At 43.2% G+C, this 144,179-nt stretch overlaps 3 protein-coding genes and 2 long non-coding RNA genes across 7 annotated transcripts in view; 3 read left to right on the top strand and 2 right to left on the bottom strand.

Annotated features, from left to right (window-relative positions):
- Window positions 1-12,228, bottom strand: part of LOC140068988 (uncharacterized) — a 16,000-nt gene extending 3,772 nt beyond the window's left edge. Inside the window, exons 1-2 of one of the 2 annotated variants that reach the window (XR_011848670.1) lie at window positions 12,066-12,228; window positions 4,898-4,990 (exon numbers count right to left, since the gene is read on the bottom strand). This is a non-coding gene — a long non-coding RNA (uncharacterized lncRNA). Of the gene's footprint in view, window positions 1-4,469; window positions 4,991-12,065 lie in introns of those variants that run through there. The other variant, XR_011848669.1, reaches the window with a different exon arrangement.
- An 11,189-nt stretch (window positions 12,229-23,417) lies between these two features.
- On the top strand, window positions 23,418-49,497 carry PHRF1 (PHD and ring finger domains 1). Of its 2 annotated transcripts, XM_072118202.1 has the most exons (20): window positions 23,418-23,572; window positions 29,905-30,022; window positions 32,135-32,218; window positions 32,464-32,675; window positions 36,990-37,073; window positions 37,201-37,322; window positions 37,668-37,762; window positions 38,206-38,372; window positions 38,625-38,760; window positions 39,702-39,799; window positions 40,073-40,260; window positions 40,551-40,670; window positions 40,814-40,962; window positions 41,780-44,517; window positions 44,815-45,076; window positions 45,364-45,704; window positions 46,864-47,041; window positions 47,384-47,439; window positions 47,994-48,122; window positions 48,838-49,497. In XM_072118202.1, the coding sequence occupies exons 2-20, from the start codon at window positions 29,929-29,931 to the stop codon at window positions 48,985-48,987; spliced, it is 5,403 nt and encodes a 1,800-aa protein (XP_071974303.1). In that variant the 5' UTR covers window positions 23,418-23,572; window positions 29,905-29,928; the 3' UTR covers window positions 48,988-49,497. The 2 variants fall into 2 exon arrangements, with proteins under 2 accessions (XP_071974303.1, XP_071974304.1); XM_072118203.1 differs by lacking the exon at window positions 23,418-23,572 and having other exon boundaries at window positions 29,921-30,060.
- A 5,457-nt stretch (window positions 49,498-54,954) lies between these two features.
- LOC140071009 (malignant fibrous histiocytoma-amplified sequence 1 homolog) lies at window positions 54,955-70,691 on the top strand. Its single transcript, XM_072118201.1, has 10 exons — window positions 54,955-55,072; window positions 56,383-57,256; window positions 59,314-59,608; window positions 60,149-60,335; window positions 61,438-61,625; window positions 61,716-62,206; window positions 63,769-63,926; window positions 65,519-65,687; window positions 66,782-66,852; window positions 68,181-70,691. Exons 1-10 carry the CDS (start codon window positions 55,033-55,035, stop codon window positions 68,264-68,266), a joined length of 2,559 nt encoding a protein of 852 aa, XP_071974302.1. The 5' UTR covers window positions 54,955-55,032; the 3' UTR covers window positions 68,267-70,691.
- Window positions 70,692-71,686: 995 nt separating this feature from the next.
- Window positions 71,687-99,830, bottom strand: IRF7 (interferon regulatory factor 7). The gene is made up of 12 exons (XM_072118200.1): window positions 99,753-99,830; window positions 92,138-92,196; window positions 90,646-90,793; window positions 89,180-89,423; window positions 87,380-87,480; window positions 87,089-87,140; window positions 85,722-85,913; window positions 85,271-85,441; window positions 83,702-83,899; window positions 81,746-82,141; window positions 80,007-80,116; window positions 71,687-75,262 (listed from the first exon to the last, which is right to left on the bottom strand). The coding sequence occupies exons 2-12, from the start codon at window positions 92,146-92,148 to the stop codon at window positions 75,065-75,067; spliced, it is 1,821 nt and encodes a 606-aa protein (XP_071974301.1). The 5' UTR covers window positions 92,149-92,196; window positions 99,753-99,830; the 3' UTR covers window positions 71,687-75,064.
- On the top strand, window positions 78,356-129,261 carry LOC140071008 (uncharacterized). Its single transcript, XR_011849028.1, has 7 exons — window positions 78,356-78,468; window positions 88,934-89,100; window positions 93,238-93,282; window positions 96,704-96,773; window positions 99,377-99,502; window positions 113,619-113,852; window positions 128,536-129,261. It is a non-coding gene; the product is annotated as an uncharacterized lncRNA (long non-coding RNA).
- Window positions 129,262-144,179: the final 14,918 nt, after the last annotated feature.

The raw sequence follows: 144,179 nt of genomic DNA, 5'->3' as shown, positions 1-144,179 counted from the left end.
GCCAAAAATTATGATTTTTACCTATTATATCCCACTAAAAATGCAATAAAAAGTGATCAACAAAACATATGTACTCCAGAATGATATTGTTGCAAAGAACAACATGTCCCGCAAAAAACAAGCCATCAACCAGCTCTGTAGCCAAAAACGTAACAATGTTATGCCACTTGGAAGACAGCGATGCAAAAATGATAGATTTTTCCCCACATTAGGGTTTTATTTGGCAAATTTAGTAAAACATAAGAAAAAATATTCATGTCTGGTATCCCCGTAATCATATCGACCCATAGAATAATGATAACAGGGTTATTAGGATATACAGTGAACACGAAAAAAAAAAAAAAGTAAAAAAATCCAGTACAGAATTGATGCTTTTCTACTCATGACCTCAAAAAAAGTTCCAAAATTTTCAACAATAGGTGATACCAACCCCAAAATGGTAACACTGGAAAAAGCATCTCGTCCCGCAAAAAAAATGCCGTCACATGGCCCAAATAACGGAAAAGCGAAAATTTTATAGCCTTCAAAAGGGGGCAACCAGAAAACTAAAATCCTGGCAGCTGCAGGGTACTCCTTCCCTTCTGCGCCTCGCTGTGCCCCCATAACACAAGTAACGGCCACGTGTGGGGGGTCGCTGCACTCAGGAGAAATTGTAGAACAAATTTTATGGTGAGTTTTCTCTTTTTATCTTTTGGAAATGTGTACATTTTAGGGCTAAATGAACGTATAACCGACAAAATTTGACCATTCTAAATTTCACCGCCATTTTGATTCAATTACTATGAAGATCTCAAGGGGTTAACAATCTTTGTAAATGCTGTTTCTGATAGTTTGAGGGGTGCAGATTTGAAAATGGGTTGGTTATATAGGGGGTTTTGTTGCTAAATATGTAAAATTTGATTTCAAACAGTATTTATCCCCAAAATAGTCAATTCCGAAAATACGGAAAATCGCTATTCGATTTGTAGGCCGCATGACGTCAAAATAAATTATCCAAACATTTCAAAAATTATGAAAATGTAAAGTAGACAAATGGGAAATGTTATTCTGCAAGTTATTTAGGTGGTAAATCGATCTGCCTGAAAACGCGGTGATTTAGAATTTCGAAAATGGCAAATTTTTCTAAAAATTCATCATTTTTTTTCTTTTTTTTTGTAAATAAACGCAAAACTTATCAGCCAAAATTTACCACTAAAATGAAGTACAACATGTGGGGAAAAAACAATCTCAGAATCGCTTTGATAAGTAACAGTGTTTAAAAGTTATTACCACAGGAAGAGACACTGGTCAAATTTCAAAAAAAAGTTGCGAGCCTTAACCTGCAAACAGGCTGCGTCCTTAAGGGGTTAAGCTGTTGCAACGCAGTTTTAAACACATGCGTTAAATGCGACGTGTGACTGCACCCTAAGGAGCGGCCGCAGCCTTGATCCAGTGCTCAGAAGGCTGTAATACAAGCCAGGTTGGCTCTGCTGCCTGGACAGCAAGTGGAGCTCACAAGACAGAAGCAAAAAGACCCAGCAATCCAATCGGAAAAAGAATTTATAGACTCTCTGTTCTCAGGATTTTCAGGACACCAACCAATCATGGGCTGGGATTCTAAAGGAAAGTTATGTTTGAAAGATAAACTTTTAGGTAACTCCTCAGATGTAAACACTTCTTTTGGGCATTAATGGCAGCAAAGGATCATCATTGGATAGCTACAGTATAAATTAGACCTTGGGGAAAATCACAGCATTGAAGGTGATGTTGGCTTAAAAATGTTGAATTGAGTGATGACCCGTCTTGCAGGACATTACAAAAACAAGTTATCACGTTTTTACCTATACAGAGTATACATGGTAATATTCTCATTGATGGGACCACCAATCTTTCACCCTCTTCTCTACTAATGAAGTATAAGGTCATGCTGGTACAATGCCAATCCATTCGCTTCTAAAGCACCATCGGCAATTGCAGAGTACAGTTTTTGACTGTTGTCCAAAAAAAAACTGTATGGAGTGTAACCTGTTGCTGTACTCATATGCAAAAATAGGAATCTATTTTCAGAACAAGTGGAAGACCCAGTGGTCAGACCACCATCAATTAGAAAGTTATCACTTTTCATCAATCAGGCATAGCAACAAACTTATGCTCAGCAATTATCTTTGCAGTACCAAAACACGGAGACGGCTGGATTTTGGAGACTGACCACCGTGCAGAGGACAGGAATACGCATGTGATGCAAAGAGTCCACCATCCGTTTTTCATTGTTCCTCATAAACTAAAGTCTGAGTGATCCATGAAAAACGGTTCTGACGGGTTGCATGGCCCTAAGCATTGATTGATTAAAAGGTATTACATTGAGTGCAATCCTGAGTCTATTAACCCCTTAACGACCAGGCCCTTTTTCGTTTTTGCGTTTTCATTTTTCACTCCCCACCTTCAGAAATCTATAACTTTTTTATTTTTCCATGTAAAGAGCTCTGTATGGGCTTGTTTTCTGTGTAACAAATTGCACTTCATAGTGACAGTATTTATTATTCCATGCCATGTACTGGGAAAAAAAAATTCTGAATGCAGTGAAAATGAAAAAACGCATTTGCGCCGTATTCTTTCACCGAGCACCCCAAATGCCATGTCTACTTTATTCTTTGGGTCAGTACAATCACGGAGATACAATATTTGTATAGGTTTTATAATGTTTTCATACATTTACAAAGATTAAAACGCTAATAATGGCGCTAATAACTTTTTCATACTTTGGTGTATGGAGCTGTGGGAGGTGTCATTTACTGCGACTTTTGATGTCGTTTTCAATGCTACAATTTTGAGGACTGTACGGTCTTTTGATCACTTTTTATTGAATTTCTTGTATTTTGCAAAATGGCAAAAATGTGGCATTTTCGAATTTGAGCGCTATTTTCCATTACAGGGTTAAACGCTGGGAAAAAAAACGTTAATTATTTTTTTCATAGATCGGGCATTTTGGGACACGGCCATACATAACAGGTTTATGATTTTCACTGTTTATTTATATCAGTTCTAGGGAAAGGGGGGCAGTATATGGGAATTTGCACATCATCTACAGTGTGCAAATCTCACATTGTAATAGATAGCATAAAACTTCACAGCTTCTGGTCTTTGTGTGACACGAGGCTGTCATGGCAACGGATTGATGCCCCCCGATGATGTCACGGGGATCGATGATCCGAGCCAAGATGGCGGAGCCATCACGCCTCTGCTACTGGACGTACAGGAATGCCAAAATGCGGTAAGGGGTTGAAAGAAAAAAACAAAACTATAAGGCCGTTTGTAAATGCCTAACCATATGGTGTCAGTATGATTGCAGAGGTTTTTTTTTGCACGTTGTGCGGCCAGATCAGGAGCCCCCATATGGCTGTGTGAATGGGGCCTAAGGCCGCATTCACACGGCCGTATGGGTGACGTATGTGCAGCCGCAAGCTTGCGTTCCTATTAGACGGTAATGGCTGCAGCAACGATACGCTACCACAAACGTGCGGCACCGTACACAGGAAAAGATAGGACATGTCCCATCTTTCCCTGTGTTATGGCCGTACCTAATGCATTGCAATGGAGAAGGGAGGGGTCGTCGTCGGAGACGTATGCCCGCCCCGGCCGTCGCCATGCTGGCATATGTCAGTGTTAATGAAGCCTAACTCAGACTGTACAGGGGTAATGCTCACCCAGAATGGTGACATATGCAGGGACCCATTTAAAGAAGACTACCGTATTTTTCGGACTATAAGGCGCACCATCAATAAATGCCTGCTAAAATGTCTAGGTTCATATATAAGGCGCAACAGAGTATAAGGCGCACCTGATTATAAGGATGAATGACCAGCAGGTGGCAGACCTGTGCACAGTTCAAGGCAGCTGTTGTGTGTAAGTACGGTTCATATATAAGGTGCACTGGATTATAAGGCGCACCTTTGATTTCTGAGAAAATAAAAGGATTTTTTGTGCGCCTTAGTCGGAAAAATATGGTAATATCATAATGCATCAGGTATCCACAGGTTGGATTAAAATGGAATGAATGTGGCCATATGCTACCCATTTGGAAACGGTATGGGTAGAATATGCTTGTTTTCATACATTCATGTAAAAAAGGTCTTTGTATAGTGGTGTGCCAAATAGATCCTTAGTATAGGTCATTAGTAGTACAAGTGCCCCATAAAAACCCTTTATTGTTTATGAACAGGGTAAAATCTGTTCACATTGTCCCTATAAATTACCATTTCTCTGCATTATTCTACAACATCCATAGAGTTTCTGTAAGAACAGCGCCATCTGCTGGTTAAATAACTAAAATCATGACCAGATAAAAAATACTTGTACATAAAAGTTACATTTGCGGATACTGAACAATCATAAAATTATTTTCTCTGTCTACTGACCGCATCAAACGTTGTCCTCTTATGCACCCAACTTATGGATTCAATCATAACGTTAAAAAGACACCACGACAAATATTCCACAATTAGGTTTATTAGATAAAGATCACAAGATACAAACTATAGACACGTTTAGTATAGGACCCGCACAATACATATATTATCATTCACGATCAACACAATACAGACGCAATTGCGTATCTACATTACACCTGCATCCTCAGCCGCCCACATAAGACACACAGCCGGGACCTGTGGCCACAAATCCTTCTGCGTATATCTTGGATGTGGCAGATGAAAGATGTTCAGTTCATTATAGATTTCTTTGATTTGTCCATTGTGGGGGTCACTGAGGAGATCTGACTGTAATATAATATATAGCATGCAGCGTGCACCATGATGCAGTATTGACCAGTGTCGGGGTGATTCCAAGAGGCTGGTTAGCCGCTGTCACACGCACAGTGGCATTTATGTAGGAGCGCAATGTGCGTTAGTCAGTGGCTCACCTGCATCTGGAGACGTGGTTCGGCTGATGCATTCCCGTGTCAAGGAGGACTTGAGGTTTGGAACTGCTCACTACCATTGTCACACCAAGATACCTGTGTAAACAGAGAACATATGTTAGAATATGCTAATATGCTAATAAAAACTATACAGGCAGTCCCCTACTTAAGGACACCCGACTTACAGACAACCAATATTTACAGACAGACCCCTCTGACCTCTGGTGAAGACCCATGATGAAACCACAGTGTGCCAGGCACAGTGAGAGGTAGGTATCAGTTTGGTCTTATTATGCAAAGTGACGGCTAAATATTCTCAAGTTACCAGCCCGAAACTACAACCACAGAACTAAACTCTTATTTTAAGTCCAGTGCAGTAAATCCCATACAGCACACGGTGCGATTTTGTCTATCCAAATATGCTTACGGGCAATGGGTTTAGAGGTCAAGTTGCGGAGGAGTCTTACGCCATGTGATGTGCAAATGTTCATAAGTTTACACAAATTGCTTTTTATTGAGCAATGCAAAGGAAATCTGTCCATTTGGTGTACTTCTTCTCTCCCGCGGATTATCCACCAGAGTTGGGACACACGTGAGGCAGACTTGCAGTGTGTAATCCAACGCTAAAGTTCCACTGCCCAATCCTAATCTCCTACAGAAGTAGGATTGAGAGTAGCCAATGCAATTTAAGCCCATTGCCTGCAAGAGAGTTTGCTCCGTCAAACTCGCTATGTGCACACATTAGATTTACTGGACCGAACCTATAATTACTCAACATATTAGTTCACGTCAGTGATCATGGGTTCGGTCCAGTAAATCCTGCAAGTGCACAGAGCATGGTTGTCAGGACAATCTTGCTCTTGGGCAATAGGTTTTAGACTGCTGGTCCTAGTTTATGAATCCAGAAGATTATATCATGGGATAGGGGACAGAAAACTGGTGTAGATGCCCTGAAACAATTGCGATTACTTGCGAAACACCAGTAATTGCATGTGGGCATGGAGGGGGCGGCCAGCAGCAGATTGGGTCACCATGTGGCAGTAACTGTGTACCATCTACTATGGCAGTGATGGCAAACCTTTTAGGGGCTGAGTGCCCAAAAATCAACCCAAAACCCCCCTTATTTATCACGAGGTGCCAACCAAAAATGAAAGCAGTAACTTATTGCTCCAAGTTCTTCAACAACTTTCAATCAGATTGGCCTCCTGAGGACAAAAACACAGTAGAAAGATGTAAAATTTGCATCATTTTAGCTTCTTTCCAGGGTCCCTCTGTACACAGAGCATCGTGGGGCTAGCAGGAGGTCCTCCAAAGATAATTCGGTTTCGGTCTACTCATTCTCCCTCTTCCTACAGTCCCAAGTAGCGAAGTAAGTCAAAATATGACTGAAATCTGCATATTTTAAGTTGCTTGGAACTGCAGAAAGATTCTTTGAGTCCTGTCTGGTGTGCTGGGGCGATGGCCTGGGTGCCCACAGAAAGGGCTCCAAGTGCTGCCTCTGGCACTCGTGCCATAGGTTCGCCACCACTGTACTATGGTTTTAGCACAATACTACGCCAACTGGCAGCTTGGCGCAGTTTTGGCCACCGACAGAAAACCTCAGGTATTTGGCCTCCCGCCGGATACCTCAGGAGACCTAAGATTCTTGATGTATCTGGTGGTGCCACATGGGCGGATGTTCTATCATCAATCTAATAAATATGATAAATTTCCCCCCTTTGGCCTCATGCACACAAACATATGGGGGCCTGTGAGGTCTACAGCACCCAGTCATGGTGTGGTCAGCTCACATGTCTCACCACACCGGACTGGCGCTCGGCTTTCTATGGACAGGAGAGGGGTAAGGAGCGCTCCCCTCTCCTCTACCCAGCTGTATGCTCGCCCGGGCTATGGCCCAGGATAGCCTATGTTACCTTTGACAATTTCCACTGAATTTCCCTTACCTTAGGCTAGCTGCACAAGCAGCAGGGCAGGATCTCAATCTCAAGCTTTGCATTGTAGAAATGCCATCTACTACACTAGTAATGTATAAGATTACCTGCACACCAATGGAAGCGCATGTCATAGGCGTGTGAGGTCCACTCAAGCTCCAATGTCAATAGATAAGGATTTTTCAAGCCACAAACAAGGGCAGGAATAGGACCTGCTCCATAATTTGAAGCTCAGGAAGACACCTCATACACGGCCTTGTGCGGGAGATCACCGAAATACATGAGGCGTCGGGCTAGCTGTGAAAACCATGGCTAGCACATTGGCTCTAAACAACGTTAGCGGCCACGCGCTACAATTTTCCTGACAGAAAATCTAAGTGCAGGTGGGTTTAGGTTGTTTCTCCCTGGTGTAAATACAGGATATGGTTATACATAGAGAAGTACAGATATTCTTGGTCTATTACATGGCTGCATCACTATTCACAGGAGAAAATACTATCGGCAACTCTCCAGTCTGCCAAAAAAGTACAGTGAAGGGTCACTACATAAACATACGGGCAGCAGATTAACGAGTAAATGTCCAGAGAATGTAGTCACAAGGTGAAAGTTTACCATGTGACCTTAAGTGAGCAGGATTCCAGGATGGGAGCGAGTATCCACTGCACTGCAGCAGTACTCAGGAATAAGTGTCCTATGGCTATGCCCGGGAGACAATCCTTCCAGGACTATCACATCTATAATAATATGTGCACAGAGGAACATTGGGGTATGAAAGGTGCAGATTTCCATTGAGAAATCTGTGGCATTTATAAAGGTTGTACAGACACCAGAACAATTCCTAAAGAGGCCATCAGATATAGGGCAGGTTCAAATAGAATTACAGATTTTGAGGCAAATTGGTTGTGGAGAATAAAATGCAACACTGTATTTTGCACCAATAAGGTGGGTGGCCGCATGTGGGAAAGCCCCCAATGTATGAAGCTAATGATTTGTCACACCACTCTTGTACGTAGTATGACGCCATAAAGAGATGTCCTTAATAGGGATTTTCGGGATTAAAATATTTATCAATTCAGGATAGGTCATTCTAGATTGGTGGTGTTCCAACACTCAGCACTCCCATCAGCTATTTTAAGCACCAAATCCGCTTCTCACGTCTATGACGTCACATCCACCGGTCATATGGCCTTGTTGCGGATCATTCACAATTACGTGAATGGGACCCAACTGTTACATAACATATGGCGCTGTCCTCAGTGGCCATGATGTGGCATTGCTCATCTAAATGTTGTTGTCTCTTTGAACAGCTGATCAGTGGAGTGTTATCTGGGTATACAAACTAACTGAGAGCCGGGCTACTTAACTCCTCCGGCGCTGCTGATGTCCCGCGCCGCGGTCCATCTGATCCGTGCCCGTTTGGTTACAGGGGCACAGAAGCCGCGCACAGGGAACTTCCGGTCCGGTATGTGGCCGGCTCCTCCCATCCGTCCCCATCTCCCAGCCCGGCCCAAGTGAATTTTTATACCCAGATAACCCCTTTAAACCTCACCTATCAGATACTGATGACCTACCCTAAAGTTGTGTTTACGAAATTGCATTTAGAAACACAATTCCACATCAGTGTGGATCTAATTTTTAACTCTAAATTGATCTGAGACCCTGGAGAAACTCCGCCCCAAAGCGCTTGAATTCCATTTCTAAGTGCAAATCAAATGCAGCATCAAAACCTAGCCATCAGATGTCTAAGTACTGGAAAATCCCTTTCAGTGTGTTATCTAAACATAAAATAAAGTCCCCCTAAACATAACAGAAAAGTTGGCCAAACCTGCCCGTTTTTGGCGGGATCGACAACTGTCTATTATGTATGGAGACCTCCGCCATCCGGTTGTTCAGAGAAGGAAGTCATGAACATGTCAAATATCCATCACTATTCCCAATTCAAGAACAACAGGGAGGAGCAACTCCTGAACGCATTTAGACCTAAATGCATTCAGAAATAAGAAACAAGCCCCCGATTTGTGCCGCATGCAAGCCGGCGCCGATGCGACACAAACCAATCGTGAGCGCCAAAAACCCTGGGCAATTCAGGGCAAAATGGAAAAAAAATTGAGAAACCCCACGAAAATGCTGCGTTCGGACCCTTAGTATAAGTGCCCCAACGTGTATGGTCACCCAAGTGAAACATGTTATATAATCCTCATCTTGCATGTCAGAACTGTAGGAGGACCCTTACATATCTTCTATATTTAGTCACACCCGCCCGCACCCATGGCAAACAATACATTTTATTGGTTGTGACACATTATTTGCTGTGAATAGCCGACTCTATGGCTCGCCCGCTGGGAAATGGATAGAAATGAGGCAATTTTATGGCACATGCAGTAAAGTAAATTTTTCTCAATTTACCCAGAGACTTCTAACCAATCAGACTGGTTTGACAGATGATCTAGGCCTGGGATGGCAAGATATTTAAACCAATTATCTTCTGCTACCATCACAATAATCATAAAGTAAAACGTAGGCAGTATCACGAGTCTTTCAGTTGCCGTTTCTATCCCACAGTCCTGGCTAACAAATCACTCACATCTCATCAATTTTCTGGAGACAGATTTCAAACATTAGTGCAAAATCTGTCGAGCACCATGTCCACCCATACCAGCGGGATTTTGAGCTAAATCTGAGGCGTTACCTCAATAAATGTGCCATCGTTGGCCATGGAAGAGGGGGATGGATTAAAGGTGTTTGCAGCAGTTGTAAAGTGAGGAAACACCTTTGGATTGTATAGTCACACAGGAGTTTTTGTGCCTTAACTGCAAAATGAACAAGTCTTGTTTGAATCCCAGGATACGTCCACACGTTCAGTTCTTCAGATGCAGTTTTCGATGTCCAAACCAGGAGGAGAAGCAGCACTTCTTAATGACTCACACCTGATTTTGGCTTCAAAAACTGCATCCGAAAAACTAAACGCGTTGCTGCACCCTGTGGGCACTTTCACACGATGCGTCGCATTTTGAGGCGTTTTTGACGCATTCCAAAGGCTTCAGCCTTGATGCAGTAGAAAAGCAATGTAACCTCAGCATGTGATCAAGGCTGAAGCCTTTGTAATACGTAAAAAAAAAAAACACATCAAAAAACGTGAATGAGCCCTCGCTGTAACGTGTCAAGAAAACGTGACGGGAAAGCACAATTTTAAATGTTATTCTGTTTCAGAAGAAAGTGGTCAAATCTTTCTAATTACAAACCAGAGAATTTTGAAAGTTATGTCGCCCACATCTCATCGCTATTGAGCAGTGCGATAAGTACTGCGTTTGTAGTGACACTGGCAGCTCTATGGAAAATATATGGATTTTTCCACGCTAGGTTTCTTCTTTTGTAATTAAAGCCTGTAATCAGGAACGGGCATGTTTTGCACAAGAGTTTGGGTCAAAACGTTTTTTTGACTGGAAGAGTGTGAAAATCCTTAAAACTCCATGGAATTGACGGAGATTGGCGAGTGCCATGCTCGGCAATCTCCATCAGCTCCATAGAGATTAATGGAGTAGAACGGTCATGCGCAGCCGTCTGCTCCATTCGGGTGGTGGCACACGTGTAGTTTTGTCTGTGTTTGGCCCGGGGCCCGATCGCATCAGCGTTTCTATGGGAACGCCTGCAATAGGGAACGAGCCGCCGGTGTTTTGCATTAACTTAACGCAAAACACCGGCGACTCGTTCCCGACCGCAGGCGTTACCATAGAAACGCAGATGCGATCGGGCCGCGGCCCACCCCGGTGGGTGCCCCTTTGTCTACGTTTGCGTTTTCAAACGCAGACAAAGCGGTGTGTGTGGCACCAGCCTTAGTTTTCTGTCAGATTTTCGGTCAGTGTGTCAGTTTACTGATAAAAGTGGTCTATGTTTTCCAACGCTTGCGCTCGTATTATGTCAACTGCGTTTACAATGCGTCCAAAAAGTAGAGAATGCTGCATGTTTTACATGCATTAAAAAAATTACAAGTCTGAAAAAGGTCATTTTATGTAATGGCCCAGTCTTAAATGCAGAACACGCATGTAAAAAAAAAACACTAATATGAAAGGGCCCTAAGTGGTCTAGTCAGACAGAAACCATCCCTTCTATGGACAGCTATAGGGATAAGTGTTACATAAGCGTCAGTATGAAGCGTAACATTACCCTGTACATTAACGACATTTATCAGGTCTGGACTCCTCAAATAGTCAGTGACATGGAGCAGGGCTGTATGTGTGTATATATAGCTATCCCACGTACTGACATCTGCAGACGCTTTCATTCTACAGATTGGGAAACGCCTACATTCCTGTGCAGGGGGCTTGACACATCCGCCAGACAAGCTATACATACATTATGGACGTCATAGGACTCTTCTCCAACCTATATACATAATATGGAAGCAACAATCAGAAACACCATTGTCATTTAATCATGTATGATTATACCTCTATGCCAAAAATTGTATTTAATAGTGGTCTGGTGTCAGTATATTAAATATCTGGGGGGGGGGGGGGGGAAGTCTTTTGGATTTGTTTGTGCTGTGTATTTGTACTTTAGTCACTTTACATTACTGTGACTATTGCCCATTTGATGTTCTTTGGTTCCGGGTTTCTATTAAGACGGTGAACTGTATTGTCTTTTTAACCCTTTGCACTTGACACAAAGCAATTCACTGTAAAGCTATGAGATTAGGGGAAAAAAATCCAGAGCTGCAAAAGTGGGAAATTCATAGCAATCTTTCCATAGCAGATTTTACCCATCGCATTGCAATGGATGACATCCCACAGCACAAATCACTGCAGCGCGGATTTTAAAATCCATACCTATGTGAAACGTGTGGATAGTTTTTATTTCTCTCGCCCACTTTGCTGCAGCTTTTTTTTTTTTTTTTTTTTATCTAGGAAAAATCTGCAGAACAAATGACCTGTGTGTATGTATTCTTGGAAAGCAAATACATATATATAGTATTTTATGATCGTCATGGCATCTATAAATCAGATTTGCACACCCATATACACACACACATTAAACATAACCATTGATATATTTAAAATACATCACATATAGCATACAGGTGACATGAACACACAACACTTAACCTACTGACACAAATGCTAGAATTCTATTCCTGATGACAATTTTGTAGACCCTCACCAGTAAAGGGATAATGCAGAGAGTTCAGATACAGACATAGAGATATGGAGGCAAGCTATGAATTACACATCAGCCCTACTCACCAGAGTCCACCTGTATTCTCCAGCACTGCATGCATTTCCATCAGCTCACAGGTCCATTCACACTATAACATTAGAATTAAAGCTAAAACTTTCCTAGCCCGGGATGCATCAAACAGACTGTAAGTTACAGCTGGACCAGCCCTGCCCACACCACCTGCCACCCGCAACAGCTTCATCCGCCCTTCTCATCCATCCAATCACATTTTAGCTTTGGACTAATTCCCCCCGCCCACCACTAAAGATAAACCAATGAGAATGGAAATGGGCGTGGCACATTGCCTCGCTCTCCTCCCTGCTTGCTAGATGGGGTGCGGTGCGTTCGATTCTGCACGTCTTACATTAAGGACTGTACCACTTGACACCCCACCCAGGGGTGGAACCTGATTACTCTCGATATACCTTGATGTAAGAATACTTCACATAGGAAGGTCAATGCATAGCTGCGAGTTCGTTATATAGAACTAACGCCTTGTGATGCATCAGTGATGCGCTGCACGCTATACTTATGTGTCATATAATGAACCCTTGTAAAAGGACCCACCATATATGAGGTGGGAGGCTCCAAACCAGAGGTTAGGAATGTTTTGCCATGAGGACTGTGTCAATGTGCACGTACCCCAGTAGCTGCCTGACGTTGGTGGGCGTGGTTTTAGATGGATGGGTGTGTCTAAAGAACGCGGGAAACTAGAAAGTAGAGAAATGTGTCCGCAGTGATTGAAGATGGAGCAGGAACCTGAGGAAGTAGCCGCTCATAGTGTCTGAGCCGCAGAATTCCAGCTGTCTAAGGAGAGGCTTCTCCTAGCTCCTTTTTCCCTAGAAAACATTTTTAGTAGGTTGTGTAGTGTGTAGTGTAGGACAACTCTGTGTTTGGCTGCTTTGAACCTATTTATCTTGACCCCTTAACGACTTGGCCCTTTTTAGTTTTTTTCACTCCCCACCTTCAAAAATCTATAACTTTTTTATTTTTCCTTGCACAGAGCTGTGTGACGGCTTATTTTTTGCGTAACAAATTGCACTTCAAAGTGATGGTATTTAATATTCCATGCCGTGTACTGGGAAGCAGGAAAAAATTCCTAATGCAGCGAAAATGGTGAAAAAAGGCATTTGCAACGTTTTCTTGTGGGCTTGGATTTTACAGCTTTCACTATGCGCCCCAAATGATGTCTACTTTATTCTTTGGCTTGTGATTACGGGGATACCAAATTTGTATAGGTTTTAGGCTGCATTCACACACATGTATGTGGAACGTATATATGGCCAATATACGCCCCCCCATACACTTCTATGGGCTCATGGCCCTGTACGGGAGCGGTACGGTGCAGCACACATGCGGCACTGTACCGCTCCGTAGCCCGGGGAAAGATAGGACATGTCCTCTCTTTTCCTGTGATACAGCGACGTGTGCTGTATCTTCCTATGGAGAGGGGCGGGGGTGGGCAGCGCTCATCCCCTTGCTCCTCTCCGTAGCGCCTATGTATGTACTAAAGTACGGCGGGCATACATCGTGTGAATGTAGCCTTATGTTTTCATACATTTACAAAAATTAAAACCTCCTGTATAAATTTTTTTTTTTAATTTTGCCATCTTCTGGCGCCAATAACTTTTTCATACTTTGGTGTACGTAGCTGTGGGTGGTGTAATTTTTTGCGACTTTTGATGGTGTTTTCATTGCTATCATTTTAAGAACTGTGCAATCTTTTGATCACTTTTTATTGGGTTTTTTTATATTTATCAAAATGGCAAAAAAGTGCCATTTTCGACTTTGGGCGCTATTTTCCGCTACGGGGTAAAACACAGTGAAAAACCGTTATTATATTTTGATCGGGCATTTTCAGACGCGTCGATACATAATGTGTTTATGATTTTTACTGTTTATCTATATTTATATCAGTCCTAGGGGGGTGATTTGAATTTTTAGTTTTTATTTTTTCTTATTATTTTTACTTTTACTAATCTTCAGACTCCCTAGGGTACATTAATCCTATCCTATGATCCTATCATATACTGCCATACTACAGTAAAGCAGTATATGTGGATTTTACTCCTCATTCATTACAATCGCGGGTGACACTTCCATGGCGACGCATCACCGCTCCCCGATGAGGTCATAGGGAGCGACGATCCGCGAGAAGCGTGGGTGCCGCCATCTTTTTGAAGCCTCCGTCACCTTTGCCGACGGCAATCGTCGGGAAAACACCCGCGATCGGTGCTAGCACTCACCGGCTATGGAGAGGGCTCGGCCCAGCGCAGTACTCGTACAGCTCAAGTTGGGAAGGGGTTAATAAACAGGTTCAAAGCAGCCAAACGCATGGTAAACGGTAATAAAACAAATAAGTTTTAAAAACGGACTGAAAACGCACGCTTAAAAATGGGACGTGTGGCATCACCTGACAGGTCCTGTATAAGATGTGGTGGCAGGTTCTCCATAAGGGGCTGTTATAAGGCCACATTCACTCAATGGGGGAGATTTATCAGGTGTCTGAGGTAAAGTTGCTCTAGTTGCCCATTGAAACCAATCGCAGCTCTGCTTTAATTTTTTTAACAGCTGTGGGAAAATGGAATCTGAGCCCTGGTTGGTTCTGCTCTCAGACACTTCTGATAAATCTCCTCCAATGTGTTGTTTATGTGCATTCATTGTGCTTAGGCCTCATTCACACTGCTGCATGGGGGACGTATATACGGCCAATATGCGTCCCCCACATGTGCGGCACCGTACCACTCCGGACACTGTGAAAAAATAGGACATGTCCTATCTTTTCACGGCATACGGCGCCGTGCACCATACATCCCTATGGAGAGGGGCGGGGGTGAGCAGCGCTCACCTCCTCCTCTCCCCGCGCGCTGCCGTGTGCCCATCGTGCTACGGTACTGCGGGCAACGGCAGTGTGAATCCAGCCTTATGTTGCTTTTTCATAGTTGTTTTGAAACGCATCCCAAAACGTGTTTTTGATAAAAATGCTTTTTGCATTTGTGTGAACACGAACTAAGGGAAGGTGATAGATCCATGGCAGGCGGCTGCCCTATAGACGTGTGTGGGTATATAATAGGACATACACATGATTTGGCTGTGTGGGGCGTTCAGGAAGTGGGTCCTCCTGGGGTGTGAGTGGCGGCAGTGACTAGCAGCACGTACAAGGTTTGTGTGGTGATATTTTACAGCATTCCAGTGTACAATTATATGGCTATAAACCTCCAGTGCCACCTATAAAAGACAACCTATAAAAGGATCTGACTGGAGACGCTTCTGTATGTATAAAACAAATGTGTGATGTAGACGGCGGCTATAAACTAACCAAAGGGACGTCTCTGGATCCTATAGTCATGATATTGTGAGCCACACAGAGGTTTAGCAAGAATGCCAGCAATAAGACGTGGGACATCTGCTTTCTGAACCTCAGCAGACAATAAGCAGCCTCAGGGGTGTAGTGGTTACAGGTCCTATAGGGGTCTCTTTACACATTGATTTATCATTTGACAAGTTTCTTATCTGTCAGATTTATAGTGGCTTAGCTTTATGCTAGCACACGGCCCCATAGCTTTCTATGTGCTCAAAGCCCCGTGTATGAGCCAACTGCCCCGGCTGTAAATTATAAGGCCTGTCCGGCAGGGGCAGATTAAGACTGCCATGGGTCCTGGGCTGAATGCTATGAATATTATGGCCCCTACAAGTCTGGAATTCACCTTCTACATTTGGTACTAGAATCAGCTTCTTGGGGAATGGAGGATACGTCCATTTCACCTACTTTCTATCTGCGGTTTCAGATTCTATGGAGGACCTTCAGAGGTCCTGAGATGGCTCTATTGTACATGTGTAACAAGAGCAGAAGCAGATGTTTTAGAATTTCATGGGTTAAGTTCAAAAAATTAGTAGGTGGTCTAAGCCACCTAGAAAGCTTAGGCCCCTGGCTACTGCCCAAACCACCTAAATCACAATCCACTACTGAGGTCCGGTTCCTGCCCATGTTTGAGGCCGAGGAGCAGTGTTTTATTATTGTCATTGCCAGGTGTGTGGTGTACACCAGCTGACGACACACGGACCAAAAACTGCATTTGTGGCATCACCCTGAGGCCAGCGGCACACGTGGCGTTTTGAACCCGTTTTTGGGCCATTTTAAGCAGTCCATTAAAAAATGCATGTGTTTTTGACCCGTTTTAATTAAGATAATTGGTAAAACCGGTCAAAAACTGATGGGCCCGCGAGCCCTCTCCATGCACCGGTTAAAGAAAGTCTACCATCAAACCCAATAAACTTACACTTACTCATAGATCTAGGCACTATGGCTGTGATAATCATCTTATATTTGTTATCCGTAGCCTCATTCCTTCTAATATCAACTTTTTAAATTATTCTAATGAGCCTGAGAGGCTACCATAACCCCTCTGTGATCTGGCTTTACAGGCTGTTACACTGTCTCACTCTCCTCCCTGCTTCCTCAGCAATTCTTGCATCCTGCTCACTTAAAGGAAACCTACCACTTAGAATGGCAGGGGTAAACTGTAAGTACCGAGCACCAGCTCATGGTGAGCTGGTGCCGGTACTTACTTTCGTTAGTGTTATAAACCGCGGTATCGCGGTTTTAACACTTTTTAAACTTTAGAGCAGAAGGGGCTTCGGCGCTGCGCGCAAACGTGCGCGCGCAATGTCTCCGCTATTTCCTATGTAGGTGCGTGCAAGATCGTGCTCACGCAGCGCCGAAGCCTCTTCTGCTCTAAAGTTTAAAAAGTGTTAAAACCGCGATACCGTGGTTTATAACACTAACAAAAGTAAGTACCGGCACCGCTCACCCTGAGCTGGTGCTCGGTACTTACAGCTTACCCCGGCCATTCTAAATGGTAGGTTTCCTTTAAGCACTTAAGTGCTGATAGAGAAGGAGAGGGTGGGACAGCGTAACAAGTTGTAAAGGCAGATCACAGAAGGGCTAGGGTAGCCCCTCAGACTTATTAGCATAATTCCACATTCTGGTAAAGTTATGGCTTTTACTGTGCAGCCCGAATGACACTTTTATGAGGCTTGTAATCATGAAGATACCACGTTCATATAGGTTTTGTAATGTTTTAACCCCTTAACCCTTTCAGGACCTTGCCCTTTTTTGTTTTTTCATTTTCATTTTTTACTCCCCATGATCAAAAATCCATAACTTTTTTATTTTTCCATGTACAGAGCTGTGTGATGGCTTATTTTCTGCGTAACAAATTGCACTTCATAGAGATGGTATTGAATATTCCATGCCGTGTACTAGGAAGCGGAAAAAAAATTCCAAATGCAGTGAAATTGGTAAAAAAAACGCATTTGTGCCGTCTTCTTGTGGGCTTGGATCTTACGGATTTCACTGTGCGCCCCAAATGACATGTCTACTTTATTCTTTGGGTCTGTGCGATTACGGGGATACCAAATTTATATAGGTTTTATAATGTTTTCATACATTTAAAAAAATTAAAACCTCCTGTACAAAAATTTTTTGGGGGATTTTGCCATCTTCTGCGCTAATAACTTTTTTATACTTTGGTGTACAGAGCTGTGGGTGGTGTCGTTTTTGCGGATTTTGATGACGTTTACAATGTTATCAATTTTAGGACTGTTCGACCTTGTGATCACTTTTTATAGAATTTTTTAAATGACAAAAAAAGTGCCATTTTCGACTTTGGGCGCGATTTTCCGTTACAGGATTAAACGCAGTGAAAAAACGTTATCATATTTTGATAGATCGGGCATTTTCGGACGCGGCGATACCTAATGTGTTTATGATTTTTACTGTTTAATTATATTTATATCAGTTCTAGGGAAAGGGGGGTGATTTGAGTTTTTAGGGGTTTTTATTATAATTTTTTTTTTTTTAACTTTTTTTTATTTTTATTTTTAGTACTTTTCAGACTCCCTAGGGTACTTTAACCCTAGGGTGTCTGCACGATCCTATCATATACTGCCATACTACAGTATGGCAGTATATGGGGATTTTACTACTCATACATTACAATGTGCTGATAGCACATTGTAATGCATGGGTTAACCCGAAGTAGCCTCGGGTCTTCGTGAGACCCGAGGTTACCATGGCGACGGATCGCCGCTCCCCGATGACGTCACGGGGAGCGGCGATCCTCGAAAAGATGGCGGCGCCCACGCGCCGCCATCCTTTTGAAGCCGCCAGCAGCATTGCCGGCGGCGATCGAGGTGAAAACACCCGCGATCGGTGCTAGCACCGATCGCGGGTGTTACCGGTAAGCCTTTGCTGCAATATGCAGCAAAGACTTACCGGCTATGGAGAGGGCTCAGCGCGTGAGCCCTCTCCATGCACCCGCGGCGACCCGTGACGTGCTATTACGTCACGGGTCGTGAAAGGGTTAAGGACACAGCTCATTTTCACCTTTAGGACATTTTTTCAAATCTGCCTTTGCACGATATGTAGTTATAACAGCTGGAGGCAGCCGGTGACATCACATGGCACATCTTCTAATCTTGCGCATATGTGGGAACTACCTTCCTTGTGCACCCGGCAGGTGAGAAGTGTGGCTGCGCAAGTAAGGTAATTACCATGCATGCGCAAGATAAGAAGATGTGCCATGTGACGTCACTGGTTGCCTGCAGCGCTTTCCGCTGCTGGGACCAACCCAGCAGGCAGCCCTGGCCCTGATCCTTCATTGGCACCCCCATACTTGGTGGGGGGAAGGCGATCGTCTGGTGGGTGACCCTTTTAGGTTCTGCAGTCATGTGTCACTGCCGCGCCTAAAGGGTCAAACAGCCAGGATCTCGACTATCACGATCCTGGCTGTAAGTGCAGAGGCGTGGCTGTCACATATAGACGATCTCCACAACGACTAGGAACGTCATGGTGGGCGAAAGACAAGCTCACCATGTTCCCCAGCGTTATGTTGGCTTAGGGGGGTCAATACTTTTAAAAAATAAAAATCTTTTGAAGAAATATTTTTCTTTGTATCCCGATATTCTGAAACCATTAACATTTTTTTATTTCAACATTTAGAGCTGTTTATGGTGTATTCTTATGCAGGACTGATATTTTTATATAGATATCATTTTGGGAAGTGTATGATCTTTTGATCACTTCTTATCACTTTTTGATCATTTGTTTCCAACTATGTTGGTCACAATATGGGACAATAACATACATATATTTTTTTTAAATATCCGGCAGTTATGGGAGTGAAAATCCCAAACATTTGTATCATTTAATTTGTTTATCTTGGCTGTCAAACCTTAGAGAAAAAAAATTTCTGTATATACTTGAGTATGAGCCGAGTTTTTCAGCATAAAAAATGAAAAACCTCACCTCGGCTTATACATGAGTCAATAAAAAAAATAAACCTACATACGCCTGGTGCCCCCGATGCTTGCCGCGGCTCCACTGCTGTCGTCTCCTAGATGCTCTGGTCCCCGTGTCCCCTCTTCTGACTGCTGTAACAGGAGGCAGAGCCGCAGCAGGCAAATAGTATGACGTCATCAGCGGCCACATCATAGTACGCGCCGGCCAGTAGAGCGAGTGGACGCATCTCTGCCGGCTGTTACAGCAGACAGAAGAGGAGCCGCGTGGCCGGAGCATCACAGAGGAGACAGAAGAGGAACCACGCCGAACATCGGGACCACCCAAAGGTGAGTATGTAAGGTTATTTTTTTTAAGTGCTGGGCTGGCTGTATACTACAAGGGGGTGGCTGTACTAAAGTGGGCTGGCTGTACTAAAGTGGGCTGGCTGTACTAAAGTGGGCTGGCTGTACTAAAGTGGGCTGGCTGTACTAAAGTGGGCTGGCTGTATACTACTGGGGACTGGCGGGCTCTATACTACAGGTGGGTTGCTCTATACTACAGGTGGGTTGCTCTATACTACAGGTGGGTTGCTCTATACTACAGGTGGGTTGCTCTATACTACAGGTGGGTTGCTCTATACTACAGGTGGGTTGCTCTATACTACAGGGGGGCTGGCTGTATACTACAGGGGGGCTGGCAGGCTATATTCTACAGGGGGCTGGCAGGCTCTATGCTGGGAGGATGTGACCAATGCATTTCCCAACCTCGGCTTATACTCAAGTCAATAGGTTTTCCCAGTTTTTGGTGGTAAAATTAGGAGCCTCGTCTTATACTATAGTCGGCTTATACTCGAGTATATACAGTAATGAAAGTGTTCAAAATTTGTGAGTCATGGACGTACCACAGTCATGTGTCTCTGGCCATTACATATATATTAGGTAGTGCAATAGGGAACTATCATTTTTCTTAAAAAAAACCTGAGTCCTGAATGAAAATTGCAGCAGTAAGATGGGCTTATGTATGTGCATGTGGCTTTACTTCTTGTGGGACATTTTCTCACTGAAAACCTCATAAATCTGCCGCCCATTCAATGAACATCTTAAAGGAAATCTACTATAAAAATCAAGTATGATAAACCAGGCGCTGTGACTGTGACAATGTTCTTTTATTAGGTTCCATGGCCTCCTTCCTTCTAATAGCAACTTTTAAAATTATGCTAATGACTCATAAGGGTTCTGGGGGTGTTACCAGAGCCCCTCCATGCTGTAGCTTGACACGCTGTTACATTATCTCAACCTCCCCCTGCAGTCCGCCCCTTCCCTCTGCCTGATGTAATCTCACTGCAGCAGAGGAAGTTTCAGCAAACAGTGGAAGGGGGAAATGCACAGTGTAACAGCCTGTGACGCTGCAGCCCGGAAGGGCTCTGGTAACACCCTCAGGTGCCCTTCAAACTGATTCACTGTGACAGTGAGAATGCTCTGAATTAGAACCTAGTTGCAATATATCCATAGAATACAGCAAAATAGTAGTATTTCAGCATATGGTATAATCAGACCCCCTAGGTATCAAGTACTTCAAAACAAATAAAAAAAAAAAAAATTATATATATATATATATATATATATATTAATACAAAAAGTTCAAATTGAACCTTTTCCCTAGAATCGAAAATAACATGGTTTCTAAAGATCCATTACAACGAGCCAGTGGGTTCATTGCAATGAATCTTAAGCAAAAACGCCATATACGGCAATACAGTAGTATTGGAGTATATAGTAGGAACGATCAGACCGTTTAGGGTTAAAGTACCCTAGAGGGTCTAAAGAATAGTGAAAAAAAAGTAAAAAAATGTAAAAATTCAAATCACCCCCCTTTCCCTATAACTGATATAAAACAAAATAAACAATAAAAATCCCAAACATGTTAAAGGGAACCCGTCATGCAAAATAACCCCCTAAACTAAATATATTGTCATAAACTGCCATTAGAGAGCATTGCCTCTATCCCTTCATTGTCCCTCTACATGCCTGTAAACCTAAGCAATGAGGTCCTAAAGCTGTATGCAAATGACCTGTGAAATGTCCAATGAAGCATTAGCATATTCAAGCTGTCCACTCTATTCATGAGTGGGAGGCACAGCCACACCCCCAGTGCTTGACTGACAGCCTGTATAATGATGTGAGGCTGTATAATGATGTGCTTCCTGGTGCTGGTGGCCACGCCCCCTGCAGCCTGTGTGTGCATGTGTGTGTGTATAGGAGAGATACAGCTGCTCCAGGCAGCCATATTACAGCAGAACATGTCAGATTCATGTGTATCTGATGTCTGTGTCTCTCACCTGTATATTAGGAGGATGCAGCATGTCAGCAGATGCAGCACAGACACTAGCAATGCTTTACTATACATTACACACAGACATGAGCAGGGGGAGGAGAGGGGAGGGGGAACAGGGGTGACATCACTGCCTCTGACCATGTGACCAGCCTCATTTACATGATAAAAAATAGATGATTTTACAATGAATAATGTATGAAATAACTAGATAAAGGCTGGGATGGGATCCTTGTGAGCTGCTCCAACAGGTAGAGGTGACAAGACTAGTGACAGAGACCTTTAAGTCCTTTAAGTATCACCGCGTCCCAAAATGCCTGATCTATGAAAATATCAAAATGGTTATTGCCGACGGTGAACCACATAATGGAAAATAGCGCCCAAATGTCCAAAACGCGACTTTTACACCATTTTACATCACATAAAAATTTTTATAGAAATTGATCAAGACGTCATATAATCCTCAAAATGGACCAATGAAAACGTCGGCTCATTTTGCAAAAAAATGACACCTCACACAGCTCCGTACACCAAAGTATGAAAAAGTTATTAGTGTCAGAAGATGGCAAATTTGCTTTTATTTCGAACACATTGATTAAAGGGGTTGTCCGGCCGTGGCCGGGTACGCCTATCCGTCTCTATACACAGCATTGTGTATGGGGGCCGGAAGGTTGTCGGGTCCGGCCGGAAGCTGAATGCAGCGCTGCTCCGGCGGCCATGTTTGTTTACATGGTGCCCGGACCAGAGCGACAGCAGCGCTGGATACCGGAGGGCACCGGAAGGTAAGTACAGCTTTATTGTTTTAAGCAGCCCGCTCCCAGCCACATATAGTTTTTTTTTTTTCAAAACTTGGACAACCCCTTTAAATTTTTTGAACATGTATTAAAATACAGTAAAACCTGTAGAAATTTGGTATCACTGCGATCATACCGAACCAAAGAATAAAGCAGAGGTAATATCTGGACAGTGAAAGTGAAAACAGAGCCCACAAGAACGTGACGCAAATGCGTCTCTTCACGAATGTTACCATAATTGGAATTTTTTTTTCCAGCTTCCCATTAGGGTACATTCACATGGCCGTCTGCGGGGACGTACATGCGGCCGCATGTACGTCCCCATAGACGGCAATAGCGGCGCAGATGCGGTGCCACACATGTGTGGCACCGATCCGGCCCGCACACCGCAAAAAGATAGAGCATGCTCTATCTTTTGGCGTGTGTGCGGCCGTGCGCCGCTATTCTCTATGGAGGGAGGAGGGGCTGCCTCCTCCTCCTCTCCAGCACACGGCGGGCATACCGCTGTGTGAATGTACCCTTACATGGCATGTAATAATAAATAACGTCACTGAGAAGTAACATGTGTTAGGCAGAAAATAAGCCCTCACGCAGCTCTGTACACGGAAAAATGAAAAAGTTATGGATTTTTGAAGGTGGAGAGTGAGAAATTAGTGAAAAAAAGACTGCAACGCGAAGGGGTTAATAGATCCAAGTATTTTCGGAAGCCCGCACCGCATTTGGGGCGCTTTATGACGATGTCACCGCATTTTGTACATGGGGTAGAATATTTATTTAAACAGAAAACAAGTCACATGCAGTAAAAAAATAGTCATGGATTTTGGGAGGAGAGAAGTAAAACGCAAAATGTGAACAGGACCTTGCAGGTAACGCGCTGGATGAAGCCTGTTAGGGTTATGTACATACACTAGAGGTCATGTCTGCTCATACACCGCCCTGGGGGGATCTCACCACGCGCCGTGACGTCACGCCGAGGCGGATCCTACTGACGTCTCCCTGACGTCAACACCCACAAGTGTGACCCGGAAGGAGAAGCCCTTGTGTGTGTGTCTGTGTGGGGCTTCCGGATACTGATTGCCAGTGCAGGGCCGAGCAAACGAATTATGCGGTGAGGAGACCCCGGAGGGTGAGTGACGTCGTAATATGAAACGTACAGGACGTTTAGAGCGTGACGTGAGCGCATAACCGCGTGCGGGGCCGTGACGTCACCGTGTGTGTGCAGCCTTACATAATGATGATAACACTTGTGACGTCACAGGCTTATTATGGCTTCGTTCTTGATGTTGGAGAACAGACTCCCCCGGGGTGGTGACATGACTGCTCATTGTTACAGTTATTGGTGTTGTGGGGGCACTACAAGTCCCAGCACCAGTCACTGCTGCCCCATGTGCAATGGGGACATAATGCATGGAGATAGAGAGCTGTATATAACAATAACCCCTAAGGAGTCATGTGGACGGTGCAGTCATTGCACAGGCGTGGATACACTTGGCCCATGTTCACACTCCGGGCTCGTGCGCCAGTTTTTCTGATGTACAAGACCTGAAATAATCGCAGTTCCCGGTGTGCTGCCAGTGAGGGAGTGCAGGGCGTTCCTACCTCACCCCTGGGCACTTGCTTCAGCTACATTGTATAGCAGGGCCTGACATAGAATTGTATAGATCATACACTGACCTGCGAGCGTATGATACATTATGCCGAAATGTAATTTTTTTTTCTTTTGTAGTAATGCAACTCGTTGGCATGGAGGTGAAGCTACTCTGATGGGTTTAGACCCGTGCGATTGTGTTTGTGAACCAGTAACATGTGTTTTGTTGGGTAATAGGGTAAAGCGTGTGTCGCTAGTACCCAAATGTTATCGATCCGGTCATAATACTGGTGGGGTTAAGAGTAGCCTCTCTCTGATGCGATCGAATTACTCTTTAAAAAAAAAAAACATCCTAAGGCCCCTTAGAATCAAAGGGTTTTTATTTTTACGGCCTTGCGCCACATGTGCTATACTCTTTTAGTAGGGGTAGAACACAACCAGATTCACTTCAATGGTCATCCATTTGAATGGCCTTATTGCCTGGTGTATCGGGTCAGAGCTCCTGTAACTGCAGGAAAAACATGGCAGTGCCCAGATGGCTGTGGAGGGTGTAGATGGCACACACTCGTATAATGTCCTCATCTGTACAATGTATCATTGCTCCTGAGTGTCTCCTGAGCTCTTTACACGTCTTCTGCGCGTCAGATTTATCCGAGGTTCACACAACCCGATGACTGTGGTACGTGAGGTGTTAAGTCTGCAGTGGAGAGTTAAAGAATAACATTAAAGTCGCAAATGTGTTGCAGCTTGGTCCTACATTTTTTTTTCTTTTTTTTTAGTAACTTTACCAGTTAGTAAATGTATTAGTAACACTTAAATCTGTAACTTTTTGATACGTTACAATTTGCAAATCTGGAGCAAAAACTTGCGAATTGGCAGATGTGATCATTGTGAGACATCTGCAAGACAGAGGTAACTGCACTGATAGAAGCCCCCACTAACACACACAGACTTTATTAGCGGATCCTTAATTCAGTGATTTTCAACCAGTGTTCCGCGTCACACTAGTGGTCGGGTGTGCCACGGGGGAAAGTTCCCCAAACTATGGTGCCCCCTGTGTTTTGTTTCCCGGCAATGCGCAGCGATGCGCAGTCACGGCTTCTTACAATGTAGGAGACGTGTACAATAACACATGTGCAAGCTTTGAACCTCTTGCGACAAAATGACGTCACCGAGGCCGGCGCATCATCCTCAGAGCGGAGAGACTCTCGCATTTGCCCACCGCCAAGGTAATGCCCGCCAATAATGCTGACTATATGAGCTTTTGCCTGAGTATATGAACTCAGAATACTCAGCATATGAGCTGGTACTTTTAGTACTCCAGCAGTATACTGCATATAACAATGAGAAATACTATAGTCATGAGGCTGGAGTACTACAAGTACCAGCTCATATGCTGAGTATATGAGCCTCATGGCCATAGTACTTCTCATTGTACCCCTTTATTTTGCAGTATATGAGCCACATAATAATCAGCACCATATACTAAAAACAGGGAGAAACTGAGAACTGTTGAGGAAGAGCTTTGTGTGTGTCTTTCCACCATTCCTACCAGGATATCCCTTTTGTGTTTATCGAAACAGGCCCAGGTTTCACACTGAGTAAAATAAATTTAGAATCTATATTATTAACTGTATGTATAAAATGACTGTTTTAGTGTCATTTTGTGCTATTTTGGTTGGTGGTGTGCCCCAGGATTTTCTAAGTATAAAAAGCGTGCCGCGGCTGAAAAAAGGTTGAAAATCACTGCCTTAAATAAACCCCTTCTCTTGGCCTCCCTGGTGGCTGGTAGAACACAGGAGCTGTAAACATGCACCATGCATTTAGATTGGTGGTCATCAACTTCCTGGGAAGCCCCCAATCTTATCAAGACACTTGGGGTCTGATACCTGGACCCTACTAAGCAGCTGTTCTTAAGTGAGCTGAGCTGCAGTGCTCCAGCATGGCCACTACACAGTGGGGCACATTTACTTACCCGGTCCGCGGAGTTCTCAGAATTGGCCGCCGATAATGCACTCAATTCACTAAGATTGTGCGCCCAATGCCTCCATGTGTCCCTTCCTGCTCAGGTATGCCGGAGTTCACCCTCTTCTTCCTGGTGCATGTAAGTGCTTGGTCTTGCGACACAATTTGAACGCCCCCCCGATTTCTGCATGAAAGCCAGCGCAGCTGCGCCAAAATCTGATCGCGTGTGACACATTCCCAGCACAGACACCTGTACAATACCTGTCAAAGTCGTGCAAATCCCGAAAATGGCGAACAGTCCGACGAAAGTGCGATCCGCGACCCTTAGTAAATAAGCCCCAATGTCTGAGCTCTATACTCTTGTGTTATCAAGGAGCTGGAAGCATCTGTGTATTACAGCAATGTATCCTAAGATGAGGGCATAAATATAAATCTCTTACACGGGGTAACACGGGTGCAAAAACTAGACTTGGAGGTTCTGCCGCAGTTGTCAATCTTGCATTACAGTATTTTGATTATGGAAATCCCATCTACGATGCAGAAACTAGTCAGGCTTCTAGATGTATCCCAGGGCCATGTATGATGTGTAGGGTGATGGGCACAACAGCTGTTACCTCAGTAAGTGTCTGTCCCACAACCGTCCATCCCCATTTACAGACTCCTAGTTTATTCACCTTTAAAATGTTTTTTTTTTTTAAAAACAAAACAGCTGAAACATCTCTGCCGCGTTGTAGTCTCCAGCCCTTGGTGTTACTCTATATATACTCCAACAGCTGAGGAAATACATGAATTATACCCTCTCAATGTTAAAGAGGGAAAAGTTTAGACGTTATCCCTTATTTTGTAGACGGGGGATAACAAGGTGATCAGTGAGGGTCTGATTGCTGGGACCCCCATGGGTCATGACAATCTGTTGAATTGGGGATCCCTTACCACCAATGGGCAGTGAGGAAGGGCGAGCATGCACCCTGCCGTTACATTCAGTTCTATGGGATTCGCTCAGTCACTGAATATTCATGCTGGTCCTGCCTCCCCCTCCATTGGTAAGAACAGGACCGCGGGGGCAGGTATATTCCAGAAACTTCCACCACAAAAAAATTTGATGAAATATAAGAAGATCAGCGCAGTCGCAGTGCATGGATGTATGAGCAAGCCCTGGTTTATTATGATGGATTTTGAGAGCAGAAGGGCAGATGCTTGGTTATTGCTCCATTTATCTGGGAGACATGTGACCCCCGTTCCTGTGTTAAAGGAAACCTACCGTGAGGAATCTACCATCGTAAGTAGATCTGACGGTAGATTCCTCCTGCCTCTGTCCTAATCTGTAATTTAATAATCCTGGAACCTAATCTAACTTGGTAAAAACTTTATTTTAGTAGTTTTCAAATTAACTAAGAAGCGACAGTGGTCTGGCCGGATACTGGGAGCTAAGGCTTCCCCACGCCCCAGTAGCCTCTGCAGGTAATATACATATCACTAAAATAAGGTTTTACCAGGTTAGATTAGGACAGAGGCAGGAGGAATATATCATCATATCTTCTTCTGATGGTAGATTCCTCATGGTAGGTTTCCTTAAGGGGGGTCCCAGTAATGAAACCCTCAGCAGTCAGTCACTTGTCCCCAGACCCCTGTATAATGTGTGTTTCTGGGCAGCCAAGGTAGGTGACTGTCAGTAGGTAGCACTTGTATAGTGTTGTAGCTTGTGTCTACTGTACGGTAATATCAGCAAGTAACCGGTGTGCCAGATAAACATATACAGCCCATCACATACTATGTCACAGAGACATTGCTTCTTGTCACCTCCGGGAGGCAGGTGACGTGGCAGAGCATTATCTGTCAGCAGATAGAGGTGGAATTGTTTGTTTTGGCAGGTGTTTATATAAAGTCTCTGTCTGGCTTAAAGGGATTGGACCCAGTAATAATACATCCACAGGTTCTGGAAGTCCAACAGCAAGGAACCTACTGATCCGCAGATTAGGGTCTTCTTTCCCCTCTATGATGGTGGATCATATAAGATTGTGGCAGTCTGAGGTGATCTAAGTGATGAATAGGTCATGACTTGGTCCAACCCCTTTGAAGGGAACCTGTCAGGAACATGTATTCACCCTACACTGTTTGCAGGTTGTAATGAACTTTCCTACATTTCAAAAAGCTACACATGACTTGTCCATGCTGCAGACTCTCTAGCTCTCAGCCCCCAACTTCATGTTCCTGTACAACTTGTGGAGCACAAAAGTGGGGGCCAATAGCTGATCAAAAGGTCTCACGATCCCCAAAATAACACTGGTCTGTAGAGTATGCAAAAGTTATTGGCGTCAGAAGATGGCGAAAAGAAGAAAAGGTTGTTATCCCTGTAATTGTACCGACCCAAAGATTAAAGGGGTGTTGGCATTTGGAGCACGCAGTGAAAGCTGTACAAACAGAGCCCAAAAGAAAATGGCACAAATGTGTTTATTAAAATCAATTTCAACGCAGTTTTCCAGCTTCCCATTACACGAAATGGATTCCTTACTCTGAAAGCAATCCCTCATACTTCTCTGTAATTTTAGGAAAAAGTCTGTTGGTGGAAGGGGTTAGTGCCATATTAGAGATGGGAATCTCATCTTTACGATCACATCAGGCCTGTGGTTCTTAGAACTACAGAAACAAGGTAAAATCTTGTGGCAGAGACCCTGAGTGACCCCTGATGGCGCTGAGACGTGTGTATGGGACGCAGTATGACACTTCTAAGCAGTCATTGTCCATATGAATCCACGGCACGAGGTGAATAGGTGACTGATTCCCTTGTAATATTTAACCACACAAAAATACTTTTTTACTTTCTCAACCAGCAAAGTTCTCTGTCCTTCCCTGATCATTCTCTGTGAACTTTGCACAAGTCTGCAAAAATTAGCCTGTTAAAGGGGTTGTCCATTATAAAAGCAGAGCACTGCAGTCCATGGATTGTGTGCGGTTCTGTAACTTGGCCCGAATAGCTTTAATATGTCAGCTGCAATACCAGACCCAACCCATGGAGCGGTGTGGCGCTGTGTTTACATCAGGCGAGCCATGGTAACCCCTGTAACTTTATGATCTGAATTTGTATATTAATGGCAAAGGCAAATTTTAAATGTTTTTAGACTTTTACTTCTTTTTTGTACTTGTCTGTAAGGAAGCTATCACTGTGTATGTCACATCCTCCGCAGTAATACAAAGAGGTTGTGGTCGCTCTGTATACAAGGCTTCTTCCTCGCAGTACAGTGCTCCTAGTACTCTCCTATCCTGTCCTCTTCTATTACTTCTTGTGACCAGAAATTTATTACAGGAAATCTATAATCTAAATCAAGCATGCTATGCTGGGGACACTTGTCGTATTTATTTTGGCTGTAAGACGCACTTTTTAGCAAGACAAAATAGTGCGAAGGTCAGCAGGATCCAGCACTGTCAGACCCCCCTGAGAGGCTCCTAATACAGATGGAGGAAGCACTCACAGCCTCTGCTCTCATCGTCTTCAGGGCCGGCCTCAACTGTACAATTCAAGGACCTTAGATCATCCGGTCATGTGATTCAAAAGTCCCATGACCCGAAGCCAAGGCCCTGCATATATATAGGATATGCTGTCCGTGTCCTGCAGCTACGTGGACTATGTATGTGGCAGGAGATGGGAGGAAAGGATATACTACGGGGATGAGAAGCTGGGGGTGGGGCTATACACAGGGGGTACCGAACTGATGGTTGGGGGGATTATTTATCCTAAGTGTTTGAAAGCTGACTGTATGTCAGAATAGTCCTTTGACTATTCAAGTACATAGCAATGTGTGGGGGATATCGGGCTGTACTGTCTGAGGAGGGATCACGTGCGGCATATACCACATACCTGCTAGATAAGACCCCTCTATATATTGACCCTTTCTACTCTTTTTTAGGATTTGCTTTTCTGATGCATAACAATGGATGAAGAAGAGAATCAGGACCAACTGATCAACCGCAACACCTCGCAGGGGAGAAGCCGACCGCAAGGGCCATTTGTAGCCAGTGATGATGGTAATGCATGGATACCGCCAGCAAGAAACGGATATTTTGTGAGCTGTTTGATTACTCGTCATAGACAGTGAATGCAAAGTCTAGACCAGGCACCAGTCAGTGGTGAACACATTGATTGCTGCTGGTTTGCGGGGAGTCTTACAATAGCCACCATTGTTTGCATAGAAGTGATGCGTATAAAGTTACGTCAGTGGGCTCCATGTATACTCTTCTCATTCATGTATACTCTTTTAGTAAATGACATTAAGTCAATTTACTGAGAAATTCCACTGCTAAAGGTTCCTTACCCAAAACCTAAATAGGCTCTCTGCTGGAAAGCCATTGAATTAGCTGTCATCATTTTGGAAACCCAGCAATAAACTTTAAAGGGGTTTTCCACTGTCTGTATAATCATTGGGATTGAAAGATCCTGAAATGTGACAACAGATCGGCTCCTAGAAACTTGCTTATGGTTTACATGGGGCTGAGATGTCATAGAAAACACAACTATCTTCCTTACTATCTACAGAAGGGTATTTGTTAGGAAGTGAGGTGACCGCAGCAATCGTCTAAGCACTCCTTTCTCTTTATCATCCAAATTCTGGGGTATTCACATGAAACCAAATTTACTACATGGACACAAACGTTTCTGGCCACATATTAGCCGTAGTTGCAACATCCTCCTGATGTGATTCAATTGGCGCATATACATGGACGCATATACACATCTGCATTCAGGATTCCGTTTTTTAAGTTTCTGTTTCTTCCAAAAAACGGATTGTAATTTAAACTGATATCTTGATGGAGCCATTAATATCAAAGTATCAGTTCTAAGAAAGGATCCCTTTAAATTATACATTCAAAGAAAAATGTTAGTGTCACTTAGTTTCCAGTTGTTTGTGTTTTTTTTGTTTTTTTTTTTAATCCTCTACTGTGGCCTCTATAGATTGTGTTAAAATGCACAAATGTAAAATCAGAGCTTTGCTCTGTTTAAAAAAAAAAGAATAAAAGGATGGATTGCCTGTTACAAAATGATATAAAGAAAGACCATCCTCCATCCATAGAAAACAATACAAAAAATTTGACACCCTGCCAGGACCTTACGATAGTATTTTATGGACAGGAATTTCTGGCTGATGAGGTAAAATACAGGAGGCTTCACTTTACATATCCAGAAAGTGGAGCAGAACTATTAATTGATGTATATTGGTCAATTACCTAATATCCTGCCCCCCCCCCACATACATACACATACATACACATACATACACACACATACACACACATTACAGAAAATATAATAATAGATATGCACTATTTTCTAAAAGAACTGTTTCTATCTACCTGCTCCTTATCTAGCAGAAAGTAAAGGTAGAAGACCTGGAGGGAAACTGTTCTGTTATAAAGCCAAAGTTTGTAGAATACTAAGACTTAAAGTGTAATGATCTGACAATTGTTTGCAGCCTGAAATTGTAGGAAGCCTTAAGCAGAATTAATCCAAATTAAGAGTTATCTGGATTAAAGGGTGGCTTCACATTGGCGTTTTTTTCCCCATATCAGTGATTTTTCACTGAACCCATTTTGGCTTATGGACACATACAGATGCTTAACTGGCTCATTCTTTTCAATGGGCTTTTTCACACTTTGGATCAGTGGAAACAAACTAATGTTGTCAGTGAACACAAAAAAGAACAGGTTCTAAATTGACCACTGATCAGTGCAAAAAATACTAAACATAAGTGTGAAAAAGCCCATTGAAAAGAACGGTTCAGTGAGACATTAGTGACAAATCACTGAAGCCAGGAAGAAAAAAAACAATCTGTATGTGTCCAGAAGACAGAATGGGTTTAGTGAAAAAATGCCAATGTGAGTTGAGGATCCTAAGCTTAGGATCTCTCTAGATTCTTTGTATTTTTAAAAGGGTATATTAAAAATGTTTTCAAAACCTAATGGTGAGAAAAAGCTGATATTCTAGTTATTGGCCAATACTAATTCTGTTTCATGATGTTTCAGTTTGAGATTATTGGCCGCCTACCACACCCTTCAATCATTTGTTGTGGGACATTGTTATCCATTGCTCAGTTTTATTTTTTTAAATTGCCTTTTAAAATTTTGGTGTTCTTTTGGTAACAGATGATATTGAGGAATCTGATGGATCAGGAAGTGAAGAAGAGGATGATATGGAAGAGGAAGATGGGGAGGAGGAAGAGGAGTCTGGTGAGTATAAGAATTAGGATACATCAGCTCACAGCTTTGTGCCTTGTGCCTCTCAGTTTTTGGAGAATGTAATGAAAACTAAAAACGGGAGGTGAAACAAAAGTCTTCCATTTGACTTCCCTTCCCCTTTGACTACAGTGTATAGAATTATTATTAGTATCAGGAAAATATATATTTCTCCCACTATTTCATGGACGTCAGTGAATAGTATGTGACCACTATGTCTTTCATGTGGGCTTTGCTAGGATCAGAAGAAGAGGATGAGGATGAAGGGGACCTGCAGGTGGGAAGCTCGGACCCCACCCAGTCTGCTGCCGATTTAATTGAAGCAATGAGCTCTGACGAAGAAAGAGAGAACTGTCCCATCTGTCTGAATGGATTTCGAGATCAGGTTGTGGGGACCCCGGAAAACTGCAATCATTACTTCTGCCTGGACTGCATTGCTGAGTGGTCTAAGGTTAGTAAAGTAAAACTTCACTGGACAGAAAACCTCTGCTAATGATGTAATATTAAGCGACCAGGAGGCTCAAGGTGCCCTTAAAATGCCCCAGGCGTCATGGAGTGCAGGTTGGCTTTCTTAACCTAAGCCTCATGTACTTCTATAAGGGCATCTGTACATGTTGCAGATTATCATTGTGCATGTAAATTTGACTCAAATACAGGTGGTATTGTCACACTTTTTTAATGCAGATTTCATGCTGATTTTCACAAGCCAAAGGGGTGGGTAGTGGGCTGTCGCAGGGTGGGGCGCCCAGGGCACTAGCTATTATAGTTGTGTGCCAATTCCTGCTCTACGCCAGAAAGGACCTGGCACGCAATTCATATACTAAGAAGACGGACGAACTGTGGAAGAAAAGTGATGCGACCATTTATTTATTTTCTGCATTGCACATCAATTAAAGTGCAGAAATTAAGAAAAACCGCATCATCTACATAACTTTTGCTACATCACATAAAATTTTTACTGCTACTGTATTACATTGCAAATTTTCCCCAAGAAAATCTGCAGGGGATCTGTAATGTGCGCAGTTGCCTTGAAGGACACCTACCATCAGCTATCTCCCGTTCATGGTAGATGCTATGGTAGGTTCCTGGTAACATTTTAAGCGCTAATTTATCTTTCCCTAATCCTGTAATACTTCCTAACCTTAGCTACACTTTATGAAACTAATATTCTTATTTTCTGCAGAGGCTACTGGGATCTGGAAAAGCCTCTATTCCAGATCAAAGGCCACTCCATGCCCCAGTAGCTTCTGCTGTCATTCCTACCTGCGCGTCCTAGTTGTGCTTCTGTTGTGCCGGTAGCTCTGCGCACACGCTGCATCTACAGCTTTAGTGTTGGTGGGAGCGGCGATATGCACTTGCGCGGCACTGAAGCCATAGCTCCTAGACATGTGCAGAGCTTCAATCCTAGGACCTGTAGGTAGCATGGACAGCAGAAGCTACTGGGCATAGATTAGCCTGTTTGGAGAGCAGGATTAGGGAAAGTTGGATTACGGTTTAGAATGTTACTAGGAACCTATCATAGTCTGTAAGCTCTTGTGTCACCCCTCATCCTCATAGACTATAAGCTCTTGTGTCACCCCCTCATCCTCATAGACTATAAGCTCTTGTGTCACCCCCTCATCCTCATAGACTGTAAGCTCTTGTGTCACCCCTCATCCTCATAGACAGTAAGCTCTTGTGTCACCCCTCTTCCTCATAGACAGTAAGCTCTTGTGTCACCCCTCTTCCTCATAGACTATAAGCTCTTGTGTCACCCCCTCATCCTCATAGACTGTAAGCTCTTGTGTCACCCCCTCATCCTCATAGACTGTAAGCTCTTGTGTCACCCCTCATCCTTATAGACTGTAAGCTCTTGTGTCACCCCCTCATCCTCATAGACTGTAAGCTCTTGTGTCACCCCCTCATCCTCATAGACTGTAAGCTCTTGTGTCACCTACTCATCCTCATAGACTGTAAGCTCTTGTGTCACCTACTCATCCTCATAGACAGTAAGCTCTTGTGTCACCCCTCTTCCTCATAGACTATAAGCTCTTGTGTCACCCCCTCATCCTCATAGACTGTAAGCTCTTGTGTCACCCCTCATCCTTATAGACTGTAAGCTCTTGTGTCACCCCCTCATCCTCATAGACTGTAAGCTCTTGTGTCACCCCCTCATCCTCATAGACTGTAAGCTCTTGTGTCACCCCCTCATCCTCATAGACTGTAAGCTCTTGTGTCACCTACTCATCCTCATAGACTGTAAGCTCTTGTGTCACCCCCTCATCCTCATAGCCTGTAAGCTCTTGTGTCACCCCCTCATCCTCATAGCCTGTAAGCTCTTGTGTCACCCCTCATCCTCATAGACTGTAAGCTCTTGTGTCACCCCTCATCCTCATAGACTGTAAGCTCTTGTGTCACCCCTCATCCTCATAGACTGTGTAAGCTCGTGTCACCCCTCATCCTCATAGACTGTAAGCTCTTGTGTCACCCCCTCATCCTCATAGACTGTAAGCTCTTGTCACTCCCTCATCCTCATAGACTGTAAGCTCTTATGTCACCCCTCTTCCTCATAGACTATAAGCTCTTGTGTCACCCCCTCATCCTCATAGACTGTAAGCTCTTGTCACCCCTCATCCTTATAGACTGTAAGCTCTTGTGTCACCCCTCATCCTTATAGACTGTAAGCTCTTGTGTCACCCCCTCATCCTCATAGACTGTAAGCTCTTGTGTCACCCCCTCATCCTCATAGACTGTAAGCTCTTGTGTCACCCCCTCATCCTCATAGACTGTAAGCTCTTGTGTCACCCCTCATCCTCATAGACTGTGTAAGCTCGTGTCACCCCTCATCCTCATAGACTGTAAGCTCTTGTGTCACCCCCTCATCCTCATAGACTGTAAGCTCTTGTGTCACCCCCTCATCCTCATAGACTGTAAGCTCTTGTCTCACCCCCTCTTCCTCATAGACTGTAAGCTCTTGTGTCACTCCCTCATCCTCATAGACTGTAAGCTCTTGTCACTCCCTCATCCTCATAGACTGTAAGCTCTTGTGTCACCCCTCTTCCTCATAGACTATAAGCTCTTGTGTCACCCCCTCATCCTCATAGACTGTAAGCTCTTGTCACCCCTCATCCTTATAGACTGTAAGCTCTTGTGTCACCCCTCATCCTTATAGACTGTAAGCTCTTGTGTCACCCCCTCATCCTCATAGACTGTAAGCTCTTGTGTCACCCCCTCATCCTCATAGACTGTAAGCTCTTGTGTCACCCCCTCATCCTCATAGACTGTAAGCTCTTGTGTCACCTACTCATCCTCATAGACTGTAAGCTCTTGTGTCACCCCCTCATCCTCATAGCCTGTAAGCTCTTGTCACCCCCTCATCCTCATAGACTGTAAGCTCTTGTGTCACCCCTCATCCTCATAGACTGTAAGCTCTTGTGTCACCCCTCATCCTCATAGACTGTAAGCTCTTGTGTCACCCCTCATCCTCATAGACTGTAAGCTCTTGTGTCACCCCTCATCCTCATAGACTGTGTAAGCTCGTGTCACCCCTCATCCTCATAGACTGTAAGCTCTTGTGTCACCCCCTCATCCTCATAGACTGTAAGCTCTTGTGTCACCCCCTCATCCTCATAGACAGTAAGCTCTTGTGTCACCCCCTCATCCTCATAGACTGTAAGCTCTTGTGTCACTCCCTCATCCTCATAGACTGTAAGCTCTTGTGTCACCCCCTCATCCTCATAGACTGTAAGCTCTTGTGTCATCCCCTCATCCTCATAGACTGTAAGCTCTTGTGTCACTCCCTCATCCTCATAGACTATAAGCTCTTGTGTCACCCCCTCATCCTCATAGACTGTAAGCTCTTGTCTCACCCCTCATCCTCATAGACTGTAAGCTCTTGTGTCATCCCCTCATCCTCAGACTGTAAGCTCTTGTGTCACCCCCTCATCCTCATAGACTGTAAGCTCTTGTGTCACCCCCTCATCCTCATAGACTGTAAGCTCTTGTGTCACCCCCTCATCCTCATAGACTGTAAGCTCTTGTGTCACCCCCTCATCCTCATAGACTGTAAGCTCTTGTCACCCCCTCATCCTTATAGACTGTAAGCTCTTGTGTCACCCCTCATCCTCATAGACTGTAAGCTCTTGTGTCACCCCTCATCCTCATAGACTGTAAGCTCGTGTCACCCCTCATCCTCATAGACTGTAAGCTCGTGTCACCCCTCATCCTCATAGACTGTAAGCTCTTGTCTCACCCCTCATACTCATAGACTGTAAGCTCTTGTGTCACCCCCTCATCCTCATAGACTGTAAGCTCTTGTCTCACCCCTCATACTCATAGACTGTAAGCTCTTGTGTCACCCCCTCATCCTCATAGACTGTAAGCTCTTGTGTCACCCCCTCATCCTCATAGACTGTAAGCTCTTGTGTCATCCCCTCATCCTCATAGACTGTAAGCTCTTGTGTCATCCCCTCATCCTCATAGACTGTAAGCTCTTGTGTCACCCCCTCACTCCTATTGTCCCATATGACTGTTTGGACTCCATGAGATCTAACTTAGGTAGATTCCTGATGTAGATTTCCTTTAGGAACTCTAGGACAATTCTATCCCACAGATGCATAGAAGTGAAAAAATTCCATACTGGGGCTCATAGGAACATTCAGCCCATTGTTCTATGCATTGCTGAAGTTACCAGTGGTCAGCGATCAGGCACCTTAAGGCTTTTACTTTATCATATCACTTGGCTCTTACGTTGTCACCGCTAACCGTGTTTTTGGTTTTCTCACAGAATGCCAATTCCTGCCCCGTAGACAGGATCACCTTTTCATGCATTCACATCCGGGCACATTATGGTGGAGAGATCCTGAAAAAGGTACATTTTGGAAAATAACATGTTTTTGTTTGCCAGGCCGTGATTTCCAGTTACTAGTTAAAGGGATTTTAGTAAATGAGTGCAGGGTATGTGGTGTGGGATAACCGTGCTTTTCTGCTCCACATAGGTCCCAATACACTGTAAAGCAAATGAGGTATTGGGGGAAGAAGAGGACACAACGAATTGTGAAGTTTGCGGGCGGAGTGACCGAGAGGATCGGCTGCTTTTGTGCGATGGCTGTGATGCTGGGTACGTGCCTTTTATATATCGTTTGTGGTTTTCTTAAAAGTGGTTCTACTAGACAACCCCTTTAAATTTTTTTATTTACTCGGTGATAATGATTTTCGAATGGCAACTTGTCATGGCCACCTGATGTGGCACAGAGCTAGCTGCTTCTACTCTGTATACCATGCAGGGTCAGGGGCATGGGAAGGTGATATCAGCTGGTCAGAGGTGATGCCAGGTCTGATCCCTAACAATTTGATAACCTATACTAATACTAGACCATTGTGTGTTATAAGTAATGTGGAGTGCTCAGTATGTATATGTACCAATATTCATCAAAGAGATTGGACTGATGTCTGTATGTTATAGGTACCACATGGAGTGTCTTACACCACCCCTCAATGCCATTCCTGTGGATGAATGGTTCTGCCCCGAATGTGCCGCTACCAATCAGGCAGAGGAAGGTAATTCTATCATTTCCTTCACAGTAGTGTGGGTATTCATGTTAATATCACGGGTTAGGCTACATTCACACGATGTATGCCCGCTGTACTATGGCTCTGCGGAAAGGAGCAGGGGGAGGAGCGCAGCTCACCCCTGTCCCTCTCCATAGGAATATACAGCAGACGGCGCTGTATTACGTGGAAATATAGGACATGTCCTATCTTTCTAGAGGCTACGGAGCAGTACGGTGCCACACATGTGCGGCACCGTTCCTCTCCTGTACAGGGCCGCGAGCCCATAGAAGTGTATGGGGGACGTATATACGGAATATACGTTCGTGTGAATGTAGCCTTAGGGGGGGGAAAAAATATGTTTAATTCTTAAAGGTTGGAATTGATGGACTTTTTCCAGCCTTATATACTATGACTATATGTGTATGATCCAGCGGTTTTCATTGCCACAGAAGCAGTAAGTGAGGAAGAAGTGTCAAACCTACTGGCAGATGTGGTTCCCACGACAAGCCGTCTGAGAACCAATGTGGTTAGGACTCGCGCCATTGCCCGCACCAGGCAGAGCGAGCGGGTGAGAGCCAACGTGAACAGGATCCGCACCACAGTACGCACCGGCCAGGTATGGGCTATCCTGTGACGAATGGGACTGGTGATACGGGGCTTGGGATTCTCTGGCCTGGACATTGGCATGGTTCTTTTTCTATCACACTCACCATAAGATCCATTAGACAAACCTAAAGAAGAAAATAAAAAAAAATAATAAATGATTGGTGAACATGTTATAAAAAAAGATCCCGACAAAAATTCTGAATGTGTGAGTTTGCAATACAATGAGTAAAAGCCAAAATAGATGTGGTCTTCTTATTTCCAGAATGTTCCGAGGTATTTATTATCATCTCTTCTGGACGAAACCATTGAAGCGGTTGTAGCTGGACTAAATACTGCTGTCTACCAACGAAACCTAGCTCCTCGCACCACCACCACCACAAGGCGGAGAAGAAGAACTGGTGGGTGTCACAACATACAGTAGAAATTTATTTGGGGCTACGTGTAAAGTGCCAACTTTTGTCAGTTAGCCTCCTGTCGCCCAGAGACAATTTTGTTATCGGTGGTGGCTGTTCTTCTGTCTAAGGCCTAATTCACATAACCTTATTCATGTGCTTGTCCATAACAGATCATGGGCTAACACAGCCAAGAGGAGAAAGGAGGGGTGAGTGAGCACTCCTCACCCCTCTCCTCTCCATTGAAATCTGCCCAATTATAGGATATGTTCCATAGTGTGCATGGCAGCCAGGCTCTGTCATGGTGCTGTGAAATACCAGGTGCTCACTGCTTTGTGACCGGGTGCCATAGACTTCTATTGTGGCCATGATCTGGCCGCCATATGTGCGTCCAAAGTAAGGCCACCATTACAGCTGTGTGAATAGGGCCTAATTTAGGATGCTACGGCAGGCCAAACACTGCTAGTCCATGGAATGCAAGAGTGAGCTGAGACTGCAGAATTTTTGATATTTCTGGGAATAAAAATGGTAGAAATTGAATGTAAAATCGGCGCGCCTGCTTGTCCTATTATATCCAGTCACCAATAAGACCATGTTCCCAATGCAAGGGTATCCTAGCGCTTGCACTACCACCTACCCTTATGCCGGTATAATCTCCTACCTGATCTGACATCAACACAGCTTGCACCCAGCTAGTCTTGTCTATGCACCCTCCTGTTTTGCATAGGACACATCCATGATGTTTGTTGGTTGTCAGAACAGTTGCCGAAGCAAGCTGAACTCCGATGGGTTGAGATATACATCTGCTTAACCTCTTGTATAAGTTCATGATATATTTTTTTTTTTTTTACATTTTTATTTATTTTTTTACATCAATCTTATATGAAATGAATAAATGAGTTTGTAAATGGCTGATGACATATTAAATCCTTTTCCTTCATTTGAAGTTAAAAAAACAGGTCAGACAAAGGTGTCTAAAGGAAGCCGAGGGGTACGAAAAAGGCGCAAGAGGCGGGTTAAAAGACGGAAAGGGCGGAAGCAAATGGTGAGTAATATTAAATCAAATTTGTACCTAATATGGTTTTATTGTGGATTTTCGAGAAAACTATTTGTTCCAGAAATCTAGTACAAAGTAAAGTACAATAAATTGTCAATATGTGACGAGAGCAAATTTATCCTAGTCCTATACCTGCACTGTGAGGGAGCTGCGCTCTTGTAGCTGCTGAGCTTACGATTTCATGAGATTTTATACATTATTACACATACATGCACCTTGCCATCAGCCAGCAACATTTGAGTATTTGTCTCTGTTTTTCAGACTCGAAAAGTTCCAACATCTCACAGCCGCATCGCTCGGTCTCTGGGTATGTGCAGCCCTCAGCGGGGATCTTCATTACCTCGCGTGCAGCGGGCAACGGAGCAGACTTTGGGCTCCATGAGACACGACATTGGTGCCGCTTCCCTCTCTGTTTTTGGAAACCCTTATGACTTGGATCCCTTTGACAGGTAAATCCAATATTTAGCCCTGGGGTCTCCTTAATGCACAAAGCTCTGCTAGAAAAAATCTGATGTAAATTGTCTGATTAACATTTTATTCACTTTATCTTATTTATTGAATACTAAGTCTTAGCTGGTTAAATTTTTGTTGGCTTTTTGCACTTTCGATTCTGTAGGATAAGACGGTCCCCAGTATTGGGGTTGTACCAAAAACGAAAGTTTATTCCCAATGTTTTGGATTGAGAGAATCTTTGTCTAAGTGTCTCTCTCCTAACTACAAGATTAATCTTTTTTTACAGTAATGATGACCAGATCAGTAATCCCTTATCTCCACTCACTGCTAAGCGAAGGGTCCTTTCCCGTTCTGCCTTGAGGTCCCATCAGCCCGTCGCAAGGCCCATCTCTGTCGGACTGTCAAGGTATGAAAAATTACAATCTATGATGAAATTATACATCTCCTGCCGTATGATGGGAGATGTTTGTATTTACATGAATTTGATCAGGTATCGCACTTGGTTATTATTGCAAATTTACTATTTATCCTTTTTTTTTTCCGGGGCAGAGTATCTCCTATGGCTTCTGGACCAGTAGCCGTTGCAGAACCGGTGCCAGATCTTCTGGGAAGTATCCTGTCTGGCCAGAGCATGCTCATGATGAAGAGTTCTGATATTGTCATCAGTCGTGATGGATCTTTAACAGCAAAGAAATCTGGTGAGGAACCTCTAATGATATTTATTTACTGTATATACTTATGTAAAGGCCGGGGTACTAAAAAACTGGGAAAACCTATGTACTGGAGTATAAGGGTTCAAAATATATTGGTCTCAGCCTCCAGCCAGTATAAAGCTGACCAGCCCCTCACCTTTCGGATGCCCCCTGCAGGTCCTCTTGCTTCGGGTCCTCCGGCTCCCCTCCATGTCCCCATTTGCAGCCGGCACACACAATGACGTCAGCCGCTTGCCAACGTCATTGTTTGTGCACCGCTGGCATCACGTAGGTACCAGAAGCAAGAAGAGGACCTGCAGGGTTCGTTGGAAAGTACAGTGTTAATTTTTATTTATTTTTTTTTTTTTTAATGGACTCGATTATTGGCTTATACTCATTTACATGCTTGTAGTCTCTTAATGTTTTTTTATGCAAACAACATTGAAGGGTTTGGTCATCATATAAAACTTTGCAAGGTTAACTATAAGAATGTATTGCGTTCAACCATATTATAATTACCCTGGTAATGTTTCTGTGAAGCAGCAGGACTCAGGACTTCCTATCTGGTGTCCTGCTGATCTCCAGTAGATGGAGGGGGCTGTGCAGTCATTTCCCCCCTTTATGATGACCACTCCCATTTTAGTAGTTGAGGGGTGTGCCAAGAACATCCACATGCCCCCTCCAACCAAAGTGGGCATGCATACCGTAATGACTGCATGACTTCCTCCATCTGCAAGAATACATGTATTCCACTTAAAATAACATTTAGCGTTCACACTTCAGGGACTAAAAACATGCTGACTTTTTCTTTTATTATTTTTAGGTGAAAATTCGGCACAGAACTCTAACTCTAGAGAGGATATAACAGCAGCTAGCTTTGTGGAACCAAGCCCATCTCACTCAGGGTCCCCAACAATTTCCTCGTCACCCAGTGCATGGAAACCTGTTGTACAGCAATCTCCTGTCAGTTTTCCATCTTCTGATCTATACGCCCTGTCCCCTGCACCATCACCGCCTCCAGCATCATCTTCTCCCAGAGGCCTGGATAGATTATCTTTGCCCAACTCTTCGATGCTTGGGATTTCTCCTTTCAGATTAAAGAATGCTTTCACTCCACGGGTTGTCCAAGTGCAGTCCTCTGCCGGGCGTCTAACTTCCAAGGGGGCTGAGCCACCTCGTGTAAATGGAGCTCTGCACAAGCCAGAGTCGCCGAGTTTAAGTGATCCAATTCCTCCAAAGCCACCAGAGATAAAGCATCCGAGCAAGCCACCTGCAAAGAGACTGGAAATTTCAGAATTTCCTCGGATACCAAAGATCAAAAAGGAGACTGATACCAGTTCTTATAGTGAAGGCACTAGGCGAACAGACTCTGCCAGCAGCAGTACAAACACTAGCCTTCCAAGACCTGGCGTGAACCAGCTAACTGGACGAGGTGAGAGCAAGCAGGTAGGCAGATTCTCTACAATGGAGAATACAGAAAAAAACACACGGCAAGAATCTCAAGCTCCTTCAAGACACTGTGGTGGAATTTCATCGAGTCATGCAGCCTCAAGCAACAGCAAAGCTCCTCTTAGTTCCAACTCCTCAAGGAATGTGGGTTCCTCGGATTCAGGTGGAGGGGGACTGAGAATAACGATCAGTGCGGGTTCTACTAATTCATGTAGACAGTTCAGTCCCAGTACAAAAGACCCTTTCCGCGCATCAGATGGAAAGTCACAGCAAAAGACTACACTTCATAACCCTCCGAACAATAAAAGGGAAAAAACTGTTAAAAATGAAATTTATGATCCTTTTGAGCCAACTGGTTCGGATTCAGGATCTCGTGATAGTAGTCCGGAAAGGCCTACAACATCCCCCTTACCCACCACCACAGCTACAGAGAACCCTGCTCCAACTAAATCCAGCGGTGTGAAGGTGGGAGCGTTTCGGAGCTTTAAGCTGACCACCCATGCCAGAGTTGGTGTATCTAAACTTGGGCCTGACTTTTCTGGGCTGTCACCCAATAACAAAGAGTCACAGGAAAGCAAAAGTCCAGAAACTGTAATTCCAGTTTCTCCCCCTCCCCTTAAAATGGACAGAGAGATCAAAATGGAAATTAAGGAAGAAAAGACTGAACATACTCCATTTAGAATAAGTTGTCCATTGTCTGGACTCAAAATTACTTCTGATCTTAAGACAGGTGGATCCCGTGGCTTCCATTTTGACTTGAAAGATCAGCCTAAAATTACTATCAAATCCGAGCCAGATATACTTCTAAACAGAACTATTCATCCAAGTTCTTCAAGTAACAGAGTAGTCTGGGAGGCAGAGGACCTCTCAGAGTCCCGCTCCTTATCTATTAACCACAGCAGTGAACCACAGAAAAAGATCAAGATCAAGGAGGAACCAAAGTCCCGCTCCAGGTCAAGATCTAGAACAAAATCCCGAGAACGAGACTCCAGATCCGCGTCTTTGTCTCCAGAAGATCGAGAGCGAGAGAAAAAATACAAATCAAAGTCACACAAAGTAAAGAGATCCCGTAGTGACAGGTCAAGCTCTGGCAGCTGCGAACGTTCCAAAAAGAAGCGGCAAAAGGAGAAGAAGAAGGAAAAGAAAAAGAAAAACTCTGAGTCAAAAGAAAGAAAGCGGTCCAGGTCTAGCAGTCGAAGCAGCTCGTCCCTCAGGACATACAACAGCAAGAAGAAGAAGAAAAAGAAGCGGGATTCGCGCAGTGGCTCGGTGGGCCGGCGCTCCCCAAGTCCCGAAAAAGAAAAAAAGAGGAAACGTAAAAGTGACAAGGGTTATTCCAGTAAGGAAGGCAGTTCTAAAGTGAAAGACAAAAAGAAGCCCAAGGAGGAACGGGCCAAGCCAAAATCAAGATCACAACCGATGACCAAGGAGTTAAAATCTCACAAGTCAAAGGAAAAATCTCCCCCATTCAGAGACCAGGAAGTAACTCGACACATAGTCTTGTCTCCAAATAACAATGAGACGACCATAACATGTACGGTTAACTTTAAATCTGAGTCCCCCACGGTTGTTCACGAGACAAAAAAGTCCATTCTCCTTATACCCAAAGTAGAGGCCCTTGAAAAACGCACATTCCAGTACCTGGAAGATGATGTTTCCGTTAAAGAGGAGAAAGATCTAGAGTCATCCGATCATGAGGAGGAAGTTCAGATTAAAACGGAGAGTCCACCCTGGTCTCCATCTCTCCTGGATTCCTTGGTTCCTGAAGAGAAGGAGGAAGACATCCAAGAACCTCCTTCTCCACAGGATTCATCTCCTTCTAATGACTTGCTGGGTACTTCGGTGGTTAGTCCTCAAGCCTCATCCTTGTCTAGCGGCACCGAGCCGGCCAGTCCAAAATCTCATAGTTCACAGCCATCTTCTCGTTCTACTGCTTTTGTGACTGTCAAGAAGGAGGAGGAGGAGGAGGATGATCTTCAGTGGTCACCGTCACATTTAGATGATTTTCTATTAAATGAGCTTTCAGATGATGTGTGCTCGGTGGGGGCTGCCAGCCCTGACGATGTAGATCTCGAGGAGGCGATATTGATGAAGAGCGAAGAGGACTGTAAGGTACATGGATTTTGTGATGCATTAGTATCTGAAGACTGTTCTATACAATGATAATATGCTATTTTTCGGGTTCTTGGGCATTTTTGATTACCTATCTGTAGATGGTCGGGTATTCTAAAGCGCTGTTCCAGCTGTCTGTAGAGTAGACGGTGCCATGAGCAGAAGACTCCATCCTCTGTGTGGGTTCTTGTGCTGTAGGGAACCGAACCTAAATGTCCATTATATAGCAGGGTCCTTTATAATACTTCAGTGTTTTCGGCAAAATTCCTAAATTTTCACTGTATTTCTATATTGTAGGAGTCTACCGTCATTAACTTCTCCAAAAAGGCGGTCATACCATTCCTACAGGATGATGACAATTTGGGGGATGGAGGAGCTGGTAACCACATTGATGAAAAATCCAAAAATAGCAAAAACTCCACAGTGGAACTTGGCAAGTCCGATGGCCTCAAAGAGCTATCTCCTACCCTGAAATCCAAACCTCAGATCAAGAGAGTGACCTGGAACCTTCACCAAAAAGATTCTGATAAGACCACCGCCACCACGGAGGAATCTGTGTGTAAGTACTTGAACCTTTCATGTGATCTGCGACAAATTAATTTGCCTGAAAGGGGCACAACCACGAGATTGAAGTCTATTTTGTTCCTGTTTTTCTTAAATCTCTTAAAGGAACCCCTAACGCACATTCGAACGTAGCCTTATGTTGCATAGTTTAGTGGCAAGGACATTGGGGACCCTGAGAAAATAGATTCACATCATAGACCTGAATCATGATGTTTTATATTATATTATAATGTTACCTACCTACAAGCTATGTCATTAACAAGCTATTTTTTTCCATAAAAGCTTCCCCTTCTAGCAATGTACAGTCGGAGGCTTGGGCAACACTAACCAAGTTTACAGTCAACCAAGATATCGCTTTCAAACCGGATCCTTCAAGTGAGACTTCCAGCCCTCTTACCTGGAATACCCCGGATACCTCCTCAGAGGGATCTGTGCTCAAGTCATTGGGCTCATGGAGTGCAGAAAACAGAAGCCAAAATAACCTCCTTGAGAAGCCTAAGGACAAACCTGTAGTACATACTGTAAATAAACCTGTATCCGCAAGTGTGGACAGACTTCAAACTGGAGAAAGACTAGTGAAAGACGGGCAGATCCCTTGGATTACAACAGATACTCCTGTTCAGGTACTCTGTATACTAGCTGCACTTGGCGGGTACTGTTAGGCCCGTCCAAACTTGCAAGTGTGATGAGATGAACTCTCATCACACTCGCAATGCGTGCTGCCCAAATCGCACGGCCCAAATGCTGCGAACCGGGACTGAACCGGTTTGCAGCGTTCGGGCCGTGCGATCCGGGCAACATGCGTTGCGAGTTCATCGGATCACACTCACAAGTGTGGAACCGGCCTTAGTGTATTGTAGTGATACCTAATGGTACCTACTCATCAGGTCATTTCTGCTGCCCCATACAAGTATTTGAGTAATTGGGGGGAAAGTTAACATTGGTTTTGCTGGACTTTTTGGTGTAGAAAAGTCTCAAAAAAGTTGGATAGAGGTTTTTTGCGACTTTTCATTATTTAAAAGTCGCACAGGACTATTCCGCCACTTCTCTGTACTGGCGTATATATATAGAACTACTGCAATGACCTGTAAAGCCACATTCATGACTTGCAACTTTTTTTTTTTTTAAAGACAATTTGTTATTAAAAAAAAGTATGATAATGAAGCTCTGTCGCTTCTTTGCCTGGCTCCATGCTTTTCCTCTTATATTAGTTATGCACTGCTTTTGAGAATGATGTAATCACTGTGCTGTGCCTGACAGGCAGAAGTAATCAATTGCTGCACCATCCCCTGGCTGCCGTGTATTAGTGATCCAGCTCAGGCTGATTAGTCCTGTCTGGACAGCTCCGTGTAACGTGTAGGCTGAAGGCAATTCACAATTTGTGTAAAGATTGATATTTTCGTCTCTCTAAGTGCTTGACTTCTCTCCTTCTATGAAATAGGACCTCTATTATTGATGGGGTTACATTACCATTCTAGAAAATAATCCTTCTATTTGGTGTAAATTTTACATTCCTTCCATATTGCTTTCCTCGGAAATGTGTATAGTGCTGGTTATCATACAGTTTTCTAATATCCACTATCATGTATTTATGAGGATTGCCTACTGGGACGGTTCTAGAAAGTTCGCCTGTAGTAACAAATGGTGCGGGATTGTGTTCCGCTAATAAGATGACATGACTGGAGACACCTGATGGAAAGTGACCCACCTACAGTTGAATACATTGAGGTAATACAACAATCTAAATTTGTTTCTAACATCTCACTTTTTATTTTTTCACAGGTTTTCCCACAGACGTTGCCTCCATTACCTCTCCCTCCAGTCTTTCCCCCTTACGCCCCTTTGAGTCAGCCCACCGTACCCTGTGTAGTACAGAGCAGCAGAACCATGCCCAGCCAAACGCCAAAGCCTGGCAGCCTGGCTACAGCTAATGAACCCAAGATGCAAGCAGCGAGCACGGGTAAGAGTCTTTACAGGATATTCTGGTAATATATTAAGTTGCAGGGCAACAGTTTCCCCCCATATTGTGCCAGGCCTGCCAGAAAGATGCCAAGTGCTGGGCTGAGCTATGGCCAGTGCTCCTATAGCTATAACAATCCTCCTGAGAGACTGCTGCTACATATAACTTCTCAGGGGGGAAGCTGGTGTCATTGCACTTTTCTCAGGGTCACTGGGGGTCCCTCTGGTTGAACCTCAAGTGATTCAGTAGCTATCACTTAATTATCCATTCAATAGACAAAATATCTTGACATTGTAATCCTTCTGTGTTCTGTGTCTTACGTTTGTATTTTATATTCCCAAGGTAAAGGAAAAGGAAAATCAAAACCAAAAACAGGAGAAAAAGTAAAGAACGAAGAGGTAACCGGAAGCTGCCTATAGGATGTATATGTACCAGACCACATTGTCCTTCTTAGGGTTTAGTCCTGGTGCACAATTTCTTATTGTTGTTTCATCCCTATAAGTATGTGGACAGAGGCTGCCAGTATTTGAATCTATATTATCACTAATGTAAATGAGCCGGAGGCGCTCAGGGTGACATTGGCACCGCCGTGTTTTCATTTATTAATCTCCCCCTCCCCCTGTGAATGTACCTCCTCCTTCTGGCCAAGGAGCTAGGAGCCGGCCCTGTGACCCCAGAGAGCCGGGATGTGTGCTCTCTTCTAGCTCCCCGGCCTGAGGCAGGATTACACCAGGGAGGCAGAATAAATTAAAGCTCAGGTGACATCAACCTAAGTGTCTCTGGCTCATTTTGGACTAACACAGCAAACGGGTGCAGAAGAATGGATTCTCATATTACTTTATTACTAGAAACTGGTTTACACAGACCTCTAGGGCTCCTTTACCACAATATATCTGGATACGTGTAGCCATTATTACGCGCCTAATAGTTTTGCCATGTTTTTCCTTCCCAGTACATGAAGAAGCTTCACATGCAGGAGCGAGCGGTGGAGGAGGTCAAACTGGCCATAAAACCATTTTACCAGAAGAGGGAAATCACAAAGGACGAATACAAAGAAATTCTACGTAAAGCTGTGCAGAAGGTGGGTTTGGTAGGATCGCTTGTTGTCGGTAGCTATTAGTATGAGTTACTTCCAGCATGCTGGGGCTTGTAGCTTCACAACAACCTTGTAATAGATTGGCAAAAAAAATGACTCAAATTTCCTCAATCCTGACATTTCAACATTGCTACAGTTTCTCCTGATCCCACGCTAATTGATGGGAGCAGGACTGGGTCTCTGGCTGTCAGACACAGACGGAGATCCTAGGGAGACGGTTTATTACCACTTCTTATTCCTTCTCCTTTCCTCACTGCACAGCGCTGAAAAACCAGTGAGTCACAGCAGCTAGATCTCCTCGCAGGAGGTTATGACTGCAAATTGCACACAGAGCTGCTGGAAAATTGAAGATTGCAAGTCATATAAATAGGATCAGCTGCTAAATGGAGCAAATAGTGGGAATAAGACTGTCATGTAGTACCATATACCACATTAGATAAGGGTCTACCAGGCACCAAAACCTCTAAACTTGACTCATCTCTGGTATACTGTGGCTTATTTCTGCTCATTTTCACGTGACATAGGAGATTTATTTTTAGCTCAATGGGTGAGACTTGAGATAAGAGGGAATTGTAAGTGTCTTCCCCTACCTGGGGACACTAGTGATTTAATGGGGTAATTATGGCTTACGTTCCATAGCTCAAGGATTTATATCGTGTACAGATGAAAATATTGTAATTACTTACTTTCCTTGTTTTAGATCTGCCACAGCAAAAGCGGCGAGATCAATCCAGTAAAAGTGGTGAACTTGGTGAAAGGCTACGTGGAAAGATACAAACACATAAGGAATAAACAGAAGAAATCGGGAATATTTGATGATCACGACTTTGGCCGAGATTCACCCATATAAATGGAGTATTCTGAGGAAAGTACAGACTATGTAGACGTGATATATTGGAGGCTGTCTGGTCACACACCCTCCCCCTTCGCTCAGTGGATGAACTGTATAATTTTTGAAGACAAAAAAAAAAAAAAGTTTTGGTTTATTCTTATAAACTCGTCTTGGACTTTCTGTTTGCCAGTTTTGACCCATTTTGCCATCTACTGCACAGCTCTCTGCCAGCTTTCATTTCACAAGGTCTTCACACAAGACGTAGAGGAAGAGGCAGAAGTGACCCCGCGTCCCCGAGACTGTCGTTACCTCTCTTTGTAGATTGTGTTAATATAACATAGACACGAGGCGGATGAGTAGATACATTTGTAAGAACCTCTTCTTTTCTGTGGGTACACTTTTCATTGGCATGGAACAAGGGTATAAGAGCCAATCCTTACTAACGAGAGCAATGGATGAGAACATTCTGGAATAAAGATTTGTCCTTTGACAGTGAAAATATGTATGAAGGACAATTTCTAATTTTAATGGTCGTGAGAGAAGTTTTATTTTTTGCACACTACATCATTCAGCAAACATCTTTAGTTTAATGGGAAACTGCAGTGATCATTTATTGACAAAACCTAGGGAAATATTTGCTCTCATCCTGGTTAAATTATATCAAAAGGCAAGAGGGCTTCTCTCCGTCTGGAGGATAAAAGGTTTAATTTCCAGAGGCGATAAGTGTACTGTAAGAACTGTGAGTCTGTGGAATAGCCGAGCTCAGGCGCTGGTCACAGCAGGAACAGCAGAGAGCTTCAGGAAGGGAATAAATGCCTTCTCACATGAAAATAACATTGATGGTATTGTTCAGACTATAAGACACATGTTTAGCAAGAAAAAAAAGTGCCTGTGTCTTAAAGTGCAGAGGTCAGAAGGATCCAGCACTGCCAGACCCCGCCTGTCCTGTTGATCGAGTGAAGCGTTGACAAAGCTCTTCACTTGGTATCTGAGAGCGCATAACCTCTGCAGTGGTCTCTCCCTTTCTATGCTCTTCTTGATTTGAGAAATTTTGCAGGACCTAGAGTGATGCCAAAAGCAGGGATTGATCAATGGATAGCAGAGCTTTGTGGGTGTAGCGATGCGTCCAAAAATGCCTAATCTATCAAAATATAATAAAGTTTTTTCACTGCGTTTAACTCCGTAACGGAAAATAGCACCCAGAGTCGAAAATGGCACTTTTGCCATTTAAAAAAAAAAAAAAATCTATAAAAAGTGATTTGAAGTCATCAAAAGGCACAAAAAACGACACCTCCCAAAGCTCTATATACCAAAGTATAAAAAAGTTGTTAGCGCCAGAAGATGGCAAAATCCCCAAAAAAAGTTTGTACAGGAGCTTTTAATTTTTGTAAATGTATGAACACATTATAAAACCAAAATTCAAGACAGGGAAGCAGCACTCCGTGAAATATTCAGTGTTTTATTTCGCCAGTGGGCAGATGCATCTGCTGCTTCCCTGTCTTGAATTTTGGTTATTCATGGGATTTGGAGTCGGATCCTTGTGAAGCTTGCACCCACTACGAATTTCAATTCGCTTTTTTCATTGTGCTGCTCCGCCTACTTCTCTTCTTTAAGTTAACATTATAAAACCTATACAAATTTGGTATCTCCGTAATTGTACCGACCCAAAGAATAAAGTAGTCATTTGGGGCATACAGTGAAATCTGTAAAATCCAATCCCACAAAAATTTGTGCATTCTTTTACCAATTTCACTGCATTTTGGATTTTTTTTTTCCTGCTTCCCAGTACACGGCATGGAATATTAAATACCAGCATTTTGAAGTGTAACTTGTTACGCAGAAAATAAGCCATAACACAGCTCTGTATGTGGAAAAGTAAAAATGTTATACATTTTTGAAGGTGGGGAGTAAAAAATGAAAACGCAAAAATGAAAAAGGCAGCGGCGGGAAGGGGTTAATTAAGATAATTGGGGAAAACTGTCAAAAACACATGCATTTTTTTTTTTTTTAACGGACTGCTTTAAAAACGGGTTCAAAACGCAGCACCCTGAAAGTGAGTCCCCTAGTGTCACCATTGTGTTCATTGTTGATATGTCCGGATACAGGTTTATCTCTTTTATTTCTTATGTCCCCTAGGAGGTCACCGATACGTCTTGGAAATTCTTGAATACATTTTGTAGTAACATAAAAAAAAGATTCCCCAGAAAACCCCAATGTAAGTTCAGGTTTAAAATCGGGTTACAAAATTTTTCAGGCTCCTCCGGATTATCAGAGGAAATGAACTGTCCCTGTGGTAGTGACACTAGATGGTTCAATAAAAACTCCATCATGGGGTCACTGGCCCATGTGACACAAACAGCGGAAAAAAAAAATGTAAATTTTGATAAAATATCGAGGATTCTAGGTTTGGAGTGCACCAGTGCCCAATAGGCAAGGAAGAGGAAACATATCATCACCTTCTCACTGACTAGTAAGTGAGTGCTTGGAGGGGAATGTGTGACTGTAATGATGATTTATGCAAGAAATTACAACATAAAGCAAAATAGGACAATAGAAAGGAGGCTCTAGGACCCTGTGGGGCCACCTCTCGCTTGTATCCTGGGGCACTTTTGCCCAAAGCCGCTGAGCCTGGCCTGTAGATCCTGCACACGGTCACCCCTAGGTTGCACAGATGAAATCCTATCTGCGTGGCCGGGCAGGTCATGGAAGTCTCATCATCTGGCTGGGACATTACTGGGAGGGAGACCCTTTCTGTATGATGGTGACCATAATCCTGCCGACAAATGACATTATAGGTCATTTATACAGATGAGCGAGTATACTCGTCCGAGCTTGATGCTCGTTCGAGTATTAAGGTACTTAAGTATTTCCCCTGCTCGAGATCGAGTATTTAATTAAAAAAACAGTGAAGAACAGTGAAGAATAGAATAAAAACAGTGAACACAGTGACCACAGGATCATTTAAGTGAAAAACACAGTGCAGAATAGATTACAGATGTTCGGCACATCTGCTTACTTGTCGGGAGATACGCGCGGAACGGTGCGAACAAAATAGTATGTGAAGAACATATTGAAGAACACGGTGAGCAGCACAGAGACACCAGGGAGCAGCACAGAGACACCGGGTAGCAGCACAGAGACACTGGGAAGGCACGGGGAGCAGCACAACCAGCGGCAGGCACGGGGAGCAGCACGGGCAGCGGCAGGCACGGGGAGCAGCGCGGGCAGCGGCAGGCACGGGGAGCAGCGCGGGCAGCGGCAGGCACGGGGAGCAGCGCGGGCAGCGGCAGGCACGGGGAGCAGCACGGGCAGCGGCAGGCACGGGGAGCAGCACAACCAGCGGCAGGCACGGGGAGCAGCACGGGCAGAGGCAGGCACCGAGACAGCGGCACAGAGACATCAGGAAGGGCAGAGAGATCGGGGAGACTTCAGTGGAAGAAGAGGACAGCGTATCTACCGACAAGTAAGCAGATGTGCCGAACATCTGCAATCTATTCTTCACTGTTTTTCACTTAAATGATCCTGTGTTCACTGTTTTTATTCTATTCTTCACTGTTCTTCACATCTGCTAACTTGTCGGGAGATAATATACGCGCGGAACAGTGTAGAATAGATCGCAGATGTTTCCATACATCTGCTAACTTATCAGAAGACATTCTTTTTCAATTAAATAACACATTTTATTCCCGAACCATGGTCCCTTTGAAAAATGCTCGGGTCTCCCATTGACTTCAATGGGGTTCGTTATTCGAGACGAGCACTCGAGCATCAGGAAAAGTTCGTCTCGAATAACGAGTACATTTTAGTGCTCGCTCATCTCTAGTCATTTACCATCAGTTTTACTAATGGTAGACGTGTCCTACTAAGAAGTTCCTGAGATACAATGTTACTCAGGACTTCTTTTATAATAACTCTAATTGCAACAATATAGAGTTATTAAAATTATGCTAATTGGGGTTATTAGGCTAGTATATTCATTTATCCCCCTCCCCCCAGTGCATAGAGTAGGTTTTACACTGGTAGCACAACAGGGTCGTGAATATGTTGAGACAAGACACTGGCCTCGTAGCTGGTGCGCCCCAGGCTAGTTTGCATAATTTGTACAACTCTATATTGACTCAATCGTGACGTATAGAGTTATAATAAAACAAGTCCTGAGGAACATCGTAGTAGGACACGTCTACCATTAGTAAAACTGATGGTAAATGACCTTTAGTGTCATTTGTCGGCAGGATTATGGTCACCACCACATAGAAAGGGTTTCCCAGTAATGTCTAAGCCAGATGACGAGACTTCCATGGCCTGTCTGGTCGTTCCTCAGGAACATCTTAGTAGGACACACGTACCATCCATAAAACTGATGGTAGACATCCTCTATGAAGCCCTACCATGAGAAGCCTGTGTCCGCAGTATGTTCTGCAGATGACGCTGAAATCTTGGTGTCCTTCATATCTCTACAATAGGTGACTGTCGGTCAGTGCACTGGCTCCTCAGGAACATCTTAGTAGGACACACGTACCATCCATAAAACTGAAGGTAGACATCCTCTATGAAGCCCTACCATGAGAAGCCTGTGTCCGCAGTATGTTCTGTAGATAACGGTTAGATCTCGGTGTCCTTCATATCTCTACAATAGGTCAATGTCGGTCAGTACACTGGCTCCTCAGGAACGTCTTAGTAGGACACACGTACCATCCATAAAACTGAAGGTAGACATCCTCTATGAAGCCCTACCATGAGAAGCCTGTGTCCGCAGTATGTTCTGCAGATGACACTGAGATCTCGGTGTCCTTCATATCTCTACAATAGGTGACTGTTGGTCAGTGCACTGGCTCCTCAGGAACGTCTTAGTAGGACACATGTACCATCAGTAAAACTGATGGTAGACATCCTATATGAGCCCTACCATGAGAAGAACTGTGTCCGCAGTATGTTCTGTAGATGACGCTGAGATCTTGGTGTTCTTCATATCTCTACAATAGGTGACTGTCGGTCAGTGCACTGGCTCCTCAGGAACGTCTTAGTAGGACACATGTACCATCCATAAAACTGATGGTAGACATCCTCTATGAAGCCCTACCATGAGAAGCCTGTGTCCGCAGTATGTTCTGCAGATGACGCTGAGATCTTGGTGTCCTTCATATCTCTACAATAGGTGACTGTCGGTCAGTGCACTGGCTCCTCAGGAACCTCTTAGTAGGACACATGTACCATCCATAAAACTGATGGTAGACATCCTCTATGAAGCCCTACCATGAGAAGCCTGTGTCCGCAGTATGTTCTGCAGATGACGCTGAGATCTCGTGTCCTTCATATCTCTACAATAGGTGACTGTCGGTCAGTGCACTGGCTCCTCAGGAACGTCTTAGCAGGACACATGTACCATCCATAAAACTGATGGTAGACATCCTCTATGAAGCCCTACCATGAGAAGCCTGTGTCCGCAGTATGTTCTGCAGATGACGCTGATATCTTGGTGTCCTTCATATCTCTACAATACTGTTGGTCAGTGCACTGGCTCCTCAGGTCGGCACGCAACATTTTGAGTGATCTCTAACTCCACAGAAAAAGTGATCGAATCGTTCACCATAAGTCCTCCAAATTAGAATCTGACCATTGAAGGATCCCAAACAGAACCTGGACTAAATACATTATGGTTCTGGTCCATAGCAGTTCAGTTTTGTTGTTTATGACCCTGCAGGAAATGAAGAGGACCTACCCTCTAAATACAAACCCAGACCTTCAAGTATGTTCAGAATGTAGGCCCCCTATGTAAAGAGCAACAGTAGCGTTACTCTGTAAGTTCAGACTCCAGACACCTTTTCCTCACACATGGAGGATCTTGGGAAGTCGCTAATGACGGCACTTTACGCACTGATACGGTTCTGTATGCGGCTCTGCAGGAGGGGCCTTACACCATCACTTCCTGGAGACTTGTAGACTTTTTTTGTAAGATTTTTCTGTATCATCATTTCAGGCGTCGCAGTCTTGCTTAACCATCCATGTGATGACACAACTGTAAAAACAAGTGAATCTTTAGGGAAATGAAACTATATTAATGAAATGGAGCCTCGCGTAAAATACGAAAAAATGGAAGAAAAAAGTAAGTACGAGGACTCATCTATAAAAGTTCATTTTAAAGTAACATTCACAATGGTGACTGAGGGTAGTGGTTGGCAATAGTGTGTGTACTTACTGCTGTGACATCTCGAATCTAAAGTAAATACAATAGAAACTGAAAAATCTCTCACTAAAGAGTCTGTCATCTTTCTAAAATTTTAATCAGAAGAAGTAAGTGCTTTTAGCCCAGATTCTCCTGTTTCTGGAGTTATGAAATAAAATTCATAGGATAAACATGTGCCACCCCTCTTTAAATCTCAAAAAAACCTGGAGTGCGCTCACATCAATCATAACTAAACCTTTAACAAAATTGCATAAATCAATAATGCAGATGATAATAATCAACTTTGTAAAATACTTTATTAAAGAAATTTGTTCCTGTGTACTTCGTTTCCCTCTGCGTTTCTTCCTCATTTAAGCAGTTTGCATCCTGTAAATCCGTTTAACACTGTGTATATGCAGGACTATATAATGACTGGTCTGGCAGCATTCTTCATATGGAAGAGCATGCAGCATGTAAAAAGTAGTAGAAAACAGCAGTGAAACTGTTACGTGTGGTGTATATTCTGTGCTGTGTGAGCAATAATTCTTGACAGCTTCCCTGCTGTGTAGATAGTGTTCAGAGGGATCAGCAGACCCTCCTCTACAGCAGTTTTTGTGTAAGCAAGCTTAATGTTTCACAGTGTATCACAAAAGAATAAAATGGCTGGTCATGCATACTCGTTGCCACTGCATTCATTGTCTATGGAATTGTTGGTGCCATAGAGCGAATAGAGCAGCAAGGTGCACGGTGTGCGTGACTTGTCGCTCTATTCATCTGGAGTACAATGGACCCCTGTTCTTGTGAAAAATGGGGGTCCCAATCACCCAGTCTCCCCTTTGATCCAGCCCTGATCTCTGTTATCGTACCAACCCAAAGAATAAATTTAAGGTGTTAATTAGAGCGCACAGTGATAGTCGTAAAAACCGAGCCCACAAGACAATGACACAAGTGTGGGGTTTTTTGCCAATTTCACCACATTTATATATTTTTTTCCAGCTTCCTAGTACATGGCATGGAATTTTAAATACGGTCCCCAGAAAGGAAAATTTGCTGTGTAAAAAAGCCTTCAAACAGCTCTGTACAAGAAAAAATATAAAAGCTATGGATTTCTAATGGTAGGGAACAAAAAATGGAAACAAAAACCAAAAGGGCAGTGGCGTTAAGGGGTTAAAGACTAAATCCCCCAAATGATCTATGTTATATATACTTGTCCCTTTAAATGTAATAACTCTATTTTTGTTTCCAAACAGGCAGAGAAATCCTACCTTTGAGGCAAATAGACTTATCTCTTCGGAGATTGAAGGTCATTCCATCAGAAATCTTATCTGACACCAAACTTCAGACCCTTAACCTTGATAGAAACAAACTAAAAAGTGTCTCTGGGATCAACCTTCTTCAGGAGCTCAAGATTTTCATTCTCTCCAAAAATGAGCTAACTGACTTCCCCATGGAAATCCGGAATTTGATCCATTTAGAAAAGTTGGAGTTAAACCAAAATAAAATACAAAGCATCCCCTCTGGTGTTTTCCCAAATCTCAAAGATCTTAAACACCTAAAACTAAATAACAACCGTCTCTCGAAACTGCCAATGGATTTGGGCAGCTGCTCCAAGCTCCAATACCTAAATCTATCCCACAACATATTTACTGATTTTCCCGAATGTATCTTGGATATAAAGAGCTTGAATGAAGTCTATCTGGAGAACAACAAGCTACAAAAACTCCCCGCTGAGCTCTTCCTTGGCCTGTCCTTGAAGAAGTTCAAGGTTTCCTCCAACCACCTGAGGGAACCTCCTGATGAAGTATGTATGGGTGGTCTCAAACAAATCCGTAGTTACTTCCTACAACTACAAGAGAGCCAGGCGCGAGAGGAGAAGAGGGTGAAAGTTATATTTATAGGGGCCAGTTTAGCCGGGAAGACAACCATAAGCAGAAGCCTCACACAATGCCACTCCGCACCGGTATCTCCGGAGGAAAGGACCGTGGGTATAGAGATCAGTGAATTTCACATCCAGGACTTTACGTTTCTTTTCTGGGATTTTGCTGGACATCTAGAGTATTACGTCACCCATCATGTTTTTATTACTCCACAAGCTCTTGTCATCCTTGTGGTTAATCTACACAGGTGAGCCAAAACTCTCAGAATGTCAGGTTTCTGGTTTACATTAATTTTCTCTTTCAAATATTTTTTATTAAGTCCAACAAGTTAAACATAAGCATATACATAATGGTTCAACATATAGACTTAGGATTTTACATATATAGCTTTTTTGCGGTTGTAAACATGTAAATTATTTACTATAAACTCTAAGACCAAGAAAATATCAAAGGGGATGGGGAAAGGGAAGGGAAGGAGTGTTTCTCACCAGGATATATTACTTTACTTTAGGCTACATTCACACTAACGTATGGAGGACGTATATACGGCCGACGTATATACGGCCGATATACGTCCTCCATACAAGTCAATGGGCCAGAGGTACGGCGCCGCACGTGTCCTATCTTTTCCCGTAATACGGCGCCGTGCCCCATTACTTCCTATGGAGAGGGGCGGGGGTGAGCTGCGCTCACCTCCTCCTCCTCTCCCCGTACACTGCCGTTGCCCGCTATGGTACGGGCGGGCAATGGCAGTGTGAATGTAGGTAATGAGTATTACCTCAGTCATTTGGGATTACTGGATACGATGGATCTCTGTTATTAGCTAGTGCAATTCAGGGGTCCCACATGATGAGGAAGCTTTTTAGGGAACCTTGCCTTAGAGGGTATGTTTTTTCCAATAAACAGTGTAGATTAATGGAAGCAAAAAATTCTGGTAATAACGGTGGGGAGGGGGACTTCCAAGATCTAGCGATCAAAAGTTTAGCTGTTTGCAAAATGTGTCCTGTGAGTTTTCTTAAGCTCACTGGAAAGATGTTAATGCCCAGACCAAGATTTGCTAATGCTGGATTTAAAGAAAAAAAAAAGAGATTTTGCTACAAGCAGTTATGATTTTTTCTATTTCTCTCCAATACGCCTTAATTAGCGGGCATTCCCAAAAGATATGGAGAATTGTACCCTTATGTCCACAATTCCTGGGAATATGCGTGCTAAGTATGCTGGGGTGTAATACCATCTGGAGATAATTTTATGGTGGACTTCCGTTCAGTTAGCACATTTCGATTTACGTTAATTTTGAGAAGAGGAATATCTCTGCAGTCTAGAATATTCCAAATGCAACCAGAGTCGGCATGAATTTAGCAAATAGTTCCATGGCTACGTCTAAAGAACCAACAAAAAGTTCTAATTGGTGTCCACGGTTCCAGTAGCTCCAATGCTTCATGAGACATGGCAGCCTGTACTGTTTTTCAGTCAGTTCAAGGATTCTGAACAATTACATAGCCAAATATAGATACAGAAGATGCTAGAACTTGCTGAATAGATTCTGGCTGCAGTGGTCTTCTGACCACACTGGGGCTATGCTCTGCTCGAGCCTGTGATGGACAACTTGCCACTTAACTGGGAGTGGGTCATCGGAGTGAGGAAGGGCCTAACCTGTCTGCTGCAATGGTGACATCCAGGCCCTCGATTTTTTGCTGAATCTTCTGACTCTGACTCCAATTCCGACTTTGTTGACTATTTCTTGATTTACTATTTTGTACTTCGTCATCATCTTGGTTTTGACTCGGTTTGCCTGACCTTGCTATTTGTCTGTCGGTCTTTCTTGTTTGTTTGTCTTTTTTTTCTTTGCATTTGTTTTTTATTATTTAATACATTTTTTGTTTTTATTTATATTTTTCAAAACTTGCAAAACCCTCCTTTAAGGATTATGGTGGAAAAAAATGACATCAATGTCATAAATTTAAAATTTTATCTCCCAATAGCCAAATTTTTTCCAAGCTTTTTATCCTATCTCTTATGTCAAAAATCCCTTTCTCATCTTATTTTTTTACCAATGCCAACCAACCAAAGAAGGATGGAGTTTTTGCACCACCCCAATGCTGTGCGACATAGAGTCTAGCAGCAAATAATATCTGTTACAATACCTTTTTATGGGCATCCCCCGCACCCAACTCTACTATCCCCAGTATTGATTCTTTAATCGTCGCTTGTATATTTGTACAGGGCCGGTAAGTAGGCAGGGACAGAGCTAGGTCAGATAGGAAGAAAAACAGGCAAATAATAATATGTTTTTGTATTTACCAGGTACCAAGTTGCTAATGAGCAGATTTTTATGGACCTTGTGGGATTCTGGATTAAAAATCTGGTCATGAGGGTGCCCAATTCAGTAGTTCTTACTGTGGGCACCCACACGGACGTATGTCAATCAGGGGAAGTGGAAGAGAAGAGTAAAGACATCGAGGAAAGGATTTCCAGGATGCTTAATGAACACAAGGCCAACCTTGCCCACTTCATAAACAATCTGGAAGAACGTCATGACTCCGAGCTGTATTTGGAACAGGCAGAAAAGCTGCGAGATTTATCAAACTGCACCGTACATGTAGATGAACCAATATTTTCAGTTTAAGAAAGAGTCTACCAGCAGTTTTGACCACAGAAAGCTGTGGACACTGGTCACAGTCTGGAGATCTGTGCATTTGTATATCCGTTTGTTGGTAGCAACAGGACAGTGAAAAATACATTTATATTCAAGGATTGTAGCTGGACTTTTTGCACTGGGGAGGGTGGGATCTGCTTAAACTGCATTCAAACTCTCCAGGCACTCTCCTCTGTTGTAATGTATAACAAGAGGCTTACTAATGTTCCTAATCATAGCAAAGGGGAAAGGCTTTACAGTTTTCAGTGAAGAGATCTCTCACACCATGCATCAGAGTGTTCAAAGTCCAGCTACAACCCTGAAATATATACATTAATTTTTCACTGTCCTGCTGCTACCAACAACTCTCCAACTGTAACTGTAATTACTGTAACCTCAAACTGTTTGCAGCTTCTTATGGACAAACTGCTGGTAAACGCAGGTTAATATGTATAAATACTAAAGTTGTATTTATTTATCTTTTGTGCATTTTCTCTTTGGTAGGTTTTGAATGTGTTCCCTATTACTGGCACACAATATGGTGACATTGAAAAGCTTCAGGATCATATTTTAAGAACTGTATGCAAGGAAGAATTATTTCCAAATGTAATAAAAATGCTGCCCCCTATCTATAAAGTAGTGGAAAATGCCATCATCGAAGTGAAACAAATGGAAGAGACACCACAACATGGTAAGCTGAAGGTAATGTCCAGCATTTTCAGGCAGTAGAAAAGGAGTAGCAATTCATGAGGTGAGGAAATGCTTCTTTTTAAAAAATTTTAATAATGTTGATTTTTTTTTCCTCATCAGAACTCCCTTTAAGTCAAAGGGGCTTATTTACTAAGGGTCCATCGGACACATTTTCGTCGGGTTTCCCGATGATTTCCGTTTTGCGCCGAATTTCCCCGGGATTCTGGCACATGCGATCGGATTTTGGCGCATTGGCACCAACTTGCACGCGACTGAAATGGGGGGGGGGGGGGGGGGGAGCAACGGATGCAGGAACACGGGCGCACGAGCTTCGTGAATCGGGGCAGACCCGAATCCTCGTCGGACTACGCACCGTGGGACCGCCCGGGACGGGTAAGTAAATCTGCCCCACTGTGTAAAAGAATAGTCTTAAGTTAACATCTTATTTATTTATCTCCGGTGTAAGGATACGTCGGCAGGATTCTGAGTGGATCCCTACAAGGGAGGGCTATTATCCATTATCTCCCCTTCCTGAGGAAAGGAGGCAGAGGAATAAACATCAGCAACCAGTGATTGGCTGCGGTTGATGCTCAGGGTTCCCCCCCCCCCCCCTCCCCCCTATATGGACAGTTACATCACCGACAACCTCATTGAGAGTACATTCAGCGGAGGCAGAGGATGGGTGCTATACTTTGCATCTGTCCCCCAATGGCTGAAATGGCCTCCTCTGAGTGTATAGGTCACTCAACAGGAGGGAGCGGGATTGAAAAACATAGATTGCTGCATCTTGTGTTTCCCCCAGTATGTGATATATATTACGCATCTGCCAGTATAAGTCTATGGATACGCTCAATGTATACATCGGGAGCTTTCCTGGCATATATGCTGAGCGTATGAAAAAAGCATGATGTGAATGTACTCTAAAAGTTATGTTGATGCATCTGTGCTCAGTGGTCTACAGAGTCAGCTGAACTGGACATCTTCAAGACTTGACGACGGAGATCTGAACAAGAACCTTTTGCTTGTGGATTTTGTCCTAACTGGTTGCCCACCACCATGGGAAAAGTAATAACCTGCAAGGATAACTTCTACTTCTTTCACAGGAATAATGGATTTGGACCATCTTTTACGTGAGATCATGCTGAAGACCAAGAATGACCTGAACAAGAACCTTCTCCGAGATATTTTACGGTATCTGCATAGAATTGGCCTCATTGTGTGGTATGAAGACATCAAACCTTTGCTAAACACTGTATTTCTGAAACCTTCGTTCCTCATCACGGTATTCAAGGTTGGGTCCCATTTTATGGTTTTGTGCTTTTGTGCCTTGTTTTATGCAGAACATTCATTTCTAGAAAGCATCTCCTCTTCTCTGTTACAGATGCTCGTCAGGCATGATCTCTACACCCAACTAGGGGCAATACCAGCCGAAGTTCTCATATCAGAAAGAGCCTTCAAGCGTGATGTCCTGAAGTGGCAAGAAATGCTACAATCTAAAGCTATGATGCGTTTCCAAGCCATTCGGGTTTTAGTTAAACACCAGCTGGAGGTCCTTTGTCTACAGGATACAGAGGATCTATTCCATGATCTGGTTGGATATAGGACACAAAATGGGAAGCTCCTCAGTCTCCTCATGCATTTCCAGATCTGTATGCCCATTTGTAATGTCAAAAAACTCAATCCAAGAGCGCCTGAATTTTTTCCTGGGAATCAATGGTCTGTAAAAGATATTCAGAAAGAATGGTGCTACCTTTTTCCCACTTACCTCAAAAATTTCATGGAGGTTACTGAGCGGTGGGGAGGAGACCATCATGAGGATATTCACATAAGAATGTATTTTTCTCCTCAAGTTCCTGAAGGTTTTTTTCAAAGGTTTGAGTTTAATTTTATTAATTTTAAGTGCTATTTTATGTGTTATTGACTCATTATTATTACTTACCTGTCCTCTAGGGTTCTCCACTGCTCGGATGCTCCTGCTCTGGTCTACTGCAGTAGTTGTTGAAGCCCATATTTATTCTGTCTTCCACTTGGCCATAATCTCAGATCTTTATTGTACATTGGACTCTTTCTTTTTTGTCAGTCACTAGATGAATCCAGATATGTTGGCAATAGCTGGATTAAGGCCACGTGCACATGAACCTACCCTTATATTTGTCCTTTCCCATAGACTGCACACATTGGGGCACATTTACTTACCCGGTCCAGTCGCGATCCAGCGGCGCGTTCTCCGATGAGGATTAGGGTCTGCCGGGATTCACTAAGGTTCGTGCGCCCGATATCCAGCAGGTCCGCCGGAGTTCACCTTCTTCGTCCCGGTGTATGTGAGTGCTGATCTTGTGACGGCCGACGGTCACGGCCCCCGATTTCTGCCACGTGAAAGCCGGCGCCGATGCGCCACAATCCGATCGCATGCGCCAAAATCCCGGGGCAATTCAGTGCAAATCGGAAATATTCGGGAAACCCGACGAAAATGCGCGACTTAGTAAATGAGCCCCATTGCATTGGACTGTATGATGCATACTGTATGATGCAAGGACACCCTGTTTGCCCACCAGACAGCAGTGCTAGTGCTATAACATTTTGAACACATTCCTCTGCAACCGGACATACTGATTTGTCCTTCGAATCACAATTTAATTGCTACAAAATATCTTTGGCCTTCTGGTGTGACAGTGAACTGACATTAAGACAACAATCCTGTACATAGAGAACAAATGTCTGAGCACTGGGGTCCAAACCTCTGGAACTTATAGTGATCGTCAGAGTCTTAGGGGTAGTGCCAGTGTATGATTACGGCCACACGCCCCTTGTTGCGGCAGATACATTAAGAAGGTTAGGCCTCTTGATGTAACTGGCGGGCAGCACTGCCGCCGGGAAAAAATACACTAGGTCCGACCTGGCGTAGTTTTGAGTAAAAAACAGCAAATGAAAGTTTTTCAAAAGAACATAGGGGTTCCAGCCATGTGCCCACCCCCTCCACTGGCCGCCGTGCCCATCTATGCCACTCCACGGCCATGACATGGAGGTGGCATATTTGCTATTTTAATCACAAATTCTTGCAGGACGTAAAAATGTGCAATTATTTTGCTGCTTTTGCACCAGAAAGCTGGCGTAGAGGCAGTGACACATCTCCCTCTCAGACTATAAGCTCTCCTCCCCTTCCCCATATAAAATAAGATTTCCAGGCTCCATTAACTTCTACAAGATTTATCCAATGTCGTCTGTAAGTCCGGTGTCACGGACTGCCTGTATTTTCCTGTACTAGTCATTTTTGAAAACTTGACTTTCACTGGAGTTATGCGCTAAGAAACTCCAATTTCTTATATTGATCTGTTCAGCAGAGTGAATATTCCATCAGGTCTATGTACACAGTTTGTATCATTTTTTATTTTAAAAAAATCTTCAATTTATAGACATTTCTGTTTATATTCCAGACTTATCGTAAAATCTTGCTCATTTTACTCCACGCATTGGGTGGAGAAAGATAATTTCCTTTTAGTTAACAATGGGAAACCTCTGTTGGTAAAACAGTTCAACCAAAGAGCTGATAGTTATCTTGAGGTTCGCAGCCGGAAACCAAAAAACACCAGTGGTGAGTGCAAATTCAAGCTTTTAGAAGGGAAGGTTTCAGGAAAAAGTCAAAATCCATCATGATAAACCAGAGACACTTACTCATAGATCCAGGCACTGTGACTGTGGTAATATTCTTATATTTGTTATACATGGCTTCATTCCTCATAAAATCAACTATACTAATGAGCCAGAAGGGCTCTGGGGGTGTTACCCTTCCCATTTTTGGAGATTACAGCAGAGGGAGCCGGGGGGTGCTCCTTCTGGTTCATTAACATAATTGTAAAAGTTCAACAGAAAGATATATGTAGGGCCGCATTCACACAATCGTAGGGGAACATATGTACGGCTGCAAGCCTGTGGCCGTACATACGTCCCCCATAGACGGCAATGGCCGCACAGAGGGATACGGTGCTGCACGTGTGGCACCGTACCGCTCCATACACAGGAGAAATATTTTCCCATGTTATGGGCCGTATGTAAGGCATAGCAATGGAGAGGGGAGGGGTGACGTATGCCATGCGTCAGTGTGAATTCGGCCAAAAACTGATTGTGTATGAATATGAAAGTCCCATTTCCAGTACACCAATAGCCTAAAACACTAACTACCTACAATTAAAACACAGAGCTAGAGCCAACAGCCAATAGCCAACAATTGCCAAATAAAACAATTTTTATTACATCAAAAACAATATTATTAGTTATTTGTTCCCTGAGCACAAGCCTGACCAAGGAAACCACAAGGTGAGGAAGGAACCTACGAGTGGTGGATCTCAGTTTCCGGAGGGACCTGCTTCAGTGTGACACTCTCGACGTTGGAAATCGTATTGCTCGATGGCGATCAATACCAGTGATTCTTCATAGCTGTTTTTGGGCCCTTCTCTGAAGGTTGATGTAGTACCCAAATACTTTTCTGTTGGAACATTTTTACATCTATTTTAACTTAGTAGTGGAAAACCTATTATTCTGTTTTAATTGTAAAAGTTGCTTTTAGAAGGAAGGAGGATAACAAATATAATAAGATACCACAGTCACAGTGCCCGGATCTATGAGTAAGTGTCCCTAGTTTATCCATGCTGGATGGTACATATCCTTTAATTTGAAGGGGTGTTCTCATTACAGCAAATGAATGTCATTCTTTTTATTATAAAAAGTGATACAATTTTCTGATATACTTACAATCAATTCCTTACAGTTTTCTAGATCTCTGCTTGCTGTCCTTCTGTAGGAAGCTTCATTGTTTACTACTGGTGGACAGAAATCTGACCATGGTCACACAGGTGCACGGCTCGTTATACCACACAACTCTGATTACTGTCTGTGATATAACGAGCTGTGCACCTGTGTGACCACGGTCAGATTTCTGTCCACTAACACCAAACATAGACGCATTCCATAGAATGACAGCAAGCAGAGATCTATAAATCTGTGAGGAACTGATACAAAAAGTATGTTGAAAAATTGTATAACTTTTTATCATAAAAACAATAGAAATTATTTGCTAAAATGTGAATACCCATTTAAGTTGATAATAATACATGATAAATAATTGTGAATACCGTGTAAGCTAAGGTTCACTAACTCTAATGTGAAAATTTCCTATTAAATATTCAGATTTGCAGTCTCTGTGGGACTTCAAGCTAACAATTCTGTCTATCGGGGTGAAACTGTGCAAGGAGTGGCCGGGACTTTTCTACTATATCCGATCACCATGCAGGACTATTGGATGTCCTGATGAGTTTGAGTGGCCAGACATGGAAGGGACGGGATCTATCTATGACATGTATGTATTCATGTAATAAAACTGAAAGCATTTGAGACTGATCTCCAGCACTTGCTAAATCTTCCACTGTGTATGCAAATGGGCTGCAAATGGTTAAAATAAAACTCACATCCCCTGATCTCCCACCACTGCTACTAGGACAATGTCTTGGTGTCTGTTGCACCTCAAAAATGACCTTTCTCAGCCATTTTGTCCCTTAAAAACAAGGTTGTTATCCTTGGATATGACCACCTCTGTACCTTGGCAGTGGCGGCCCCACAGGCTCATCAGCTGGATTCAGCATTCATTATGACAGGCTGTGGGACATGTAGTAACTCCCGAGCATTTCATATTCAAAATCTGTTTGTTTCTTTGTGCAATCACTACAGCAATGGTGGTTGTTTCCAAGGGCAACAATCTCATTTCTTAAAGGACAACATCATTACATTTACGGGAAGTTATATTCATACATGTGAATTTTTTTCATGACACCTATTTGAAGAAATGTTTATATATGGCTGATTAATTCAACTAAATGTCAATGCCCGTATAAGAATACCCTTTTAAAGGTTTGTTGAAGTGTTAAAATAGCTAGAATGGGATATGATTAGATCTCTTCAGTGGGGAAGTGTCCATCCCATACATGTCACTCATGTGGACAGTTTTATGACCTTCTTGTGCCATGTACTAATGAGGCCAATGACTAGTTATGGACGTGTCACCTCTGCAGAGATGTAAAGGATTCCCAGCAGGGGGACTGCTCCGGTCCCCACTGCTCCGGCTTCAATCAGGTCATGTACATTATTCACATGAGGGTTCAGGCACTGCTTGGTCTTGGGGTTCATGTGCCATAGATGCCGGTGTTATGACAGAGGCCAGTGATTGGTTGCAGCAGTCACACAAATGATGTAGAGATGAAATGATTGAACCGCGGGGGGAGGAGTGACAACAGCCGCCAATTGGCTGCTGCCGATGAACAAGGCATTCCCCCAGTGATTTCAATGTATACGCTAACCCAGACTAATAGTGAGCAATGTTTTTTTTTCCAAAAATATTTAAAATTTCCTACCTTAAAACCTACTTCATTCAACCTAATGTTTGTCTCCATCTATTAGGATAAAGGAAGACTTTAAAACCTGCGAAACATGTTGTAATACAGTCAATATGGAACTTCTCTTACCAAAAGGTAATTTAACCCCTTAACACCGAGGCCCTTTTTCGTTTTTGCGTTTCCATTTTTCACTCCTCACCATCAAAAATCTATAGCTTTTTTATTTTATCATGTAAAGATCTGTGTGAGGGCTTGTTTTTTCTGCGTAACACATTGCACTTCATAGTGACGGTATTTTATATTTCATGTTGTGTATTGGGAAGCTGGAAAAAAATTCCAAATGCAGTGAAATTGGTGAAAAAATCCATTTGCACCTTTTTCTTGTTGGCTTGGATTTTACGATATGGCGAGGAGTCAGCCCGTGAGCCCTCTCCATTCACCCGCAGCTGACACGTGATGTACTACTAAAAAATCTAAGGCCATATTCGCACGGGCCATATGTGGACTTATATCTAGCAGCAAGTTTACTCACCGTACGGTTCTATCTTTGGCTGTAAAAACCGGCCGTGTGACAGCATTTCCCATGGTGATGGGAGGGGTGCAGAGGCAAGCCAGACAAGCACATGTCAATGCAAATGTACCCTAATGGAGATGTGTCAGGATCAGAGATATGGATCCACTGCTCCACCCCGGACGATGACGTAAGCCGACACCTGGGACTGGAGTCTAAGTGGTACTAGGTTTTCACCAAAGCCCGCCGCAAAGCAGGTTGGACTTGTTGTGGCATGGTACCACCAGGTTGTTCCACAGGCGCGACTTTGTCCGTGGTGGCAGCCAAGGCGTAGTACAGAATCGTCAGGCAAACTCGTGGACTGTAACAGGCAGGAGGTCGAGACAGGCAGCACAGAATCGGAGTCGGGGACATAGCAGAAGGTCAGGACTGGCAGCACATGATCAAAGTCGGGATGTAGCAGAAGGTCAGGATGGGCAGCACAGGAGCGAGGTCAGGAACGGAATTGAGGTCACAACGGGAAATCAGGATAACCGCACAGGGCATCAGGAAAGCTTTTTCCAAGGCTAACAGGCACAAAGATCCGGCAGGGTGTGTGGGGAGAGGCGGGGTTAAATAGAATTCTGGGTAAGGCCAGCGGCAATTAACGGCGCACTGGCCCTTTAAATCTTGTGAAGCTGCCGCATGCGTGCCCTGGGATGCGGGGATGCGCACACACTCTCAAGGACCCAGAAGCCGGAGCGGGGACAGGTAAGTGGATGTGGAGTAGGGGGCACACAGGGGAGCGGGACCACCAGTGAGAAGATCAATGCGTCTGCTACACTGCTGTACTCTTCTAGGATTCTGTTTTGACTAATATGTGATTTTTATTTTTGTATTTTTTGGTTTTTGTTTAATGTTAATCCTTGACCTAACATTACATTTTTCTTTGTTATCATCTTTATATACACAGTAACAGGCCCCACCAAAGAAACTTTCCTACCACCAACAATTCACGTCACCAACTATGGAGTTGCATCTATTGTATCACACCAGTAATAAGGAGAACGTTTTCTGACATGTAAAAGAAGGTCTTGGAAGAAACATGGCCTACATTTCTTAGATCTACAGCCCATGCGTCCTTCTACTCAAGACTTTCCTCCTCAGTTTTCGACAGGAACTTTCCCTTCATAGTCTTTGGAAAGGCTTCTCTCTTAGTCCCCAGCATAGCTTCAGTTTGTAAAATGGTATATATGTGCTTAAAGGGTTTGGCCACTTAACCTTATGTTTTTTTGTAATGTAGGAGCAGGATATTAAATATATATACTCGAGTATAAGCCTAGTTTTTCAGCACAAAATTTGTGCTCAAAAACCCTAACTCGGCTTATACTCGAGTCAACTAAAAAATAAAGTCAAAACTCACCTTTCTGACATCACCCGTAGGTCCTCTTCTGTCTCCGATGCACCGGTGCCACCTCGGGTCCTTCGGATCCTCTTCGGGTTCTTCCGCTACTCTTCGGCTCTTCTGGCTGGGCAGGCTGTATACTACAGGGGCTGGGCAGGCTGTATACTACAGGGGCTGGGTAGGCTGTATACTACAAGGGCTGGGCAGGCTGTATACTACAAGGGCTGGGCAGGCTGTTTACTACAGAGTCTGGGCAGGCTGTATACTACAGGAGCTGGGCAGGATGTATGCTACAGGGGCTGGGCAGGCTGTATACTACAGGGGCTGGGCAGGATATATGCTACAGGGGCTGGCAGACTATATACTGGGAGGCTGTGACCAATGCATTTCCCACCCTCAGCTTATACTCGAGCCAATAGGTTTTCCCATTTTTGTGTTGAAATTAGGGTTCTGGGCTTATACTCGGGTCGGCTTATACTCGAGTATATATACGGTAATTTACCAATATACATCTATTAATAGTTCTCCTCTGCTTTTTTGATATGTAAAGTGAAGCCTCCTGTATTTTACCTTACCCAGAGATTTCTGACCATAAAATGGCCACAGATGGAGGCTCATGTGATCTCTAGCATTCTGCAGCACCCCTGCCAACACTTAGGCAGGCTGGTAGTTGCAAATAGCGCCCTCCTCAGGTCAGGAGCTGTTAGGGAGATTGATCACCTCTCTGGGAAGGTTATGGAATCTGAGTATGATTGCAGTTGTAGATACTGCCTGGAAAGGAAACAGTTAAATTGGTGTACGTAATTATCCAATGATGTGGCTGTATTGTTAGCTGGAATGTGATTGGAGAGGTGCTACCACCTGACCAGGGGGAGTATAAAACCCCTGCTCAGTGAGAACACATGGTCTTGGTCAGTCAGTAGGACTAAAGAGTTAGAGTGAAGAAAGAGACTTCAGTGCTGCCATAGATACCAATCACAGGAACTTCTACTGCCTCAGGCCTACTGCCTGACACTTAGGGGAGTATGGAGTCTCTAGCCCAGAACTGCAGCTTCCACAACTTGTACACAGCTCCAACTCAACTATCCCAGTCTGCATCTACTATCAGGCTGGTACACCTGCGGACCACTTTCCACGACCACTCCAGTAACCAGAATCTGCTGTGTTATCGTTTGGCCATTGCCTGCTGTCTGCTGTTCAATAAAGAACTGTAAGTTGATTTGCACAACATTGCCTCCGTCTGATCCCTGGATACGGCTGTCTACCACCACACGCTTCCCCATACATTAGCCAGGGACTCATCCTACAGACACTAAGGGGTTGCCCCAGGGAGAAACCAGTACCACAGCCTCTCCCTCCATATTTCTTGCACATACCACCTGCTGGAGACCTGCAAGGCTGTAGTACAGCCCTCCGGTCCCCATACCAAGCACCATGAAGACAGCATGCCCTAGGTCGCTCTAGCCAGCCACTCTGATATTCTAGGCCCTGGCTGCTTCCAGGCCCCAAGAAAAGGCTAGGCCCTGGTGGGGGATGTTTCAATTCCATGAACAAATGCCCTGCCAGGACTTCATTAAGGGTCAGGAAGAAAGACTTTGCCAATCAAGGCCACCTTGCAGGCATGTGGAGACTTTGAGGCATCATTGATGCTCCACTAGGGGATTCGGCGAATTATGCTAATACGTTTTCTTTTTGCTACATTGCAAGGCAGCCCCCTTACCATCAAGCATCACTTTCAGGAAGCCTAATAACATGATGTTGGATTAAAGCAAAACCAGTATATCTATTCCAGAAGGACTAGACTCCCAACTGTAGACAAAGCTGTTTCAAAATAGTTGCTTCTTTTCAGTACAGTGTAGGGAACCGGTTTGGAGTAAGAGGCTATTGACTACGGCCAGGAAGTGAGAGTTCTCATTACGGAGACTTTGCCAATTAAAGCGAACCTGTCACCAGGAAAGGCTTCTTTAAAGTCATGCTTGATTTTGTTTTCCTTATCCTATCCTGGAAAACTTAGAACTTTATGATAGTATTCATGAATATAAGATTGAGGTCCTGGCAGGGGGATTGCTCATGGACAGATAGAGATCACATGAACCTCCAGCTGCGGCCATTTTATAGTCTGGCTGATGAGGTAAAAGGCAGGAGCCTTCACTACATATCAAGAAAGCAACGCAGAACTGTTAATAAATGTATATTGGTAAATTACATGATATCCTGCTCCCTCCCCCACACTTACACACACATTACAAAAAACATGAGGCAAAGTGGCCAACCCCTTTAATCGACAACATTATCTGCTTGGTCCTTAATGTGACCACCATCTTCTCAGTCTCTAGCATTGATTTCTTCTCCTCGATCATCATTGTGGCCTCTATCTAGTCAATTCCTACACCAGACTTTCCTCCTCAGTCTCCAAAATGACTCTCCTCTTCCCAGCAATGCTTCCATTTGGCTGTTTTGTTGCCAGCATGGTATCCTCTTACTGAATCCCCAACACGGTCAATCCTTTGCTCTTCAGTTCATGTGATTGTTGTCATTTTTCAAACCCGGGGAATCTTTGTACTAGTTATGTGACATCGGATGCAAAATAAATTGACAAAATAAAGCTTTTTTTAATAAGTGATATCCTCTAAATGGTCATGTGATGCTGAGCTGAGGCATTATGGGATTGACAGCATAGCATAAAAGGAAAGATTGTAGGGGAATATAAAAATCAAGAGGTGCTATACAATCAGTTTTTGGTGCAGGGACATACTGTTGGGTTAGGTTCACACCCCGTTCTTTGTATACGCTCTGTGTACATGCCGGGAAAATTGAGCATATACAATATGCATATAAATTAACATATACTGGCAGATGGAGACACCAGAGGAAGCACCAGGCAACATATCCCAAGCATACACTGTGACATGTCTGTGCCCTTCATCGTAGGGTAACATCAGAACCTTCCCTACATAGCCCTTCCTACAATGGAGGGACGCAACCAGATGTAACCGCAGGCATAATTGTATTTACTCACCTGCAAAATATGTGTAGTTATCACAGATAAACAGACCAAAGGTTTTAGTATCTCATTGTTCTTCTTTATTCTATTGTATACATGTACATTATCAAAACCCAAAATATAACCCTTTAAAATATTGTAAAGTGAGATACATCTTATATACTGGTTATATAGTCTTGCTGAGCTGTAAGGGCTCTTTCACATTGGCGTTGGTGCTCAGCTACAGTTGCGCATCTATTGTATTTTGTCTCCATTTTTCTTCCATTTTGTCTCTGTGTCCGCAAAAAAAAAAAAACGGATGTTTCATCTGTTTTTTTTTTTTTTTGCTGACCAATAGACTTCTATTGCCTTCCGTGATCCGCATCGGTGAAAAAAAAAAATTGGACATGTTTCCTAATTTTTTCCACGGACAACGGATCAGTGATTACAAGCCAATGTGAAAACACCCATAAAAATGGTTTTATGAGGCATCCGGGGAAATTACTGAACCACAGGCGTAAAAATCCAAGCCAATGTGAAAGGTCCCTAATAGAGCAGAGTGTATGGAGCCGTCTGCCCTGTACACTTTGCTGATCACCCCCTGATTTACAATTTATGATTAATCCATAAGATATGCCCGCATTTGGAGAATGTGTCCAAAGAATAGTTTGAAATAACCAAATGTGTTTCAAAAACTTCTGGCACATAATTGGCAAATCTGTTAGGGGAGGATCTTACCAATAAAACAAATTGCAAACATCTATCCAGCCAATCAGTCATGAAAGTAGCCAATTATAACATAAAAGGATTATTGATGACTGATCATTACAATAGGTCAACAATGTGAGATTGGTGAGGATTTGACAACTGTCACCCCTATAGATCAGAAAAAGGAACAAACAGCTCCATTATCAGTGTAGTGGCCAGCCCTGGTTACTGCAAATCAGCTCTCATTGATTAGAATGGGAGCTGAAACGCAATTTCTTGGCTTGTCCACAGCTCAAAGAGTGGAGCTGTCGGCTTCATGTTACATTCTCTGTGTATTAAAGGGAACCAGTCATCAGAAATTGGCCTAATAAACTATTATCAGTATGCTATCAACAACTTGTAGGTCTTCTTTCTTTCATGGCCCAGAGAATAAACTTTGAAGTGAGATGTATGTTTGCATAAAATCAGGGAGACAGAGATTTCAATAGTTCTCCCCACCTCTGAGGTCTGATTGTGATCATGCATCGGACGTCATAGATATGGTTAGTGGATGCAGGTCCATCAATTACAGAGAAGGGGGTGTTCTGAGGCAGGGAAAGCTTGACTTCTGTATGAAAGGACACCTACCACCAGGATGAAGGATTGTAAACTAAGCACACTGACATACTGGTGTTTGCCCCATCTGTCAGGATCCGCTCATCTTTTTGCTTTTTATGGCCTTCAAAAATTATGCAAATGAACCCGAGGGGCTCTGGATTCCATTAACAGCTATGGAGAATGGAGCATCACAGGCTCATTTGCATAATTTGAAAGTCTTTTGTTAGTAAAAAAAAAAACCAGGGTATAGGACGCTAAAAGATGAACATATTCTGCCAGACATGCAACATGTAAGTGTGCTTGGTTTGCAATCTTTCATCCTGGTGGTAAATGCCTCCCTGACTTTATACAAACATTACCTTACTCACTTCTACACTGGGCTATGAAAGAAACATGATCTAGAAGCTGTTAATCAGCTTGACAATATACTGGTAGTAGTTTATTACAATAATTTCCGATGACAGGTTTCCTTTAACTTCAGCTGATCGTCAAGGTGCCAAGTGTGCCCCCTCGGCACAGCATAGCAATAGTTTGACTTCCGAAGGACTAATCCATCTGATAAATAGTTCAACTGCCCACAACACAATATTTCTATACAATGTAGTTAATTTTTGTTTAGCTAACGATCAAGTTATCTTCAAATAAGTTAAATATTTACATCTCTTAATATAAAACAGTTACAAAAACCCCAAACAAAAGCCAAGCAGGCTACTTGTAGCCACTTATCAGATGCTAATAGGGGGGAAATTATTAAAGGGGATGTCCACTCTCCTCAAATAATCGATATCGTTCATATAAATAAAGTTAAATAATTTTACAATATCCTTTCTGTATCAATTCCTCACAGTTTTCTAGATCTCTGCTTGCTGTCATTTGATAGGAGGCCTCATTGTTTACTTCGTGTGGATAAGGTTCAGTCCCTGGTCATGTGATGTCACACAGGTACACGGCTCGTTATATCCCTGGTCATGTGATGTCACACAGGTGCACGGCTCGTTATAACCCTGGTCATGTGATGTTACACAGGTGCACGGCTCGTTATAACCCTGGTCATGTGATGTTACACAGGTGCACGGCGCATTATATCCCCTATCATATGATGTCACACAGGTGCATGGTGCGTTATATCCCTGGTCATGTGATGTCACACAGGTGCACGGTGCGTTATATCCATGGTCATGTGATGTCACACAGGTGCACGGCTCCGTATATCCCTGGTCATGTGATGTCACACATGCGCACGGATCGTTATATATCTGTGATCATGTGATGTCACACAGGTGCATGGCTCATTATAACACAGAGAATAATCACAGCTGTGTGTTATAACGGCTCGTGCACCTGTGTGACATCTTATGACCTGAGACTGATCTCTATACAAAGAAATTAAACAATGAAGCTTCCTATAGAATGCCAGCAAGCAGAGATCTAGAAAACTGCAAGGAATTGATGCATAAAGTATATTGGAAACTTGTATAACTTTTTATTGTAGAAACAATAACTGGACTGGAACTGGACAACCCTGTTTAAAAATGGTCTATTAAGTGTCAGTCTTAATTTCTGTCCTCATGTCATACTGTACACCGGATTTACTAAGAGTCTCCAGCCGATTAGTAAATCTAGAGGTACGCGTGTGAACCAAAGTAACTAACATGTCACATGAAACTAGAAAGGAACTAAGGTGTAAAGTGAAGCTACAAAGTGTGGCAAAGAAACAACGGATGAAAGAGGGAAACAATGGGGCTCATTTACTAAGGGTCCGCGGAACGCATTTTTGCTGTGTTTCCCAATGATTTCCGCTTTGCGCCGCATTTAACAGGGATTTTGGCACACGCAATCGTATTTTTGGCGCATCGTCTCGCACACGACAAAAATTTGGGGGCGGGTCGTCAGACACCCCGACGGATTAGGACAACGCGCGGGATTTACCACTTCGAATTGTGTCGCAAGACACACACTTACAAGCACCAGGAAGAAGAAGGTGAACTCTGGCAGACCTTGGCGGAGAAGCGACGGATGTAGGAACTCGGGCGCACGAGCTACGTGAATCGCGCCGGACTTCATCTTCGTCAGATCGTCCAAATCGGGGATCGCCACAGGACCGGGTAAGTAAATTTGCCCCAATGTCTCATTCCTCGCCCTATGGCTACAAAATGTAAGAGGGCTAGGACCCTCCAGGGAACATAGGAACGCCTGAAACTAAATCTTGGAAGTCAATTTCCATGAAACAAGGTTCCCGTAGGTCAAAGCTGTTGAAGGAACTTCCATTGGAGATCTGAAGGCTGATGGCCTCTGAGTGCAGTGAAGAAGCCCCGTTCTGCTGTGCGGCTTGATGCAAAAATGTGCAAAGATTTGGAACAAGCTAAAAAGGAAAAAAAAAACAGGATGTCATAAGGATATAACCCGATCTTGGCTTATTGTAAGGTCCTCTAGGTGGGGGTCTCAGACCCTATCCGCAGGAGTGCAGTGGCAGGAACTATCTAGGTTTGTCTACCCTTCTCCTGCATATACAGTATGGACACATTATAGAACTACTACTAGCTTGTAATAATACGCACAAAGCAGTTGTTGTATTTTCCGACTATAGGCACAGTGCAGTACTACTACCCCTATAATGTATTTGTACAGTGTACAGTATTAATGACTCCTGTGCTGCAAATATGGATACAGCACAGACCTACCACTCATATATTGTATATCCAGGGACAGCACAGTAGAATTTATGTTATTCTGTATGTATCAGCACACCACAATACTCCTCCTCCAATTCTGTATATATAGGAACTGCATGGTACTAGTACTACTATCCTATATCTATGGAAACAGGAAAGTACTAATACTGCTGTTATGTATACATGGTTACTGCATGGCACTACTACACTAAAGCTACATTCACATGATGTATGCCCGCCGGACCATAGTACGGCATACTTCGGCGCTGCGGAGAGAAGCTCGCTGCTCACCTCCGCCTCTCTCCATAAGAATATACAGCGCACAGCACCGTATTTCGTAGAAAGATAGGACATGTCCTATCTTTCTATGAGCTACAGATCGTGTGCAGGGCCGTGAGCCCATAGAAGTGTATACGACGGCTCTATATACATCCCCCATACGCCGCTCACCCCGTCCCTCTCCATAGTGATGTATGGTGCACGGGGCTGTATTCCGGAGGAAGATAGGACATGTCATATCTTTCTCCCGGGTAAGGGAAGGTATGGTGCCGCACGTGAAATTCCAGCTGCAGAGGTTCCAGGTATATTTATACTTTATTAGAACATTGTGTGAAACATCCACAAGTTACAAACACTCTTTCCCACGCGTTTTAGACAGCATACTGCCCTTCACAGTCGAACAGGGGAACCTAGGACCCATCAGTGATTAATTCTGGAGGCCCACTTATTACTACATAAAAATATTACCAATACATTCTTAAAAGCAATATGCTCATCTGTCAGCTCCTACTGTGGTCTCCTCATCAACCTCCTTAAATTGTTCCCCCTCTCTTCTCCCCCTTATATTGTGGCCCCATCATCTCCCACTCATATTGTGGCCCCCTAATCTCCTTTTTATATTTTGGACCCTTATATCCTCCTCACATTGTGGCCCCACATCTCCACCTCATATTGTGGACCCCCTCATATCTCCCTCATATAGTGCCCCCTCATCTCTTCCTTATATTGTGGTCACTCTCATCTACTCTTCATATTGTAACTTCTCATCTACCTCTCATATTCTGGCCTCTCACATATCCTCCTCCTATTGTGTTTCTCTACTCTTCATATTGTGGCCCCTCTAATAAACCCCTCATACTGTGGCCTCTATCATCTACTCCTTGTATTGTTGCCCCTGGTCCCCCCCTCATATTGTGGCCTCCAATCTTCATCTCATATAGTGACCTCCCATCTCTTCCTCATGGCCCCTCATTTCGTAACCCCTCTAATATTCCTCTCATATTGTGACTTCTCATCTACTCCTCATATGGTGGCCTCTCATTTCCCTTCATATTGTGGATTCTAATTTCTCCTTCATATTGTGACTTCTCATCTCCTCCACATATTGTGGCCACTAATCCCCACCTTATACTGTGGCCTCTCAGCCACCGCCTCATATTGTGGCCTTTCATACCCTCTTATCTTGTGGTCCCCTCATTGTGGTGGCCCTCATATCTCCTTACATTGTGGGACTTTATACCCCCTAATATTGTTGACCTTCATACCCCCTTATATTGTATCCCCAACAGCTCTTCTCATCTTCCTCTGTGCTGTGATGTCGGCAGACGTGATTACATCATGTACGACAATGATGGGAAGAGCTGATTGTTCTCTCCATCATCATGATATTCTACTTTATCTGTGTCTGGGGGACACAGACACAGATAGCATTGAAGTCTTGACATGGGCGGTAGGAGGTGGAGCTAGCGACGATAGTGGATGGACTCATCTGACGGAAGGAAGAGGTTCAGCCAAACAGCGTCTGACCCACTGGTGGTTTCACCGACACAGTGGTGGGTCAATCCGACCCTACTGCCCTTAGTCATGATTACAGGCACTATGCTGCCTAAAACGTGTGGACAGGAGTGTAGCTTGTGGATGTTTTGCACAATTTTCTTATAAAGTTTAAATATACCTGGAATATCATTAGCTGGAAAATTTTTCTTTTGGGATTATGTCTGTTCCCCCGAGTGGGATATTCTGTGCTATAAAGAAACCCAGGACAGAAGAGTGTTGGTTTTCCAATTTTCTACATATATGGACACAGTACTACTACTTTTATTCTTTATATATGGGCGCAGCACAGTACTACAACTCCTATTCTGCATGTATGGGAACTGCACAGTACTACTACTCTTATCCTGTATACATGGACACAGCACAGTACTACTACTCCTATACTGCATAAATGGGCAGAGCACTACTACTCCTATTCCATATATATGGGAACCGCACAGTACTACTTCACCTATCCTGTGCATATGGACACAGAAAAGTGGTAATACTCCTCAAAATATTGGGCGCAGTATAGTACTTCTCCTCCAAATTGATATAAATTGTGTTTGTGGTATTATAGATTTGGTGCTGCTAGAAATATTAGAGACATTTCACTTTCTCGCATTTGTTAATTTTTAATATATACTAATTGCAGCCCCCCCCCCCGGCATTGCCAGGGATAGTAAATAACTGTGACTATCTAACAGTCTCTCTCTATCCATCTGACATATATTTATCTTTCCAAATTCATAATATTCATATTAAAATTCATAATAATTGTGTCATATTCCAATAGCAATTAAAAAATAAAGATTAATGTAATAATAAACATTCATTAAATTTTAACTAAATGATGACACATGACAAAATATCATAGCCTATTCCCGGCACACTAATTGTTTATCTGCTAGGACACATATGGGGGAAGGAGTGAAGAGGTTGATCCTAACCCAGGAATAGGAAAGTGAAACTTAACATAACTAGATATATAAATCCAGGCAACAAGGTTCGCTTTCAAACCCTGAAACCAGATGACTAGCGAGAAGACCTCTTCCAGCTGTTCCCGGAAAATTGGGACACAGTAAGTGAACACAATTTAGATCGTAAATTTGCCAAATTTGCCCAAATTTTTGTCTATTGTTTCAGGTGTATTAGTTAATTCTGATTGTTTGGAGAATTCTAGAATTTTAGAAATGACTAAATATGAAGGTTAAGGATTGTATATTTCAAAGGGGTCTCTGGAATTTCAAGCCAGTGTCTATTATTGCTTGCTGAAAGTAGATAAAACAGTGTAACATCTGGAGAGCCAGAGATATGGGAAATAAGCTGCTTTAACCCTTGCGTCGCCAAAGACATATGTCATCTGGATGATTTTAAACCGTACTTTGTCACAGTTTGATAAAAATGGCCAATTTTGTTACTATAACTTCTTGATTCTGTGAGTAAGAGGGTTGAGACCCAATTTCCAAATATCTAGGTCTCCTTTTGATGGTTATAGTTTGGCTGTATTAAGGTTGAGCCTTATTTAGGGAGCTCATGTTGTGTCCCAGCTTGGGAAAAATGTATCTGTGCTCCTATTTTTAACCTCAGTATACCCAATACCCATCCCCAGCTGTTTGGGGTTATGTAGGCAGGTGGATATGTAGCCGGATCAGTTGGCTTTGTGATCCCGGCAGTGCTAGGTGCTGTCACTGTAGCACTGACTTCCATTGAATTGGAATGGTGACTGCAGTTACAGCATAACTGGGTCATAGAATTAACACCTCCATGTCCATAGAGATTTTCCATCTTAAAGGGATTTTGTAGGTTCGTAATAACCTATTCTTATAGGTTGTCAATATCAGATGGGGGTCCAACGTATACCATTCAGCTGAATCCTCTAGACTCTGATTAGTAGAATGGAGAGTGGAGACAGAAGTCCAGCTCCATCCTCTAAGTGGTAGCTAAGCCCCGGAAAAACAAATCCTGAAATTGAGCTCCATTCTATCCATATTAGATGATCAGTGAGGTTCTGGCTCCACTGATTTGGCTCCATGTCCTTGTAATGGGAACCACAGTTCTAGTTACAAAGTCTGGATAGAACGGGGACACAAAGTCAACTGCTGGTTCTGTGTTCCTCTGTTGACATAACAGCTGATGGGTGCAGGTCCCAGGTGTTTAGCTTTCCCAATTTTACGACTATTTATAGCTTATCCCTGAACTATAAATGTAATGTAGAAAGTGCATTTAGTCTCCATACTAAACTAAACACTTCTCTCTCTCTCGTAGGTTTTCCCTTATTTGTAAGGGAGCTTTTAAAATGGAAAATCTCAGCTCTATATTTGTAGTATGAATCATTCTGTTCTGTTCTTAAAGGAGTGTTATATACATTATCATAAAGGGGGCATTGTCAGATTGGTTGGGGTGCTTCAATCACAACCCCCTCTCATCGGCTGGTATTGACATTGACTTATCTTTTCCTCCTTTCCCCCGGAAAGTAGCTCCTGACTAAGCAGAATACGACAAATCGGTCCCTCTGACCTCAGTGAGGACAGAATAGCAGGAATAATGTCACTGTCTATGAATGTTGTTATCACACAGCAGTGACAGCAAGGAATCATTTACAGACCGTGCATTTACCTTCACTAGTACAAGTTTCTTCATGACCGGCTCAAACAGGACCTGTCCAAAAGTCATATAGATTGTGTAGTCTGGGGATGGCCTTTTGTGCAGATTGTAACCTCTGATGTCTACATATGGGAAAGAAGGAAAGAAAATAAGCAAATTGTTCTCATCTAACAACATTGTAGTAGATAAAAAGGAAGCCTATTTATCTATTGAGTACTGTATTTATCTGGTCTAAGTGAGGATAACAATGTAATGGCTAAGGCTGGCGGCTCAGCCCGGCTGGCAGCAGCTTGTTCATCTTACCAAAAATGGGGAATTTGTACATTATATATAATGTGTGTAGTCACCAGGTTGTAACTAGGAATTATGTGACAACTTTTTTCATATGCCTCCACTCACCATACAGGCGTGTGATGGGTTTAACATAAGGTCCCATGTTAGACATCAGCATAAAACTCTGCTGTACATCATTGCGCATTTGCTGCATCTGCCCTTCTTACAATGCCCCGTCCTGCAGTCCCCCTTATTATGCCCCCTTTCCTGCAGTCCCCCCTTATTATGCCCTCTTTCCTACTGACCCCTTTTTATACCCCCTTCCCTGCAGTCCCCATTATTGTACCCCCTTTCTTCCAGTCTCCTTTATTATTCCCATTTCCTGCATTCCCCAATGCATTCACCCTTATTATCGCCCTTCCCTGCAGTCCCCTCTTATCATGCCCCCTTTCTTGCAGCCCCCCCTTATTATGCCCCCTTTCTACAGTCCCCCCTTATTATGCCACCTTTCTGCAGCTCGCCCTTATTATACCCCTTTTGTGGCAGCCCCCTTGTTATACCCCCTTTCTGGCAGCCCCCTTATTATGCCCCCTATCCTGCAGCCTCCCCTTATTATGCCCCCTATCCTGCAGTTCCCTTATCATGCCCCCTCTTCTGCTGTACCCTTTTTTATACCCCTTCTCCTGCAGTCCCCCCTTATTATGCCCCCTTTCCTGTAGCCCCCCCTTATTATGCCCACTTTCCTGCCGTTCCCCATTAAAGTGTCCTCTTCTCTGTAGCCCCATGCTTATAGCCCCCCTTTATAATGGCGTTGGCCCCCGATGTGTTCTCCCTTCCACTAAACCAACCACCCTCCCTCCTTCCTATTCTCACCTCTCCATGCTCTCCTGAAGCAGCAGTCCTCTTCTCCTCTACACATTGGCTGTACACAGCACTGGAGCTGCCAGATGCAATGTGGGGACCTCATCGTGTCTGCCGGCTTCAGAGCCTTATAAATCCACTTTTGCATCGGGGGAGTGGGGAAAGGTGATAGTTGGAGCTTATTTTTTGTTACCGAAGAAAATAACAGTTGTGGACTGCTGCTGTACAAAACTCACGTGTGTGAACGCAACCTAAGTCGACATGACTTGAATGCAATTGCTGCCTCTTAGGACTTTACAGCTACTTCGGTGTACACTATACCTCCAAAAATCGCTGTACTGACTGTACATTCTGGGCACATAAACCTGTTGCAGAACTTTGGTTATTTTTTTTTACGTTTAGGACTTGTTAGCAATAGACATAGGGTGAGATTTATAAAACTGTCTAAAAGACCATCTGGTCACGAAACTGATTTCCAATTGATTCATAAATTTGTAGAAGAAAACAATGGACCAGCACAAGGCATAGTTCTAAAAAAAATTCATAATATATATATATATATAATATTGCAATTATAGACTAAAACTGTCATGTCCTCTTCAAAGATTGACACCCACCTTCCCAAAACTGACTGAAGTCAAAAACCTCTGTTGGGGCATCTCTGACCAGCTTCTTTGCTTGTGAAGAAGTTTCTTGGGCTTCCACCGTTTCTGACAAGCTCCAGAAGACTCTTGAGTTGCCCATTCTTGTAGCGTAAACCTTAAAATTTTCAGGATTGACTTCAATAAAAAGACCTTTTCCAACGCAACTGAGAATGTTCTCCGTGTACTCGACCTGCAGATGATCTACAAGAACATCTGTTGAAGGGAATTGCACGGCGTCTGTGCCTTCCAACTGGTTGCGGTCAATGTCTTGTCTTGTGATGACAAATTTTTTGGACACATTTTGTTTCAGGACCTCCTTTCCTCGATAATATATAGTAACTTCCCAAGATGTGAAAGGTGGCATGCTCCCTGTCAGAAACAATATCATACAATAGGTAAATTTCACATTCATAAATTTTAATTTTTCACTCTTTGTTTCCCTGCAGCCAGTTGGTAAGATCAAATAGGTTCCTTTTTTTGTTAATTAATTTACACCCTACCTTGACAGGAACCCCATTCTGACAGAAAAAACCCCTGAAATTTAGATATTTTTGATAATTTATTAAACAAGAAAAACTGAAATATTACATTGTCACGAGTATTCAGAGCCTTTGCTCAGTCTCAGAATAGAAACACCTTTTGATCTGGATTATGGAGGCCACTATGCTCTAAGGAACTGCACAAAAATTATTTTGTAACCTTGGCCAGATCGGTGCTTTGACACAATTTTGATTCTGAGCTCCTTGGGCAGTTCCTTAGACCTCATGATTCTCATGTGTTCTGACATGCACTGTGAGCTATGAGGTCTTGTATAGACAGGTGTGTGCCTTTCTTAATCAAGTCCAATCAGTTTAATAAAACACAGCAGGACTCCAATGAAAGAGTATAACCATTTCAAGGAGAATCAGAAGGAAATGGACAGCATGTGAGTTCAATATGAGTGTCACAGCAAAGGGTCGGAATACTTATGACCATGTAATATTTCAGGTTTTCTTGTTTTATAAATTAGCAAAAATATTTACATTTGTGTTTTTTTCTTTCTCAAGAAGGGGAGCATAGTGTACATAAATGAGCATAAAAAATGAACTTTTGGATCTTAGCCATTGGCTGCAATGAAACAAAGAGTGAAAAAATTTAAAGGGGTATGAATACTTTCCGTACCCACTGTATGGGAAATAAAGCAGAATCCCTGAATGTGTTTCAGCTTGGTGACCTATGATACGATACCACTGACTGTGACTGAGAAACTAGGAGGGGATGACTTACCACAGTCAACACACCAAGGCTTGAATTAAAGCCAACTACTTCCGGACTATAAGGGGCACCGGAATATAAGGCGCACCATCAATAAATGCCTGCTAAAACGTCTAGGTTCATATATAAGGCGCACCGGATTATAAGGCGCACCTTATTATAAGGATGAACGACCAGCAGGCGGCAGAACTATGCACAGTTCAAGGCAGCTGTTGTCTGTAAGTATGGTACATATATAAGGCGCACTGGACTATAAGGCGCACCTTTGATTTCTGAGAAAATCAAAGGATTTTTTGTGTGCCTGGAACTCTGACCTGGACAGATGCACAACTTTTCCCTTACATGCAGTCTTAGCATTAAAGTGAAAGTCCTTCAAAGTGTCATACAAGACTTTCCAGGGCAATCACATCAATTTCAATTTAGAGTGAAGTTTTTTAATTGAAATCTGGAGACCATTCCTTCATAATCAGTTTACTCTTTTCTATTAGACACATGTATATATGAGTAATTGACCATTTCCTTATCAACAACAATGTTTTTAATAGGTCTTGAAGACTCTGTCCATGACGGGGCTCACAATCCACTTTCCCTATTGCGCTATAGACTAACTATGAACTTTAGAAGAAGTGCCCTTCATCCCACTTAAAAACTTACATGTCTGATTCTTCTACTTACGCTGTAGATTCAACAAGGCTTGAGTTTCTGGTGCAGATCCATTAACCTGGGTAGGTTCATTAACCACTGGTGATGACCTTGCACATGCTTGACCAGCAGTGCAGTAGGAGCTTGGAGAGGTGGTGATACCTTGACCTACTCTTGACTCATCCAGATGGCATCCATTGTTAGGAGTGTTGTATGCCATGGCACGTGTGCCTATTTTACAGGGTAAATATTGAATAAAAGGTAAACAGCATGTTCACTTCTGCTGACTGCCTGAAAGTAAACATATGGCACCACAAGTAGAGATGAGTAGACATAAACTTCCCGTTCGGGTGCATCCAGAACAACCCAGACATATTGCCAGCCATTCCAGAAAATAAACATACCTAGCTACCAGCCATGGCTGTGATTGGCCAAAGGGACACCTTTGGACAATCAAAGCCATGTTTAGTTGATAGTGGCGTTAATATGCCGTAATGGCTGTTCGGTAGCCAATCTTGCAATGTGTCTGTGTTGCGCAGTGCACATCCGAACCCCAAACCCGAATGGGACTTTCGGGTCCACTCATCTCTAACCATGAGCCATGACATACCAGCAAATTTAAGGCGATAATCCCTCAGTAACCGACCTATTTTGGGCCTTAATGACCAATGCACCTGACACATTCCAAGAGCTTTAGGTTTTTATTTTTCCTACAATGTAGCAGTTTTAGGCCTTATTTCTTGCGGGATGATTTGTAGATTATAATGGCAACATTATGCAATTTATGAAACTTCTTGGTTAAATATCCAAATATTGCACCGTTTTGTAGGATTTTTTTAACGTCCCTAACTTTACTGGATAAATAATGCAAATGTTCATTTGTTAGAATTTTTACGGACACATTTTTTTTTTACACTTTTACATATATGGACAATTCTTACTACATTTTTCAGTCCCACTTTGGGACTCCCACATGGAATCATTTGAACGCTCATATAAAACACTTCAATACTTTATATTTTGCAGGGTATTATACAATGACAACATAGTGGGGCTTATTTACTAAGGGTCCTCGGACTGCACTTTTGTTAGATATTCTGAAGTTTTTGGGTTTTGCATGGCTGGGACAGGTATTTAAAAGGGGATTGTGTTGCACATGATCGGATTTGGTGCAATTGCGCCGGCTTTCATGTGACAGAAATCGGGGGGCATGCCGTCGGACGATCAGAAGGAGTCGGACTGAGCTCTGGATTTAACTTTAAAATTGTGTCGCAAGACATCCAGTTACATACACCGGGAAGAAGAAGGTGAACTTTGGTGGACCTGAGCGGGGAAGCGACACATGCAGGAAATCAGGGCCCACGATCTAAGTGAATCGCGGCAGAGTTCATTATAGTGAGACATTCCAGATCAAGCCAGGGACGGGTAAGTAAATGTGTATTTCAGTTAACTAAAGGGGCCATGATTACATCCAATTGTATCGGCATCATCCTACCCCCATGTGTACCCCAAAAATATATCCTGGATCCAGGAATATCCCTGCTGCCCTACCATATATTGGTAATCATTAAAATTAGATGACATTTTCTGGGTGGTACTTACATTCTTTTTGGAACCCATTATGTTGAATGACCTGCGTTTCATGCAATGCTGAAGCGAAACCGTTCTGAATTGTGGTTGGCTGCTGATAAAGTGGGAGTGCAGAACTCTGTTGATAGACTTGGCTTGCATCTATATTTTGTAGGTATCCATTCTGATAATGGTAGGAGGTGCCTGGATAAAAGATTTAGTCATGACATAAATTACAACAGAAGATGGGTCAGGGATAAGGGCTATGTTCAGATAAGAAATCCATGGAAGGTCTGTGAAAAAGGAACATGACAAAATAGAACATGTTCTATTGTTATGGATCTCAAACTTTGCATCATGAAAGTTGGTTGTGTGACTTTTTTTATTTGGGCTATTAGTTTAATTATATGAACATTTAACTATTCTACTACAAAACATTCTATTATTCTAAGTTGGGAGGAGCTAAGACTGAAAAAGTACTCACACTGCTCCCGATAGACTGGTATATGGTTGGACGGTTCCTCGAAAGAGCATTGTTTATGGCCATTAACAACACATGATTGCACCAGTTGTGAATTTGTCCATTGTTCATGTGTGGATGTTCTAAAAACCTGATCCACATGAAGGTCACTTTGTACATAGTCGTCCTGCGAAAGGTTTAGTACATGCTGTATGCCTGTAGGAATATAAAGATGTGACAACAGATTTATGACTAGAAATGCTTTTGTGTTCATTTCTTTCAATTCTGAGAAGTTGTGGTATAGGTATTGGAATCTGTTCTAGATTTACCAGGATACACAAAAATAAGAGAATATTCAAGGCTTCATCTGCCTTATGTGACAATTTGATGTCATCAAGTTGACTAGGCAAAAGTTAACCAAAACATTGCACAAAAGGTTGAAGGAGATGGCGTCGAGAAATGCTTGTTCACACAACACCCCAAAAAAGTCACGTGTGCACAAACATATAAAACCTCCCTATACCATTTGTGTCACGTCTTCTTCAGTTTGCAGTGCGACTGAGGAGCCGCTGATTTTATTTCTTTGCCTTACTTATTTCCTGTAGTGTGAACATGGGTTTACTTGCTGTGCTGCTCCTCATCCTATTTGTATGTTGCTCCTTGGTATCTTGACTTTGTCTTGTTTTTTGGTTTCCTCTCTTCTGTCTAAATGATGTTATACTGTGCTTCCCTCTCTGTTGTGACCCGGCTCGGTAACGTTTCTTATTTGTTTATATTTGTTATGACTTTGGTGTAAGTAAGGATTGTCTTCTAGTTGTCTCATATAGCCTAGGATACACAGAGGCAAGCAGACAGGGCTTTTGGGGCGGTTTAGTATTAGTGCGTGCTGTCTCTGTTTTCCTGTTTCTACTACCTCACATTACACAACCACCCAACTCTACAATAGAAAAAATTCTATTGTATTTATAAATAAATTCCCCATGCATTTTTCAAACAATTTCCAATCACAATATTTATACAGTATACAAATATTTTTTTGGGGAAGTAGCTACATACTCTACTCACTTAGAGAAAAATTTTCTGTACAGCTACATCAATTTAATGACAAACCAGGAAATGACACTTTTGACCCCTACTCTTCTCTCATGACAAGTGGGCAGTGAGGGATGGAGGGGCGGTGGGTTGGCCAAGATGGGAAAGCCTTACTCTGGAACTTTTGCTGTATCTTGTACCAGGATCCTGGTGCAGACAATAGCAGAATGTTATGCCAGGCAAGATCTGGCGTAGAATTAACCTAGTGCTTCTAAGTTTATCGAGTACATCTTGCACCGGCAGGAGGAGTATTACGAGAGTTATGAACATATTATACAGATATGAAACATCTGACTTACTGTCTTCTGTTGAATCCAGTAAAATATTTCTTATTAGTTCTTCAATAACTTCCTAAAATATAGGACAGAAAATTTAGGAACCTATATTACACAACATTACAAGTCTAATCTGTAAAATATAATCGTATTCTTACACCTGATAAGTAATAAGGTAATAATAGGGTACAAATGTAATACAAATCACATTATTTACCTAACTAGCCAATTTTTGAGCAAGTCATTGAGTAAGCGGCAACTGAGTAAAACATGTTCCCTTAGGAAAGACTTTACACCATGTGGTAAGTAACATACCGATTCCTCAGGCCTGGAAAACGGGGCATCCAGCACACAATCAGGGCTTATACGTAGTGAATAGTCTTCCTGGTTCAACTCATTGAGAAGATTTTGATCTCCTAGACAAAGTTAAAAGCATTCATTTAGTGTGTGGTCTCACTTTACAGCAGGTAGTAAATCTTAAAGCAAATAGTGAACCATAAACCATAATTTAAACTGCTGCCCTGGTCTCTAACATTCTGGGCATAGCTTTCTATTTCTGGATTTGTCCAATGTGTAGATGCATTTTATGGGTGTTGGTCCATCACCAATCACATATGGTAATGAAGACTTATTCTGAGAATTGGTCATCAGTATGAGAAATGCCCGTGGGAATGGAGAGGGAAGGGCTGGAAAACTTCTTCCCTGAATTAAAGGGGGTTACCCATCTTGTGTATTTATGACCTAATCAAAGGGTACATAAAACGTGCTCCTCCATCTCAAAAATAGGTGTCCACTGAAGCCTTCCTGCATGCCGGACATGCATAGTCACTCTCCATTCCGGTCAAAAGAAGCAACAAAAACCGTGAATGGACCAAAGACGTGAATGGAGAGTGGCCACATGTACAAGAAAAAGGACCCACTTCTTAAGATGGTCCAAACAAATCGAATATACCAGCTCTTCACTCTTCACCCTACTCTTTGAAGATGGCGTGCACGGACCAACCCGAGACTCAGGAGGAGTACAGCAAACAACAAGAACGTCCAGCACTCTCCGTTGAGGTAGATAAAATCTAATAGCTTTATTTCCAATTCTTTAAAAGTCCATTAGTATAGGCAACATTTCCCCATATAACGGCGTTTAAGAAGTAAAGATTAACGCGTTTCAGCCTAAATGGCCCTAATCATGATTAACTTTAAAGAATAGAAAATTCTTACATTTTAAAGAATTGGAAATAAAGCTACATATGATTTAACTACCTCAACGGAGAGTACTGGACGTTCTTATTGTTTGCTCTACTTCTTAAGATAGGTATCATAAATACACGAGATAGGAAAACTCCTTCAACAAAGTAACCTTAAACCATGATGTGCTCCCTCTGCTCTATGCTTTACACTTGGGATAAACTTTTGGTGCACGAAAAGAACTATTATGTCTCCAGTGTGCCCGTAACCACATTGGGAATATGGGAAAATGTTTTTTAGACAAAGTGGAATTTTAATCACAAATTGGATGGTTGTCAGGATCAGGATTGAACCCAATCTATCTGCTGCCTGGGGCGAGCTACAGAACAGCACCCCATCCAACAGTAATATATCAGGTTATTCTTTTTTAGTAAGTGGGTTCTCCATGCAGACATCAGGTGTGAAGAGACACTTTTTTTTAAGTCAGGTCCTGCTTTGGAATAGGTGACTGCACCCCTGATGTTGTCTCCCCATTTTGCTGCAGGTGGTGTTGTCTGAGGTAAGGGGCTCAACTCTCTTGGTTGGGATGCCTGGGAAAATATTTGAGTGAAAATTGAGTTGGGCGGTGCTCTATAGATACAATGATACACACATTTTATTGTGATTGGCTTTACTTTATTATTTTAGGTAAGCAAGTGTGATACATTCTCGTTCAAAAACTCCTACTTATGCATTACTCCTGCATTATGTACACGGAGAGACATGGAACAATGGGAAATCCTGAGTTAAGCTGAAGGCCTTTAATTCTTGGAGACTGCAGAGGGACCACACACTCAGGATACGATTAAATTGAGGTAATCTTGATAACTGTATGACATATTGTACAAGTATTAGAAAATTCCATAGTGTATTCTTTAGATTCTTAAATGATACCTTCTGCATTCCGGGGGGGTTCACTGAAGGAAGAATTTGGAATTGCTGCCTGCTGATCCTTGTGTTCACCATTGAACCGATATATCTTATGTGGATCACGTTGATCACCTGAATGGTCTTCATGTTCAGTGAACATTTTAGCACCACGGTATGGCACCTGATTTAGGGCACATCGGAAATTTGTTTTCCATGTAGGGGGGTCTTCAAAGTGTTCATTATACTTTCCACTGCATATAGCCCAAGCCTTAAATTTTTTTGGGGAAAAAATTTACATATTATTACAAAACAAACTATTAATACACATAAAATATCCATCCAACATTAATAAAGGATTGTTGCAGATAGCTGAGTGCTGCGCTGTAATTTCTGGTGCTCCCATAGTATTGAATGGAGAGGCAGGACACATGCTCAATCTCCCGCTCTCGCACAATTAGTGAGAATGGGAACCCAAGCAATTATGAGAACGAGTATTGCTGGCACTCCCATTCACTGTCTATGAGATTGCTAAGGATAACTGAGCGCTGTGCTGGGCAATGACAATACTCCCTTGGTACTGAATAGCAAGATGGCGGATCCTTATTAGGGCTTTTGGGCGGTGCCATAATGCAAATGTTTCAGTGTAAATGAACATGTTACTGTGCCAAGCTCCTACCTGCTACCTATGAATGGCAAGGCCCAAATTTCTTGTACGTGGTACCCTTAATCCGCCGTGGGCAACATGGTTACTCATATCGGCCAATCATGTTGGCTGCAGGAAGTTAGATCCCCACCAACCTACTTTTGATATATCCTTCCAAATGGTGTTGTCTGTCCTGGATTAGTGGGATGTATTTCTTAATTTCAACTCTATCTGTGTCCTCAGGATGCTCTAGTTAAGAAGCAACATTGGTCCCTAATTCCTTCTTTGGAAAGTGAGGATGTATATATTGAGGACCTATCCTTAGCCAAGCTTTCAATATCAAAATCATGTAAAACCCCTTATGGACTTGTGGTTTAGGGTCCCAAATCAACCTGTTTGATGGCTGTACTTTGAGAAATATATAAAAAATAAACTTTCATTATTACTTGGATGTGAGTCCGATGAGGCACATCGGAAGATCCTCCTCTCACGATCCGCATGTGAAGCCAGGATAATGCCCTGGCTTCAGTGCACATGCATGCTACCCTAAGGCGCTTGCGCAGTGAAGCTGGTTCGTACTACACCAGCTTCACTTGCCGCAAACCGGGGTCAAAGAGAACAAGGGATGAGGTGAGTATAAAGTTTTTTTTTTAAACAATCCCTTAAATACTACAGGGCGAATTGTAACACTAAACCACCAGTCTGTAAGGACCTATAGGTGGTTTAGTGTCCCAAATCGCTATGACAGGTTCCTGATGCCATAGTACCCCCATAAATACAGCAACCAGAAACATATAGCAGTGTTTTTGCTTAAAAAACATAGAATAAAAAATGAAATTTTACTCACCTTGAATATCCCATAATCCCTCTCGTCCCGGTTCTTCATATTAAGGTGCTTCCATGGCAAACGAAATAGTGTTCGCTCACTATCCAACCAGTGAACACCGTAATTGTTGCTGTTGATCTGTCGAAGTAGCCAAGGGCCAAAAAGTTCCCTGGTTTGGTTGGCAACATCAAAATACAGAAAAATGACAATTTAGTACAATATAACCTGGTATAGCTTATCTGCCTATAGACTCTACTATTGTTCAGACACCCCCATCTTAGGTTGTATACCTAGACTCATGCTATTGGTGTTGTTTTAATCCCTTCCTGACAGACCCTGTGCAATTACAGCACAGCGTCAGAAAACGGGTATTGAGAGGACTCGTGGGCATCGGGGGCAGAGAGGCCAGGCGATCGGTTGCTATGATAACTTTAGTATTGCAATATATGGTAGAAGTGATCAGACACCCAAAGGTTAAAGTACCTTTGGGGGTCTAAAAAGTAGTAAAACTTTTTTTTTAATTTAAAAAAAGAAATTTTATAAAGGTTATATATAAATTATATAAAAGTTTTAATCGCCCTGTTTTCTCTAGAACTGATGTAAAATTAAACTAAAAAAAAATACTTCACATGCCAAGTATCTCTATCGTGTACTGATCTATCAAAATACAGAAGCGGATATTCCTGGCAGTGAACCCCCATAATGGAAAATAGCGCCCAAATGTCCATACCGCCACTTTTTTGCCATTTTGCAATTGGAATAAAAAGTGATCAAAAGGTTGTACAGTACGCAAAATGTGACTATGCTCAGGTCTGTAGTATGAAAAAGTTATTGGCATCAGAACATGAGGAAATGGGGACTTTTTTGTATAAAAAGTTAACATTTTTAAAAATCTATTAAAACATATTAATGCCTATATAAATTATCCCCGTGATCGTAGCAACCGAAGGAATAAAGGGGGGTTGCTATTTGGAATGGAACATAAAAGGCCTTAATACGGAGCTCATACGGATGAGCATTCTATGGATAGATCATAAAACCCCCCTCTAAAGCAATTGGACTAAATTAATAAGCAAGTTATTACTAGAGATGAGTACATTTTTCTACATTTTTCTAGAAAGGTCCCTGGACATTAATAATAATAATATTTATTTTTATAGCTCCATTATATTCCATAGCACTTTACAAATCATAAGGGGCAGTGGTACTAAGTCTTGGTCCCCCTTTCCTAGCTCCTTTTCCCTTTTCTAGATCTATAGTTGATTATAGTATAGTTGATTTGATTAGTTGATTTGTAGTTAGAGAACCCCAAAATGCCAAATCCCAAATGCTTCAGAAACCAAAAAAATGAATAAATATGGGGAGATTTTAATATTGTCATCAGTCTATATAAAAAAGCAAAAACACAAGTTTATGGGCAAAGCTGGGAAAATATTATCATAGAAACACATCCACTGTTCATTTTTCTTCCATTATATCAGGTATATATATATGTATGTGTGTCATTGATTACCTTCGGGGCATGGTCTGTATATGATGTATTTGATCAATGGCTGATGAAACAAAATATATCTGAAATTGGAAAATATTAAGGTTAGTGCTAAAAAGAAACATATGATGAAAATATTGTAGCTTTTTTTCCCAAATACTAAGCAGTTAAAGTAAGAGCAACAAGTTTGCATCGATGCAGTAATATAATTATTATTATTAATGTTGTTAGATGTGCTGTGTGATATGATATACTGTAGGTGGCGATAAAGAGCTCTAAATCTAGAATCATGACCCATAGTCCTAATTACATGATTGTTCAGGGTTGTGTTATTTTGAGGGTTAAAACTGAGGTATTACATGCAGCATGATACAGAGTAGATTTTACAACGTGTTCTAATTACATGATTGTTCAGGGTTGTGTTATTTTGAGGGTTAAAACTGAGGTATTACATGCAGCATGATACAGAGTAGATTTTACAACGTGTTCTATCTGCAGGCAGAATGTTATAGAGCAAGAACTGAGCAGATTGTACATTGTGTCCTATATACAGGCAGCATGTTATATAGCAGGAGGAGCTGAACTAAAGTGTAGACAGATTGTTATGGAGCAGGAGGAGCTGAGTAGATTGTATATAATGTCCTATTTGCAAGCTGTTTTTGATAGAGCAGGATGAGCTGACCAGATTGTTTATAGTGTCCAATCTGTGGGCAAGATGTTATAGAGCAAGAGGAGCTGAGCAGATTGTACATAGTGTCCTATCTGCACGAAGCATCTTTTAGAGCAGGAGGAGCTGAGCAGATTGCATATAGTGTTCTATCTACATGCAGCATGTTATAGAAATGGAGGAGCGGAACCAAATGTACAAAGTATCCCATCTGCAGGCTGCATGTTATAAAGGAGAAGGTGCTGAACTAAATGTACAAAGTGTCCTATCTGTAGGCAGCATGTTATAGAGCAGGAGGAGCTGAGCAGTTATACAAAGTGTTCTGTCAGCAAGCAGCATGTTATAGAGCAGGAGGAGCTTTGCAGATTCTACATATTGTCCTACCTGCAGGGAATAAATTATAAAAGCTATGTTATGTATTGGTCACATCTCATATTTTCATTTTTTTTCATTTAAGTTGAGGAAGTGAAGTCTGCCCTTAACTTACTTTACAGATATAATGGTAAGTGGACATTGCTCTGTGATAACTGTATCCATGACTTTCTGAACATAATATCAGCAGGGAAAAGGGAAAAGATAATCACAAATATGTAAAAAAAATGCACAGATACCACCATATGCCACCAACCTTTGTACCTCTGCACTTGTGTATGACACCTGGGAATCATGAAGGCACAATACGTCAGGTGAAATAATATATAGGATACCTACACATTCTCATATTTTGGGTGGATCTCTTTTAAATATCAGTTGGATATAAGGGTGATGCCACACATGGCTTTTGAACCCGTTTTTGGTCTGCTTTTAGGCAGTCTGTAGAAAAACGCACGTGTTTTTTGAAAGCTCATCCGTCTTTGACAGGTTTTTCCAATTATCTTAGTTAAAACTGGTCAAAAACGAATGCGTTTTCAAAAAACGCATGAGTTTTTTAACGGACTGCTTAAAAACGGACCAAAACCGGGTTCAAAACGCCACGTGTGTGGCATCACCATAGTGTTTGTGGGTTATTGGTCTTACATCTTGAACAAACCCAATGGGCTTTGATTTGCTTTAATGCTTTTAGTATGCAAATCATCTTCCCAAAAAATAAAGTGTTGTGTAGGGCACAAAACAAGGTTTCCGGACTTCCGTTTTTAATTTGCCACAAAATCTATAACTTTAAAGAAAATGACATTTTTAATGTTATTTAAAGGGCACCTACCACCACAAATCTACCTATAAAGGTAGATCGGGTGGTAGGTGAATCAATGGGACGTGAGGATAGCCCTTTTAAGGGCTAATCCTTACGTCCCCGCACTGTTTTATAAACTTTTATTACCCTAATATGTTAATTTACTTATGCGGCTACTGGGGCGTGGAGTAGCCGCATCTGAGGTTACACGAGGCGGCTACTCCACGCCCCGGTAGCCACATTACCCCTCCTACTCACCATGTTCGGCGCGCAGCTGCTCGTAGCTGCGCGCCCTCGTCCGCCGATCCTGCCGTCTGCGCATGCGCAGAACAGCAGGCCCGCGCCTGCGCGGTCACTGCTCTGAAGCCGTGGCTGCGCAGGCGCGGGCCTGCTGTTCTGCGCATGCGCAGACGGCAGGATCGGCGGACGAGGGCGCGCAGCTACGAGCAGCTGCGCGCCGAACATGGTGAGTAGGAGGGGTAATGTGGCTACCGGGGCGTGGAGTAGCCGCCTCGTGTAACCTCAGATGCGGCTACTCCACGCCCCAGTAGCCGCATAAGTAAATTAACATAATAGGGTAATAAAAGTTTATAAAACAGTGCGGGGACGTGAGGATTAGCCCTTAAAAGGGCTATCCTCACGTCCCATTGATTCACCTACCACCCGATCTACCTTTATAGGTAGATTTGTGGTGGTAGGTTTCCTTTAAATTAGCTTCTTGTGGCACCCTATTGGTGCAACTTTTTCTCTTCTGTTTATGCTAGAGATGAGCAGACCCAACTTTTGCGTTCAGTTTCAGCCATGTGACTCGAACATATTTATGGATTGGCGGCTGAACAACCAATATGGCAAATTACACAAACACTGGTAATAGAAGACAGCGCTCGGCACAATCCAATTTCACTGATCGCGGTGCATACCAATCATAGGGCAATGTTATATCACTGTAGCGGACTCCGGCAATACAATCCTTTTTATTGTTACACTGCCGGTGGCGCTCTGCTAGATAGACATAAAGTCCAATAGATATTCAAATGCGACAAGAGGAAAAGCGGCACTCACCATTGCTGTGAAAAGGTAAATTTCTTTATTTCGGGTGCATAGTACAAGGAGGAGCGGGACCGTGGCGACGAGCCGTTTCGCGCCTACTGGCGCATCATCAAGCCAATGTGGCAAATTGATGCCCCTAGCACCTAACCATGATTATGATTTACCAGGGGAGATACCCCTCACTGGTGATAGCCATGGCTAGTTACTAGGGGCGTCAATTTGCCGGATTCACTGTTTGCCCTCCAATCCGGCAATATGTCCAGGTTGCATGGCTGAACCCAAATTCAAATGTTTGGTCCGTTCATCTCTAATCACAAGCCCTGCAACACCCAGTGCAACCAGTACGGCACATTTATTATCACTGGCAGATAGATGATGTAGAAATAAATGCACAGGTTCACCAGGAGACATAGCTCCGTCCCTGGTGCACCAAGTTGCTGATTTGTATAACAATAAAACAGAATTTTCTATAAAATAACAGTAAATAGAACAGGTGCTGTATGTCTGGAGGGATTATAAAGTACTCTAGACAATGCTGGATTCACTTCTGGGGGTTATCTGACTGTATTAGACGCTTATTAATAATGGAGTCTGAGCAGGAGATTTATCTGAGGTAAAAGTGTCTGAGGTAAAACTGTTGTAGTTGCTTATGACAACCAGAGTTCAACTTTCATTTTCCCACAGCTGTCTATAATATTATAGCTGAACTCTGATTGGTTTCCATGGGCAACTTGAACAGTTTTACCTCAGACACTTCTGATAAATCTCCCTCTAACAGTATATCTATATCTATCTATGTCTATCTTTCTATCTATCTCTATATCTATATAATCTATCCCACTGGAGATGTATCATCAAGTTTCTGAGGTAAAACTGTTCTAGTTGCCCATGGAAACCAATCAGAGCTCAGCTTTAATTTTATAAACACCTGTGGGAAAATCTAAGCTAAGCTCTGATTGGATGCTATGGGCAACTAGAACAGTTATGCCAGTGATGGCGAACCTTTTAGAGACCGAGTGCCCAAACCACAACCAAAACCCATTTATTACCCTGATGTGCCAACGTGCCATTTTAAGCAGTAACTTATTGCTACCTTTTCTTCCACTTATTTAATTGTATTGGCCACCTAAGGCCCCCAATACAGTTGAAAGAGGGAGGGCAAATTCAGACTATCATTGTAGCATCTCTCCAGGGTCTCTCTGTTTAGGAAGAATGGTGGGTCCAGCAGGAGGACCTCCAAAGATAATGCAGTTATTTCAACACCTTCTCAATTTTCAAGCAGTTCCAAACAGTCAATGAAGTGTCACTGTAAAATAATGCTGAGCAGGAAGATTTAATGGATTTGTTCCTGTTTGTGAACTCTGTCCTGGGCTGATGGCCTGAGTGCCCACAGAAAGGGCTCTGAGTGCCACCTCTGGCACCAGTGCCATAGGTTCGCCATCACTGAGTTATGCTATAACAGACTTATAATAAATCTCCCCCATTCAGTATATATGTACTCTAAAAGCTCTAACCAGGTTATCCTTCTGGTATGTCTGGTAAGATAACCTTAAGACACTCCCTAATTTCTGCCCATTGGATGACATTACTTATATTGATATGATATATAGCTCATGAGAAGTTTTTTGTATAACATAATTTCCTATAGTATAATTATGAAAAAACACATGATAATTATACATTGTCTCATCCCTTTTACTAGGGAAGAAGAACCTTCAGTTGTTGTTCTATAGGACGTCACCTATACATTCTCCCCATCACAAACTCTGAAGGTATGTTATTCATATGTAGATTTCATTGCCTATTCCTTGCCAAATTCTCATTTTTTATATTGGAATAACATTGTTGCTGTTTATATGAGCAGGAAATTTTCCAACCCAGATTTAAAATCAGCATTGTGGCAAAAATAAGTGAAGTAAGTTTTACGCAGAAACCACAGCCGGTAACCACATGAAGAATAGCCTCATTGGATAAAATGAATTCATATCCAGAGCAAGTTGTGGATATTCCACATTCTCAACATAGCCTTCCTCTTGTAGACACAGCACATTCATGTATTACTGTGAATGACTTCGGCATGACCAAACCTTTCCCTTATGACCCCCCAGAATTCATGCCCTGAGACTAGTGTAAATCCAGTTACTCAGATTTCTCAAAAATTGATTCAACCGATTCACCAATTTTTTTGAACCAATTTGAATATTTCTGGCATGACATGGCACCTCTGAGACCCTGAAAATGGACAAGTTTAAGGTTGTGGAAGCCGTTGGAAATGTATAAATACATTGGCCCAAATTTATTAAAAACAGTGCAAACAGCACTAGTTGCAGTTTGCCTGTGTAGTGTGCAGGGGGCGCCAGGTTCATGAATTGTGGCTCACTTTCTTCATGAATCTGGCGCCTCCTGCACTGCTCCGAAAGAGTGCAACAACTTTTTTTTTGGTGCACCTTTAACATAAAGCGAGCAAAACAATTCTAAATGTGGTGCACAGTCATACAGAGCACCGGAACGCCCCTTTCCGTACAGAATTTTGGGTCTCTTTGATTAAACAATGTCACTCAGTATAGAGACACACCCTTAACCGTTAACGCCCAGTTATTAATTTATGCATATATTTCTAAGAGCAATAACAGAGGAATGGTACAATACATAGAGCTAAGGAAAATGCAACATGACTACTATTAGTGGGGGGTATAATATTTTGGTAAATGATTACACAGATACAGTATTAGCTTATCATACAGAAACTTTTGCTAGAAACCAATACTCTGAATAATAAAAGTGACAACTCTACACCCCCCTGTCACCTACGCATCACTTGTTTTACAACTAAGGGAACAATTTATCCTCCTGACATACTACAGGATTGAGATTGATGTGTCTGCAAGAGTTTACTCAGTTTCACTTCCTGGTTTGTTTTCCACAGGACTTTGCCCTGGTCTCTAAATAATATTAGGTCCAGTGAGAGATGGTAAACACATGTGATATACAGAGGATCGTGTAGACAAGTGCAGGGAAAGTTGGGATTACTTGACTGCCCTCTCCCAAACTTCATCCCCATTCATCATAACAGCCCAGTATGTTGTCCCCTGTAGAATGCAAAATTACTGTTGAATGGAATACCCAATGCATAGGGTTAAATCCTAGGAACAAATAGGGGCTTAATTACTAAGGGTTGGCGGACGCACTTTTGTCTGATTTTCCGTCGTTTTCGGGATTTCCGCCGCTGTGACAGGTATTTAACTTGGCATTGTGTCGTGGCTGCGCTGGCTTTTATGCGGTAGAAATTAGGGTGCATACCGTCGGACGATCCGACTGATTCAGACTGAGCGCAGGATTCAAATTGTCACAAGATCAAGCACTTACATGCACCAGGAAGAAGAAGGTGAACTCCTGCGGACCTGAGCGGGGAAGCGACACATGCAGGATATCCGGTTCGCGATCTTAGTGAATGGCGGCACAGTGCATTCCGATCGGACAATGTATTTTCGGTGAACTCAAGCAGACGGGTAAGTATATGTGCTCCATAGACTTTACAAGGAAACCTAGTATATAGATTCCTATAGACTACCCACCTCTTCTAAATTTATGATGTGCCATGTAGGGAATCTCTTTTATACAGGGTGCACAATAAATGTATTAGAAATCAGCTCTTTGGGGAATTTGAGAAAATTGCACAGTTGACACAATTTTAGCATGTAGGATTCACGTTTTTTAAATGATCATACTAGTAGCATTAACTTGTTGCAATGACAGCCGCATGTGGAGAACCGCATTGTGCAGCGACCTCCATATTGGTGTGGCCATGACTGGTACTGCAGCTGTCACTATCAGCATCATTTACCTGTATGATGCTAAGTAGAACTAAAAAAATGTGCTCTTGAGATACACATGATACAGACAAAAAGTCAAATGTCCCAAACTATTCAAAATGATTCCAACATCTACAGCTCAATGATGCTGGTGATGGAAAACATATTAGGCACCTAAAGAAAGAGTGCATGGATATGTTTAGGCTTAAAGGGTTTGTCCAGTTTCAACAAAGAAATGTTATTGTTTGGAAAATGAAATGTTAGACATTTTCCAATGTTCCATAGTTCTTCACAGTTTTCTAGATCTCTGCTTGCTGTCATTCAACAGGAGCCTTCACTGGTTACCTAAATAAAATTCTGCCAGGTTTGTGAAGTCATGTTACCATGGACAGGACTGGAACAATCCCATAGAAGGTTTCCATTACATGACATCAAACAGAGATCTAGAAAATTGCTACAAAGAGTATATTGAACATTGTTTAAAACTTTTCAAAAACATTAATTTACTGAAATATATTTTTTAATGGTTATCCTTTTTTTTTGTTTTTTTAAATATTGGCCAGGAACAGACTCTGATAAAGTGCAAGTGTGAACAGCTGCATGGAAGCACACATTTTGGAACATAATGAGAGAAAATAAACAGCTTCCAACATATTCTTCTACACCATAAGTCTTCTTATGCTCAAGAGGTATGAGCTTTACATTTAGAAGACTGATCCTTAGATTGTTATTGCCTTCTACCCATATGTGTGGCTAAAGCCAGTACCAAGCATTCTGCAACATTAGTATCTTCTAGCAGAGTCAGGAAATTCCAAAAAGCATTTGCAGTGACATCTGGTGATATATTGTATATAAGAGTACAAGCAGCGAGCAGGGCGCAGCATGCATCTATAGGAGGTATATGATGACTATATAATCTAGTAGTAGCCATTGCATTACCTGGAAGCTTTCAGATAGTGTTTTCTTCTGTAATCCCAGAGCCACAGCAGCATGTGATTAATATACTGAAGTTGGCCCAGCCCAGGGTGAGATAATAAGCCAGGAGTGGCCAATAAGAGAGTATTACGTTACAGGGGAGGACACTTCTCAGGAAACAACTATGAAAGGGGAATGTGGCGCTGAGAGTCAAGTCTAGCAGTGAGGAAATTTGCTGAAGGGAATGAAAGTTTCAAGGGTTCAAGTCAGAAAACAATGAACATTTCTTTATATTTCAGAACCTTATTCCTACAATTGCCACAATATGCTTTCTTATAACTTACAAGTGACTGGGAGACACAGTGGTGGTATAACCCAGAATAATTTATTACTGATGGTGAAAAAGTAATAGAAAAGACTCTGCGATGCTCTAAATCAGGGGTACACACCTTTATCAGTCATATCACTCAACTTCAAGGGGCTGCACTAGTAACCAGAACCCTAGAAGAACTAAAAGCCAAAAGCACCCCAAAAGCCAAATATGGTGTAACACTAGATTTGTACGATAACTAATTATAATAATACTGGAGACCTCCCCTAAAGCAGACCTATAATACAGGAGACCCCCAGAGCAGACCTATAATACAGGACACCCCCAGAGCAAACATAAAATAGTGGAAACCCTCCAGAGCAGGCCTATAATACTGGAGACCCCCAGAGCAGACCTACAATACTAGAGACCCCAGGGAAGGCCTATAATACTAGAGACCCCCAGAGCAGAACTACAATACTGGAGACCCTCAGGGAAGGCCTATAATACTGGAGGCCCCCAGAGCAGACCTACAATACTGGAGACCCCCAGGGAAGGCCTATAATACTGGAGGCCCCCAGAGCAGACCTACAATACTGGAGACCCCTCAGAACAGACCTATAATACAGGAGACCCCCAGAGCAGATCTATAATACAGGAAACCCCCAGAGCAGACATAAAATAGTGGAAACCCCCAGAGCAGGCCTATAATACAGGAGACCCCCAGAGCAGAGGTAAAATACTGGACAATCCCTAAGCAGACCTAAAATACTGGAGACGCCCCAGAGCAAATGTAAAATAGGAGAAACCCCCAGAGCAGGCCTATAATACTGGAGACCCCCAGAGCAGACCTACAATACTGGAGGCCCCCAGAGCAGACCTACAATACTGGAGACCCCTCAGAACAGACCTATAATACAGGAGACCCCCCAGAGCAGACACTAATACTGGAGACACCCCAGAGCAAACTTAAAATAGTTAAGACCCCCAGAGCAGGCCTATAATACAGGAGACCCCCAGAGCAAAGTTATAATACTGGAGATCCCCTGAACAGACATAAAATAGTGGAGACCCCCAGAGCAGACATAAAATAGGGAAGACAACAGAGCAGACCTATAAAACAGGAGACCCCCAGAGCAGGCATAAAACAGTGAAGACCCCCAGGGCACGCCTATAATGCTGGAGACCCCCTGAGGACACATATAATACAGGAGATCCCCAGAGCACACGTATAATACTGGAGACCCCTGAGAGCAGATGCATAGCTCCCAACCGTCCCGATTTTGCCGGGAAAGTCCCGTTTTTTGTACCTCTGCCCCGTGTCACGGGCAGCTATGAAATTGTCACGGATTTTCTCCCCAGGTCCCGCTGTGTCCCCATAGTAAATACTTTGAAAGCCAGAACTGATAGTACAGAATGGCTTCTACAGACATCGGGCAGGGAATTATTTTCAGAGAAGTGTCGGCTTAGCCGGAGAGCAGAGACCACGTCATCAGCTTCAGATCAGCATCTGTCCATATATGGTCACTGCATCTCCTAGGGTTTCCCAGAGCAGGCATCGGGCAGGGAATCCTTTTCAGAGAAGTGTCGGGTTAGCGGAGAGAGCAGGGACCACGTCATCAGGTCAGATCAGTATCTGTCCATGTATGGTCTCCAGGGCTTCCCCAGACACAAGCTCTTTATTTAATTAAATTACATAAAGTTTTACCCAGGCTGAGATTCAAACCTGGGACCCTCTGCACTGTAGACAGGAGCCTTAACTAACTGAGCTATAAGCCCAGTGACACAGAGCTGAGGATTTCTGGTAACTAAGAAGTGTTATCTGCCACTGTTACACTGTGACACAGACTTAATGCACTGATATATAGAGAGGGATCTTCTCAGAGGTTATTATTGTAATTAATGAGACTATTATTATTATTATAAATTTTATTATTTTTATTATTATGGAGACGATTATAAATAATAGTAAAAATAATAATAATCATCTCAATAATAATAATAATCTCCATAATAATAATAATAGTCTCAATTATTACAATAATTTCTGAGAAGATCCCTCCCTATATACCAAGGCATTAAATCTGTGTCACAGTGTAACAGTAGTCATAGTTTTTAGTTACCAAAATTCTAATCCTTGATAATTACAGAGGTTAAAGCTCAGTGGGTTGGGGCACTGTGGCATTATTGTACATGGACACTGCAGGTTCTGGGTTCAAATCCCATAGAGGATATATATATATTTTTTTTAATTGAGATGATTTTTATTATTATAATATGGCTAAAATTTGGGGCATGGCCAGGGAGTGATCGGGGGTGTGGCTTAGGGGGATCACCGCTACGCATGCCGCCATTTTGTCCCTCTTTTCCTTTCACAAATGTTGGGAGGTATGCAGATGTATAATACTGGAGACCCCTGAGAGCAGATGTATAATACTGGAGACCCCTGAGAGCAGATGTATAATACTGGAGACCCCCTGAGCAGATGTATAATACTGGAGACCCCCTGAGCAGATGTACAATACTGGAGACCCCTGAGAGCAGATGTATAATACTGGAGACCCCCTGAGCAGATGTATAATACTGGAGACCCCTGAGAGCAGATGTATTATACTGGAGACCCCTGAGAGCAGATGTATAATACTGGAGACCCCTGAGAGCAGATGTATAATACTGGAGACACCTGAGCAGATGTATAATAGTGGAGACCCCTGGAGCAGATGTATAATACTGGAGACCCCTGAGAGCAGATGTATAATACTGGAGACCCCCTGAGCAGATGTATAATACTGGAGACCCCTGAGAGCAGATGTATAATACTGGAGACACCTGAGCAGATGTATAATACTGGAGACCCCCGGAGCAGATGTATAATAGTGGAGACCCCTGGAGCACATGTATAATACTGGAGACCCCTGAGAGCACATGTATAATCCTGGAGACCCCCTGAGCAGATGTACAATACTGGAGACCCCCTGAGCAGATGTACAATACTGGAGACCCCCTGAGCAGATGTATAATACTGGAGACACCTGAGCAGATGTGTAATACTGGAGACCACCTGAGCAGATGTATAATACTGGAGACCCCCTGAGCAGATGTATAATACTGGAGACACCTGAGCAGATGTATAATACTGGAGACCCCTGAGAGCAGATGTATAATACTGGAGACCCCTGAGCAGATGTATAATACTGGAGACCCCCTGAGCAGATGTATAATACTGGAGACACCTGAGCAGATGTATAATACTGGAGACCCCTGAGAGCAGATGTATAATACTGGAGACCCCCTGAGCAGATGTATAATACTGGAAACCCCCTGAGCAGATGTATAATACTGGAGACCCCTGGAGCAGATGTATAATACTGGAGACCCCCTGACAGCACATGTATAATACTGGAGACCCCCTGAGCAGATGTATAATACTGGAGACCCCCTGAGCAGATGTATAATACTGGAGACCCCCTGAGCAGATGTATAATACTGGAGACCCCCTGAGCAGATGTATAATACTGGAGACACCTGAGCAGATGTATAATACTGGAGACCCCTGGAGCAGAAGTATAATACTGGAGACCCCTGAGAACAGATGTATAATACTGGAGACACCTGAGCAGATGTATAATACTGGAGACCCCCTGAGCAGATGTATAATACTGGAGACACCTGAGCAGATGTATAATACTGGAGACACCTGAGCAGATGTATAATACTGGAGACCCCTGAGAGCAGATGTATAATACTGGAGGAGACCCCTGGAGCAGATGTATAATACTGGAGACCCCCTGAGCAGATGTATAATACTGGAGACCCCCTGAGCAGATGTATAATACCGGAGACCCCTGTAGCAGATGTATAATACTGGAGACCCCCGGAGCAGATGTATAATACTGGAGACACCTGAGCAGATGTATAATAAAGGAGACCCCTGGAGCAGATGTATAATACTGGAGACCCCTGGAGCAGATGTATAATAAAGGAGACCCCTGGAGCAGATGTATAATAAAGGAGACCCCTGGAGCAGATGTATAATACTGGAGACCCCTGAGAGTAGATGTATAATACTGGAGACCCCCTGAGCAGATGTATTATACTGGAGACCCCCTGAGCAGATGTATAATACCGGAGACCCCTGGAGCAGATGTATAATACTGGAGACCCCCTGAGCAGATGTATAATACTGGAGACCCCTGGAGCAGATGTATAATACTGGAGACCCCCTGAGCAGATGTATAATACTGGAGACCCCTGGAGCACATGTATAATACTGGAGACCCCTGAGAGCACATGTATAATACTGGAGACCCCCTGAGCAGATGTATAATACTGGAGACCCCTGAGAGCAGATGTATAATACTGGAGACCCCCTGAGCAGATGTATAATACTGGAGACCCCTGGAGCAGATGTATAATACTGGAGACCCCCTGAGCAGATGTATAATACTGGAGACCCCCTGAGCAGATGTATAATACCGGAGACCCCTGGAGCAGATGTATAATACTGGAGACCCCCGGAGCAGATGTATAATACTGGAGACCCCTGAGAGCACATGTATAATACTGGAGACCCCCTGAGCAGATGTATAATACTGGAGACCCCTGAGAGCAGATGTATAATACTGGAGACCCCCTGAGCAGATGTATAATACTGGAGACCCCTGGAGCAGATGTATAATACTGGAGACCCCCTGAGCAGATGTATAATACTGGAGACCCCCTGAGCAGATGTATAATACCGGAGACCCCTGGAGCAGATGTATAATACTGGAGACCCCCGGAGCAGATGTATAATACTGGAGACACCTGAGCAGATGTATAATAAAGGAGACCCCTGGAGCAGATGTATAATACTGGAGACCCCTGAGAGCAGATGTATAATACTGGAGACCCCTGGAGTAGATGTATAATACTGGAGACCCCCTGAGCAGATGTATTATACTGGAGACCCCCTGAGCAGATGTATAATACCGGAGACCCCTGGAGCAGATGTATAATACTGGAGACCCCCTGAGCAGATGTATAATACTGGAGACCCCTGGAGCAGATGTATAATACTGGAGACCCCCTGAGCAGATGTATAATACTGGAGACCCCTGGAGCACATGTATAATACTGGAGACCCCTGAGAGCACATGTATAATACTGGAGACCCCCTGAGCAGATGTATAATACTGGAGACCCCCTGAGAGCACATGTATAATACTGGAGACCCCCTGAGCAGATGTATAATACTGGAGACACCTGAGCAGATGTATAATACTGGAGACCCCTTAGAGCAGATGTATAATACTGGAGACCCCCTGAGCAGATGTATAATACTGGAGACCCCCTGAGCAGATGTATAATACCGGAGACCCCCGGAGCAGATGTATAATACCGGAGACCCCTGAGAGCAGATGTATAATACTGGAGACACCTGAGCAGATGTATAATACTGGAGACCCCTGAGAGCAGATGTATAATACTGGAGACCCCTGAGAGCAGATGTATAATACTGGAGACACCTGAGCAGATGTATAATACTGGAGACCCCTGAGAGCAGATGTATAATACTGGAGACCCCTGAGAGCAGATGTATAATACTGGAGACACCTGAGCAGATGTATAATACTGGAGACCCCTGAGAGCAGATGTATAATACTGGAGACCCCCTGAGCAGATGTATAATACTGGAGACCCCTGGAGCAGATGTATAATACTGGAGACCCCTTGAGCAGATGTATAATACTGGAGACCCCCTGAGCAGATGTATAATACTGGAGACACCCCAGAGCAGACAAAAAAAAAACAAATCCTCACCTCATCAGGCTCCTCTCTTGCTTTCTGCTGCTCTGGCTTCAGACATTGGCCGTATGTGCCGTTATAATTACTCAGGGAAGTGCAGCGGACAAAGCGGGGTCCTCTCACCACTCAGGTCCCCTCTCTGTACTGCCCCGGGGCATAATGCCAGCCATAAACCCAATGTCAGAAACCAGGGCAGAGCAGGAGATACCGGAAATGGCGAGCACTTATCTTACCTGCTACTGCACCAATGAGCACCGTCATCACAAAATTTACTGTCTGTATTATATTTTTTGCACCATTTTAGTAACCCTTTCATAGACATGTAGAAAAAAAAACTAGCTTAAAATATTAACCAAATTTAAAAAAATCTGTTTTAAAGTTCTAGACAGGGTTTTATACCAATTTCCAGGACAATTGGAGCAACATCTGTCTTAATAAATTCCCAAATTGTATAATTCAAATGCCACATTGGGGCACATTTACTTACCCGGTCCCTGCACAATCCCTGATCCGGACTGTTTGGCAAGGATGAACTGTCGCCATTTATGAAGATCGCGCACCCGATATCCTACATGTGTCACTTCCCCGATCAGGTCCGCCGGAGTTCACCTTCTTCTTCCCGGTGTATGCAAGTGCTTGGCTTGTGTCGGCTTGTGCCGACGGCCCGCCCCCCAATTTGTGTTGTGTAAAAAACTGCCGCATTGGGAAACCCAAGGAAAATGGGCCGAGGGACCCCTAGTAAATAAGCCCCATTGTATTTACAATGTGCAAAAATGTGACAATGTTTAAAATATTCCTTTAAACGGGTATTCCGAGACTCTTCACACCACTGTACATTGTATGGTGGCCATGCTTGGTATTGGTATGGGACAAAGACCTGTGAAGTGAAAGCGTCACTGGCAGGTGCTGATCGGAAGAGGTGCCAGGCGGTGGATTCCTGTCATTCTGATATTAATCTCCTAATAATGAAAACCCTGCCCTCAGAATAAATCTTTAATCCTCAAACTAAACCAACAAGTAACAGGAAACAAAGTGAATGTTGGCAAAGTTGTCCTTTTATATGCGGAAAAGAATACAGCTGATGTTACAATCTCACAGTTCTCTGAACTTCTTCAGTATTTCTTAGATCCCCTTTTTTTCTAAATAAAAATATTTCAGCATCGATCCACAGTGGTTACCAATACCCTATATTGTGCAAAATACTCCATTCATGAAGAGGAGATATTTATCTCATTTAGTACAATCACAAACTTTCCATTTTTTGTGACAGAGAAAGAGAGACGTGATATGAGGCGCGTGTCAATGCAAATTTTTTGTCATTAGCCAAGTCTTTTTCCCTGTCCCTTTATAGTAATAATTCCTTTATTTATATAGTGCACACAGATTACGCAGTGCTGCACAGAGCTTGCCAAAACAGTCCCTGTCCCCAATGGGGCTCACAATCTAATCAACCTACCGGTATGTTTTAGAGTGTGGGAGGAAACAAGAGGACCCAGAGGAAACCCACGTAAACAGGGAGAGAACATACAAACTCTTCGCAGATGTTCACCTTCTCCATACCCATATATTTCCATACAGTATAGTGCCCCCCTCCTAAGTGGCTCCCACATAGAGTAGTTTCCCCTTTCAGTGGCCCCCAAACTGTATAATGCCCTCCTGTGGACTCCATATAAAATACCCCTAATGTGGCCCAGAGGCATATAATGCCCTCCGTCCTGCCACACCTGCACATATAATGCCCACTCGTTATTTTAGCCTGCATTATAATACTACACTTTCCATAGCCCCCATCATAATACCCTCTTTTTCTGTTGGCCCTCACAAATAAGGCCCCCTTAATTTATCCCTACTACCAACACCTAAACTGTCTTCTGTTTGTGTACACCCCCCCCTCACATTGTGCCTCCCAAGTGCCCAACTCTCACATTATGGCCCCATCATTTCCCCCTCATATTTTGAACCCCTTACTTCCCTCTCACATCTCCTCCTCAATTGCTCCTCAGTCATTTAGGCTTGGGGTCACATGTCGTTTTTTTACATACATTGTAAGGACACGTGGGCCCGGATTCCTGATGTATCATTACACACACGGCACAGACATATCCTACTATATCCTTATACAGTGAGATATATTACCCGGTGACTCCTCCAACCCCCAACGCATTTTGCCACAAATAACTGGAAAAACGTATTGTCACGGGTGGGAAAAGCATTGGTCAAAGCCTCCTCCAGTAATGAAATGCCCCATGCAGCCAGCCCCCCCCCGATGACTAAATGCCCCATTCAGCCTGCCACCCCAGTTATCAAATACCCCATGCAGCCAGCCCCCCAATAATTAAATGCCCCATGCAGCCTGCCACCCCAGTTATCAAATGCCCCATGCAGTCAGGACCCTCCTCTTCTGATGAAATGCCCCCTTCAGCCCTTTGTCGTAATAAAAATAAACTTCCATTCTTGCCTTACAGAACTCCAGATCCTCAGTGCGGCTCCCCAATGCTCCCATCCCTGGGGCCCCTCTTCTTTCTTCTCTCTGCTGTAATAGCAGGCAGAGACGTGTCCATGCGCATACTATGACGTCATCAGCGGTGACACCGCCACATCAGACAGATGGACGCGTCTCTACCCGCTGATACAGCAGGGAGAAGAAAGAAGAGGAGCCGCGGGGACAGGAGCATTGGGGAGCCGCAGTAAGCATCGGGCACCGGAGGTGAGTAGGTGAGTATGTAAGTTTATATTTTTATTGACTCATGAATAAGCCAAGGTGAAGTTTTTCAGCACATTGTTTGTGCTGAAAAACTCGGCTTATACACAAGTATGTATGGTAATTAAACCATTTCTGAAGGCCAAGTCCATTGCCTCAACACTAGTCCATTTAGACTTGACATAAATCCTACATTCCCGAGTTCCCCTGTAGAAAATTATTTACCTGCCTCAAAATCTATATCTTGCTTCAAATTGGCTTTATCTTCTAACAAATTATGCCCATGTCCAGAATGCTCCTCAAGGCAAGCCAAAAGGGAAAGAGTGATAAGACATCATCAAAGAATAGAATAACCCCTACATTGGGGCTTATTTACTAAGGGCCCCGTGGACTGCACTTTCGTCCGTTTTGCACCACTGGGAAAGGGATTTAACAGGGGTTTTTGGCGCACGCGATCGGATTATGGCGCAATCGCACCGGCTTTCGTACCTCACAAATCAGGGGGGTGGGCCATCGGACGTTCTGACGGATTCCGACAAACCGGGGGATTTAACTTCAAATTTGTGTCGCAAGCCAAGCACTTACATGCACCGGGAAGAAGAAGATGAACTCCGGCGGACCTGAGCGGGGAGCGACACAAGCAGGATATCGGGCGCACGCTCTTCATGAATCGCGCCAGAATTCATCCTCGTCGGACAATCTTTATCGGGGAACGCACAGGGACCGGGTAAGTAAATGTGCACATTGTTCTGGGATGATGAACCATGAGTTTTCGAATAGCAAGTGAAACCTCTGCTATTCCTCGCCATCCAAACATCCCTCCAACCCAACTATCAGCTAACAGACCACAGAATATTACCAACCATTACTCTAGCCTTCTAGCGGTCTACTTCAGGTTTACCTTGAGCCAGCTCCAATGTGTTGTTAGGGTCTACAATGTTTACCTTGCAGTCATGGTGCAGATGACATCTTGTGCCAGTTGATCCTGATATCTTGAAGGGGACTTATGCTCTTCTCTGAATGCTGAGGCCTCACACATTGGGGCACATTTACCTATCCGGTCCCGCGGAGTTCACAAAGTGTGGAGTGGCCAACGATCATGCTCTCTGGCGCAATTCACTAAGATTGTGCGCCCAATATCCTGCATGTTTCGCTACCCCGCTCAGGTCCGACAGAGTTCTTGTCTTGTGACACAATTTGAATCTTGAATCGTGCGCTCAGTCCAATTCAGTCGGATCGTCTGATGGCCCGCCCCTCGATTTCTGTTGCATGAAAGCCAGCGCCGCTGTGCCACAGTTCAATTGTGTGCGACACAATCCCAGAGCAAACCCCTGTTAAATACCTATCTTAGCTGCGCAAATCCCAAAAACCGTGAACAGTCCGAAGAAAGTGCAATCCTTAGAAAATAAGCCCCATTGTATAGTTGAGGGGTAAAGGTTGAAGGTCTGAACTGCACCTTTAACTCCCATTTAACCCCTTCACGCTCTGCAACGGATATATCCGCCTCAGAGCTATGAAGGGTGTATGAAGAGGGCTCACAGGCTGAGCCCTCTTCATGCAGAGATGGGCTTTGCTGCATATTGCAACAAAGACCCATCGCTTCCACCAGCGGTCGGTGCTTGCACTGATTGCTGGTGTTAACCTTTTCTCTGCCGCCAGCAAAGTCACCGGCGGCACTGAAAGCATGACGGCGCATGGGCGCCAGCATGTATCCTCCGATCGTCGCTCCCCCGTCGGACCCGAGGCCGAATGGTTTCTTCATATTCATTACAATGAGCCAGTGGCTCATTGTATCCAGGGCCGGCTCCAGGTTTCAGTGGGCCCCTGGGCGACAGAGCCTCAGTGGGCCCCTTAGGAGTGAAATGTGGTGGCATTAAAAACGCAGAATCTTAAGATACAAATATTAATATACAACTACCCCCCACCACGACTCCATTAATCACGTATATACAGCCCATATACAGGTCCATCAGTATACAGCACCCCAGGCTTCATTTATTAAGAATATAAAGCCCCCCAGGCTCCATTAATTAATATGTAACCCCCCCCCCCCCCCAGGCTCCATTAATTAATATGTACCCCCAGGCTCCATTAATTAATTAATATATACCCCCCAGGCTCCATTCATTAATATACACCCCCCAGGCTCCATTCATTAATATATACCCCACAGGCTCCATTAATTAATTAATATACACCCCCTTGAGGCTCCATTAATAAATATATACCCCCCATGCTACATTAATTAATTGATATATACTCCCCGGGCTCAATTCATTAATTAATATATCCCCCCAGGCTCTATTCATTAATATATACCCTCCCAGGGTCCATTAATTAATATACACTCCCTTGAGGCTCCATTAATTAATATATACCCCCCGGGATCCATTAATTCATTAATATAGACCCCCCAGGCTCCATTAATTAATTTACACCCCCTTGAGGCTTCATTAATTAATATATACCCCCTTCCCAGCCTCCATTAATTAATTAAATACACATTATTAGTGGCCAGGAAAAATAAATAAACGTTAACTTACCTCAAGGGCTGCATGCGATTTCTTCTTCATCTCTTCTGGGGCTCGACGCTCTTCTGCCACATCTTCAGCACAGCGTCTACTGTGCAGCAGCAGGGACGCTGGCGGCGTGAAGTCATCACGTCCAGCGTCCTGCACAGCAATAGGCGCTGTGCGGCAGAAATACATCGGCGACGCCGATGCAATTATGTTCTGTGGGGGTCCGCTTGCGGTGCCGCCCCCTGTCAGACGCGTCGGCAGTGTGAATAAGGTGCTTCTCTCAATTACATCGGCAATGAGCATGCCGATGTAATTGATTATGCTTATCTTACCAGTGTGAGCTGTGGGCCCCTCTGAGACCTCTGGGGCCCCGGCACTTGCCCGGGTAAGTGATTGTATCCTATACTGTGCAGAAATGCTATATACTGTGATTATAGCAGTATTGCAGTATATGGTAGGAACGATCTGACCATCTAGGGTTAATGTACCCTAGAGGGTCTAAGAAATAGTGAAAAAAAAGAAAAAAAAGTTAAAATAATGTAAAAAATTTATAAAATATTAAAAATTCAAATCACCCCCATTTCCCTAGAACTGATATAAAACATAATAAACAGTAAAAATCACAAACACATTAGGTATCGCCGGGTCCCAAAATGCCTGATCTATCAAAATATAAAAACGGTTATAGGCGGCGGTGACCTCCGAGACAGGAAATGGCGCCCAAATGTCCGAAATGCGACTTTTACACCTTTTTAAATGACATAAAAAATGTAATGAAAAGTGATCAAAATGTCGCACAGTCCTCAAAATTGTAGCAATGAAAACGTCGGCTCATTTCGCAAAAAATGACATATCACACAGATCCGTACACCAAAGTATGAAAAAGTTATTAGCGTCAGAAGATGGCAACATTTTTTTTTCCTTTTTCATACACATACGTTTAATTTTTGAAAATGTTTTAAAACGGAAAAAAACGATATAAATTCGGTATCAAATTGAACCGAACCAAAGAATAAAGCTGAGGTGTTATTTGGAACGCAGAGTGAAAGTCACATTTGGAATTTTTTTCCTGCTTTCCAGTACACAGCAAGTAATAATAAATAACATCACGGGAAAGTAAAATTTGTTACGCACAAAATAAGCCCTCACACAGGTCTGTACATGGAAAAATGAAAAAAGTTATGGATTTTTGAAGGTGGAGAGCGAGAAATGAGAAATGTTGCAGCTCATACCAGCCATATACATTTTTTTATTTATATGTAAAAAAAAATAAAGCAAAGGTGGGAGAGGGTTACATATACATCTTTATTATTAGGGGAAATTATAAGTGGGGGTGTAAAAAATGCGGAATAAGTTGGGAATTTAGAGAATATTAGTAGAGGACACTGTAAAAAAGGGTAAAGGGGAAAGGATACATATATACACATACCATGCACTGTATACACATACAGCTAATACACATCACAGATACAGCATATACACATCACCTATATGTTATATACATGCTATGGTTTACAATATGAAGCAGGACATTATACTATTCCACATTTTATCCCCCTCTTTCACAGTAATGAAAGCAGAAAGACATTTTTTTTTTATGTTGTATTTTATGTTGATGGCTTTAGGTCCGATCGGTTGAGTTGAGAGCAGATGGTTGGCAGTTGTTATATTAGCCACATCTACTATTCAGTTCTAGGCATCTACAGTGGAGGACCAGTCATTTCAATCACCTATAGGTACCGCACTAGGGACACTGTCAGGGGTATAGATGTACTATACATTAATATAGTATTTTCTTGGTATTTTTTATTTTTAAATTTTAATGTAAAACGGGACAGGGATGGGCTACACACATGGGGCCTATTATATGTAGGTGTGAAAGGAAGGGGGCATAGGTTTGGGAGGGGCTACAGAAAAGTGTGAATTTCAAATGGGGGCAATATAGGGAATAATTTAAGCACAAATTGCTACATAAAATGGGACTTTATAAGGGGGGGGGGGGGTATGGAAGGTAGAGACTAAAGGAAGGGGGCATTATACTATATGGGAGCCACATATTTTCTTCCTCTCTCACAGTTTACAACTGGAAGGAATTTTTTCAAGGAATTGATGTATATGACTTTTCCTCAGAATAGACCATCAATGTGGGGAGCAGTTGGCCAGAAGTTTTACCTCCAGTTGAGGCTCATATTTACTTTTGGGCATTGATGGCAAAGAACCAGTCACATCAATCCCCTACAGAGATAGTGCTAGGGACAGGGTGAGTAGATTAGGTTAGATACAAGGTGCATGATGTGCCACCTTTAGGAGCAGTCCTGTAGCTGAGGACAGGGGGACAGGTCATATTTTGCACATCTGCTTTTCCTTATTTGCCAGAGCTTTGCATATTATAACATTCTTGCTGTGTTTTTATGACATGTGATGTTTTTAGTTTGGTTCATTTAGTTCATTAATTGTATTCATCCATATTTTTCCATTTTCTCATTTTATTGCTAGCAGACAAATAATAAAAATTATTTGCAAAAGAAACTTCTTCGTAATGTTTTTTATTAAAGTTTTTTTTTCATTGGTAGTGTTATTGAAAGAACCAAGACCACCCAACCATTTTGGATTCAGCAGGACTGTCCTGGATTTCAGGGTCTGTCTCGCTGTCCTGAGAGGCATGTTCCAGACTGAACTCTCATTCAAATCTTCAGGAGATAGATATAGTTGAATGCAGGGAGCCATCCACTACATCTGCCGGCTTCATAGCTACACACAGCAGCACCTGTGGAGTAAGCAGGGCTGCTGTGGGGGGATGAGGAAAGGTAATTTGCTTATTTTTGTTCACTTTAATAAAAAAAAAAACAATATTTAACTACAGACATTTACAGCTCTTTAGTAAATACTATGTCAAATGTTTTATATAGTTCCTTGCTAGAACATTGAGAGAGAGTTCTGTTACATCATTCTGTACCAAATGTCATGTAACCATCTAAGGTCCTTTAGGCCTTAACATTTGCAAAATCTACCCAATGTATGTATCTGATCACATGAAATCACAGCATGCCTCCATGAAAGGCATGGGGAGAACTAGAAGTCCAGAATGGCTGTGATCTAATGTGATCAGATAAATACATGATGCATATTTTGCAAATGTTTGGGGGTAAAGAACCTTAGATCACATGACACCCTGTTCACATGACATAAAGTGCTGGATGGCAGAGCCGCTGAATTCGGCCGAGGAGGCCACCTCCACTTTGTCTTGCAGTTGTATGTCAGTTGTATCAGGTTGGATGATAGGGTCCCCTGACACGGTGGGCCCCACAGCAGCTACTATGGCTGCGACCACTGTAGTTATACCCCTGGTATCATTTAGTTGGTAGGGCTCTATGGAAAATTGTTACCAGCTGTATTTGTGAAAATGTGGTGACAGGTTCCCTTTAATGGTTGACCCCAGATTTCACCAGTCTACCTGTCTAGTCAACAGTCTGTACAAATACTAGCAAATACATTTCAACAAATAAATAGCGTTCTGCTAGGCACGCATGAGAGGCAGCCTCCTGAGGAACATGGTAGTCACGCACGTCACACTAGAGTAAAGTTGTTGGCTCTGTTAGCAGAGACGAGGTGGATTTAATCTCTCAATGAGTCTGCTTAAGCTAAGATATAGAGGATGAATATCTCTAATATATACAAAAGGGCTAAACTGAACTAAATATATTTTAAATACCGTATTTTTTGGACTATAAGGCGCACCATCAATAAATGCCTGCTAAAACGTCTAAATTCATATATAAGGCACACCGGATTATAAGGATGAATGACCAGCAGGTGGCATACCTGTGCACAGTTCAAGGCAGCTGTTGTCTGTAAGTAGGGTTCATATATAAGGCGCACTGGACTATAAGGCGCACCTTTGATTTCTGAGAAAACCAAAGGATTTTTTTGTGCGCCTTCACAAAATACAGTACTAATCTGGGCAAACATCTAAAATTCAAAGCATTTGTAATTTATGGATTTCTTGCATAATAATTGTGCATGTGGTATACATTTTGTCAGAATTAGGAAGTTAGAGGATGAAGGATGGGAAACTGGTTAGATGTTTTTTTTGTATTGCGGTAGTTTGCAAAAGCCATTGATGGTGAAAATAAACTGGGACTTTTTCAGATATATATTTTTACTATAACATTGTTGTAAGTTCTAAGTGAGTCTTAAATAAGAAATACATTTATGCATTTTCTTTTCACAAGAAACAGCTACTCTTTTATGTATGGACTGTATCAGATACTGAGGCTGAACTTAGCCCATGACATTATATCACAAACGGGTTTTACCCTTTTATGATTCCACCTTTCCCAACAAGCCCTTTAAGGATGGGGGGACCCACAAGGTGCCCCCCATGCTTCAAGATTTGTACAAGGTGATGCTGCTCTGCTATAGGGCACTGATGGCGAACCTTTTAGAGACAGAGTGCCCAAACTACAACCAAAACCCACCTGACATGGCGATTTAAGCAGTCATTTATTGATCCCTGCTGTATCACAGGTTTCAATTGTATTGACATCCTGAGGACACCAATACAATGGAAAGATGATGGAGAAATTTTGATTGTAGCTTCCCGCCAGGGTTCCCTGAAGAGGAAGAATCAGGAGACCCAGAGCAGGAACTCTGATGACAATCCATCTCTATCCACACCTTCTGGATCCCCTTGTAGTCCTGGCAGCCAAGGATGTCACTATAAAATAGCGCTGAACATGGCACATCCTGGGCTGTCTTGGACCGCAGGAAGAAGCCTTGAGTCCTATCTGACAAACTCTATGCTGGGGTGAAGGCCTGGGTGCCTACAGAAAGGGCTCTGAGTGCCACCTCTGGCACCAGGGCCATAGGTTCGCCACTAGAGATGAGCGAACACACTCGTCCGAGCTTGATGCTCGTTCGAGCATTAGTGTACTCGAAACTGCTCGTTGCTCGGACGAGTATTTCGCCAGCTCGAGAAAATGGCATCTCCCGCCGTTGTGATTTTTGGCGGCCAGAAACAGAGCCAATCACAAGCCAGGAGACTCTGCACTCCACCCAGCATGACGTGGTACCCTTACACGTCGATAGCAGTGGTTGGCTGGCCAGATCAGGTGACCCTGGGATAGACTAGCCGCTGCCCGCGCTGCTCGGATCATTCTGTGTCTGGATGCCGCTAGGGAGAGAGCTGCTGCTGGTCAGGGAAAGCGTTAGGGTGTTCTATTAGAATAGTGTTAGGCAGGAGTGATTCTACAAGAACCCAACAGCCCTTCTTAGGGCTACAATAGCGTTATATATTTTTTTTTTGTTTGCTTGTGGCTGGGCTTGCTGGCACTAGTAGTGCAGCTAGTACCATATTGTGCGGAATTTGCAGGGAGACTTGCGACCGTTGTGTTTAGCTCTTAGTGACACACATATCCACCTCAAACACCAAAGTGGGACAATTTATTAGGGGTTTGATTTGAATTAGGCAGAGTCTGCTGATTTTTTTTTTTTTTTTTACCTTTATTTCATTTTATAGCTCAAACTCATCTTGCAAAGCAGTGTGCTTTCATTTAGGCTACAAAATAGCCATAGGAGAACCCCAACGGCTTACTTAGACCTACAATAGCGTTATATGAATTCAACATTAACCATGTTATCCAGAGTTTACCAGCAGCGCAGAGCGATTGTGGACTGCCAGATGTCAACTTCCACCAGAACTGGTAGTCAGGTCAGTCAGCTTCCTCAAGTCTACAATGAGGAGTGGACGTGGATGTCTGATATCTGTCAGGTGCTGAGTAACTTTGAGGAGTCAACACAGATGGTCAGTGGCGATGCCGCCATTATCAGCCTCACCATCCCGCTGCTTGGCCTGTTGAAAAACTCTCTGGTCAGCATGAAGTCGGAAGCTTTGCGCTTGTCACAAGAGACGGGGGAAGAAGATTCCCTTGTTGATAGCCAAAGCACCCTTAGGTCTGTTTCTCAGCGCATATCGGAGGAGGTGGAGGTGGAGGAGGATGAGGAGGAAGAGGAGGAGAATGTTGGCGAGACAGAAGAGGGGAGCATTGTTCAGTCCTTCACTGTTCAGGGCAGAAGAAGAGGAGTTGGAGGAGGAGGAAATGGAGAGTCAGGCCAGTGAGGGGAGTGAATTCTTGCGCGTTGGTACTCTGGCGCATATGGCAGATTTCATGCTAGGCTGCCTATCCCGTGACCCTCGCGTTCAAAGAATTTATTCCAGCACCGATTACTGGGTATTCACTCTCCTGGACCCACAGTACAAGCAAAATCTTTCCACTCTCATCCCTGGAGAGGAAAGGAGTGTGAGAATGCATGAATACCAGCAGGCCCTGGTGCACAAGCTGAAACAGTATTTCCCTTCTGACAGCGCTAGCGGCAGAGTGCGTAGTTCTGCGGGACAAGTAGCGAGGGAGAGTAGGCGAGCAGGCAGCTTGTCCAGCACTGGCAAGGGTACGCTTTACAAGGCTTTTGCCAGCTTTATGTCACCCCAGCAAGACACTGTCATCTGTCCCCAGTCTCGGCAGAGTAGGGCTGATCTTTACAGAAAGATGGTGAGGGAGTACGTAGCTGACCATACCATCATCCTAAGTGATCACACAGCTCCCTACAACTACTGGGTTTCAAAGCTGGACATGTGGCACGAACTGGCGCTGTACGCCTTGGAGGTTCTTGCCTGCCCTGCCGCTAGCGTGCTGTCCGAGCGGGTTTTCAGTGCAGCTGGTGGCATCATCACTGATGACAGCGCTGACAGGCTGACGCTTATCAAGATGAATAAAGCCTTGATTTCTCAGGATTTCCATTCTCCACCAGGTGAAGGAAGCTCAACCTGAATAATTTATGCACTCCTCCTCCTCATTTTCCTCCTTCTCCTCCTCTTTGTACACTAAAGCAGAGGAAACTGGCTATTTTTTGCCAGGGCCAACTGGCCCTAGCTATAGTACTCTATGTATTAAATTTTTCTGGAGGGCCACCTACCCGGTCCTCTGTTTTAAACAATTTTTGGGAGTGCCACATACAGGCACTCAATCTATTTAATTTTTCTGGAGGACCACCTACCTGCTCCTCTGGTTTGAAAACTTTTTTGGACTGCCACATACAGGCACTCAATCTATTTAATTTTTCTGGAGGACCACCTACCTGCTCCTCTGGTTTGAAAACTTTTTTGGACTGTCACATACAGGCACTATCCAAATTAAATTGTCTCCATAGCAGCCTCCACCCGTCGTCCTTTTAGCTGCCTCCACACGTTGTTTCCATTGCTACCTCTACACGTCATCACCATAGCTGCATCCACATCATCCCCTTATCAAACGAGCTGTGTCAGGCAGAATTTTCAGGTGTTTCACCAGATACATAGTGGAACTCGGCCCATCTGTCGCCGCCATGCTGGAGACCTGAAGTTGCAATCATAGCAGCGCAATATGGATGCCCCATACTGTCGCTCTTAATCATGGAAGTCGTCTCCATGGCTGCCTCCACATGTCGTCCCCTTATCAAAAGAGCTGTGTCAGGCTCATTTTTCGGGTGTTTCACCAGATACGTTATGGAACTTGGTCACTATGTCGCCACCATGCTGTGTTATCGACTAAATATACCGTCAACCTTTTGTTCACATAGGAAATCATTTCAGCGCTTCTTGCTCACCTCCTTTGGTTCCTCTCTGCCACCCATTGGTTTGAAGCCTGAGTCCATTTAGGGTATGTCGCCATGACACTCTCTAGCCTGCTGCCGCTGCCTCTGCATGCCGTCCCCTATAGTGTCAGGGCCAATTATTGGATGTTTTAGATGCTATCTAGCCTCATTCGGTCACTCTGTCATGGCCATGCTGTTGCCCATAATTTTGGCATAATGGTACGATTAAGCAGCCTCAGAGGCATCCATGCATGCTGCCCCTGCTGTTTCCTGTCCATTTCCGTGGTGCTTCCATCCTTTTCTGAGGTTCCCAGGTGTTTGGCCAAGCTTCCCTGTGCAGAGCCTTGGTCCCCTTGAAAAATGCTCGAGTCTCCCATTGACTTCAATGGGGCTTGTTATTCAAGACGAGCACTCGAGCATCGGGAAAAGTTCGTCTTGAATAACGAGCACCCGAGCATTTTAGTGCTCGCTCATCTCTATTTGCCACCATTCCAATAGGGAATTTTTTTGGTCCTATGCCAGAAAAATTTGGCAAAATTAGCACAACCATATATATATCCATCCATCCTCCATAAAAATAGTAATAATATAAATAGACTCCCATAATTATTAGAGAAACAGTGCCCCCCCCCACTATAAGTTATCTATAGTGCCCTCAATAGATAACTATAACTATAATATAACTATAATATAAATAGACCCCCATAATTAATTATTAGAGAAACAGTGAACCCCACTATAAGCTATTTATAGTGCCCTCAATAATTGTCATGATACATGGTATATAGCCCCCATAATCAGTTAAAATGTAAATGGCCACCCAATATGGATTCTCATTTAGTGCAGATGGTGTATGATGACTTTATGGCGCTGCCTGGCTCATGATCAATGATTATGTTAGTCATCAGTACATCAGTACTCTGGGGGTCTGTTAACAGTACTGGTAGAGGCTCCTTATTGGGAAGGGGTTCTTGCCTATAAAATGTCAGGATCATAAATATATATATATATATATATATATATATATATATATATATATTTATATGTATATATATATATATATATATATAATATGTATGTACATAAAGGCTGATTTTATGCTACAATAGTTCCTGGAATATGTCAGTTTTAAAATAGCTTTTCTCTGTGGCCATGCTGGAGAATTTCCAGACATGTGGTCTGCTTGTCATGCAGTTTCTTCATATTTTGAGCTTTAAAACGGGGAATATGAAGATGGAAGCTGCCATTAATCTGTGGCTATGCTCACTATAATCGCTGCTGAGATTTATTAGTAAAGCCAGGGCTATTAACTTAGACATAAATTACCGTAGATTTTCATTTTCATCTCTGCAGTTGTCTCATCTATTGGGACACATTTACTTACAATGTCGGACAGTTCACTAAAAGTGCATTGCCTATAATGCTTAATGCGACCGATTCACTAAGAACGAGCGCCAGAAATCATGAATGTGTCGCTTCACTGCACTGGTCCGACAGAGTTCACCATGTTTTTTGTGGTGCACCTTTAACATAGGACGTGCGACACAATTTGCAAGTTAAATACGGTGCTCAGTCCGAATCAGTCGGACTGTCCAACGGCATACCCCCTAATCTGTGTCGCATGGAAGCAAGCGCAGCCGCACCACAAAAGCGTGTGATACAATAGCAGCACAGACATTTCTTAAATACCTGTGCATGCCGTTTTAGCCTAGAAGAACGTGCACAGTCCGAAAAAAGTGCGGTGCAAAGCCCTTAGTAAATGAGTCACACTGAGTACACAGACTGAGACAGTGGGCCTTGAGATTTATCCCCTTCCCAGCTGTCCTTGCCTATTGCCTGGACCACCCTGGGCAGTGGATAGACAACTAGAAGATGATCCCTCCCTGTGACAAAATGCACAAACACGGGCAAAGACAAGACAGTACAAACAGATATGAATAGTCTACAGAGCCAGATCACAATTACGAGGACAAATGCAGTACCAAATCACAAGACAGTAGAATAGTCTGAACAGAAGCCAAAGTCAAGATACCAGGAAAAGAAAGTCCAGTAGCACCAGAGCCAACTAAGAAGACATTTCTACAGCCGGCACTCTGTGCAGGATATTTATGTGATCAATCCTAAAAGCTTAGCAAGCTTATACCTATGTTCACACTATAGCAGACATTAGGAAACAGTCAACGCCTCCTCAGCTGCCTACCATGGACAGTGGCTGATGCCAATACAGATGTCACATTCCTCATCTTAGAAGCTTCAACAGGCAAGTATCCTATAACCTATACAATCCAGAGGAGCCTATTCACACATAAACACATCCAAATGCCTATGTAGGTTATACCACTCGAAGGAGGAATAATGGACCTAAAGGGAATGTGTCACAAGAAAGCAAACTTTTTAACCAAGTTTTTAGAAAGTTTTTTTTTTTTAATTGTTTAATTCTTAAACATGTTTCTGTGTCAATCATACTAACAATATTAAGTAAAAATAAAATAACTTGCAGTTCTCACTATGTACACTTTAGATGGAGGAAAACTAAATTTATTGGGAGGGTTTTCAGTTAAAAGATGCCCTTCTATCCTGTAGGAAAGTATATACAGGCAGTCCCCAGGTTACGTACAAGATAGGGTCCAGAGGTTTGTTCTTAAGTTGAATTTGTATGTAAATCGAAACTGTATATTTTATAATTGTAGATCCAGACAAAAAAAAATTTGGCCCCAGTGACAATTGGAGTTCAAACATTTTTTGCTGTAATGGGACCAAGGATTATCAATAAAGCTTCATTACAGACACCTTACAGCTGATCATTGCAGCCTGGGACTATAGTAAAGCATTCAGAAAGATTCATCAGAGGTCAGAGGGGTCTGTCTGTAACTATGGGTTGTCTGTAAGTCGGGTGTCCTTAAGTAGGGGACCGCATGTTGGGTATTTATAGCACAAAATGTAGATGTTTTCTATTGGGTGTCATTTTCTGTGCCTCCCATGTAGAAACTTTTGAATGCACCTCCCACAGCGTCTGCTGGAGAAGTAAAGTGATATCGCTGTCTAGTAAAAACATCCATGTTATCTGTGAGCAGAGAGAACAGCTGTGTACAGTTATCTCATACACTCAGCCGTATAGGCAGCATAGTAATGGGTGATGTGTAATGTTATAGTATTATTTGTAACTCTTATATAATGTATAATAAGGGGCGAGTTAAGACTGCCATAGGCAAGTCTAGAATAACTACTTACATATGGTAAGAGAATCAAAATTCCTGGAGAATGGAGGATGCGTCACTTCTACCTGCTTTCAGGACCTTTGGGGGAACTTCAAAGGATCTAAAACGACTCTTGTGTACATGTGTATTGAAAGCATGAACAGACATAGAGGTTTTCATGGGACGAGGTCCTTCTCAGATAACTACCTTCTATGTAGTGACCCCCTAGAAGGCTTGGGCCCCACTTACCGCCTATATTATAATCCGCTTCTGTGTACAATGTCTTGTGCTGTGTGACCACACATTTTGGCACCCACTCTCTACCCACGTGCTGTAGTCCTTATCTGAAGGATGCTCCCATCTAATCCCCATCACCTGTAGGTTATTATAGGCATTAAAAAAAAGATTCCTGGTGCTAGCTGGTTTCTGTGTAATTCTTCTATATTATTTCCTATTACCTTTGTTGACACCCCGGCCTGAATATAAACCTGTGCCATCTGCACTAAACAATCACCAAGATTACAGAAACTGCCTGCCCTGACCCCACATTGTGTACTGACCACAACTTAGCCGCTATGTTATGTACCGCATGTCCATCAGTGTCAACCTTCCTGGGTCAGCTGGTACTGAATAGAACCTATTCCTGGAGGTAGAAACCAGGTACGGTAATTCCCCTGAAGCCTCTTATGGGGTTAAATGGTGAACACTAAACAACATAATTAGGAGTAAACCTAAAATAAATCTTTTCAAGATGAGAAGAGGCCCACATGCACCATATTACATATAATATTCTATTGTATTAACATCTTTGATGTATTTTATATTCAACTTTTTTCAGAAATCTTTTTTATTAAACTTTTCATGTAACTAAACAGATAACCAAATAGTAAACTGTGAGAGACAGGCTGCGTGTGTGAACAGGAGCGCCAGAGTAGGTGAGTATATGAGGTTAATTGCTTTTATTCCCCTCCCAGCCATTTTTAAAGGGAATCTGTCATCAGGAAGGTCATTTTTAGATGGTTCCATTAGCCTGTTGAAAGTTGATTTCTGAAATGCCTTTGTGGTGCATCTGAATAAGTAGAGACATGCTGAAGGAGGCGCAGGGTAATCACTGAGGAAGAGGGGAGGAGAACTTGAGGAGAAGATGACTCGCCCCATTTGAACTGCTCCTACCCCAGGGACTATTTAGATGCACCACAAGTGCATTCTTGAAATCAACATGCCAGAGGCAATTGGAACCTGTCATCATATAAAAATGACCTTCCTGAAGACAGGTTCCCTTTAAATTCCCAGACAGGGGTAGAGAGAGCAGAGTATAAGGGTAGAGAGCTCTAGAGTGATTAAGGGAGAGCCCAGTTAGTAGCAAATGCAGATGAGTGTGGGTGGGCATTAGGGCACATATTACGCACTGTTTTCCAATATGGGCCATAGTCCCACCAGATTTTCTCACTGGTGAAGTGGAGCCCATTATCTGCTCAAACCAAGAAAGGTGTCTCAGAAATTCTCCTTGTCCTATCGAATTAGATACTAGCTGTGTTGTTGGGGTGATGGAGGGTACTCCGGGGAACCAAACTTTATGTTTATATACTGTATATAACTTTAAGGAGAAATGTCAAACTAAAACCATAGTTTCCCTTTTTTACTAAACATTAGAAAGTCTTGTCCAGACTTTTGCTTAGTAATAGTTAAGAAGGAAGTCTGGTCATTAGCTTAAGATTAGTGTAATGCATCAATATAAAAGTGAGATGTACAGTTCCTATTCACGGTGTATCCCCTCCTGATTACTGGGATCAAGTCTTTCCCTGTAATAGTTCCTCCTCCTTTCTGTGCATTTTATTCCCTCCATTTAGAAAATGTTGCTAAGCAACAAGGTATCGTTGGATTATCACCAAATGATTGCAGCTGTCACCGTTACCCTATGACCAGATCTGGAGGGTTAATCACAGTTGTAAATTTTTACACTTTGTGTACGGTAATAGTAGTAGTATGGTAATAGTGCCCCTTACAATTTAGGTATAAATGCCCCTTATGTGCCCACCAGAGAGAAATAACTTAGAGGGGACAAAAGTAACAGAATAAAATAAACTCGGAAACTAAACACATACAAATGACCTGATTACACAAAGTTTTGTAACGGAAGTTTTTACTTCCACATATTAAACCGAGAGTATTGTAAAGGAAGCCACATAGATCACGAGCCACATATGGATTGTGCCAATGGGGCTTCTAAGAAAATGAAACCCTGTAAAGGGAAAAGTTTCTATTCCGAAAGCCCAACTGGAGCCGCTGCCGAGCATTTTTTACCCACAATGGTTGTCAGCTGTGCACTGCCGCCGTACTGAGATGACCGGGCCTGGGATCATTGACAACTGTGGTCGTGGACATTTAAAAGGTTTCGTTTTCCGCAGCAAAATTTGGGGTGGTCTTCCACTTGGAAATCTGCCACTTGCTTTCTAACTTGACTCCAGTTTTAATAAGGAGACAAAAATGGACACAGTGGGGCACATTCACTTACCCGGTCCGAGGAGTTCACAGAAAGTGCATTGTCCGACGATAATGCACTGTGCAGCGATTCACTAAGATTGTGCGTCAGATATTCTGTGTCACTTCCCCGCTCAGGTCCGCTGGAGTTCATCATCTTCTTCCCAGTGTATGTAAGTGCAATGTCTTGTGACACAATTTGAAAGTTAAATCCCGTGCTCAGTCTGAATCAGTCGGATCATCCGCTGGGCTGTCCCCGATTTCTGTCGCATGAAAACCAGCACAACTGCGTCAAAATCCGATCGCGTGCGACACAATCCCAGTGCAAACCCCTGTTAAATACCTGTCAAAGCTGCGCAAATCCCGAAAACAGTGTACAAACCGACGAAAGTGCGATCTGCAACCTTTACTAAATAAGCCCCACTGGATCAACTCACAGACAAAAATGTCTTGCCATATTTTGCAGCAGAGGGATCACAGGCACCCTCACTAGTCCCCTGTATAGCTCTGTGGACAAAACCTATAAAAAATTAAATTACAGCCCTCAATATTATTGCACAAAATTTTTTTCTTCTAAAATTAACTTTTACAAATATGCTAATGAGGGACTGTTACCAGAGCCCCTGCAGATTCACAAACTGTTACAATGTGGGTGAGCTGTTCTCCCCTCCCTCTGCCTCATGTAATCTTACTGCAGCACAGGAAGTTTCCTCACACAGTGCTCCCCAGTACTTCAAGTGGAGCTACAATTTTGGAATATAAATGCATTTTCACAGTCCTGCTGCTATTAACACCACACGCAAAAGTTATACAGGTCTCCAGGGACAATACCTTTTAATCCACTGCAGGTTCTTTTTGAGTCTATATAATGCCCAATTAACTCTATGTAAATGCAGCTGCCTTGGTTGGACAGCAATCATGTAAGTGTCTATTGTAGCAGTGAAAAGGACACGTTATTATTTGACACATTTTACACATAAGTAAAAAACAGTAATGACAAATATTTAAAATGTTTGCAAACAAAACAGGATTTTCATAAAGTATCATGACTTTTTGAAACTCTTCCATGTAAAAAGCTCTGTGTCTGAAGGGTGCCCCCGACTGTATAAGGAGGGTGCCCACTGACTGGGGGTGTCCTAGTGTTGCAATTTATTACATGGGACGTTTGCACTTTAAATAGGGGTGGTATTTGCTTCCTTTCTCCTCCCTGCTGCTGCTCTGCCCCTCCCATAGCTGAGTCTTTATAGGGCAGGCACTGGGCCTGCACTTCCTCTTGCCCGCGCCATCTTCAAGCTGTCCCTCCCTCCCTCCCTACTGTTACTTGGTTTTTGTGTTTTAATGTTTTCGGTTTTCAGTGATCATCTCAAGTCACAGCTGATGGAAAATGAGAATCGATGTGAATTTTGCCCGGAAGTCGAAGTGCTGATTCGGGAGTCCGGTTGAGCAAACCGCTTCGGGCAGCGATGGTTTACAAAGAGATGGATGAAAATTGTGGTTAATTTTTTAAAAAGTATTAAGTAATAATTGTTTTCGGAGATCATCTCAAGTCACAGCTGACGGAAAATGAGAATTGATGTGGATTTTGCCCGGAAGTCGAAGTGCTAATTCGGGAGTCCGGTTGAGCAAATCGCTTCGGGCAGCTATGGTTTACAAAGAGACGGACGGAGATTGTGGTTAATTTTGAGTATTAAAGTAATAATGGTTTTCGGTGATCATCTCAAGTCACAGCTGGCGGAAAAGAGAATTGATGTGGATTTTTTCGGAAGTCGAAGTGGTGGTTCGGGAGTCCGGATGAACAAACCACTTCGGCAGCGATGGTTTCCAAAGAAACGAACAGAGATTGCTGTTGATTTTGAGAATATTAAAATAATAATAATTGTGTTTATCAGCAATAAATAGCTGTGACCTTTTCTGCCCAACAGGAGCCTCGTGTCATCATTCCTTAGTTATGTTTAGTTATAAATGGTTTATGGGGTTAATGTTACGGGTAGGATTATGTATCTTTACTAAAGTGCCTTAATGTGGAGTTAAATGGGTAATGTTTACTACCTCCCAGTCAGAGGTAGAGAGGGGGTTGCAGACCTTTGACTTTTTGGTGTTGTACCATCTCTGAAATAAGTGCTGGAGAACCTCCAGGAATTGCAATAATTTCCCCAGTGTGGGCCGGTAAGGGGCGTTCCTGCCCTCCGTCTGTGCACATTACTATACCCTGTGACCATTCAAACCCGAATGGTCGCTGGTAATAAGATAAGATAATCCTTTATTACTCGCACAGTGTGGAAATTCACAGCGTTACAGCAACAGAGAGAGTACAGAGAGGGCAGTACAAACAGAGTAATAATATTAGGGATAAATGAATAAAAGGAAAAAAGGGATAAAAAGACAAAAAAAAGAAGGCAAGCAATGATCGGCAGTTTTGGTATTCAGCCAGTGGATGGGACCAGTTGGGACTGGTTAGGTGGGGGCACAGCTTACTACTGTTTGGGCCTTGTTTTTTGAACAGCCTGATCACAGCGGGGAGGAATGACTTCCGAAAACGCTCCCTTTACCCCATGAATTCCTTATGTCCAGCATCATGTGCGCCCTCCCAGAAGTTCTGGAATCTGGCAGGAGGTACCCGGGAGGAAAGTCTCTATGGGAAGAGTCCGGAGAGAGGAGTCTGTGGACCAGTGGACCCTCTGGACCACCGCGGGGGATGGTATGAGGCCAAGTTACAGGAAACAGTCCAAACCTGGGATGACAGCAGGAACACAGAGGAACACTGGTAAAGCTTGCAGACACCGCTGGACTGGAGGCCTGGAAGGCACAGCAGGAAGTGTCTGGAGACAGGAGACACCTGGAGCGTATGGGAATGTTGGAAACGGGAAACACGGAGGTGTCTGGAAACGCTGGAAGACAGGAGCGTCTGGAAACGCTGAAGTGCAATCACTTCAACAGGAACCGCTGTGGAAAGCGAGGTGTGGAAACCTTGGAAGTTCCATTAGAATGCTGAAGATCTGGCCAGGAAGGAAGAGAGGTGCCGGATTATAAAGGCTGAGCAGGATTAGCCAGCATCAATCAGGAGGACGCTGGCCCTGTAAATCTTGAGAAGTCCGCGCGTACGCACCCTAGCAGCGGGAGAGTGCGGCCTGCAGGGAAGGAGGTGTGCGGCCCAGACGCCAGGACCCGGAGCACAGCCAGGAGCCAGGAGAGGTAAGTGCGGGCAGGGGGACGGGAACAGGCACGCAGCGGAGCACGGGTGTACCCGCGGAGCACCCGTGACATTTATATTCTCTGCTCACTCCAGTTTATTGTTGAGGGGGACACCCAAGTACTTTTCTGCCTCAATATCTGTCCCCTGGATAACCACTGGTTGAGAAGGAGGACTATGCTTACGGAAGTCCACCACCATCTCCTTGGTCTTCCCAGCACTAATTCTAAAGTGGTTTTGCTGGCTCTAATCTACAAATTCCCGGATCAATTATTGGTACTCCCTGTCGTTCTCACCGGGGGCCTACTATAGCAGAGTCATCAGAGAACTTCTGGAGGTAGCAGCTGGTTGAAATGTACCTGAAGTCTGCTGTATACAATGTGAAGAGAAATGGAACCAGAACTGTACCTTAAAGTGCACCGGTACTACTAATCACAGTTTCTGACACACAGTCCCGGGTTCTCATATATTGAGGTTGGTTTGTGAGGTAGTCTAGGATGCAACTAGAGAGGTGGTGGTCCACTCTAGCCTGATCCTGTTTGTTTCTTAGTAGCCCTGACTTATTTTCACAGTGTTCCCCGGTTTCTCCAGGTGAGAAAGAGTTCGATGTAGAAGGTGGATGATGGCATCATCATCATCAATGCCTGACCGATAAGCAAACTGTAGGTTGTCCATAGATGAGCTCACTAGAGGGCGGAAATGTGCGCAATTCTACACCAGGTAGGGCCTGATGTACAATTGTAGATGTAAGCAATGGTCTGCTGGAATCATCAGGAACCTCTTGATGTATCTGGAGTGATGGTGGGGGGTTTCACCATACACAATGTCCCCCTATGTATAATCATGTTACACAGATATTCATTTTTGTATTGTATTTCTTGTATGTTTTATTCTTAGATTTGAGCTAATTCATGTTTTTATTGCATGTTTTAAAGATATCAATATGACAATACAGTCAGTGTATGCTGTAGCCAATCCCATTGATTTTGACAGGATCTTCCAGTGATATGAGGACACTTCCCAGAAGAACGGCAGCATATTTTTTTTATTCATAAATTTGCCATCTCCACAAGCCATCTTTCAAGGGAGGGGGAGCGGTGGACTTCATGACTGAGGTATGTGCCAAAAGTGTTGCAGAGAAGGACATCCCCCCATATATAGTATCAATGGTGGATGAAGACACTTCCAGATTTTAATTCCTGTGCAAGATCAGGAGAACCACCGGTCAGCCAAGACTTGGATATTCATTGCTGGATATAGCGTAGTAAAAAGTCTTGGGGGAAATGGACTCATATAACATATTTATTATGTGTCAGTGCCACAAAAAACGTTCTGACCCTCCATCCTTTTTTTTTGGGCGCAGCATTTCTTTCCCAACACTATTAATTCTTTCCCTAGACAGACCTTTTTGTGGAGCAATTTAGACGTGCCAAAAGTAAGTCTGTCAAGTCTTATACCCTTTCCTGAATGCGGTGTGTAATTTATGATGTCAATTTGTTCTGCCAGCATTGCGCCAAATAAATTAAAGCCGTGCGCCACAATATCAAATCACAGTGCAAAACACCACTATAGTCGGGCACGAAAAACAAACCTTGCACAACAAAATTATTACATTTCCCCCATTCAATTGTATGTGTATGAGGGGATTTATCATTAAAGAAAATTTACCATGAGATTCCCTGTTTATTTTCGCTGACATTACGTCTTTTTTCTATTGTCACTGGCATGTGGGCGAGGCTCACTCCATGATAACAGTCAGACCACAAACAATAATTATTTGCCGCTCCAGGAACTACACACATGGGAATTCATTAAGACTGCCATTTAGAATGACAGTCTTAAAATCCCTTCCCACCCCACTGGGGGTCCTGCAATAGTAGTCACTAGCAGGTTCCGGTCTCTTGTGCAGACGGGCACAAACTCTGCCAGTTCCAACCTATAGACTAGATTGGAAGTGGAGGAGTTTTTCTCCTCCGCTCCCCATCTTGACAGGGCATGCTGTTCAGAGTAAGTCAAAAACTGCCAAGGATGGGGAGATTCATGTGCCTCCTCCGCCAGAAAACTGATGAATACATAATGAATCATCCTATTGTGTGCCATTGTTTTATGGCTATTCTTCATGATTTGAGCATTTTTTAGGTGTCTAAAAATTGTAGATACACACTGAAGGCATCAAAACTAGGAATTACCACATTTGGAATTATTTGCTTAACAGAAAGTGTCAAACAACTGAAAATATGTCTTATATTGTAGGTTCTTCAAAGTATCCCCCTATTGCTTTAATTACTGCTTTGCACACTGTTGGTATTCTCTTAATGATCTTCAAGAGGTAGTCACCAGAAATGGTCTTCCAACAGTCTTGAAGGAGTTCCCAGAGATGCTTAGCACTTGTTGGCCCTTTTGCCTTCACTCTGTGGTCCACGTCACCCTTAACCAGTGATGGCGAACTTTTTAGAGACCGAGTGCCCAAACTACAACCAAAACCCACTTATTTACCCTGATTTACCAATGTGCCATATTAAGCAGTAACTTATTGTTACCTGTTCTTCCACATCTTTTAATTGTATCGGCCCCCTGAGGCCACCAATACAGTTGAAAGAAGGTGGGCAAATTCAGACTATCATTGTAACTTCTCTCCAAGGTCTCTCTGTTTAGGAAGAATGGTGGGTCCAGCAGGAGGACCACAAAGATAATGCACTTCTTTTAACACCTTCTCACTTTTGAAGCAGTTCCAAACAGTCAATGAAGTGTCGCTGTAAAATAGTGTGGAGCGCAGCCTAGGACTGCAGGAAGATTTAATGGATTTGGTCCTGTTTGGTGAACTCTGTCCTAGGCTGATGGCCTTAGTGCCCACAGAAAGGGCTCTGAGTGCCACCTCTGGCACCAGTGCCACAGGTTCGCCATCACTGCCCTAAACCATTGGGTTCAGGTCTGGTGACTGTGGAGGTTAAGGCACTCTGGCGAAGCGACCCACCACTCTCCTTCTTGGTCAAATAGCCCTTACACAGCCTAAATGTGTGTTTGGGGTCATTGTCCTATTGAAAAATAAATGATGGTCCAACTAAACGCAAACTGTATTGAATAAAATGCCGCTGCAAGATGCCGGTTCGGTGTACCTTCAATTTTGAATAAACCCCCAACAGTGTCACCAGCAAAGCACCCCTTCACCATTACACCTCCTTTTCCATGCTTGACGATGGGAACCAGGCAAGTAGAGTCGATTTTGTTTACCTTTTCTGCATGCCACAAAGACACAGTGGTTGGAACCAAAGTTCTCAAATTTGATCTGAAGCACATATTTCCACTTGTCTATTGTCCATTCCTTGTGTTCTTTAGCCCAAACGACTCTCTTGTGCTAGTTGCCTATGTTGAGCAGTGGTTTTCTAGCAGCTATGTTACCATGGAGGCTGCTGCATACAGTCTCCTCTTACCAGTTGTTGTAGACATGTGTTTGCTGCTAGACCTCTGTGCAGCAGTGACCTGGTCTCTAATCTGAGCTACTGTTACCCTGCGATTTCTGAGGTTGGTGACACAGATTAACTTATCCTCCACAGCAGACTCTTGGTCTTCCTTTCCTGGGGTGGTCCTTATTTCAGCCAGTTTTTTTGTAGTGTTTTATGGTTTTTGCAACTGCACTTGTGGACACTTTCAAAGTTTTCCCAATTTTTCTGACTGACTGACCTTTATTTCTTAAAGTAATGATGGCCACTTGCTTTTCTTTACTTAGCTGATTTTTTCTAGCCATAATACAAATTCTAACAGTCTATTCAGTAGGACTATTAGCTGTGTGTCCACCTGACTTCTGCACAACACAACTGATGGTCCCAACCCCAAGTCGAGAACAAATGGTCCCAACCCCAAATGGAGAAATCCCCCTTACTAAACCTGACAGGGAACCTGCGATGAGAAAACATTTTCTGGTGACTACCTCTTGAAGCTCATCAACAGAATGCCAAGAGTGTGCAAAGCAAAAGAAACAAAAAAGATAAGACATATTTTCAGTTATTTCACACTTTCTTGTTAAGTATATAATTCCACATGTGTTAATTCATAGTTTTGATGCCTTCAGTGTGAATCTACAATTTTTATAGTCAAAATGAAAATACAGAAAACTCTTTGAATGAGAAGGTGTGTCCAAACTTTTGCTCTGTACTGTATCTATCTATTTATGGATGTTTGTGCTGGTTCCCTACACCTAATACATACTCAACTTCACCTGAGGTCATCACAACCGGGCGTGTGTAGGCGGTATGTGGAGGCGTGCAGAGATTACAGATGACGCTGGAAGAAGAAACACTGACAAACTTCAAACACCTGGCCCCAGCACAGCCCACTAAAAAGCTATGATTTGAACATGTTCAATTTTGTTTTGCTTTACTACATTGCATAATAAATTATCGTGAGACAAGAATGTAGGTAAATTTCATGTTTAATTTTAGCTTTTTTCCCCCTTAGAATCCCTATCATAGGTGAGGCCTATACAAACAGAGCCACTTATCCCCACGAGCAGAGTCTGCTGCTAATTTACAAAAAATTTTGAAAATATCTAGAATATTCAAACCCCAGACACGTATTTGATGAATAAGAGTCTTTTTCTCGATGGGGTTTTAGAAAAGGAACATGTGGTTAATTATGTTATGTTTTGGCTTTCTGTGAAACATGTTGCAAGACTTCTACATAGCACCAACTAAAAAACTAGTAGGAAAGCAACTACCCAGCATCCCCACAACAAGCAGGACCATGGAGTAATGGTAATCTTTATGTTCACAATATAAAATAAAATGGGGAGAAGTTTGCACCAGATGTCTATATACAGTATTTTTCAGACTATAAGGCGCACCGGAGTATAAGGTGCACCATCAATAAATGCCTGCTAAAACGTCTAGGTTCATATATAAGGCGCACCGGAGTATAAGGTGCACCTGATTATAAGGGTGAATGACCAGCAGGTGGCAGACCTGTGCACAGTTCAAGGCAGCTGTTGTCTGTATGTACGTTTCATATATAAGGCGCACTGGACTATAAGGCGCACCTTTGATTTCTGAGAAAATCAAACGTTTTTGTAGTATGCATTATAGTCTGAAAAATACGGTATATCAGGTGCTAGGCCTGCCTCTTTGACGTCCAACTTAAAGGGGTATTCCGGGATATGAACATCTGATACACAAACCCATGATGCTATAAATAAATGAATATAACAAAACTCAATGTCATTAATCACAAAATGGAGCTTAATTAGTTTGATTTTATGGTTCACAAAATGTTATGGTCTCTCTAATGTATGCAGAGTTATCACCAATATGGCCACCACTGGAAACTACAAGGCCCATAATCCCTCAGTTCTCAGTAACTCCTCCTACTTCTAATGCTCTACTCCCAATGATGATATAACAGACTTTCCTGCTTTGTTACCATAGTCATGATGTGTAACTGCCATCACAGCACATCACCTCACTGAGATTGGTCTCACCACAACACCGGCCATACTGGATGCACTGCAACCAACCAACTACAACCAAACATGGTGGTGATCACATGACCTGCCCAGGCAGGTGCAGGACATGTGATGTGGACATGTGACCAGCGTTCATTTTCTGTCCTGTGTCTGCTCCGCACCGAGGAAATCAACGGACTGATTACAGGGCCAGTAGCATTTTAATTCTTCATTATAGTGTATGTCCTCAGCATTTTTCTGCTAAGGGTACAGAATTTTAAATAACAACTAATTACATATTGCTCTGATTACGCACCACAAAAAGTTCCAGGAAACTAGAAATGCAGGAAAAGTGTCAGGATTCGAAAGACGCGCCAAAATTGCATGTCAAAATTAAAAAAAAATGTCAAAGACTTAAAGTCACTCTTAAATCTGTCAGAACCCCCAATCCCTGATGTTTTCGGGGATTGCGCCACTGGGACAGGCATTTAGAAGGGGATTTTGTCGCACTTGATCGTTTTTTGTCGCATCAGCGCTGGCTTTCATGTGACAGAAATCGGGGGATGTGCCGTTGGACGATCGGACTGATACGGACAGAGCGGAGGATTTAACAGTAAAATTGTGTCGCAAGATCAGCACTCACATGCACCAGGAAAAAGAAGGTGAACTCCAGCGGACCTCAGCGGGGAAGCGACACATGCAGGATATCGGGCGTACAATCTATGTGAACCGCATCAGAGTTCATTCTCGTAAATGTGCCCCAATATATGACTATTGAACATGCAAAGAGTTGGTGGTTACACAATAGGACAAAAAGAGAGTAACATAGATATTTAAACACTGTAATACGGACCGCAGGGCAGGGGGGTATGTGAAACACTGACACGTGTTTTGCTAGTATGCTTCCTCTGGGGGTAAGGTGGGTGCCATTTTTGTGACGAGCCACACTCAACCAAAATTTTTGTTTAGTCTAAGACTTCTACTTAGAAATGGTAGTGCCACTTCTCACATGTTCCGACACGTTTGTCCACATAAGAAGAGAAAATTGCAGAATGCCTCCCCATAGAAACCCTGAAAAAACTGCTGGTATCGACCGTGTTTTAAAGGGCACCTACCATGGTGGATGAATGGGACGTGAGGATAGCCCTTTTTGGGCTAATCCTCACGTCCCGGGTGTCTTTAGAAAACATTTAATCTTCGGCGCGCAGCTCCTCGTAGCTGCGCGACCTCGTCCGAGTCCCCCGGCATCTGTGGCCTTCTGCACATGCGCAGTAGCTCCGGCCCTGGAGCTGCGGCCGCGCAGCCGAAGATTAAATGGTAGGCGGAGTAACGTGGCTACCGGGGCATGGAGTAGCCGCAACTAGTAGCCTCATGTCCGGCTACTCCACGCCCCAGTAGCCGCATAAATAAATTTGCATATGCCTGCAATAAAGTTTTCTAAAAGATAGCCGGGACGTGAGGATTAGCCCATAAAGAGCTATCCTCACGTCCCATTCATCCACCTACCACCCGATCTACCTTTATAGGTAGAATCGGGGTGGTAGGTGCCCTTTAAGCTACAATTTGGGGGGGAGGGGTAGAGTACAACATTTGCATCACAAAAATTGCATTTTTCATGCTAAATCTGGAACAGAAATTGACTACGTTTCTGCTGCAGATATTTATTGCAGCATGTGGCAAGCTAAATCCTATGCACTCTGTTGCTGAAGTAAATCTTATTCTTCAATTGTGGAGCAGGGTCAATGTTTTTGGCGCATGGATTGTGTGACAATTTTCACTGGGATGTTAGATTTCGGTGCAAGAGGTAAATGACGGAAAAATTGTCTCCACATTCATGAAGGTAAAATAGTACTTGGTAGACTTGCTTTTAGCTGTTGCTCCAAAAATTGGCGCAACCTAGAAGCACCGAAGAAGTGTTTTTGTATTACCACCCAGCGACCAAAAATTAAAAAAAGGTGTCTGTCAGAAAAGGACCAATATTGAGGCACCAACGCTTCAAAAATATGGCGGATAAGGTCAGCATATTTGCTCAGCGCATGGAAACATCTATAGCAGGTTTATTCTGGTTATGAATGTTATTGCATTAGATGAAATCCAGATATAAGTATGTGGTAAGGACCCAAATTACCCTCATGACTGGAATATTTTTATCAGCAAGTAAGGAGAAACTGTGGGTGTATGTGAACTCACAGAGATTATGTATTGAGGGTTTCATCAGCAGGAAAGAATCAGGAAGTTCCCATATCTAATTATGCACAATAATAAAGTTTCATCAGCAGGAATCGAAACTGAAAATGCTGCACCAGCGCTGGCACCCTGCCTGGAGTGCTGCTTGTCTTTTGGGATCCAGCTTGCACTTGTAGACTCTAATAAAGTTTATAAAAGGGGTTTTCCATTAACAAACTTCCTATGCAAGGAAAGTCAGGTAGAAGGTAGACGGAGAGGGGATTTTTATTCCAGGTATGAATTGAGGTTTTCATGATCTATCTTTGAGAACGTGGGGCATTCTTAAAGGGGTTGGCCTCTTTTCCTCATGTTTTGTATGAGGTAAGTTACCAATATACATCTATTAAAAGTTCTGCACTGTTTTCTTGATATGTAAAGTGAAGCCTCCTGTCTTTTACCTCATCAGCCAGACATTCCTGTCCATAAGATGGCTGCAGATAGAAGGTCATGTAGTCTTATCCGTCCACGAATAATCACTCTGCCAGGACCTTGATCTTATATTCAAGAATACTATAATAAGTCTTGGCAGGGCGATTGTTCATGGACAGTTAGAGATTACATGACCCTCCATCTGCAGCCATCTTATGTACAGGAATCTCTGGCTGATGAGGTAAATGAACAGGAGGCTTCACTTTACATACCAAGAAAGCGGAGCAGAACTATTAATAGATGTACAGAGAATTTACATGAATACACCTAAATAAAATGGGAATACAAGAAACCGAATACCTGAGATCTTTAGATCTAAAATAGAGGCAAGAGAACGTCAGAGGAGAAAAATGGGAAAAAAAAGTCCAAAATGCCACACAGTCCAAATACCTGAGGCCTGTTTTATATACATTTTTGTGAGTATGTCCAGGGCCGATTCTAGCATATTTGCTGCCTGAGGCGAATATTAAAATGCTGCCCCCCCGTTCCCTGTTAAGTAAATGTTGAAAACTTTACTAACAACTAACATCGTCACAGGCAGCTCCCTGACACTGTGTTACTGACTACAGGTTTTGGGAGTCATTAGTGTCCTCTAGTACCTTATAGATGACAATCTCTTCCATCAGGGGGACTTTATTCCTGGTTCTTCAATTTCTTCAATCCATGACGTATCACTGCTGAATTCACAGCCGGATGTCTTCAGCTCCGTGCAGCATCTCCACCCGGCGTCCCTAAAAATACCACAGTCACTTACAGTATAAAGTCTCCTGGATAACAACACTGCACTCCTAAATATTATATACCCCTCACAGCACAACTGACCGCACTCTCCTCACATATAAAATATCCCTTCATGTATATTTCTACTGAAATTATAGCATACACAGCACCAATCAATATACAACACCCCCAATTTATTAATACAGACCCCCTAACATTTGGTTTAAATGATGCAAAGTAATCTATGGTATCCTATAATTAATATATCCCACTCTGTTATTATGTTACATGATTTTACATACAGTGCTCCCCTGACCAATGTGAATATATAGCACCCCCTAATATACAGCCCCCCCCCCAGCTTAGTAATATACTGTATCCCATATACAGCCCCCCCAGCTGAAATCTGGCCCCATATAATATATACTGCACCCCCCCCAGTATAAAACAATTCTGGCCCCATAAAATATATACAGTACCCCCCCCCCCCCAGTATAAAACAATTCTGGCCCCATAAAATATATACAGTCCCCCCTCCCCCAGTATAAAACAATTCTGGCCCCATAAAATATATACAGTACCCCCCCCCCAGTATAAAACAATTCTGGCCCCATAAAATATATACAGTCCCCCCTCCCCCAGTATAAAACAATTCTGGCCCCAGAAAATATATACAGTCCCCCCTCCCCCAGTATAAAACAATTCTGGCCCCATAAAATATATACAGTACCCTCCCCCCACCCCAGTATAACACAATTCTGGCCCCATAATATCCATATAATGTATACAGCATCCCCCCCCCACACACACACAGTATGCAACAAATATGGCCACATAGAATGTATACAGTACTCCCCCCCTCCCACGATAATGACACCTCCCCACTCCCCCTTATTGGCCACATTTAATTAATGAAAATACATGAAAAATAATAATAATCATACTCACCTGCAGGCAGCTGCTCCCTCGGCGCGCGGGTCCCGTCCTCACGCGGCTCTTCTGTGAGCCGCGGCTCCGCACAGTGACACAGGCGCATGACGTCATGACGCCTGTGTCGCTGATTGGAACGGAGCGACGCAGCTGCCAGAAAGGCGCTGCGTCGCTCCGCATATAAATCGCGCCTGTGTCTTAAAGAGACAGGCGCAATTTATTTAGCAGGTGGGCGATTCGGGCGTTAACGGCGCCCGAATCGCCCACTTTAGAGCGGCGAATTTCGCCGCCCTTTACAGGGATCCACATTCTGCCGCCTGAGGCGAGATTTTCATCTCGCCTCATGGCAGATGCGGCCCTGAGTATGTCGATTAAAAGAAAACATTTTTTATAGTAAAAAACCTGCTGTACTGTTGTGATTTGTTTCTTTCTATCTTGGGAGCCAAGTCCATGCGGCTACGAATCAGACTGAACCATCAGTTTCGGAAGAGTAGGAAGATGAGACACTTGGGCCGGAACCAGCAGTGAACCATAAGACCATCAACTGACCTCAGCCCAACGAACGCCACCCTAGGAAAGTAAACCTATAATAGAAATTTACCTCTACTCCTGTGTATGAACTGGAGGTTAGAAAGGTCCTGTGCTTGTTTATTATCCTGCCGTATTTAGAAAATGAAGGGACCTTGATGCGGTAATTAAAATGGGAATAGTTGGTGATATCAACTTCCGGTTTGTGGCACATTAGCATATGGGAGAAGGAAACTTTTCAAGATGGGTGTTGGCTATGGCGGCCATTTTGATGTCAGCCATTTTTGGCAAGTTTCTATACTGTGAGGGTAAGAGATGTGCAGCATCTGAACCAACAGATACTGGAAGCCTGTGCTAGCTTTCTTCTGCCGTGTTGTTATCCAGGGTCAGACTGGTCCACCGGAGAATCCTCCGATGGGCCCCCGATACCTCCACTACGGCAGGGGACTCCATCTGGGTTGCACTAGGCCAACAGTGGGCCCCCGATATCTCTGCTACGGCAGGGGCTTCCATCCCAATCTGAGGCCCCTGCCAGTGAGTGATAGCTCTGGTACTCGATGTGGCCATACGCGGCCACTCGAGTACCACCTTTGATGTAATGCGCAGCCATGGCTGTGCGTGTGTAACACGGCCATTTTTACACGACATGCGTCGCACTGTCACCTCTGATGCGCGGCGGCGGGATGATGCACTCATGCTGCCGCGCGCCTTGTTCTTGAGAGTTCCTCTGTTGCCAGGAGAAGAGACGTGGAGAACTGTGCTGTGTCCATATATACAGGATAGGAGTAGTAGTGCTGTGTCAATATATACAGGATAGGAGTAGTAGTACTGTGCTGTGCACATATATAAAGGATAGGACTAGTTGTACTGTGCTGTGCACATATATAAAGGATAGGAGTACTAGTTCTGTGCTGTGCACATATAATGTATACAGGATAGGCGTAGTAATACTGTGTAGTGCTCATATATGCAGGATAGGAGTAGTAATACTGTGTTGTGCCCATATATACAGGATAGGAGTAGTAGTACTGTGCTGTGCACATAGATACAGGATAGGAGTAGTAGTACTTTGCTGGGCCCACATATTCAGAATAGGAGTAGTAGTTGTGTGCTGTGCCCATATATTCAGGATAGGAGTAGTTGTACTGTGCTGTGCCCATATATACTGGATAGGAGTAGTTGTACTGTGCTGTGCCCATATATATAAAGGATAGGAGTAGTAGTACTGTGCTGTGCCCATATATACAAGATAGGAGTAGTAGTACTGTGCTGTGCTGTGCCCATATATACAGGATAGGAGTAGTAGTACTGTGCTGTGCCCATATATACAGGATAGGAGTATTTATTAGGACTTTGATATAAAATATTTGATAAGAGGAGCACTAAACAGAAGAAAAATAACTAAGTAGAGCATTATATGAAACATAATAAATAAGTAGGAGCACTATAAGACTGTATAGATGAAATGATTAATTGGAAATGATATATTATGTAATAAAAGGAAATTATGTCCAATTTAATTTCTTAGGTGTATCATATTATTTACTCAGGAGTGTGTATTGTAATATACTGAGGAGTGCATTGTAATATTTGATTTATGGAGAGGGCACAGTATGGTTTTTGTTATGGAGGTATATTTGATATTTGTGGGGGGCACAGTGTGGTCAGTTGTGTTGTGACTGGTAAATATTATTTAGGAGCACAGAGTTACCCAGGTGACATTATGCTGCAGTGACGGTGATATTTTTAGTTGCACAGTGTGGAGATGTGCCACACAGAGATGTAGATATCTGGTGGAAAATTCTCTATTGTTAAGAAAATAAAGGGAGAAGTTGTCCTGCAGTTCAGTACCCAAAGGAGAAGTGTGACGTGTGAGGTGCTGAATCCCACTTCTGAGTCTGGTAACTGTAATTGCTGACTAATTATCCAGACTATTTCTATAATGTCAGTACCTAGTTCTTATGTGGTACATAGAACATAAGGAGGAGGTGAAGGGTTATAGTTCGTTATTCTTATTGGTAAGTTAGTGCTAAGCACAATACAGCTGCTGTGACCTCCTGTGAAATAACAAATATATCTATGTAGCGGTATGGTGGGCCCCCGGAATCAATTTCTTTGGTGGGTCCCAGTGTGTCAACACAATGGGCAGCACTTTGAACACGTGTTCATAAACTTGTAAAAAACTCTTGAAAGAAAAGTTATGTTAAAACCAAGGACACCATTGTTTTTTTTGTGAAATTCTCAGTCACTTTGATGTGTTACATGACCCTCTTGGAAAAAAAAAAGTTGGATCCTAAATGCGCCGGGCAAAAGGGAGTTTACTCCACCTAAGGGCTAAAATACAAGGTTGAGGTTGGTCCGTGAGTCCCAGATCATGCGCTTGCTGGATTTATTGGACCAAACACAAAGCCAACAACATCGATGACACCGTAATTTATGATAGCGGTGCTCCTGTTTCGTAGGGAAGAAGAGAATCCATACATCATATATCACGATGATACTCAGAGTCCCACCCCAAACCAGGAGTAATATAGTTATGTGGTAACCATATGTTTCATCATTGTTCTTATCATATTTATTGAAAACCGTGGGGGAGATTTATCAAGCTGTCTAAAAGTAAGAATGTGCTTACTGGCCCATGGCAACCAATTACAGCTCAGCTTTCATTTTACCAGTGCTCATGAATATTTTACAAGGGAGCTGTGATTGGTTGCAAAGAAGAACATTCTTACTTTTAGACAGCTTGATAAATCTGCCCCCTTGTTCTTATGTTGCTGGGCTCTTTTCGCATTACTGTGGGCCAACTCAATAAAGACAGTTAAAAGCATAGCAGTGAGAGGGCGTAGTCCAAGCCTGGGTTACATCTATCCTCTCTGCTGCCTTTATAATGTCCCCACAGTGCCCCAGTCTTTATAATGTCTCCACAGTGCCCCAGTCTTTATAATGTCCCCACAGTGCCCCAGTCTTTATAATGCCCCCACAGTGCCCCAGTCTTTATAATGCCCCCACAGTGCCCCAGTCTTTATAATGTCTCCACAGTGCCCCAGTCTTTATAATGTCCCCACAGTGCCCCAGTCTTTATAATGTCTCCACAGTGCCCCAGTCTTTATAATGTTTTCACAGTGCCCCAGTCTTTATAATGTCTCCACAGTGCCCCAGTCTTTATAATGTTTTCACAGTGCCCCAGTCTTTATAATGTCTCCACAGTGCCCCAGTCTTTATAATGTCCCCACAGTGCCCCAGTCTTTATAATGCCCCCACAGTGCCCCAGTCTTTATAATGCCCCCACAGTGCCCCAGTCTTTATAATGTCTCCACAGTGCCCCAGTCTTTATAACGTCCCCACAGTGCCCCAGTCTTTATAATGCCTCCACAGTGCCCCAGTCTTTATAATGTCTCCACAGTGCCCCAGTCTTTATAATGTTTTCACAGTGCCCCAGTCTTTATAATGCCCCCACAGTGCCCCAGTCTCTATAATGTCTCCACAGTGCCCCAGTCTTTATAATGCCCCCACAGTGCCCCAGTCTTTATAATGCCTCCACAGTGCCCCAGTCTTTATAATGCCTCCACAGTGCCCCAGTCTTTATAATGCCCCACAGTGCCCCAGTCTTTATAATGTCTCCACAGTGCCCCAGTCTTTATAATGCCCAACAGTGCCCCAGTCTTTATAATGCCCCACAGTGCCCCAGTCTTTGTAATGTCTCCACAGTGCCCCAGTCTTTGTAATGTCCCCACAGTGCCCCAGTCTTTGTAATGCCCCCACAGTGCCCCAGTCTCTATAATGTCTCCACAGTGCCCCAGTCTTTATAATGTCTCCACAGTGCCCCAGTCTCTATAATGTCCCCACAGTGCCCCAGTCTTTGTAATGCCCCCACAGTGCCCCAGTCTTTATAATGCCCCCACAGTGCCCCAGTCTTTATAATGCCCCCACAGTGCCCCAGTCTCTATAATGTCTCCATAGTGCCCCAGTCTTTATAATATATAGATTTTTTAAAGCCCCCCCCCACTGCTGCAGTCTTAATAAAGCCCCCACTCTTAATACTGTCCCAGTCTTAACACCAATGAACTAATTATTTATAATATAAGAAAACAACAAAATGATTGCTCCCCAGGCTTCTTCCTGTCCATTATCATGAGTCTCCTGGTGTATTCCTGATCTAAGGTTTTAGGCCAAGGTTGAACAACATTTATTGGTCTAAGTCATATTGTCACACTGCTCAGCTTTAAGTAACCAGCCCCCTATATGCACCAGCGCCCACAGTACAGCAATAAATACCACCCCGGAGACCAAATACTGCATTCAGAGCAGACAATAATTGTGGAGAGACCCCAGAGCCAGGAGCCTCGCTAAATCAAAAGATCTGTAGCACGTGCCCCGGATCTTTTGGCCAGGGCCCCAAATTTCCCGTCAGCTGTACAGTTTTACCTCTGCTTGGGTGGATTTCCCTGAATTCAACCCTAACTGTGTCCTCTGGGTTAAATGCAATGGTGGAACAGAGAGCCGTTTTTGCACCATTCTTGCTCAGTGTAAGTGGAGAGGAGTAGTGACTTCACAATCCGGCGCCTCTAGAACAGACATTTAAAGGAAATGTCCATATTTTAATAACCTATTATATGCCTGCGGAGTCTACGACACTGATTGATCGTGTCTAGTATTTTACTATGTGTTCAGCTAAAGCTACTAAATATGTTGTTATTAAAGCAGAGCTTGTGGCGTCCAGCAGTGAAAGGGTTACCAGGGAATACACCTGCCTCTGCACATTGGAGAGTTACAATCTGTTGTGCAGATGTAATAGAGGTTTAGCCGGAGATGCCTGAGGCTCTGTCATCACCACTGTCCATGGCACAGGAGGAGTCACTGGAGGGGGAGGGGGGACTTGCTATGTGAAAGTATTTGACTGTTTTCAGTTTCGTTTCCCCGAGATGTGTTGATGAAACAGCGCTGAGTTTCATTGCATCACTGGTGTTTACCAGGATTATCAGCTTCCTCAATTATCTGCAGATGAGTGAATAGTGGGTTATGCAATGTCAGGCGAAGCCTTCGCCGTGCAGCGTTTCATCACCCGCCAGCGCTATTGTCTCATTAACACAATCAATAGAACTGAACAAAAGCAATGGCATTTCTTACACTCTGTACATACTAACTTTATTTTGATAACTTTGCCAACTATTTTTTGTTTAAAAGACACCTTTACAGTAATCCTGCAGCCACAAACCAGGCACAATCGTCTATTCTGCGGCACCATGATTCACGGCAAATAGCGACAGGTCACTTATCATTGATACGGATCACAAATCCTGTCAGAATCGCCATGGGATGTCCTCTATGGTCATTCCGCAAGGATTCCGATCAGTGTATCCGATGGGAGACGGAATTGTTTTAGTTAGCAGTTATCCTTTCCATTAAAACCAACATTTGGTCACTACAATGTCCCACATTTACTTACCCATCCCATCGCGATCCCTGAGGTGCGTTGTCCGATGAGGATTCGGAGCTTCCGCGATTCACTAAGATCGTGCGCCCGATATCCTGCATGTGTCGCTTCCCCTGCTCAGCTCCGCCGGACTTCACCTTCTTCTTCCTGGTGCATGTAAGTGCATAGCTTGCGACACAATTTTCAGTGTTAAAACCTGCGCTTAGTCCGAATCAGTTGGGTTGTCTGACGGCCACGCCCCCGATTTGTGTTGCATGATTGCGCCAAAATCCGATCGTGTGAAGCAAAAACCCCAGTTAAATGCATCGCAAAATGGAAAAAGTCGGTAAACGCTTAGTAAATAAGCCCCAATGTCCCACATTTATTTAAGTCTTTGCGCCAGTTTTCTGTCTGACTTTGCACTGAAAAGAACGTTCAAGCTGCTCGCACATGTATTTATAAAGTGTCTGCTTCAGTTTTGTGTTGCGGTTGCACTCTGTTCTCTGCGCCACAAAATCTAGTTCTATGGTGCAGAATGATGTCACACGCTCTATGTTTTAGGTGCACCAAGAAAAGTTGGTGCACACTTCCCGAGCAATGCAAGGGGCGCAAGATTAATGAAGACCGTGCACCAGTATTCAAGAATCTGCCCCACTCTGCACATTAGTAAGGCACTGCACATAATGCAGGCTGTACCTCTTCTGATAAATGTGGGCCATGTCTCCTATATAATGGTGATCATTTACTAAGGGACCCCAGACCGCATTTTCGTTGGGTTTCCCGACGATTTCTGTGTTGTGCCACATTTAACAGGGGTTTTTGGCACACGTGATCGTATTTTGGCGCAATCGCGCCGACTTTCATGCGATGCAAATCGGGGGCGTGGCAATCGGACAACCCGACGGATTTGGACTACGCGCGGGATTTTAAATTTAAATTGTGTCGCAAGACATGCAC

This window comes from Engystomops pustulosus, chromosome 7 (genome assembly GCF_040894005.1).
Source record: "Engystomops pustulosus chromosome 7, aEngPut4.maternal, whole genome shotgun sequence".
NCBI lineage: Eukaryota > Metazoa > Chordata > Amphibia > Anura > Leptodactylidae > Engystomops > Engystomops pustulosus.
The sequence above is the reverse complement of the archived record's forward strand: the minus strand, read 5'-3'. Positions and strand labels throughout refer to the sequence as shown.

What these genes read in the sequence shown, in the direction of transcription:
- PHRF1 (XM_072118202.1), top strand. Translation starts at nt 29,929, where the DNA reads ATGGATGAAGAAGAGAATCAGGACCAACTGATCAACCGCAACACCTCG. An exon ending in CCACAGTACGCACCGGCCAG is followed by an intron (nt 38,373 to 38,624) that starts GTATGGGCTATC and finishes TCTTATTTCCAG; the next exon opens with AATGTTCCGAGGTATTTATT. An exon ending in GATGCAAGCAGCGAGCACGG is followed by an intron (nt 47,042 to 47,383) that starts GTAAGAGTCTTT and finishes TATATTCCCAAG; the next exon opens with GTAAAGGAAAAGGAAAATCA.
- IRF7 (XM_072118200.1), bottom strand. An exon ending in ACCCCCCCGGAATGCAGAAG is followed by an intron (nt 87,481 to 89,179) that starts GTATCATTTAAG and finishes AACTTTGTCTAG; the next exon opens with GAGATCAAAATCTTCTCAAT. An exon ending in AGAAACTTGTACTAGTGAAG is followed by an intron (nt 75,263 to 80,006) that starts GTAAATGCACGG and finishes TTTCCTTTTTAG; the next exon opens with CTTGTTCCAAATCTTTGCAC.
- LOC140071009 (XM_072118201.1), top strand. Translation starts at nt 55,033, where the DNA reads ATGGAGCCTCGCGTAAAATACGAAAAAATGGAAGAAAAAA. An exon ending in CTTGTGGTTAATCTACACAG is followed by an intron (nt 57,257 to 59,313) that starts GTGAGCCAAAAC and finishes TGTATTTACCAG; the next exon opens with GTACCAAGTTGCTAATGAGC. An exon ending in TATCAAACTGCACCGTACAT is followed by an intron (nt 59,609 to 60,148) that starts GTAGATGAACCA and finishes TCTCTTTGGTAG; the next exon opens with GTTTTGAATGTGTTCCCTAT.